This window comes from Hyperolius riggenbachi, chromosome 2 (genome assembly GCF_040937935.1).
Source record: "Hyperolius riggenbachi isolate aHypRig1 chromosome 2, aHypRig1.pri, whole genome shotgun sequence".
Lineage (NCBI taxonomy): Eukaryota > Metazoa > Chordata > Amphibia > Anura > Hyperoliidae > Hyperolius > Hyperolius riggenbachi.
In genome coordinates this window covers 312581843-312726021 of record NC_090647.1, presented here as the reverse complement: position 1 = coordinate 312726021, position 144179 = coordinate 312581843, and the positions used below count along the sequence as shown (strand labels likewise).

Genomic DNA, 144179 nt, shown 5'->3' with positions numbered 1-144179 from the left:
GGTCTCCATTGGTTCCAAGGTTCCCTGTCACTGCTGATTTTAACTGTGCAGGTTCATGAATTGCACGTAAATTAGGGAATTTACACTGAGCTTGCGTGAGTAAAAGGAATTGCTCGTGCGCAAATGAAAGAAGACATGAGCAGAGGCATAACAAGATGCCCCCTGGCCCCCAAGCAAAATTTCTATGGGTCCCCCTAACCCAACCACGCAACACTTCCCCCACCCCATCTCCACCCCAGCACAAGCTGTTCTCCCGCCCCCTCTTCCATTTCCAAATTGAGCTGTGTGCTATCAGACAATGTTATGCACACATTACAAATGATCAGGGTCGAGGTACTGTGCATCGAGGCACGCACATTACTGGAATAAATTTGACATTTTAGACAAAAAGGACAGATTAATGGTAGATTCCATATATGGAGCATAGGTTTGGACACTGTGATTGGTTCCTGCATACTCTTATTGAAATATACTCCTGATTATTTATTGACTATCAGTAGAATTGAAACTCATTGTCTAGGTTAGTGATGATTTAAGCTGCTTCCACACTGCTAATACACAAATGGCACTGCAGTAAATGTTCTTAGGTAAATATGCATGTTGTTAAACTGTAAAGTGGGAGTCAGTGGCTCTGATAGTTCATGCTAGCCATAAGCTGCTAAGTGTGCTCTGGACGTAATTAGCGAGCATATGCATTCCAATGTTCAATAGGCGAATTGTTTGACACAACTCACATTGCTTAAAACCGCTTTATTTGTCATTGCTGCTCAGACTGACATTGCAGGGGATGAAGCTGTCTAAAGACAAGAAATGACATACCAGTAGCTGTGATAAGGCTGTGTGGCAACGTGGCAGCCTGGGCCCCCAACAAACGTTTTGCGTGTCCTGCCTCTTCAGAGGCTTTGTCCCTTTGCTTATGGTATGTCATTTCTTCATCCCACAGGGAGGGGTTTCACCCCAATATCAGCCACATAGACGTCCCTGTTAATCTATTCGAGAAACGGTAAAGATTTCTCATAGGAGAGGGGATATCAGCTACTGACTGTGATAAAGTTCAATCCTTGGTTACAATTCCTCTTTAAGAGAACCTTAGTAAATCAGGCCAATTGTAACAACGCAAAACACACAGGAAAATATGGCAAATGCTATACAACTATGCAAACAAGGTGTAATATATGAGCATAAATGCACTGCGCAGACTAGACTTTGGAACCCTCCCAGGCATAATGTACACATCAGGTAGAATGGCCAGCACTTAGGCTGGAAGAGGCAGTGGCCACCAAAATAGTACTGCAAACAGTGTAAATGGAGACCTTTGCTAGCACACAAAATAATGTTCTTAAGTTAATCTGTGCCATGCTTTTGTTTAGCTGCCAATCTCGTGATCGCTAATAACATGAGGTTCCTGTAGTCCGTTTAGGAAATAAACCTATTATTAATGCAAGACTCAGTTATGCTCGACATATTTTCTGCCAAAAATAAATCAGTTTTCTTCTAAAAAGAAATCATACTTTCAGTGCAAAGAGAAAACGTGAAGATCTATCTGAGTACAAAATGGTAAAATAATGATGTTTAACCCAAATTTATGTTAAAAAAATGGCGATCAACTGCAAAAAAATTGTCCACTTCTCTACCCGATCACCATTGTTATGACTACACATTTAACCACTTGAGGACTCTGGGCTTAAACCCCCCTAGTACAACTAGGCACACAAGTGATTCCCCCCCTCCCCCCTTTTCTGCCCACCAACAGTTGGTGGGCTGTGATAGTTCCCAGGATGATTGATTTTTTTATAAATATTTATTGTTTTTATTTATTTTTTTAAATAAAAAAGCATTTTTTTTAATTATTATTTTCATACCCCACCCTCTCTCCCTCTGCCAGCCTATGACAGCGGATCGCTCCTGTCTCCCCCAGGGGCCAGCCGTGTCACACAGCTGCCCCCAGTACAGCAATGCCATAGATCGCAGCTCTGTACCGAGGAAATAGACAGTGGTTTTGCCTTCTAATAGTCTCCTAGCGCCGATCGCCAAGCATTGGTGCACACAATCTCTTGCAAATCCCCGCCCCAGGACTTTGTGCCAATCAGCGTTAGGCAGTCCTGGGGCTGCCGCTGCAGTCATGTCCATCGGCGTGACACGGTTGTCTTCCAGTTAAAGGACAACTGAAGCAAGAAAGCTGCTATATTTATTTCCTTTTAACCAATACTAGTTGCCTGGCTGTCCTGTTGACTCTCTGCCTCTAATACATTTAGCCATAGACCCTAAACAGGCATGCAGCATATCAGGTGTTTCTGACATTATTGTCAGATCTGACAAGATTGGCTGCATGCTTGTTTCTGGTGTTATTCAGACACTACTGCAGTCAAATAGATCAGCAGGGCTGCCAGGCAACTGGTATTGCTTAAAATGAAATCCATATGGCAGCCTCCATATGCCTCTCGTTACAGTTGTCCTCTAAGCAGAAAAAGTGCCTTTTTGATTTAAAAATGTTATTTTTCAGATTGCCAGATTTAAATATGTGGCAATCAGCTTACATGATGTTACATTATGTTTTGCCAATACGTTCGCTGGAAGAAGTATCACTATGCTGATGGTGATGGAACCTTGTGATGAATGCAGAGAAGTACATTTCCTGATTGAGGAGACCATCCAGACATTGCCTGGAGACCAGCTTACTGTACAAACATATGTTGTATCAATACATAAACAGACAGAGAAGGATTTGGAAAACTGCCTGAAGAGACATAATGTACATACCTGTATGCTGGCCTGCCTGAAGGTACTAATCTATTCAAGTTTTTGGAAGGTCTTCTTATTGATACATTTGGCACAATGCATTTACTGCGGCATTTGTAACTGGTTATTCATAAAGAATATCTGCTAGCGTACAACCCTCAAGGGATACCTTCGCACTTGGTTGCAAAGCATCCTAATGCAGGGAAGTTTCTGATCACTTTGGTGCCCTAACCAAGATACCATCACCACACCCTTCCTGGTAATTTCTCCATGGTGTAGTTATGCCACGCTTTCCACCCCACCTGAGAATGTTTAACCATACCTAAATTCACTAAGCTTATCCATACCTCCCAACATTTTAAAATTAGAAAACGGGACACTTAGGCCACACCCCCAACCACATCCCCAACACACACCCCTAGTCACGCCTACCATAAAGTTTGTTGAATTATTTTTTTAATTAATACTATCTCCTTATATATTTTTTTTTATAAATATTTCCCCCATATACCCTGGGGAGGAGGGTGAGGGTGCCCGTGGGTGTGGAGGATGGTGAGGATGGCTGTGAGTGGGGGGGAGGGTACAACTGTAGAAGGCAAAAAAAAAATGATCGAGGCGCCAGCCGCGCCGAAGTGGGATGCGGGATGCCTGTCATGACATTCTTCCTCCCTCCCTCCCATGGAATCTGACCCCCTGTGTCCCCCCTGCTAGCAGAGTGCGCAGCTGAGCGGAGCGGGCTGTCATCTTACCGGCGTCCATCCATGCATACCAATGTCCGGCTTCATCCAGCTTCCTGCTTCCTGTGACGTCACAGGAAGCAAAGTGAAGTCAGATACCGGTACGCATGGATGGATGCCGGTAAGATGACAGCCTGCTCCGCTCAGCTGCGCACTCTGCTAGCAGGGGGGACACAGGGGGTCAGATTCCATGGGAGGGAGGGAGGAAGAATGTCATGACAGGCATCCTGCATCCCACTTCGGCACGGCTGGCGCCTCGATCATTTTTTTCATCCTCTCTGCCCACTGCCGCCCGCGACACAAGGGGGCGCAGCCACGCGGGATAGCGGGAGGGTCCCCCAAATCGGGACAGTCCCACAGGATTCGGGACAGTTGAGGGCTATGCTTATATCCTGTCTTCAATAACGTTTCTAGAGCTATCAGCATGGTGACGAGGCATGTAGTATTCAGGAAACATTTTACCTCAGGCAAACCTAAAGTTAACTCTTCTGTCTTTAAGTTAACTCTTCGATACTTAAAATTACTCCAGAATTCTAGGCTGTTAATTAACTTCATGTGAAAATAACTACAGAGGAGGTAACTTAACTACAGAGGAGGTAACTTAACTACAGAGGAGGTAACTTAAGGAATGAAGAGATAACTCTCTCACTGTGTGGTGGAAAGTTATCTCTTGCCTTATTATCTCCAGCATGATCTTAGTGAATTGAGGCAATGTCCCGACAATAACAACTGTCACTATTTATAAGGAATAAAGCAGGAATGAAAGAGGAGGAGACTAACTGGAGATAAGATAAGAAGGAAAAGGGTCCAAAGCACAGGTAGTTAGGTGTGCTTTAGAGATAAGTAAAGAAAGGTGTTGATTAGTTAAAGGTGACGGAGCATCATTTTTAACTCCCAGGGCAGATCAATAGCACATTAAAATGCATGCTAAAAATGTTGCTAATTAATAAGAAACTCTTATCTTACCTCATCTTTTTACATTTAGAGGTTAATTACAGGCAGTGTTCTCCGATGTCCTCTACTTCCTCCATGTCAGTAAGCCGCTGGCAAGCCACAGAAAATGGAAGGCAGATAAGGACTCTTCTAATTAGACTTAATTGCCCATGGAGGGAAAGACAACAACATGGAGGTTAGTGATACAGGGAGGGACTGCTTCTGAATGGACTGGGTGTCAAGACATACACGAACCTACAAGATAATCTTGCGCTGACTGAGGTGCAGCTGCATGGGCCCCAGAGGACATGGGGCCCCTGTGCGGCTGCACGGTCTGCATGGGCCTATGTCTGCCCCTGTACCCATTGTTTTTTCCCCTTAATTTGCCATGACATTACTTGTATCTCATCTGTCCTACCTTCACTGTGCATCTCGACTCAGCTGTCCTATTACCCCACTGTGCATCCCTCACATCTGTCCTACTTCCTCCACTGTGCATCTCTCTTCGTCTGTCTTACAACTGACAGCCTACTCTTCTCTCTTTTAAAACACAAAAGCAAGAGTAGAACATACAGACTCCATGCTAATAGTCTCCTGGGCAAGATTTGAACCTGCTACATTGCAAGGTGAGCATGCTATCCACTAGGCATACACAGGATGCAGAGCTGGATCATCCACAAGGCAAACCTAGGCAGCTGCCTAGGGCCTGGAGAGAGTCTAGGGGCCTGGTGGATGCTAGCCCCCACCAAATCTATCTGAAAAAAAGCCAGAAGACCATCAATGGTGAACAAAAAATGCTATCTTGCCTTTAATCTTGATCCTTCTCTGACACAATGTTAACTATATATATGCTTCATGCACTTATCCGCCATGAAGAGGGGCTGGTGGTGTCACACATCTTCGCATCTTGGATATACAACTTCAGTGTCGCGGGACAGATCTGTCACAAGTGCAACATTGTTCATTGCAAATCACATATCTGGAATACTGTATATCCTAGACTCTAGGCTAGAGACACCTTGCGCATCCATGCCACAGAATAAGCTAGCAGCAGTACAAAGGGCACAGCACCATCTAGTGGGATAATAATGGACTTACAGCCCAGGTGAGCAGAACATGCTTGCATTAAAGATTAAATCAAATGCTATTAAAATACCAACACCGTTATACAATAACATTATAAGAGCATATTAATAACCTGATGTGGGAAATGAGATACGATTTTGCTGGGTTTGCTGCAAATGAAATGCAGCTTGAAACTGAGCCAAATTTAGCTGTAACTAGTTGTGATTGCCTTAGTTTCAAGTTGCTTACAAACTTGCATAAACTCAGCAAAACACCATCTCACGGATCATCTCTATTAATAACCGCCCATGCTTTCCTCAACATAAAGGGGCTGATTCCCAAAGCTTTTCTGTCATATTATCTCACTTTACTAACTCATGATTTATCTATCCTAATCTAACTGAACTCGTGACTGATCTCTTCTTATCTGGTTATCTCATAAATTATCTCTTTATTTGTTTATCTCATGCAATAGCTCTCCTTGCAGTTAAGGTGAAAAAATAAGCAAGCTTTGTAAAGCAACCACAATGAGTCAAAATGATGCCCATTTCTCATCAGATCTGGGGGAAGAGGAACTGCAGTGAAAATAACATACCCGGTAATTAAAAAATGCTTAAATTTTTACAATAATTATTTATAAATGATTTAGTCAGTCTTTCCTCTCCCTGATTTTCATTCTGAAATGTATCACATGGCGACATATTTACTGCTGGTAGGTGATGTCTGTGAAAGGAGATGCTGCTTTTTTGGCAGTTGGAAACAGCTGTTACTACACCACTACACTTCCACGGCTTGGCCCCACCTCCCCTCTTTCCTCCGAGAAAAAACGCCAAGCTATAGTAAATATGTTATGCTATCACTCCTATGTATTTGAAGACCATGGTCAGGCTTCTTCCCATGACCACACTTCTGAGGTGCATGAAACTTTGGGATCACAGTCTCAAGTACCTAAGCACAGCTTCTATGTCTTCACAAGCCCTTTGATCTGCAGGCAGAAGCCTCTCACTCACAAACCTGTGCACACACCTTGAGGCAGAGCCTGTAGCACTTGCCATAAGTTTCATAGTCCCATTCCCTCCCCATGTATTTTCAATACTGTTTCTTCAGTGCTGGCTGGAACAAACCAAAAAGTGTTATGGGGGGAAGGGTCCCCTTTAAAAAACATTAGATTGATATTGACATTAGATTGACTTTCACTAGTGATAAAAAAAAAATCCTTATACCGTATTTTTCGGACTATAAGACTATAATAAATATATGGCTATATAAGTCTTATAGTCCGAAAAATACGCTATTCCCTTTCTTTTCAATGATGGATGCACCTTCACCATGGATGCAAAAGGTTTAGTATATATTTTTTCCCCTGATTTCTGTCCTATAAACCTAGGTGCGTCTTATGACCATAAGACACACATAGGTTTAACCACTTGAGGACCACAGTGGAAAACCCCCCTAAAGACCAGGCTAATTTTTGCGAAAATGGCCACTGCAGCTTTAAGGCCAAGCTGCAGGGCCACACAACACAGCACACAAGTGATTCCCCCCTCCTTTTCTCCCCACCAACAGAGCTCTCTGCTGGTGGGGTCTGATCCCCCCCCCCCCCAAGTTGTTTATTTGTTTGTTTATTTTTGCCCTAATGTTTGTTTTTTTAATAAATTCTGCTGGGGTTTTTTGGGGGGGTTTATAGTCCCCCCTCCCTCCCTCCGCTGGCCAGTCCATGTGATCAGCTGTCATAGGCTTCAGCCTATGACAGCCGATCACCGCCCACAGTCAGGAGGGGACAGCCGTGTCACACGGCTGTCCCCAGTACAGCGCTTCTGCTAATCGCATCGCTGTACAGTGTGTAAAGACAGCGGTTTCACCGTCTAACAGTCTCCCGAACGGCCATTGCCGCTCAGAGACTGAAGAAGGGGCCGAGCTCCGCCCCCTGAGCAGGAGATGCGTGTGCAGCCTGCGTGCGATCTCCTGCAAAACAGAGCCCCAGGACTTGACGCCAATTGGCGTTAGGCGGTCCTGGGGCTGCTGCCGCGGCCACACCCATTGCCGTAGAGCAGTCTTTAAGTAGTTATAGGACAAATATCAGGAGAAAAAATATATACTAAACCTGGTGCATCCACGGTGAAGAGGCATCTTGTGGATTATGCCCCCCCCCCCTTTGTACTTCATACCCCCTTGTACCTCTTGTGTCTCCCTGTGTCCTCCTCTGTCCCCCTTGTGTTCACCTCCATGCCCTGTGTGTCCCCCTTGTATCCTCCTCTAGGCCCCTTTGTGTCCCAGTGTCCTCTGTTTGTCCCCGTGTCCTCCTCTACATGGGCACAGTACAGAGTCCCCAACATTGCAGCAGGTTGGAGGTTTGTATTGGCAGGTGCTCACAAGTCAGGAACTCCCTGCATTTGGACTATAAGACACAGTGACTTTTCCCCCCCACTTTTGGGGGAGAAAAAGTAAATCTTATAGTCCAAAAAATACGGTAGGTTAACAACAAGTACCAATAGAAAACCCACAGCTGGGAATATGTTATTGGATGCAAGGTGTTTCCACCCGCAGTCCCTCATTAACCACTTGAGGACCCACCCTTTACCCCCCCTTAAGGACCAGCGCTGTTTTAGCTGATCTGTGCTGGGTGGGCTCTGCAGCCCCCAGCACAGATCAGCTGGCACGCAGAGCGACCAGATCGCCCCCCTTTTTTCCCCACTAGGGGGATGATGTGCTGGGGGGGGTCTGATCGCTCCTGCCTGATGGGTGTTGCGGGGGGGGGGGCACCTCAAAGCCCCCCTCCGCTGCGGAATTCCTCCCCTCCCTCTCCTACCTGTTCCCCCCCCCCCCCCCCCCCCCGGTGATCCGCGCTGCACAGGACGCTATCCGTCCTGTGCAGCCAGTGACAGGCTGTCCCCTGTCACATGGCGGCGATCCCCGGCCGCTGATTGGCCGGGGATCGCCGATCTGCCTTACGGCGCTGCTGCGCAGCAGTGCCGTACAATGTAAACAAAGCGGATTATTTCCGCTTGTGTTTACATTTAGCCTGCGAGCCGCGATCGGCAGCCCGCAGGCTATTCACGGAGCCCCCCGCCGTGAATTGACAGGAAGCAGCCGCTCGCGCTAGCGGCTGCTTCCTGATTAATTAGCCTGCAGCCGGCGACGCAGAACTGCGTCACTGGTCCTGCAGCTGCCACTTTGCCGACGCACGGTATGAGTGCGCGGTCGGCAAGTGGTTAAGGGAATTCCAAAGGTCAGATGCTACGAACATAACTTAACCCTCCTGGCGGTACGCAGTTTCTGATGCTGCGTCCGGGGGAGGGATTTTTTGAATTAAAGTTGTTTTATCCTTTGTAGCTAGAACTAGGCTAGCTACCATTGTCCCCCAAGTCCCCCCGCACCCTTCTGATCCCCCTGATCGCTGCCGCTATACGTTACCTAGCCACAATCCCGCAAGAGCTGCAGCCTCACCAATGAGCTTCAGTCGTCGCTATGGCGACGATCGGACATGACATCATGATGTCATGCGCAATCCCGATTCTCACCATAGTGAAGCCTGGAGCTGATTGGAGAGGCTGCGCCATCGCGGGATCCGGGGGGATACGTATAACGGCGGCGATCGGGAGCGATCAATAAAGAGCAGAGGGACTTGGGGGACAATGCTAAGTGCTAGCTACAAAGGCTAAAACTAATTTTATTCAAAAAATCCCTCCCCGGGCAGAGAAATCCTCTGTGTAAAGGAAAATATGTTACAACAGCAGCTAGAGGAGACAGGGAATAGATTTTTACAAAGTCGATATCAATGGGAACATATAGAGGAGGCCAAAGTTTAGTGTTACTCATCGCCACGCCATGCAGTCAATCAGCATGCGGCTCTTGATGCATGTTTTTGCGTGGCTTTTGATTGGCTGCACGCTGCTGCGAAGAGCTACACTGGAGTTAACAGGCCCTGTCCAGCAGCCAGGAGCAGGTAATGTATAGTGCTCCACTGTTGCTCTGTGGGGCAGCACGGTGGCGTAGTGGTTAGCGCTCTCACCTTCAAATCCTAGCTAGGGCACTATCTGCAAGGAGTTTGTACCTTCTCCCCATGTCTGCATGGGTTTTCTCTGGGCACTCTGGTTTCCTCCCACATCCCAAAAACATACAGATAAGCTACCGGTTGCTTGAGCAACCAGCCGACATAGCACAAACCTCCCCCTGCAAATCCCTACCGAGGCTCCAGCGATGCTGGCCAATCTCCCTCTATCCCCTCGCGAGCTCGGTGCGGCTTTCCAGCAAGGGAGAGCATGTTTGCTCTCCGTTGGTGTCCAGGGGTGGCCCAGATCCCCCAAGATCCTAGCAACGCCCCTGCCAGTAGGACTCAATTTTCATATATTTCATAATGCAGTTCCAAAGGTATTAAAGTTTAAGGGAATAATAAATGGCCCTCTCAGATAGAGGTGGGGACCATGATCTAAGGTTAAAACAAACTGAGACACGTTGGATTTTTCAATTGGGAACAAAGATGCCTTCAGGTCTCAATAGCAAGTTAAATCATGACCTGTTTCTAGGAGCTATTTTCTGAACGCTTTGCGATTTGAAAACTCTTGCTTTCATGGAAGCAGCCATATTGTTAACATCCTGGACTTTCAAATGAGCTTATCTCAGGGAATAAATGCCCACTCTTAGACAGCACTTGCCTTTTAAGTGGGTCCGCAGACAGCCGGTCAGCTAATACAAAGATGAAAATACATGCACCTCTGTCTGCAGTACCAAATCCAGCAAGAGCTGAAACGGCCAGCCACAGACAGGTGAGAGACCTCAGTCGCACAAAATCATAGATCGTGTGACCAGCAGGGGGCACCGTGTGCAGGTATCCCTCTCCGGGGGGCCCCCCTCCCTACACTGACCTTTCCCTAGGAGCTGCATAAGAGTTTAAATTATACCGGGTATTTTGATATTTAAACTCTTATTTATGCAACTCCTAGGGACAGATCAGTGTAGGGTGTGTAGGGTGCCCATTTCAGCTCTTTCTGGATTTGGTACTGTAGACACAGGTGCATGTATTTGCATATTTTTATCAGTTTACCAGAAGTATTTTGATATTTAAACTCATAACCTCTTGCCGACCGCGTCACGCCGATGGGCGCGGCCGTGGCGGCAGCCCCAGGACCGCCTAACGCCGATTGGCGTAAAGTCCTGGGGCCAGCTAATGCAGGAGATCGCGTGCAGGCTGCGTGCGCATCTCCTGCTTGGGGGGGCGGAGCTCCGCACCGCCTTCAGTCTCCGAGCGGCTATTGCCGCTCGGGAGACTGTAAGACGGCGTGATCGCCATCTATTTACGTGTACAGCGCTGCGATCGGCAGCAGCGCTGTACTGGGGACAGCCGTGTGACACGGCTGTCCCCCTGGGACACTGTAGAGCGATCGGCTCTCATAGGCAGAAGCCTACGACAGCCGATCGCCACAATTGGCTGGCTGTGGGGAAGGAGGGAGGGATGGAATCTATTTAACCACTTCCCGACCGCCCACTACACAGGGGCGGCGGGGAAGTGGAGCCCTTCAGGACGGCCTCACCCACAGAGGCGGCGGTCCATTTAAGGGCATGGGCGGAGCGATCGCGTCATCCGTGACGCGATCCTCCGCCGGCGCCTGTCACCGCTCGCTCGCCGCAACATCCCGCCGGCTATACGGAAGCGCCGGCGGGATGTTAACCCCGCGATCGCCGCATACAAAGTGTATAATACACTTTGTAATGTTTACAAAGTGTATTATACAGGCTGCCTCCTGCCCTGGTGGTCCCAGTGTCCGAGGGACCACCAGGGCAGGCTGCAGCCACCCTAGTCTGCACCCAAGCACACTGATTTCTCCCCCCCCTGCCCCAGATCGCCCACAGCACCCATCAGACCCCCCCCCTGCCCACCCCCCAGACCCCTGTTTGCACCCAATCACCCCCCTAATCACCCATCAATCACTCCCTGTCACTATCTGTCAACGCTATTTTTTTTTTATCCCCCCCCTGCTCCCTGCCCCCTCCTGATCACCCCCCACCCCTCAGATTCTCCCCAGACCACCCCCCCAGACCACCCCCCCCCTGTTTACTGTATGCATCTATCCCCCTGATCACCTGTCAATCACCTGTCAATCACCTGTCAATCACCCGTCAATCACCCATCAATCACCCGTCAATCACCCCCTGTCACTGCCACCCATCAATCAGCCCCTAACCTGCCCCTTGCGGGCAATCTGATCACCCCCCCACACCAATAGATCGCCCACAGATCCGACATCAGATCACCTCCCAAATCCATTGTTTACATCTATTCTCTCCTCTAAACACCCACTAATTACCCATCAATCACCCATCAATCACCCCCTATCACCACCTGTCACTTTTACCTATCAGATCAGACCCTAATCTGCCCCTTGCGGGCACCCAATCACCCGCCCACACGCTCAGATTGCCCTCTGACCCCCCCTTATCAATTCACCAGTGCATTAATTACATCTGTTCTTCCCTGTAATAACCCACTGATCACCTGTCAATCACCTGCCAATCACCTATCACCCATCAATCACCCCCTGTCACTGCCACCCATCAATCAGCCCCTAACCTGCCCCTTGCGGGCAATCTGATCACCCACCCACACCATTAGATCGCCCGCAAACCCGCCGTCAGATTACCTCCCAAATGTATCGTTTACATCTGTTATCTTCTCTAAACACCCACTAATTACCCATCAATCACCCATCAATCACCCCCTATCACCACCTGTCACTGTTACCTATCAGATCAGACCCTAATCTGCCCCTTGCGGGCACCCAATCACCCGCCCACACGCTCAGATTGCCCTCAGACCCCCCCCCCCCCCCCCCCTTATCAATTCGCCAGTGCATTAATTACATCTGTCCTTCCCTGTAATAACCCACTGATCACCTGTCAATCACCTGCCAATCACCTATCACCCATAAATCACCCCCTGTCACCCCCTGTCACTGCCACCCATCAATCAGCCCCTAACCTGCCCCTTGCGGGCAATCTGATCACCCACCCACACCATTAGATCGCCCGCAAACCCGCCGTCAGATTACCTCCCAAATGTATCGTTTACATCTGTTATCTTCTCTAAACACCCACTAATTACCCATCAATCACCCATCAATCACCCCCTATCACCACCTGTCACTGTTACCTATCAGATCAGACCCTAATCTGCCCCTTGCGGGCACCCAATCACCCGCCCACACGCTCAGATTGCCCTCAGACCCCCCCCCCCCCCCCCCCCTTATCAATTCGCCAGTGCATTAATTACATCTGTCCTTCCCTGTAATAACCCACTGATCACCTGTCAATCACCTGCCAATCACCTATCACCCATCAATCACCCCCTGTCACCCCCTGTCACTGCCACCCATCAATCAGCCCCTAACCTGCCCCTTGCGGGCAATCTGATCACCCACCCACACCAATAGATCGCCCGCAGATCCGACATCAGATCACCACCCAAGCGCAGTGTTTCCATCTATTCTCTCCTCTAAACACCCACTAATTACCCATCAATCACCCATCAATCACTCCCTATCACCACCTGTCACTGTTACCTATCAGATCAGACCCTAATCTGCCCCTTGCGGGCACCCAATCGCCCGCCTACACGCTCAGATTGCCCTCAGACCCCCCCTTATCAATTCGCCAGTGCAATATTTACATCTGTTCTCCCCTGTAATAACCCACTGATTACCTGTCAATCACCTATCAATCACCCATCAATCACCCCCTGTCACTGCCACCCATCAATCACCCCCTGTCACTGCCACCCATCAATCACCCGCTGTCACTGCCACCCATCAATCAGCCCCTAACCTGCCCCTTGCGGGCAAACTGATCACCCACCCACACCAATAGATCGCCCGCAGATCCGACATCAGATCACCACCCAAGCGCAGTGTTTCCATCTATTCTCTACCCTAAACACCCACTAATTACCCATCAATCACCCCCTGTCACTGCTACCTATCAGATTAGACCCCTATCTGCCCCTAGGGCACTCAATCACCCGCCCACACCCTCAGAATGCCCTCAGACCCCAGCCCTGATCACCTCGCCAGTGCATTGCTTGCATCTATTCCCCCCTCTAATCACACCTTGAGACACCCATCAATCACCTCCTGTCACCCCCTAGCACACCTACCCATCAGATCAGGCCCCAATTTGCCCCGTGTGGGCTCCTGATCACTCGGCCAAACCCTCAGACCCCCTTCCGATCACCTCCCCAGTGCATGGATTGCATCTATTTTCCCCTCTAACCACCCCCTGAGACACCCATCAATCACCTCCTGTCACCCCCCTAGCACTCCTATCCATCAGATCAGGCCCAATACAACCTGTCATCTAAAAGGCCACCCTGCTTATGACCGGTTCCACAAAATTCGCCCCCTCATAGACCACCTGTCATCAAAATTTGCAGATGCTTATACCCCTGAACAGTCATTTTGAGACATTTGGTTTCCAGACTACTCACGGTTTTGGGCCTGTAAAATGCCAGGGCGGTATAGGAACCCCACAAGTGACCCCATTTTAGAAAAAAAAGACACCCCAAGGTATTATGTTAGGTGTATGACGAGTTCATAGAAGATTTTATTTTTTGTCAAAAGTTAGCGGAAATTAATTTTTATTGTTTTTTTTTCACAAAGTGTCATTTTTCACTAACTTGTGACAAAAAATAAAATCTTCTATGAACTCGCCATATACCTAACGGAATACCTTGGGGTGTCTTCTTTCTAAAATGGGGTCACTTGTGGGGTTCCTATACTGCCCTGGCATTTTAGGGGCCCTAAACCGCGAGGAGTAGTCTAGAAAACAAATGCTTCAAAATGACCTGTGAATAGGACGTTGGGCCCCTTAGCGCACCTAGGCTGCAAAAAAGTGTCACACATGTGGTACCGCCGTACTCAGGAAAAGTAGTATAATGTGTTTTGGGTTGTATTTTTACACATACCCATGCTGGGTGGGAGAAATTTCTATGTAAATGGACAATTGTGTGTAAAAAAATCAAACAATTGTCATTTACAGAGATATTTCTCCCACTTAGCATGGGTATGTGTAAAAATACACCCCAAAACGCATTATACTACTTCTCCTGAGTACAGCGGTACCACATGTGTGGCACTTTTTTACACCCTAAGTACGCTAAGGGGCCCAAAGTCCAATGAGTACCTTTAGGATTTCACAGGTCATTTTGCGACATTTGGTTTCAAGACTACTCCTCACGGTTTAGGGCCCCTAAAATGCCAGGGCAGTATAGGAACCCCACAAATGACCCCATTCTAGAAAGAAGACACCCAAAGGTATTCCGTACGGAGTATGGTGAGTTCATAGAAGATTTTATTTCTTGTCACAAGTTAGCGGAAAATGACACTTTGTGAAAAAAAACTATTAAAATCAATTTCCGCTAACTTGTGACAAAAAAATAAAAACTTCTATGAACTCACCATACTCCTAACGGAATACCTTGGGGTGTCTTCTTTCTAAAATGGGGTCATTAGTGGGGTTCCTATACTGCCCTGGCATTTTAGGGGCCCTAAACCGTGAGGAGTAGTCTTGAAACAAAAATGACCTGTGAAATCCTAAAGGTACTCATTGGACTTTGGGCCCCTTAGTGCAGTTAGGGTGCAAAAAAGTGCCACACATGTGGTATCGCCGTACTCGGGAGAAGTAGTACAATGTGTTTTGGGGTGTATTTTTACACATACCCATGCTGGGTGGGAGAAATACCTCTGTAAATGACAATCTTTTGATTTTTTTACACACAATTGTCCATTTACAGAGGTATTTCTCCCACCCAGCATGGGTATGTGTAAAAATACACCCCAAAACACATTGTACTACTTCTCCCGAGTATGGCGATACCACATGTGTGGCACTTTTTTGCACCCTAACTGCGCTAAAGGGCCCAAAGTCCAATGAGTACCTTTAGGATTTCACAGGTCATTTTGAGAAATTTCGTTTCAAGACTACTCCTCACGGTTTAGGGCCCCTAAAATGCCAGGGCAGTATAGGAACCCCACAAATGACCCCATTTTAGAAAGAAGACACCCCAAGGTATTCCGTTAGGAGTATGGTGAGTTCATAGAAGATTTTATTTTTTGTCAAAAGTTAGCGGAAATTGATTTTAATTGTGTTTTTTCACAAAGTGTCATTTTCCGCTAACTTGTGACAAAAAATAAAATCTTCTATGAACTCGCCATACTCCTAACGGAATACCTTGGGGTGTCTTCTTTCTAAAATGGGGTCATTTGTGGGGTTCCTATACTGCCCTGGCATTTTAGGGGCCCTAAACCGTGAGGAGTAGTCTTGAAACGAAATTTCTCAAAATGACCTGTGAAATCCTAAAGGTACTCATTGGACTTTGGGCCCTTTAGCGCAGTTAGGGTGCAAAAAAGTGCCACACATGTGGTATCGCCGTACTCAGGAGAAGTAGTATAATGTGTTTTGTGGTGTATTTTTACACATACCCATGCTGAGTGGGAGAAATATCTCTGTAAATGGACAATTGTGTGTAAAAAAAATTAACAAATTGTCATTTACAGAGATATTTCTCCCACCCAGCATGGGTATGTGTAAAAATACACCCCAAAACACATTATACTACTTCTCCTGAGTACGGCAATACCACATGTGTGGCACTTTTTTGCAGCCTAACTGCGCTAAGGGGTCCAAAGTCCAATGAGCACCTTTAGGCTTTACAGGGGTGCTTACAATTTAGCACCCCCCAAAATGTCAGGACAGTAAACACACCCCACAAATGACCCCATTTTGGAAAGTAGACCCTTCAAGGTATTCAGAGAGGGGTATGGTGAGTCTGTGGCAGATTTCATTTTTTTTGGTGCAAGTTAGAAGAAATGGAAACTTTTTTTTTTTTTTTTTTTTTCTCACAAAGTGTCATTTTCCGCTTACTTGTGACAAAAAATAATATCTTCTATGAACTCACTATGCCTCTCAGTGAATACTTTGGGATGTCTTCTTTCCAAAATGGGGTCATTTGGGGGGTATTTATACTATCCTGGAATTCTAGCCCCTCATGAAACATGACAGGGGGTCAGAAAAGTCAGAGATGCTTGAAAATGGGAAAATTCACTTTTTGCACCATAGTTTGTAAACGCTATAACTTTTACCCAAACCAATAAATATACGCTGAATGGGTTTTTTTTTATCAAAAACATGTTTGTCCACATTTTTCGCGCTGCATGTATACAGAAATTTTACTTTATTTGAAAACTGTCAGCACAGAAAGTTAAAAAAATCATTTTTTTGCCAAAATTCATGTCTTTTTTGCTGAATATAATAAAAAGTAAAAATCGCAGGAGCAATTAAATAGCACCAAAAGAAAGCTTTATTAGTGACAAGAAAAGGAGCCAAAATTCATTTAGGTGGTAGGTTGTATGAGCGAGCAATAAACCGTGAAAGCTGCAGTGGTCTGAATGGAAAAAAAGTGGCCGGTCCTTAAGGGGTAGAAAGCCCTAGGTCCTCAAGTGGTTAAAGGAACATACTTTTTTAAAATAAAAACATGAACAAAAATATTTGTAAAAAAATAAAATAAACAATCTGGGGGCGATCAGACCCCACCAACAGAGAGCTCTGTTGGTGGGGAGAAAAGGGGGGGGGGGGAAATCACTTGTGTGCTGTGTTGTGCGGCCCTGCAGCTTAGCCTTAAAGCTGCAGTGGCACATTTTACTAAAAATGGCCTGGTCACTAGGGGGGTTTAGCACTGCAGTCCTCAAGAGGTTAAGGACCACTATCGTGAAAAATTGTAAAATTTAAAATACACGTAAACACATAAGAAGTACATTTCTTCCAGAGTAAAATAAGCCATAAATTACTTTTCTCCTATGTTGATGTCACTTACATTAGGTAGTAGAGATCTGACATTACTGACAGGTTTTGGAGTAGCCCATCTTCTCATGGGGGACTCTTAGGGTTTTGTTTATTCTCAAAAGCACTTAGTGGATGGCAGTTGCTTTGTGCAACTGCCAAAAAAGTGTGCAGCAAGCAGGGATGCTGGCCAGCATCATTGTATAAATCCTTTTCAGGGAATGTCTTTATAAAGAATAAAAGTTTGCTGAGAATCCCCCATGAAGAGACGGACTAGTCCAGAACCTGTCGGTTCTTTCAGATTTCTACTACCTACTGTAAGTGACAGCAACATAGGAGAAAAGTAATGTATGGTTTATTTTACTCTGGAAGAAACTTGCTTCTTATTAGTATGTGTTTACATGCATTTTCAATATTAAGATTTTTCGCAACAGTGGTCCTTTAAAATAACAAAATACTCTGGGACACATGAAAAGCCTTGGGCTCTGCCACTGAGCCGGGACTTCCACTCCACATGCAACACCAAAAGGGCAGGTGGACCCCAATGCTCCCACCAACTGGGGGAACTACCCACGGCTGCCACAGAAACAAAATGCCAAACACAGGAAATAAATGCACACTCCAAGACAGCACTTGCACTTTTTAATGGGTCCGCAGACAGCCGGTCAGCTAATATAAAGATGCAAATACATGCACCTGTGTCTGCAGTACCAAATCCAGCAAGAGCTGAAACGGGCAGCCATAGACAGGTGAGAGACCTCAGTCACACACAATCATAGATCGTGTGACCAGCAGGGGGCGCCGCGTGCAGGTATCCCTCTCCGGGGTGGGGACCTGTCCCTAGGAGCTGCATAAGTAAGAGTTTAAATAAAATACAGTGTATTTTGATATTTAAACTCTTATTTATGCAGCTCATCAGGACAGGTCAGTGTAGGGTGCCCGTTTCAGCTCTTGCTGGATTTGGTACTGCAGACACAGGTGCATGTATTTGCATCTTTTTATTAGCTGACCGGAAGTGCGGTCTTGGAGTGTGCATTTATTTCCTGTGTTAGGCATTTCGTTTCTGTGGCAGCCGTGGGTGGTTCCCTCAGTTGGTGGGAGCACTGAGGTCCACCTGCACTGCCCTTTTGGTGTTGCATGTGGAGTGGGGGTCCCAGCGCAATGGCAGAGCCCAGGGCGCCTGCTTTTCATGTGCCCCAGTATAAAGGAGGTTATCTGCCATCTCTGCCGTGGCAATCAGGTGACCCAGGGGAGACATCAAATACAATGTGTGATTATACACAAATGAGGGGGAATTAGGCTAAACTCTCTAAACACATACAGGGAGCATTTCTCCATGTTTTCCTTCTGACCTGTGCAAGAGTTCAGGTCCACTTAAAAAGGAAATAAATATGGTAACCTTCCAAATGACCCGCTTCAGTTGTCTTTCAATTGAAGACGTGGTCAGGCTCATATGGTAGACACCTTCGGGTGCATGATTTGCCCTTCACATGTTTTGCACAGTCATTGCCTTGCTTCTCTCAGAGATTATTTCATTATAATTGCACTTAACGTAAACCTGAGATTGGGCTGGAAAAAAAAAATATATATATATATTTTTTTTTTTTTTTTTTTTTCCTCCTGTCCCATCTCTGCCACATATACTGTATAACCTGGGGCTTCCTCCAGCACCTTGCAGGCTGATCGGTCCCTCGCCATCCTCCTGCACCACCTCCACAACACACCTTGAAAAGTCCTCTGTTCTGGGGCATATTGCGTATGCGTGGCTCGGCTGCACCCCTGGGAGCGTTCTGTGCAGTACTGTGCAGAACGCTCCCAGCCACAGGAGTGCGCACAGCCAGCCTGCACCGAGTGGAGGACTTTCCAGGGCCAACTGTGGAGGATGTGGGTACGATTAGCAGGGAGAAGGCTGATAGAAGCCCCAAGTGTCACACGGCTGTCCCCAGTGCAGCGCCGCTGCTAATCGCAGTGCTGCACTGTGTAAATAGACGGTGATCACGCCGCCTAACAGTCTCCTGAGCGGCAATCGCCACTCGGAGACTGAAGTCAGGGCGGAGCTCAGCCCCCCGAGCAGGAGATGCGCGCGCAATCTCCTGCAACTCCCAGCCCCAGGACTTGACGCCAATTGGCGTTAGTCGGTCCTGGGGCTGCCGCCGTGACCACGCCCATTGGCGTGGGACGGACTTTAAGTAGTTAAAGCAGTGGTTCTCAAAACTTTTGGGGTGAGGGCACCTTGATGGCTTTGAAATTTTTTCAAGGTACCCCTGGGCAGAAACAACTACCACGATGCTGTTATGACCTTTATTAGGCAGCAACCCCCCCCCCCCCCCACCCACCCAAATAGCTAGTGATGCTCATTAGGCAGCATTTCCCTTCTTTCAAGTAGCTAGTGATGCTTATTAGGCCACATTCCCCCTTCAAGTAGTCAGTCATCCTTCATTAGGAAGCATCCACCCTCCAAGTGGTCACTGTATATCAATGTGCGGCTGCATTATCTGATGGCAAGGCACAATGGATGGGTATAGACGCTGAGGCACCCCTAGGAGGTGCTTGAGGAGCACCAGGGTGTCACGGCACCCAGTTTGAGAAGCTCTACTTTAAAGTAATCTGGTTCAAAATAAGACATTACCCTGAAGAGAGGGAAACCTCAGGATCCTATTGCGGTTTCCCTCAGTGTTGCGAAGCCACTTGTTGCCGAGCCCAACCCCCTCCATATCGTGGCCACTCAGGTCCATCTGCGCATGCGCAGTAGCATGGACCCCACGGCTCCTGCTCACTGCGCATGCGGCCACAATATGATTAGCCACAATGCCTTGTCACAATTTTTTTTCTTTGGGGGGGAACTCAGCGACGAGGGACATCAGAGAAGGGAGGAAAGCCTCAATAGGATCCTGAGGCTTCCCTCTGTTTAGGTAAGTATCTCATTTTGCACCTGAGCTTTGGCTCAGGTACACTTTATAGGACCACAATCATGAAAAATTGCAAATACTGTAAAATAAAAATATACATAAGGCCCTGTCCACACTTGACAGTTTTTCTGTGCGTTTCTGTATAGGAAAACTGACAAGTAATACTAATGAATGGGCTAGTTCACACTTCAGTGCATTTATCACATGCAGAAAAACAATTCACAGAAATGCAACATTTTAAGACATCTCATGCAGAAAAATTGATGCACTTTTCTCCCAGAGCAAAATGTACTATTAATTTACTACGTCTCTTTTACTTACAGTGGCTTGCAAAAGTATTCAGCCCCCTTGAAGTTTTCCACATTTTGTCACATTACTGCCACAAACATGAATCAATTTTATTGGAATTCCACATGAAAGACCAATACAAAGTGGTGTACACGTGAGAAGTAGAACGGAAATCATACATGAGTCCAAACATTTTTTACAAATCAATAACTGCAAAGTGGGGTGTGCGTAATTATTCAGCCCCCTTTGATCTGAGTGCAGTCAGTTGCCCATAGACATTGCCTTATGGGTGCTAATGACTAAATAGCGTGCACCTGTGTGTAATCTAATGTCAGTACAAATACAGTTGCTCTGTGACGACCTCAGAGGTTGCATAAGAGAATATTGGGAGCAACAACACCATGAAGTCCAAAGAACACACCAGACAGGTCAGGGATAAAGTTATTGAGAAATTTAAAGCAGGCTTAAGGGGCCCATACACCTAACGATTTTCCCGCTGATATACGGCCGATTCGATCACAGTGATCGAATCGGCTGTGAAATTGGCACGCACACCGCTGACAGAACGATCGATTTCCGTCTGAAATCGATCGTTCCCGACGATCCGTCCGTGTGGAAGATTTTTCTCGATCGCTGGCGGGTCGGGAGTGCGTCGATAGCGGCGTTTGAATGCCCGACGACCGACACAATACAGCAGGTATACATTACCTGTTCCGGCCGCCACTGCATGCCAGAGACCAGACCAGAGCGGAGAAGACAGCAGTGACAGCGGGGATTTGCGCCAGCGGAGCAGGTAATGTATGCGGGGGGGGGGGGGGGAGCGGCGGCAGCACCACCACCACAGATTGTGAACGGTTTCAGGCTGAAATCGGTTCACAATCTGTTTGCAGTAAAGGTGGTCATACGATCCCTCTCTGATCAGATTCGATCAGAGAGGGATCTATCTGTTGGTCGAATCTGATGGCAAATCGACCAGTGTATGGCCACCTTTAGGCTACAAAAAGATTTCCAAAGCCTTGAACATCCCACGGAGCACTGTTTAAGCAATCATTCAGAAATGGAAGGAGTATGGCACAACTGTAAACCTACCAAGGAAAGGCCGTCCACCTAAACTCACAGGCCGAACAAGGAGAGCGCTGATCAGAAATGCAGTCAAGAGGCCCATGGTGACTCTGGACGAGCTGCAGAGATCTACAGCTCAGGTGGGGGAATCTATCCATAGGACAACTATTAGTCATGCACTGCACAAAATTGGCCTTCATGGAAGAGTGGCAAGAAGAAAGCCATTGTTAACAGAAAAGCATAAGAAGTCCCGTTTGCAGTTTGCCACAAGCCATGTGGGGGACACAGCAAACATGTGGAAGGTGCTCTGGTCAGATGAGACCAAAACGGAACTTTTTGGCCAAAATGCAAAGCGCTATGTGTGGCGGAAAACTAACACTGCACATCACCCTGAACACACCATCCCCACTGTCAAATATGATGGTGGCAGTATCATGCTCTGGGGGTGCTTCTCTTCAGCAGAGACAGGGAAGCTGGTCAGAGTTGATGGGAAGATGGATGGACCCAAATACAGGGCAATCTTGGAAGAAAACCTCTTGGTGTCTGCAAAAGACATGACTGGGGCGGAGGTTCGCCTTCCAGCAGGACAACGACCCTAAACATAAAGCCAGGGAAACAATGGAATGGTTTAAAACAAAACATATCCATTTGTTAGAATGGCCCAGCCAAAGTCCAGATCTAAATCCAATTGAAAATCTGTGGCAAGATCTGAAAACTGCTGTTCACAAATGCTGTCCATCTAATCTGACTGAGCTGGAGCTGTTTTGCAAAGAAGAATGGGCAAGGATTTCAGTCTCTAGATGTGCAAAGCTGGTAGAGACTAGAGATGTCGCGAACCTCCGATTTTCGGTTCGCGAACCCTGTTCGCGAACCTTCGCGGAAGATTCGGTTCGCCGAAAAGTTTGCGAACCGCAATAGACTTCAATGGGGATGCGAACTTTGAAAAATATGAAAGATTATGCTGGCCACAAAAGTGATGGAAAAGATGTTTCAAGGGGTCTAACACCTGGAGGGGGGCATGGCGGAGTGGGATTCATGCCCAAAGTCCTGGGGAAAAATATGGATGTGACGCAAAGGAGCGTTTTAAGGGCAGAAATGACATTGAATGCTAAATTTCAGGCCTAAAGTGCTTAAAAACATCTTGCATGTGTATACATCAATCAGGGAGTGTAATTAGAGTTCTGCTTCACACTGACACACCAAACTCACTGTGTAACGCACCGCAAACAGCTGTTTGCGTAGTGACGGCCATGCTGGACTGGTGCGCACCATGGCAAGAGTGTAGGCCGTGGCGGTTTTCAAGCCCATATGGTCGCCGGGCTGTGGTAGCTCAATGATAGAACAACAGTGACTGTCCAGCTGATCAAATTTGGTCTGTCCACAATGAAGCAACAACCTTATTATCTTCTTGTATGTAGGTAGGCATAGGTAGGTGTCCCAGTAGTTAGCTAGGCATAGGTAGGAGTCCCAGTATAGGTAGGTAGGCATAGGTAGGAGTCCCAGTATAGGTAGGTAGGCATAGGTAGGTGTCCCAGTAGTTAGCTAGGCATAGGTAGGAGACCCAGTATAGGTAGGTAGGCATAGGTAGGAGTCCCAGTATAGGTAGGTAGGCATAGGTAGGTGCCTCAGTAGTTAGCTAGACATAGGTAGGAGACCCAGTAGTTAGCTAGGAATAGGTAGGAGACCCAGTATAGGTAGGTAGGCATAGGTAGGTGCCTCAGTAGTTAGCTAGACATAGGTAGGAGACCCAGTAGTTAGCTAGGCATAGGTAGGAGACCCAGTATAGGTAGGTAGGCATAGGTAGGTCCCCTAATATAGTTAGGTGTCCCCGTATAGGTAAGTAGGTGCCCCAGTAGTTAGGTAGGCATAGGTAGGTGTCCCAGTATAGATAGTTAGGAAGGGCCTGGCTGGCACAGTAATAACAATTACCAAGGTCCAGCTGCAACAGATAGGGCTGTATAATTCAGTGAGCAACACACACAAAAAAAAAAACACATCAGGAAAACATTAGAGCTCTCAAAAGAGCTGTTGAGGGGGGCTATGGAAGGAGTATGGCACAACTGTAAACCTACCAAGGAAAGGCCGTCCACCTAAACTCACAGGCCGAACAAGGAGAGCGCTGATCAGAAATGCAGTCAAGAGGCCCATGGTGACTCTGGACGAGCTGCAGAGATCTACAGCTCAGGTGGGGGAATCTATCCATAGGACAACTATTAGTCATGCACTGCACAAAATTGGCCTTCATGGAAGAGTGGCAAGAAGAAAGCCATTGTTAACAGAAAAGCATAAGAAGTCCCGTTTGCAGTTTGCCACAAGCCATGTGGGGGACACAGCAAACATGTGGAAGGTGCTCTGGTCAGATGAGACCAAAACGGAACTTTTTGGCCAAAATGCAAAGCGCTATGTGTGGCGGAAAACTAACACTGCACATCACCCTGAACACACCATCCCCACTGTCAAATATGATGGTGGCAGTATCATGCTCTGGGGGTGCTTCTCTTCAGCAGAGACAGGGAAGCTGGTCAGAGTTGATGGGAAGATGGATGGACCCAAATACAGGGCAATCTTGGAAGAAAACCTCTTGGTGTCTGCAAAAGACATGACTGGGGCGGAGGTTCGCCTTCCAGCAGGACAACGACCCTAAACATAAAGCCAGGGAAACAATGGAATGGTTTAAAACAAAACATATCCATTTGTTAGAATGGCCCAGCCAAAGTCCAGATCTAAATCCAATTGAAAATCTGTGGCAAGATCTGAAAACTGCTGTTCACAAATGCTGTCCATCTAATCTGACTGAGCTGGAGCTGTTTTGCAAAGAAGAATGGGCAAGGATTTCAGTCTCTAGATGTGCAAAGCTGGTAGAGACTAGAGATGTCGCGAACCTCCGATTTTCGGTTCGCGAACCCTGTTCGCGAACCTTCGCAGAAGATTCGGTTCGCCGAAAAGTTTGCGAACCGCAATAGACTTCAATGGGGATGCGAACTTTGAAAAATATGAAAGATTATGCTGGCCACAAAAGTGATGGAAAAGATGTTTCAAGGGGTCTAACACCTGGAGGGGGGCATGGCGGAGTGGGATTCATGCCCAAAGTCCTGGGGAAAAATATGGATGTGACGCAAAGGAGCGTTTTAAGGGCAGAAATGACATTGAATGCTAAATTTCAGGCCTAAAGTGCTTAAAAACATCTTGCATGTGTATACATCAATCAGGGAGTGTAATTAGAGTTCTGCTTCACACTGACACACCAAACTCACTGTGTAACGCACCGCAAACAGCTGTTTGCGTAGTGACGGCCATGCTGGACTGGTGCGCACCATGGCAAGAGTGTAGGCCGTGGCGGTTTTCAAGCCCATATGGTCGCCGGGCTGTGGTAGCTCAATGATAGAACAACAGTGACTGTCCAGCTGATCAAATTTGGTCTGTCCACAATGAAGCAACAACCTTATTATCTTCTTGTATGTAGGTAGGCATAGGTAGGTGTCCCAGTAGTTAGCTAGGCATAGGTAGGAGTCCCAGTATAGGTAGGTAGGCATAGGTAGGAGTCCCAGTATAGGTAGGTAGGCATAGGTAGGTGTCCCAGTAGTTAGCTAGGCATAGGTAGGAGACCCAGTATAGGTAGGTAGGCATAGGTAGGAGTCCCAGTATAGGTAGGTAGGCATAGGTAGGTGCCTCAGTAGTTAGCTAGACATAGGTAGGAGACCCAGTAGTTAGCTAGGAATAGGTAGGAGACCCAGTATAGGTAGGTAGGCATAGGTAGGTGCCTCAGTAGTTAGCTAGACATAGGTAGGAGACCCAGTAGTTAGCTAGGCATAGGTAGGAGACCCAGTATAGGTAGGTAGGCATAGGTAGGTCCCCTAATATAGTTAGGTGTCCCCGTATAGGTAAGTAGGTGCCCCAGTAGTTAGGTAGGCATAGGTAGGTGTCCCAGTATAGATAGTTAGGAAGGGCCTGGCTGGCACAGTAATAACAATTACCAAGGTCCAGCTGCAACAGATAGGGCTGTATAATTCAGTGAGCAACACACACAAAAAAAAAAACACATCAGGAAAACATTAGAGCTCTCAAAAGAGCTGTTGAGGGGGGCTATTTTAGCAATAACAATCAGCCAGGAGCAAGCCAAGAGCCTAACTAATCTTTCCCTTTCCCTGCAGCAGCTGTCCCTAGTCTGTCTCTAGTAGGCACACGAGTGGGTGTAATGGCCGGCAAACCTGCCTTATGTAAGGGGGGGGGGGGGGGGGGGCTCCAGGGCTTAGTGTAGCCTGAATGGCTACAATGTGCCTGCTGACTGTGATGCAGAGGGTCAAAGTTGACCCTCATAGTGCATTATGGGGCGAATCGAACTTCCGCAAAAGTTCACTTGGTCCAGGCGAACGCGAACCCCCAAAGTTCGCCTGGAACCGTTCGCTGGTGAACCCTTCTCTACATCTCTAGTAGAAACATACCCTAGGGCCCTTTTCCACTAGAGCGATTGTGATTGCTGAATCGCAAAATCGCAAATCGCTAGTGATTTTTAAATCGCTAGGGTTGTTACTTTATCATAGAAATCACGAGAAGTATTTTCCCCTACAGCGATTCGATTTGGAAATCGCTAATCGCAAATCGCAATCGCTTGCTGGAGCGATTTTTACAATGATAATGCAATGCAAATGAAAATCGCAAATCGCAATCGCATAACAGAATTAATGAAAAATCACAATCGCTGGCGTGCGTTTGTGATTTGTGATTGCGATTGCTAGTGGAAAAGGGCTATAAAAGACCGGCAGCTGTAATTGCAGCAAAAGGTGGTTCTACAAAGTATTGACTCAGGGGGGCTGAATAATTACGCACACCCCACTTTGCAGTTATTTATTTGTAAAAAATGTTTGGAATCATGTATGATTTTCGTTCCACTTCTCACGTGTACACTACTTTGTATTGGTCTTTCAAGTGGAATTCCAATAAAGATTCAGGTTTGTGGCAGTAATGTGACAAAATGTGGAAAACTTCAAGGGGGCCGAATACTTTGCAAGCCACTGTATGCGTTTTTCGGTCAATTTTTCTCCTGATCAAAAAAAAAACGATCAGAAAAAGATCGAAAATAAGATCGGACATGTCGGAAATTATCTATCAAACCATCTAACACAAAATTGTATGGTGTGTACCTAGCATTACAGTAGGCAGTGAAAATCTGACAGATCTGTCAGGTTTTAAGCCCCATCTACACCATACAATTTTTTGTGCGATTCGATTCATCGATTCGATTCAATCCGACATGTCCGATCGGGATTCGATTCGATTGGTAGTGTGATCAATTTGCCATTGTTTTGCAATGACATTCGACCACACGAATCCTGATCGGACATGTCGGATTGAATCAATCGATTAATCGAATCCCACAAAAAATTGTACGGTGTAGATGGGGCTTTAGATTAATCTATCTTCATGGGAGATTCTCAGTTATTTACAAAAGCACTTACTGGGCTGCAGTAGTTCAGTCTGACTGCCAAAAAAAATGTGTAAACGAGTAGGGAAGTTGGCTGACATATTGTATCTTTATATAGATCCTTTCCAGAGAGTGGCCTTATACAGGTGTTATAACAAGTGTGAACGGCAATGGAGACTGGACACAGACTTTAACCTCCCTGGCGGTAAGCCCGACCTGCGTTCGGGCTAGCTGCCAGAGAGGATCATATGGCCCCCGGAGGTGTTTTTTTTAATAAAATTTGTTTTATATGCTTAACCACTTGATGACCCACCCTTTACCCCCCCTTAAGGACCAGCACTGTTTTTACTGATCTGTGCTGGGTGGGCTCTGCAGCCCCCAGCACAGATCAGGTAGCAGGCAGAGAGATCAGATTGCCCCCCTTTTTTCCCCCCTATGGGGATGATGTGCTGGGGGGGTCTGATCTCTTCTGCCTGCTGGGTGATGCGGGGGGGGCACCTCAAAGCCCCCCTCCGCGGCGAAATTCCCCCCTCCCTCTCCTACCTGCTGCCCCCCCGGCGATCGAGGCTGCACAGGACGCTATCCGTCCTGTGCAGCCAGTGACAGGACGTCCCCTGTCACATGGAGGCGATCCCCGGCTGCTGATTGGCCGGGGATCGCCGATCTGCCTTACGGCGCTGCTGCGCAGCAGCGCCGTACAAATGTAAACAAAGCGGATTATTTCCGCTTGTGTTTACATTTAGCCTGCGAGCCGCCATCGGCGGCCCGCAGGCTATTCACGGAGCCCCCCGCCGTGAATTGACAGGAAGCAGCCGCTCGCGCGAGCGGCTGCTTCCTGATTAATTAGCCTGCAGCAGACGACGCAGTACTGCGTCGCTGGTCCTGCAGCTGCCACTTTGCCGACGCACGGTATAAGCGTGCGGTCGGCAAGTGGTTAAGCTAGCACTTTGCTAGCTAACCATGCTCTCCCCCCCCCCCTCCCCCAAGTCCATCCGCCCTCCCCCGATCACCGCCGTTATACGTACCCCCCAGGGGTCCAGCGATGGCGCAGCCTCCCAATCAGCTCCAGGCTTCGCTATGGGGAGGATCGGGACTGCGCATGATGTCATGTCCGATCGTCGTCACAGCGACGACTGAAGCTATATGTAGAAGGTTAGGATTTAGTTAGTGTTAGGTCCCCTCCCATGGAGGATTGACTTCTTCGCAGTGGGAGGGACGAGTACTTAATAGGTTGCATGCAAGCTGTTACGGAAACCAACATCCTCCAGTGGTAGACAGGTCATGTGTATGCTAGGTGTGTATTTTATCCACAAGTGGGGGTTGCACTCTTTTGCAGGTAGGCACTTGTCTGTTTTTAAGTAGCGCTGTTCATTTCCTTGCCATGTACTAATTTAATTCAATTTTGGTCAGCTGCTCCCACTTAACAGCTTTGCTTTTGGTGTATATACAGAGCTTCTGTTTGGGTTCAAGGTGCGTTTGCAGTTTCTGGGAGAGGCTCACCGCACCTTTGATTCGAGGCCATTCGGAGGCGGCCTGGTGATGCGCTGATCCACCTTTTGTGCAATTTTCAATTTTCGATTTTACTTGATTAGTCGCACCCAGGCTATGCATATACATAGGTTAGGATTTAGTTAGTGTTAGGTCCCCTCCCATGGAGGATTGACTTCTTCGCAGTGGGAGGGATGAGTACTTAATAGGTTGCATGCAAGCTGTTATGGAAACCAACATCCTCCAGTGGTAGACAGGTCATGTGTATGCTAGGTGTGTATTTTATCCCACAAGTGGGGCTTGCACTCTTTTGCAGGTAGGCACTTGTCTGTTTTTAAGTAGCGCTGTTCATTTCCTTGCCATGTACTAATTTAACCACTCGATGACCCAGCCTTTACCCCCCCCCCCCCCCCCCCCTTAAAGTGAACCTCCAGACTAAAAATTGACTCAGCAGCACTGAAAAGGCTTGGTGTTTCTTTAACTGTTTCACAGCATCAGAACTTTTTTTCTCTTATACAAGCCTCATTTTTAGCTGCACAGAAAAAAACTGCCTGGGCATTTTTCCCCTAATGCTGTGCAAAGCATGATGGGATTTCTGATGTTGTTGTTCTCGTTCTGCTGTTTTGGTGCAAATTTTTTTTTTTTACATTTTAAATTTGACATTTGAAGCCTAGTGTGTGCAGCTGGGAGGGGTAATCAGGTCACAGGATAGTTGGAACTGTGTCTCCTGCTCCCTGTCACCTCCTTTCAACCAAAAAGATGGCAGCCCCCATGAATCACAAACATTTGCCAGTTCTTTTAAAACGGGGTGGGTAAGAGATTATATGACCTATCTATTCTAATTAACATAACTAATGTAACTTAATGACAGTATGTTTGTTTAGGTTGAAGTTCCCCTTTAAGGACCAGCGCTGATCCCGCTGATCTGTGCTGGGTGGGCTCTACAGCCCCCAGCACAGATCAAACACCAGGCAGAGCGACCAGATCGCCCCCCTTTTTTCCCCACTAGGGGGATGATGTGCTGGGGGGGTCTGATCGCTCCTGCCTGCGTGTGGCTGGCGGGGGTGCACCTCAAAGCCCCCTCCACCGCAGGATTCCCCCTCTCCCTCCCTTCCCCGGAGATCGGAGGCTGCACAGGAACGGATCTGTCCTGTGCAGCCTCTAACAGGCTCCTCCCTGTCATGTGACAGCGATCCCCGGCCACTGATTGGCCGGGGATCGCTGATCTGATACAACGCTGCTACTGTTAGCAGCGTTGTACAAATGTAAACAAAGCGAATTATTTCCGCTTGTGTTTACATTTAGCCTGCGAGCCGCGATCGGCGGCCCACAGGCTATTCACGAAGCCCCCCGCCGTGAATTGACAGGAAGCAGCCGCTCGCGCGAGCGGCTGCTTCCTGATTAATTAGCCTGCAGCCGGCGACGCAAATCTGCGTCGCTGGTCCTGCAGCTTCCACTTTGCCGACGCGCATTATGAGTGCGCGGTCGGCAAGTGGTTAATTCAATTTTGGTCAGCTGCTCCCACTTAACAGCTTTGCTTTTGGTGTATATGCAGAGCTTCTGTTTGAGTTCAAGGTGCGTTTGCAGTTTCTGGGGGGGCTCAGCACACCTCTGATTTGAGGCCATTCGGAGGCGGCCTGGTGATGCGCTGATCCACCTTTTGCGCAATTTAACCATTTATTGACATCCTAACGTATTAAAACGTCATGCTTACCGCTATTAACGGCAACATGACGTTTTAATACGTCGCGCATTCCCGCCGCTGCTACCGCCGTGTGCACGCCGCTACCGCCGCTGTTTGTTGGGATCCCGTGCTGGGTGATTGGGGAAGAAGACCTGAACGGTCCTCTACGCAATTGCAGTGCCTGGAGTGAATGGACGTGACCGCGAACAGCGGCTAGGTCCATTCACAAAAACAGGAAATGTAACAATTAATTAATTAATTTTAATTTATTACATGGGGCTTGTAATTATGGCCAGAGCAAAAAAAAAAACAGAACAGAAAAATAACACTTGTATTTCAAAATAATATACTGTCGCCATACATTGTGATAGGGACATAATTTAAACGGTTTAATAATCGAGACAACTGGGCAAATAAAACGTGTTTGTTTTATCCACAGGAGAATGTTTAATTTTAAAACTATAATGACTGAAAACTGAGAAATAATGATTTTTTTTCTGTTTCTCATTAAAACGCATTTAGAATAAAAAAATTCTTAGCAAAATGTACTATCCACAGAAAGCCTAATTGGTGGCGAAAAAAATGAGGTATAGATCATTTTCTTGTGACAAGTAGTAATAAAGTTATTAGGGAATAAAAGGGAGGAGCACTGACAACTGAAAATTGCTATGGTCCGTTAGGATAAAAAGCCTTGGGGGTGAACTGGTTAAACGCTTGCAGGGGTAAAACCGCTTGGCTAATGAAAGTGAATAGGCTGGTGCACACCAGAGCAGGTAGTTTTTTCCACAAACGCAAACTAGGGGGCTGCAGCATTTTTTAGATTTCTGAGGCGTTTCTGCTTCAATGTTAAAGTATAGGAAAGTGGAAAACCGCTCTGAAAAATGCTAGATCATAGCAGTTTTCCAGGCGTTTTTGTTACAGAAGATGTTCAGTAACAGCTTTACTGTAACAATATATGAAATCTGCTACCCAAAATGCTCCAAAAACCGCTAGGCATGTTCAGAAAACTTCTCTAAACATGCCTAGAATCGCTCAGAAATCTGCATCAAAAACCTCTAGCGTTTTGAGGATCTGCTAGAGGTTTTTAGTGTGCACTGGCCCTTTAAAGGATACCACAACCAAAGGGTTGTGGTAAAAATGATTGCAGCACTGTGTAGGTAGTCACCAGCTGTTCTTCCCCTCCCACCCCTCCCTCTGCCACCGTTCTCATTGTATCCCTCCCGGTGTGCTAATCATGTGAGGCCCGGTGTAATGGAGCGCACGTGCAGCACAGAGGGTACAGCGTGCTTCTGAGCCTCCCATATGCGCCGGCCAGAAGTGAAGGGGGAAAGACATACTGCGCACACAGGGCGCAGTATGTCCAGGGCCAAGTTCAGGAAAGTCGCCACACACCGGGTGGGATACAATGAGAACGGTGGCAGACGGAGAGGGGGTGGAAGAACAGCTGGTATGTGCTCATAACTACCTACACAGTGCTGCAATCATTTTTACCACAACCCATCGGTTGTGGTATCCTTTAATGGCAGTGGATATTTTACAACGCATCCATCCCATCAAATCCTTAACCGCTTAACTACCAGCCGCCATTTATATACAGCACACGGCTGTCAGCTGTAGCGCCATATATAAACTGTGGCTGATTTCCTTGGCCGATCGGCGCTCTGTAGGATCACGTGATCAAAACAAAGAACACTGCTCACCCCCAAACCACCAGATCTACTTACCTAGGGCTTTTCCTCCAGCCCCTGGCAGCTTATGTGTCCCTTGCCGCAGCAACTGACCTGACCAGGTCGGCAGCATCTGTGTCCAGGCGAGGCCACGCTGCTCACGATCCCGCTCGAGTAGCTGGCCAGAAGATGGATCATGGTACGCTTGTCATCAGGATGACATCGCTGGATCCATCTTCCTCCACCAGGTACCCCATAGTTACCAAAATAACACATTTTTTTTAACTACTTAAAGACCGCCCCACACCAATGGGCGTGGTCGCAGCAGCAGCCCCAGGACCGCCTAACGCCAATTGGCGTTAAGTCCTGTCCTGGGGCTGCATTTAGCAGATCGCGCGCATCTCCTGTTCGGGGGCGGAGCTCCACCCCTCTTCAGTCTCCCAGCGGCTATTGCCGTTCGGGAGACTGTTAGACGGCGTGATCGCGTCTATTTACATGTACAGCGCTGCGATCGGCAGCAGCGCTGTACTGGTGGCAGCCGTTGCTAATGCAATGCTATGGGGGATTTTCACAAAATCACATTGCTCCAGTAAGCATACACACGCAGGATAACATTAGCAACAGCTTTCAAAAATTCCTAAGTGCTTAGAAAAGCTCTTGTAGTGTGAACAAGCCCTAACTTCAGCCTAAACAAACATACTGTCATTAAGTTACATTAGTTATGTTAATTAGAATAGATAGGTAATATAATGTTTTACCCACCCTGTTTTAAAAGAACAGGCAAATGTTTGTGATTCATGGGGGCTGCCATCTTTGTCATGGGGGCAGCCATCTTTTTGGTTGAAAGGAGGTGACAAGGAGCAGGAGACACAGTTCCAACTGTCCTGTGTCCTGATCACCCCTCCCAGTTGCACACGCTAGGCTTCAAATGTCAAATTCAAAATGTAAAAAAAAAAAAAATTTGCACCAAAACAGCAGAATGAGAGCAACAACATCAGAAATCCCATCATGCTTTGCACAGCATCAGGGGAAAAAAGCCCGGGCAGTTTTCTTCTGTGCAGCTAAAAATGAGGCTTGGATAAGAGAAACAAAGTTCTGATGCTGTGAAACTGTTAAAGAAACATCAGGCTTTTTCAGTGCTGCTGAGTCGGGTCTATTAAAACCACCAGGGGGCAGCACAGCAGTTTTTTTTTTTAATTTTTTTTTTAAATCATGTAGCGAGCCCAGGGCTCCGGCGATCTCCGATCAGGAAATCCCGTTCCTGGAGGGCTTCCCCCGTCGCCATGGCGACGGTTGGGATAATGTCACAGATGTCGTGACATCACTGGGAGTCCCGACCCACCCCTCAGCGCTGCCTGGCACTGATTTGCCAGGCAGCGCAAGGGGGGGGAGGGGTTGGGGTGCGTGGCGATCGGAGTGCACACGCAGCTAGCAAAGTGCTAGCTGCGCGTTGCAAAAAAAAAAAAATTATGCGAATCGGCCCAGCAGGGCCTGAGAAATCCTCCTGCGCGGCTTACCCCGAATTTACCGCCAGAAAGGTTAAAGGAGTTATCAGCCAAATTAGGTAAAATGAGATGTACTCACCTGGGGCTCTCTCCAGCCCCTTGCAGCAGACTGTCCCACGCTGACTGCTCCGCTCTCCCGGTCTCAGTTCTCGTTCTTCAGGCCAACCGTGGGGTCGGCCTTACTGCGGCTGCGCGAAGCACCGCTGTCAATCACGGCCACGTGGGATGCCGCAAACTGCGCTGGCGCAGAACTACTGCGCGGCTCGCCATGGCCCACATGGCCATGATTGACAGCAGTGCTTCACACAGCCACAGTCGGCCTGCAGAACGAGACCAGAGACCGGGACAGCCGCAGGGAGCAGAGCGGTCGGCGTGGGACAGTCAGCTGCAAGGGGCTGAGAGAGCCCCAGGTGAGTAAAGCTCAATTTACCTAATTTGGCTGATAACTCCTTTAAGTTAAGGTTGAGATGATACCATGAGATGAATGAGCCTCAAATATGTCAGATGTTAGCTTTTTTTAGTACCTACCGTAGGGAACTGCAACATAGGGAAAGCAATTTTTATAGTGTATTATTCTCAAAGAAATCTACATTTAATATGCAGTTGAGAGGTTAAATAAATTGTTAGCTCGAATAGAAGGACTGCAAGATTTGCATCTTCACAAGCATGTGTCCATAGGCTTGGGCCAGCAGGAGTCGGAGACCAACTGTAATAGCTCATAAGGTTTTACCATTGTCTTTATGACCAAGCTATTTTCATACGTTTGCTCATTGTGGATGCTTGAATTATTCCAGTTTCTAGACTTACTACACTGGTGCCAATTCCAGGGGAATTTTTCCTGCTCGCTTTTGTTCCTAACCTTCTCCACTAGCACACTGTACTTCACCCATTTATATTCACTGCATCCGAACTTGCTAGATTGCACATCAGCCCTCCTATGATCTAGGCATGAACTGCTTCCAGGTCGAGCACTGATTACAGCGCAGCCGGCACCACCATAGACCATAATAGGAATTACGGCTATAGCGGCGCAGTCAGTAACTTTAGCAGCGTCAGAAGACGGAGCTGAAGTTGTTTCTAAAAGCAATAGCTGGAAGCCAAATTACATAATTTGGCCACTATCCACGTGGACCTAGAGGGGGAATAGTATTTAACACCGCAGGGAACTTGTGCAGCAGCAGGATAAGCCATACCGGCTGTCTCTTGCATCCAAGTATACACCAATGGTCAATTCATATCTATGCCTTCCAGGTACCTCAAAACCCCTACAAAGTAAGTTATTGAAAAAACAACATGTAAAAAATGCCCATGTATAAGAGACAAGCTTATCTGAAAAATGCCAGCGTCCGTGGTTGGATTATGTACCATGCTTTCAGCTATCCCACTACCGCTCCATGCAGGTACCCAGGTGTCTTCAAGCTCCTCATGTTTCACCACCATGTGACTCACTATGGATATGGTTTTCAGTCATGTTCTGAAAGTACATGGAAGTTCATGCCTACATCATAGGAGGGCTGATGTGCAATATAGCAAGTGGAGAGTGTTGCGCTCCACACTAAGATTTCCTGGAGTGGGCATGTCCCTGTGTGCAGTGCTCATATCCTAGTGGCAGATTCATGCACCATTCTCTTTATACAGTGATCTCTGCATCCCTGTAGCTATGCTAGTATCAGGATGTTTAGATCTGCTCATTGCTTTTCTTGGAACTTCATTGGATGAAGATTTAATGTGATTGTGTAAGGCAAACAATACCCTTCACTTCTATTCTATGCTTTGTCTCTTAGTGATTGTAAAAGGGATTGATTAATAAGTTTACGAGTATTTCTATAATCTCTGGTGTTCGGGAGCACAACTCATATTGGAGTTTTGTCAATGAATACTGCCAAGTGGTGCACAAATGTATTTCTCTGTGTAGAAGATAGTACTGTAAGATGAGTGCTGGGTATCCAGTTTAAATCTCAGTAAGGACAGCTACTATATCTGCATGGAGAAGGTTCTCCCAGTGCATTTCCTCTGTAGAACTCCAGGTTTAATGCCACATGCCAAAGACGCAAGTTAAAGAAACAGGTGTTCCATGCATAAACTAAAGATCTGCCAGCGCTGCTGTAATGCAAAGTTATATTTACCTCTGGAGTCTAGTCTCACGAAGCCACCCCAAATCACTACACTTCTGCCACTTGGCTCCTCCTCCCCTCCAGCAGTACATAGCTTGGCATTTTTCCCAAGGAGAGTGTAGGCAGGGCCAAGCAGCAGAAGTGTAGTAATGCAAGGTCTTTGGGGTGTCTTTATGGGTCAAGACTCCAGAGGTAAATATAACTTTGCATTACAGCAGCGCTGACAGATTTTTAGTTTATTAACCACTTCCCGAGCGCCGTATAGACAATTGGCGGCCGGGAAATGGACCCCGCACGGACCGCCGTATTGACAAATGGCGGCGGTCCTTGTAGGGGCATGGGCGGAGCGATCGCATCATCTGTGACGCAATCCTCCACCGGCGCCTGACTCCGCTCACCCGCCGCAACATCCCACCGGCCATACGGAAGCGCCGGCAGGATGTTAACCCTACGATCGCCGCATACAAAGTGTATAATACACTTTGTAATGTTTACAAAGTGTATTATACAGGCTGCCTCCTGCCCTGGTGGTCCCAGTGTCCGAGGGACCACCAGGGCAGGCTGCAGCCACCCTAGTCTGCACCCAAGCACACTGATCTCCCCCCCCCTGATCGCCCACAGCACCCCTCAGACCCCCCCCCTGCCCACCCCCCAGACCCTTGTTTACACCCAATCACCCATCAATCACTCCCTGTCACTATCAACGCTACATTTTTTTTTTAACCCTAAACTGCCCCTTGGGGACTCCTGATCACCCCCCACCCCTCAGATTCTCCCCAGACCCCCCCCCCCCCCGTGTACTGTATGCATCTATCCCCCCTGATCCCCTGTCAATCACCCCCTGTCACTGCCACCCATCAATCAGCCCCTAACCTGCCCCTAGCGGGCAATCTGATCAACCCACCCACACCAATAGATCGCCTGCAGATCCGACGTCAGATCACCTCCCAAGTGCAGTGTTTACATCTGTTCTCTACCCTAAACACCCACTAATTACCCATCAATCACCCCCTATCACCACCTGTCACTGTTACCCATCAGATCAGACCCTAATCTGCCCCTTGCGGGCACCCAATCACCCGCCTACACGCTCAGATTGCCCTCAGACCCCCCCCTTATCAATTCGCCAGTGCGTTACATCTGTTCTTCCCTGTAATAATCCACTGATCACCTGTCAATCACCCCTGTCACTTCCACCCATCAATCACCCCCTGGCACTGCCACCCATCAATCAGCCCCTAACCTGCCCCTTGCGGGCAATCTGATCACCCACACCAATAGATTGCCCGCAGATCCGACGTCAGATCACCTCCCAAGTGCATTGTTTAAATTTGTTCTCTCCTCTAAACACCCACTAATTACCCATCAATCATCCCCTGTCACTGCTATTCATCAGATTAGACCTCTATCTGCCCCTAGGGCACTCAATCACCCGCCCATACCCTCAGAACGCCCTCAAACCCCAACCACCTCGCCAGTGCATTGCTTGCATCTATTCCCCCCTCTAATCACACCTTGCAACACCCATCAATCACCTCCCGTCACCCTCCCCCCCCCCCCCCAGCATTCCTATCCATCAGATCAGGCCCTAATTTGCCCCGTGTGAACTTCTGATCACTCGGCCAAACACTCAGATCCCCCTCAAACCCCCTTCCAATCACCTCCCCAGTGCATCCATCTAAAAGGCCACCCTGCTTATGACCAGTTCCACAAAATTCACCCCCTCATACACCACTTGTCATCAAAATTTGCAGATGCTTATACCCCTGAACAGTCATTTTGAGACATTTGGTTTCCAGACTACTCACGGTTTTGGGCCCGTAAAAATACCAGGGCGTTATAGGAACCCCACAAGTGACCCCATTTTAGAAAAAAGAAACCCTAATGTATTCTGTTAGGTGTATGACTAGTTCATAGAAGATTTTATTTTTGTCAAAAGTTAGCGGAATTTGATTTTTATTGTTTTTTTTTTCACAAAGTGTCATTTTTCACTAACTTGTGACAAAAAATAAAATCTTCTATGAACTCGCCATACACCTAACGGAATACACACAGAAGGATCCGCAGGCCAACAATGGTGGAAAATGCTGGTGATTCTTTATTCAGGAATTCCACAAGGCAAATGTAAAATCACAAGGTTCAACTGACGCGTGTCGGGCCTACAATCTGCCCTTAGTCATAGTTAAAAATGAACCTACAAGGGGAGGGCTTTATGTAGGTGGGGGAGAAAGGAACTCCACCCTATACCTCAATTAGCCCTCACCTTAAAGGGAACATAACATATTATCTTAAGAAAAGACATGGTAAATGTACAGGATTCATGAATGTACTCAATAGTAATTAATAACAACTAACAACAAGTATAAAAAAGGGGTAATATGAAAATGTAAAAAACCATTGCTGGAGGAAGCATGTCATATGAAAAGCCAAGCTTAAAAGCCCACTTAGCAAAAAGGGCAAAAAACACACACAAGAAGTTCACTTATATGAGGGGAGAATAAGGATGAAACAAAATACACATGGTTAACAATCATAAACAAGGTTCAAGTCCCAACGTGTGTTAAGACCCGTAGGGGTGCGAGTATCCATCCTATGAATCCAATAAGCTTCTCGCTTCAAAAGTAATTTGTGGATATCTCCACCCCTCCTGGGACTCACCACACGCTCCACCCCCTGAAAAATAAAAGAGGAAAGGTTGCCCTCATGAACATTCTTGAAGTGTTTAGACACTGCCGACTTCTTGAAGGTCTTCCAATTAGTGCCACAGAAGTGTTCAGCAATACGGGCTCTCAAGTTGCGAGTGGTGCATCCCACATATTGTAAACGGCAGGAGGTGCAAGAAATGACAGATAACGCACTTCGTGTCGCAATTTACATATTGTTTAATGGGGATGCTATTGCCAGTCGCAAAAGAGAGAATGGAAGAACCTTTCTTGTGGCAGTGACAATAATTACATGTTGGGAAACCGCACGGGTAAGAGCCCACCGTGGCGAGCCAGGTGGGGACCCGAGACAGGGAAGTAGATTGAAAATCACTTGGGGAAAGGATCGATCCCAAAGTGCGTGCCCTTCTAGCAGAGAAACGACATCCCTGCTGCAGAATAGCTCTGAGTTTGGGATCAGAATTCAGCACTGGAAGATATTTCCTCACAATATCCGTGATTTTGTTGAATTCAAGGCTATACTCTGTAACAAAAGTGACTTTCCCATCCCGGTCCCCACCCAGGTTCCTGGTGGTCAAGAGTTCACTGCGTGGTCTCCTAGTACCTCTAGATCATCCCCGGGCTAGCTGGTTCCTAGTATAACCTCTTCGCCTCAAACGGTCCTCCACTAGATTGCATTCATATTCCAATTCCTCAGGATTAGAGCAGTTGCGAGCTGCTCGAGTAAATTCTCCTGTGGGAATAGCACTGATGGTATGTCTAGGGTGACAAGAACTGGCAAGAAGTATAGAATTACCCGCTGTGGGCTTACGGAAGGTTTTGGTAGAGACTCGGTGGAGCTTGGTATCTCCAGTAAGGGTCAAATCTAAATAATCAATGCAAGTATCATGATGATTAATCGTGAAACTTAGATTTAATTCATTACAATTCACATATGCCAGAAAATCCCCGAGGAGGCCAGGAGGACCACCCCACACCAAAAGCAGGAATACCTTGGGGTGTCTTCTTTCTAAAATGGGGTCACTTGTGGGGTTCCTATACTGCCCTGGCATTTTAGGGGCCCTAAACCGTGAGGAGTAGTCTAGAAAACAAATGCCTCAAAATGACCTGTGAATAGGACGTTGGGCCCCTTAGCACACCTAGGCTGCAAAAAAGTGTCACATGTGGTATCGCCATACTCAGGAGAAGTAGTATAATGTGTTTTGGGGTGTATTTTTACACATACCCATGCTGGGTGGGAGAAATCTCTGTAAATAGACAATTGTGTGTAAAAATAAAAAACACAATTGTCATTTACAGAGATATTTCTCCCACCCAGCATGGGTATGTGTAAAAATACACCCCAAAACACATACTACTTCTGAGTACGGCGGTACCACATGTGTGGCACTTTTTTACACCCCAAGTACGCTAAGGGGCCCAAAGTCCAATGAGTACCTTTAGGATTTCACATGTCATTTTGCGACATTTGGTTTCAAGACTACTCCTCACGGTTTAGGGCCCCTAAAATGCCAGGGCAGTATGGGAACCCCACAAATGACCCCATTCTAGAAAGAAGACACCCAAAGGTATTCCGTTAGGAGTATGGTGAGTTCATAGAAGATTAGTGGAAAATGACACTTTGTGAAAAACAAAATCAATTTCCGCTAACTTGTGACAAAAAAATAAAAACTTCTATGAACTCACCATACTCCTAACGGAATACCTTGGGGTGTCTTTCTAAAATGGGGTCATTTGTGGGGTTCCTATACTGCCCTGGCATTTTAGGGGCCCTAAACCGTGAGGAGTAGTCTTGAAACAAAAATGACCTGTGAAATCCTAAAGGTACTCATTGGACTTTGGGCCCCTTAGAGAAGTTAGGGTGCAAAAAAGTGCCACACATGTGGTATCGCCGTACTCGGGAGAAGTAGTATAATGTGTTTTGGGGTGTATTTTTACACATACCCATGCTGGGTGGGAGAAATACCTCTGTAAATGACAATCTTGATTTTTTTTACACAGAATTGTCCATTTACAGAGTTGTTTCTCCCACCCAGCATGGGTATGTGTAAAAATACACCCCAAAATACATTGTACTACTTCTCCCGAGTACGGCGATACCACATGTGTGGCACTTTTTTGCACCCTAACTGCGCTAAGGGGCCCAAAGTCCAATGAGTACCTTTAGGATTTCACAGGTCATTTTGAGAAAAAAAAAATTTCAAGACTACTCCGCACGGTTTAGGGCCCCTAAAATGCCAGGACAGTATAGGAACCCCACAAATGACTCCATTTTAGAAAGAAGACACCCTAAGGTATTCTGTTAGTAGTATGGTGAGTTCACAGATTTTATTTTTTGTCACAAGTTAGCGGAAATTGATTTTTATTGGGTTTTTTTCACAAACTTGTGACAAAAAAATAAAATCTTCTATGAACTCACCATACTACTGTCACGAGTTTGTGAAAAAAAACCAATAAAAATCAATTTCCGCTAACTTGTGACAAAAAAAATCTGTGAACTCACCATACTACTAACAGAATACCTTAGGGTGTCTTCTTTCTAAAATGGAGTCATTTGTGGGGTTCCTATACTGTCCTGGCATTTTAGGGGCCCTAAACCGTGCGGAGTAGTCTTGAAATTTTTTTTCTCAAAATGACCTGTGAAATCCTAAAGGTACTCATTGGACTTTGGGCCCCTTAGCGCAGTTAGGGTGCAAAAAAGTGCCACACGTGGTATCGCCGTACTCGGGAGAAGTAGTATAATGTGTTTTGGGGTGTATTTTTACACATACCCATGCTGAGTGGGAGAAAGATCTCTGTAAATGGACAATTGTGTGTAAAAAAAAAGAAAATAAAAAATAAATTGTCATTTACAGAGATATTTCTCCCACCCAGCATCGGTATGTGTAAAAATACACCCCAAAACACATTATACTACTTCTACTGAGTACAGCAATACCACACGCGTGACACGTTTTTGCAGCCTAACTGCGCTAAGGGGCCCAAAGTCCAATGAGCACCTTTAGCTTTTACAGGTGTGCTTACAAATTACCACCCCCAAAATGCGAGGACAGTAAACACCACACAAATGACCCCATTTTGGAAAGTAGACACTTCAAGGTATTCAGAGAGGGGCATGGTGAGTCCGTGGCAGATTTCATTTTTTTTTGTCGCAAGTTAGAAGAAATGGAAACTTTTTTGTCACAAAGTGTCATTTTCCGCTTACTTGTGACAAAAAATTTCTATGAACTACCTATGCCTCTCAGTGAATACTTTGGGATGTCTTCTTTCCAAAATGGGGTCATTTGGGGGGGGTATTTATACTATCCTGGAATTCTAGCCCCTCATGAAACATGACAGGGGGTCAGAAAAGTCAGATGCTTGAAAATGGGAAAATTCACTTTTTGCACCATAGTTTGTAAACGCTATAACTTTTACCCAAACCAATAAATATACACTGAATGGGGTTTTTTTTTAATCAAAAATATGTTTGTCCACATTTTTCACGCTGCATGTATACAGAAATGTTACTTTATTTGAAAAATGTCAGCACAGAAAGTTCAAATTTTTTTTTGCCAAAATTCATGTCTTTTTTGATGAATATAATAAAAAGTAAAAATCGCAGCAGCAATCAAATAGCACCAAAAGAAAGCTTTATTAGTGACAAGGAGCCAAAATTCATTTAGGTGGTAGGTTGTATGAGCGAGCAATAAACCGTGAAAGCTGCAGTGGCCTGAATGGAAAAAAAGTGCCTGGTCCTTAAGAGGGGGGGGGGGGGGGGAAGCCCACGGTCCTCAAGTGGTTAATGGAGGTCCTCTAACTTCTCCCTAAAACTGGCCATAGACTGATTGACATAGGACTCTGGTAGGGATTATATCATGAGCCATGACAGTGACAAGATTATATATACACACTAAAAAGCACTGTAGTAGAGGTCAATGCTATATAAATTGATCTTTATGTGTCTGCAATGGAGTTGACAAGAGGATGCCTTCCATTCACCAGTTGACTCATGATTGTAGAACATTAGTGATAAGAGCAGTTTTGCAAGAATTGAAACTGTACCCAGGTGTGCAAGTGGTGGTAGGAGCAGTAGTACAATAACTTACCAGTGTCTAGCCAACATGTGCTGCTCTCTGCCATACACTTATGCCTTCTAGTTGGTCAAAACCAGCTATCAAGGGTGACAATGCTGGAAAACTCAATAGTCTCAATAGGCAAGTATGACTTTAATCTACTAGTTTAACTTTAGGATAGAATATTCTCACTGTATTGCGATACTCTAGGAAAACATGCCATGTTAAACACTATCAAAGTTTTCCTTTTTCCTAAACACCTTTAAAGGGAATGTCCAAGCAAAATTAAAAAAAAAATGAGTTTCACTTACCTGGGGCTTCTACCAGCCACATGCAGCCATCCTGTGCCCTCGTAGTCACTCACTGCTGCTCCAGTCTCCCGATGGCAGCTTGCCGACCTCGGAGGTCGGCGGGACGCATTGCGTACATTTTTACGCATTCCCACTAGTGCAGGAACATTAACACATACATTTTTACGCATTACTGGTTCAATGCCTAAAACTTTACGCAGAAATTTGTCACAGACTCACTATGCTCCTCTCTGAATACCTTGAAGTGTCTACATTCCAAAATTGGGTAATTTGTGGGGTGTGCTTACGGTCCTGGCATTTTGGGGGGTGCTAAATTGTAAGCACTCCTGTAAAGCCTAAAGGTGCTCATTGGACTTTGGGCCCCTTAGTTAGGCTGCAAAAAAGTGCCACACATGTGGTATTGCCGTACTCTGTAGTATAACGTGTTTTGGGGTGTATTTTTACACATACCCATGCTGGGTGGGAGAAATCTCTGTAAATGACAAGGTTTTGATTTTTTTTTTTTTTTCACACACACACACACACACACACACACACACACACACACACACACACACACACACACACACACAGTTGTCCATTTACAGAGATATTTCTTCCACTCAGCATGGGCATGTGTAAAAATACACCCCAAAACACATACTACCGAGTACGGCGATACCACGTGTGGCACTTTTTGCACCCTAACTGCGCTAAGGGGCCCAAAGTCCAATGAGTACCTTTAGGATTTCTCAGGTCGTTTTGCGACATGGTTTCAAGACTACTCCTCACGGTTTAGGGCCCCTAAAATGCCAGGGCAGTATAGGAACCCCACAAGTGACCCCATTTTAGAAAGCAGACACCCCAAGATATTCCGTTGTGTATGGTGAGCTTATAGAAGATTTTATTTGTCACAAGTTAGTGACAAATAAACTTTGTGAAAAAAAACTATAAAAATCAATTTCCGCTAACTTGACAAAAAATAAAATCTATGAACTCGTCATACACCTAACAGAATACCTTGGGGGTGTCTTTTCTAAAAAAAAAGGGGTCACTTGTGAGGTTCCTATACTGCCCTGACATTTTATGGGCCCAAAACCGTGAGTAGTCTGCAAAACAAAATGTCTCAAAATGACTGTTCAGGGGTATAAGCATCTGCAAATTTTGATGACAGGTGGTCTGAGGGGGCAAATTTTGTGGAACCGGTCATAAGCAGGGTGGCCTTTTAGATGACAGGTTGTATTGGGCCTGATCTGATGGATAGGAGTGCTAGAGAGGGGGGGGGGGTGACAGGAGGTGATTGATGGGTGTCTAAGGGGGTGATTAAAGGGGAAAATAGATGCAATCAATGCACTGGGGAGGTGATCGGAAGGGGGTCTGAGGGTTTGGCCGAGTCATCAGGAGCCCACAAGGGGCAAATTAGGGCCTGATCTGATGGGTAGGTGTGCTAGGGAGTGACAGGAGATGATTGATGGGTGCCTCAAGGTGTGATTAGTGGGGGGGAATAGATGCAAGCAATGCACTGGCGAGGTGATCAGGGCTGGGGTATGAGGGCAATCTGAGGGTGTGGGCAGGTGATTGGGTGCCCTAGGAGCAGATAGGGGTCTAATCTGATGGGTAGCAGTGACAGGTGGTGACAGATGGGTAATTAGTGGGTGTTTAGAGAACAGATTTAAACAATGCACTTGGGAGGTGATCTGACGTCGGGTCTGCAGGCAATCTGATGGTGTGGGTGGGTGATCAGATTGCCCGCAAGGGGCAGGTTATGGGCTGATCGATGGGTGGCAGTAAGGGGGTGATTGACAGGTGATCAGGGGATAGATGCTTACAGTACACGGGGGGGGGGGGGGGATCAGGAGTCCCCAGGGGGCAGTTTAGGGATTAAAAAAATAGCGTTGAGACGGAGTGATTGATGGGTGATTAGGGGGTTGATTGGGTGCAAACAGTGGTCTGGGTAGGGGGGTGTCTGAGGGGTGCTGTGGGTGATCACGGGGCAGATCAGTGTTTGGGTGCAGACTAGGCAAGTGGTTAAAGGAATACTATTGAAACAACTTTTTTTAATACTCTATATTAGTGTACACATTACCACTAGTACTAGGGGCACTTTATTCACCCAGGTCTCTCCATTTCTGCTTAAAAAAAAAATCATTTTTCACACAGCTCACAAATCTATTTCACTGTGTCACTCACAGCATGCAGGAGACATAAGAAATAAGCTGATCTGAGGTGGTAACAGGTAACTAAATGAGCTGTAATATTGCTGGAATATAACTATCTATAACACTAGTCTGTGTTTACACAGACTAGTTGCCTGCTTGTGGCGACTCACTCCAGGCTGCATCCACTTTACAAGCTGCTGAGAGGGGCAGACCACTGTTTACAATTAGCATTATTAGTATCTTTATCAGTCAAGAGAAGCAAAGATAAAACACATTGCTAGAATCTTTAACCCCTTACCACCATAACAAGATTCTTTCAGCAAGGCGATAATTAAACTATAAACTGAGGAGTTGATAGCAACTCCCCTGTGCAGAGACATGGTTTAGCCCTCTGGGAGCCGTATTTAGATACATTTTGTATCCAAAACTGACTGAGGAGTTTACAGCTGAGAGGAACCGCTGTGTGAGGAATCAAGTTTCTCCTAGCACTTGTCCTAATGTGTGCTACAACACCGCATTTAAAAATAAATGCATACATCGATAGTATTCCTATAAGTGTGGAGGGTGTGGTCTCTTGTAAAACCAAATTGTATTAAATTCTGGCCATTTATACCTTTCCCTCCTTTTGATTAGTTCTAGTTCATCAAGTTGAAAACAGTCTCAGAATATTAATTGCACATCGCTCTCACCTGTGGCTTTTCCACAAAAGCCCACATCTAGCTGAAATACAGCCATTCCCAATTTATAAATTAATAAAAACCAAGCAACCATTGATCAAAAAGGTCATTATTTGTAATGGACATTTCTTACATCCATGGTTAATTAGATGCAAATACCAAGTTGCTGCAAATGTATGCAACTTGAAAAAAAATGGACCAATTGAATTACTTTGGCTGGATATCAGTTTTATGTTGGGCATACATGGCTAGATAGTGCGCCAGTATGGAGCCAGCGGCTCGATGACGGCACGTCAACGCGCAGATCGATTCGCGCTCGTCCCCACGGGCACTTTCTAATCAGCGCTTTGTTTTTTCTATTGTTCCGCCCGCATCGAGCGCGGAATCGATCCGGCAGGCAATCGGACCTGTTGGAAATCAATCGAGCCATCAGCGGCTCGATTGATAAGAAACGAGCTGTGTATGCCCAGCATTAAAGCTGTATATGTTTGCATACAAAATGACCATAATCACCAACTCAGAATTATTTGCATTGACCATGCCTAGTGTAAAGCCTAGCACAGATCCAATTTTGACTGGCCAATTGCATTACCTCCATATGTAGCAGGAGGGCCAGATTGTGAAGGCATGCTCTGATGCTACATGGAAGTGGTAAAATTGACTAATCAAAACTGGATATCTGTACCAGGCTTTTATCCTGTAGACAGCACAAGCAGCACTGATAGGAGATGAGGCATCAATGGGGATTTACCGTCTTTTTCGGACTATAAGACACTCCCGGACCATAAGGGCCCGTTCAGACTACAAAATGCGGACCGCAACGCATGCGGACCGCAACGCATGCGGACCGCAACGCATGCGGACGCACGCATGTCCGCGTTCGTATGCGTTGCGTGGCTGATCCCATCACTGAAAAGTGAATGGGACAGCCGCGCGTTTTTGTAAAATCTGCGTGCAGCATGCGTTCCCGGACCGCACAGGTCCGGAACGCATGCTGTGTGAACATCAGACATTGCACTCTATGCAATGTCTGATGTCGTGCGTTTTGGCCACCTGCACGCGTTTCCAAAATGCGGCTGGAAACGCGTGCAGTGTGAACGGGCCCTAAGACGCACCTGGGTTTAGGGTACAAAAACCAGAGGAAAAAAAAAATACTAAACCTTGTGGGTCCATGGTACAGGGGTGTCTTGTAGAGCTTTTCCCTCCAAGCTGGTCTGCTATATTCTTTGGTTTCTGGCATATTAGATACACCAAGACTAGTCTCTCTCTCACTCTGTATCTATCTATCTATCAGCATGTAAGTGCATGATGGACAGCAGATCTCTAGGCTGTGTATGTTGGCTAGTATGTGAAAGTGCAGAGTTAATGAAGGATTTGTATCAGCTACAACAAAGAAATTTATTTCTGTTAAGGTTATTATGCTGTTGTGTTTCTTTTAGAGCCGAGAGGAAGTTCTGAGTTCAGGTCTGCTTGAGACAACAGGGATTGTTAGAACTGAGCCCTAAGCTCTGATGTGGTGGCATAGGTGGAGGCAAGGAGAGAGGAAGCAGGGAAATTACACTGCCCAAAGGGTGCGGGCAGAGCGTACAGGATTCATGGCAACAGACGCCGACTTTTCCACAGCCGACTCAGCTGAAGTGTGCGTTACTTTGCAGGGAGACTGGATCATAACGTCAGCCTCTCGTTCTCTCTCTGGCTGGACATAAGTATAAGAGGGCTGTTTGAGGCAGCTGAGGGCTTCAGGTCACTCATCCCTGTCACGCTACTTGCCTGCTTTATGTCTGGTCACGCTCCACTCCCCTCCGATGTACAGAAGCAGAGTCACTGTTCTGCTATTAGAAATCAGCGTCAGCGACGCTATGTGCTTCTGTATATACATCAGAGGGAATGGAAGCGCGACCAGACATAAAGCAGGCAAGTAGTGTGACAGGGATGAGTGACCTGAAGCGCTTGGCTGCCTCAAACAGCCTTCTGATACTTGTGGCCAGCGGTGGAGAGAGAACGAGAGGCTGACATTATGATCCAGTCTCCCTGCAAAGCAGACGCTCTTCAGCTCAGGATCAGTCAGCGTCTGTTGCCATGAATCCTGTGGGCTCTGCCCGCAGCCTTTGGACGTTTGTGCCTCATCTCAGTGGGGGTTGTGACAGGCGATTCAGCACATCTGCAAGGAGCGCGCTTTGAGGAAAAGCTGTTAATTTTAAAAATGCTTTTATTATTCCACTGGACCCGATGGTCTTGGAGGCGGGATCATGGCTCTGCCATTGGGCCAATCACTGTGCAGTGATTGGTCCAATGACAGAGCCATCATCCTGCCTCAGAGACCATCAAGCCAGTTAAATTAAAGCATTTTAAAGCCAATGGGTACGGTTTCTAAAAACAAAAAGTCAGATACTCACCTAAGGAGAGGGAAGGCTCGGTCCTAATGAGCCTTCCCTCTCCTCTCCCGGTGCTGCGCTGGCTCCCCCATTCGCGTCCGCCGCCGCAGGGACTTCGGAGGTCTTCGGGAGCACTCGGGCTTCCGAAGACGGGCCGCTCCATACTGCGAGCGAGTCATAGAGGGCACTCGCGCATGCGTAGTATGGAGCGGCCGCGTCCTCGGGAGCCCGAGTGCTCCCGAAAGCTCCCTTCGGCATGCGGAAGTGGCAGTTTTTGACCGAACTGGTCAAATACTGCCACGGGGGATCTTGCGCAGGACCGGGCACCGGGAGAGGAGAGGGAAGGCTCATTAGGACCGAGCCTTCCCTCTCCTTAGGTGAGTATCTGACTTTGTTTTTAAAAACGGTAAAAATTCACTTTAAATTACTGGCTCTTCCTCATAGCGCGGTGGTGCGCTGAATGATCTCTGAGGTTTAATGTATTTGGGTAATAAAGCCTCCTCCAGTGCCGATTCAGGCTCAGCACTATGTGCTCATATTAGCTGATGTGGTCTATTAAAAATCTGAGCACTCCGGACCCTACCTATGCTATAAAACGGACCATAAGACGCAGTTACTTTTTCTTCCCACTTTTGGGAGAGAAAAAGTGCGTCTTATGGTCCGGAAAATACGGTATATATCAGATTAGTTTCTTCGCAGCAGCGCTGCTAAGCGCTGCTGCGAAGAAACGAATCTGTGTGTGAGGAGGACTCTTTAGCCTTTTCTCTCATTTTGGCAGTCAGCTGCAGACTAAAAGGACTTGCTTAACAGGTGGTGAGCGCTGTATCGCTTTGTGAATATATATCAGATTAGGACCAGTAAGGAGGAAATAGTTTTAGGCCTGGGACCCACTAGTAGTGCTTTTCTAGGCGCTTGAAATTCGAAAAGTTCTTGCTAAGGTAAGGCTATGTGAGCTATACCACTTGAGGGATTTGATTTAAAAAAAAAAACAAAAAAAACAAAAACACAGCTTTACATTAGCAAGAGCTTTTCAAACCACAAGCGCTTAGGCCCCATTCATACTTCACTACTTTCCGGCGATTTTGGCAAAACGCGCAAATGCTATCGCTTTTGAAAGCGCAAGTGTAATAAAACCCTATGGGCCCGTTCTTACTTGGGCGATTTGCCTAAAAACGCAAACGCGTAGCCTACACCATTTTCAGGCAATTTCCAGGCTATTGAGTTTCAGTGCTATAGAAGCGCTAAACGCGATCGTGGAGAAATCTCTGCACTGTCAAGTGATTTTTCTGTGTGAAATCGCAGAAAAAAAAACTCAAAAATCGCTAGCATTTTGCGCCTTTAAGTGTAAATGGGGCCTTAGAAAAGCACGGCTAGTGGGTTCCAGGACTTAGAGAACTACATACTCCACAAATACAAACGGTTAGGTTTTTCATAAAGCGTAAATTGTATATTTGTTCACATCCATGTAGTAATTGTCCAGCCAGCCCCCCTTTATCGAAAAATGGAAACAATTTGACCAGAGTGAGATTCACAAAGTTCAATTCATATTCAAAATAAGAGATGAAACCTTATTTGTTCAGTTACTTTATTGTACATTAAAAAATCCTGTAAAAAAAAATCCTGCATTTTTCATGTAGAGCTGTTTAAACCGCTGTAGTCCTGTAGAAGAAAAATATAAATATCAGTGTATTGCAGCTCACAGTACAGCTATTCCAATATTCTACATATACAAGAACTTGAAATTTTAAGCAGTAACACTTTTGCTATAATTGAAACAAGCTGACATACCTTTCTCTTAGTTTTCTGAACCCAGTAAGCCAGTCGAGACTGGATGACATTTGCATTAAGTCTGCTGTGGAAGGAGAAATATTTTAATTTGCATGCAATTAAGAATCCTTATCTAACATAAGATTGGGACAGTGAGAAAGCAAGCAAAAAGTGTTGTGTGGTATGAAAAGAGGATGGTACAAAAATGTATTTCCTTCCAACCCCCTTCTTGGACAGCAAGCCAAAAGTGCTGTAAGAGATTGTGATTTTTCCAATAAGACTGTAAACTGGTTCATTTTTTAAAACCTATGAATAGTTAGGCAGCATGATTGCCCCGAGACCCAGCACTGCAAAGAAAGGGTGCTTTGTTAGTTGTCAATTGGCTTGACACTTGCATACACAATAGACTGCCGTATCAAGACTACCTCACTTAGGTAATTTTTTTTTTTTTTTTTTTTTTTTATTTTTTTTTTTACACTGGAGGATCCTCCAGCAGCATCCCTGTGAAAAAAAAAGGTTCTATTTACCTGCGCAGCCTTGTCCCGCAAAGCAGTCCCAAAGGCTGCATCACTCCACTTCTGGTGCCTGGCCCCACCTCCACTCCCTAGAGAAACCCACCAAGCTACTCACTGTAGTAAATAGCCGGGTGTTTTCTCTGAGGAGAAGGGTCTTTGGGACAGCTTTGTGGGACAAGGCTGTGCAGGTAAACAACTTTTACAAGGACACAGCTGCTTTATTTTTACTATGTAGGTCCTCTAAGAATCTAGCATGTATACGAGTGTCCCATGGTCACGTAAAGCCTTATACACACGCTACAAGACATTCTGCCAAGGCTCTAGATTGTTTAAAGCAGCCCACTAATGCCACCCGATGCCTTGGCCAGTGTTCAATGCTCTCAGCCATTAAGCTACCAGACTGTTCTCCCACTCTCCTTAGCCTCTACATGACATCACCCAGGTGCCGCTCCGCTGGCCCTTTGCCCCCGCATAGCAACAGAACCCGTTGAAAGCCTACAGTTTTAAGTTGACATTCAGTTGTCTAGAATTCCCTGTAAAATGGTTACCAATTTCACTCATGTTGTACTGTAAAAGTACCTTATGTTGAAGATTTAGAAGTCACCGTCAACCAGTATCCAAATCCCATACCTAAAGATAAGGGAACAAAGTTAGACAAAAAAAAAAACTATTTCAGCATTTACCACCTATGTATAGAACAAAGTAAGTTTTTTAATCACTTATGGACTAGCTTAAAGTATTGGATACTAAAGGGTAATGTAGTAAAAACAGGCTCTTGCATGGTATTAACCAGTTAATGAACAGGTTAATTAGTCCTATTACAGAATTAAACTAAGGGGGCTATGAAAAACATGTTGAGGTTACTCAGCACAGCCAGTCCACCACTTATCAATTGAAGGGATTTTGTACCTTGCTGTAGAAACCAACTAAATTTTAAGTACATAAGCAGATCTAAATATCTGCAATACAGATCTGTCAGCAGGTCAGACTGAAGATGTACAATTAAAGCACATTCATAAAATCAGACTGGCTGCAGTTAAAATTCAATAGCCACTGTTTTGTTACATCCAAGACATTTGGATAGAGTACATTACCATCATTCTTTTAGGTTCACACTACATAATTGACCTGCCTAAACTTAATCATTACGCCTTCAAGAAACACATGAACCAGACACATCCAATACAAGGATCTGTGCAAGGAAGCAGATTTTTCTTTAACAATGTTCTATAACGGTTTTAAAAGTATCTCGTGGCAAAGGTTTTCACACCTTAGACATAAGTGACAAAACGAGAAGGTTTTCAATATGCCATTTCCACTGTGCTTTGAAAGCCCCCGAAAAGGACACCCCATATCCTACCAAACACGTTCATGGTGTCCAGAAATAGCGGAAAGGTTAATTTACATATATTCTACTCCTTCAGTGGCAATGATTGGCATTTGTATACATTACTGATATTTTACTAGCCTAACCTTAAAGGCAACCTTAACTGAGCAGGATATGGATGTTTCCTTTTAAACAATACCAGTTGCCTGGCTCTGCCCTGCTGAGCTCTGGCTGACTGCAGTCAAATAATCCACCTGAAACAAGCATGTAGCTATTCCAGTCTGACTTCAGTCAGGGCACCTGATCTGAATGCTTGTTGAGGGGCTGTGGCTAAAAGTATTAGAGATACAGGATCAGCAGGAGAGTCAGGCAACTGGTATTTTAAAAGGAAATATCTATATCCTCAGTTCCCCTTAAAAAGGGGATCTGTAACGTCAAAAGATCCCCTGGGGGAGGGGTACTCACCTCGGGTGGGGGAAGCCTCCGGATCCTAATGAGGCTTCCCACGCCGTCCTCCGTCCCTCAGGGGTCTCGCTGCAGCCCTCTGTGAAAGATGTCGTCAATATTTGACTTTCCGGCTCCTGCGCAGGCGCTCTGACGGCTCCGAACTACACGGAAATACCCGATTGCCGTCGGGTCTGCTCTACTGCGCAGGCGCAAGTTTCCGGCGACTGCGCAGTAGAGCGGACCCGACTGAGATCGGGTATGTCCGTGTAGTTCGGAGCCGAAAGCCACAGCGCCCCCGCTGGAGCCAGCAAAGGTAAATATTGAACTGACAGTCGGGTCTGTCGCCGGCTGTTCGGAGGGCCGCAGCAAGACCCTCGTGGGACAGAGGATGGCGTGGAAAGCCTCATTAGGATGCGGAGGCTTCCCCCACCCGAGGTGAGTACCCCCCAGGGGATGTTTTTGAGGTTACAGAGTCTCTTTAAAGTGGATCCGAGATGAACTTTTACACATTGCATAATTATGTTCCTTTCCTATTGTTTATAGGGCATTCCTCAAGCCAAATACTTTAGTTTATAGGGAATTACAGTACTAAAACAAAACGCCCACAGGTTTTCAGAGAGCCAAGGCACTTTCAGACAGTAGCAAGGGCTCATGGGAGCCATGTCTGGGCAGCAGGGGGAGGTATTACTAGCCAGAGATTTCAGAGCCAGAAGGGAGGTGGGGGTGGGGTAGGTTTTTTTGCTCAAGATGCAGATAAGCCTGGCTCTGTGTAATGTTTACAAACATGGCTGCTGTCATTGTATCACAGGAAGAAATAATCATTCTATTAAAGCTGTTTGCAGCTAGATTTGCTGTGTAATCTAAACTTTAGATAACATATATAGACAAGTTATATAGTTTTTCATCTCGAATCCGCTTTAACCACCCCCCCCCCCCCCCATGGCCAATCTTAGCCTTCTCCACCCACACCACCCCTACCCCCATGGCTAACTTTAACCACCACCAACTGCGAGCATCTGTTAGTAGCTGTATTTTCATTGTGGGTGGCCCAAATTTCCCCTCACTGCCAGTATTTCAATGGGTGCATATGAAGATGCCTAAATTTCTGCCGATTACATGTGCCCAAGTTTCCAGTTTTCCCCACCAAACAGCACTCCTGCAGGTACTTTTCATGGTCTTGGTATAGTGAGGCATTATTCTCAATGAGGATGCTGGGGCAACTATGTAAGATGGTGGCTAAGGGCATAGCAAAAGACTGCATATTAAAGACTCCTCTGTTTTGGCACATTATGTTTGAATTTATAACTACATGTTCTCATGAGAAAACTGAAGCCACAGATTCACTTTAACACTGAACAGAAAAAACTGCACCTTTAGCACAGCCTGTGCATTCTGACAACAGTTCTGATAGTCACTAGAAGTGTTTACAAATCTGAAAACAATGCAGCACTTTATTACAGCCTTTCCAGGTTTTAGATAATACAGTTCTACTGAAACAGATCACAGAAACCTGAATTCCCTCAAACAGCACTATGAACAATATGCTGTGCCATGACGCAACAAAATATTTACTAGGCCCATTAGTTGTAGCACAAGTTCAATTTTTGATCAAGTCAGGCTTGTTAAAAGCTTCCCCCAAGGCCAACAGTGCAATCTTTGTTAAAAGAAAAATGTCTGATGTATAAGATTTATATGCAACTAAAGCTTGTCAAGCAGAGATTCAGGACAAATACAGGCTGGCACAGACTAAAGTGCATCCATGTAGCATTCCGTGAAGTGCTTAGCAGTTCAGCCCTGCAGTGGGAGTGAATTGTCGAGTTAAAAAAGCTTTGCCCAAACCCCTCTACTATGCGACAAGGGAGATCTTTGAGTACCATTTAGTGTAACTGAGAACATATGAGATGGCCCATTTATCAAGGAGCGATCAGGTCTTTCTACATTCATATTCTATGTGAAGAGACAATGAGGTGATATGACAGACATGTGTATGTTCTGTGCCTAGCAAACAACTATGCTGTGTTCCTTTTTTCCTCTCTGCCTGAAATAGTTAGACAGAAACTGCCACTTAAATACCCGATTGAGTCAGGACTGGTGAGACTAGTGTTACCCTCATTGATAAGAAATTACAACTATAATCACACTTTCCTAGTAGAGAACTGCTTCTGAGCAGATCTAAAAAAAAAAAAAAAAAAAAAGGTCAATAGTTCATAGATTTTAGCTCTGGCATTGAGCAGCGTACGAGGGGAATTCTGGTGGTAGCGAACTCCAAAAACCTTAATTAACATTTACATGGCCACCTGCATCTCCTTGCAGAGGGTAGGCTTAGCAAAAATCTTTCAAAATATGAGTATCAAGTTATAATTTAATTTTTGGCACCATTGTACTTAAAGGGACCAAGCAGGGAGCCTCATAAGAAACCGCTGCCCAATCACAGCACAAAGCATTGTGGGATGAATAGTGTGGGCATAGTTTACTACAACCTATTGGAAACCTAACAGTTCAAGAGGGTGCTGTCCACAGAATCCTGTTAGTCTACCCAGCAGGAAACCTCTGGGGAATTTAGCACTTTTTTTGTAAACAAGGAGCTTTAAATAATTACATCGGATTATGTTATGAGGTATTGCAAGCATTTTCCTTTGTGATGGTTCATGCCACAATTCTGTCTGCTAATAGGGACAGTTAAAGTTCAGCTCAGCTAAGCATTAGGTAGAGTGCTAGAGAGGAGGCTCCCATAGCAACTAAGTTGGATGAGCATACCCATACCAGTTCATGACTGCTTGCCCCCCGACACGGGATGTCTATACAGGCAAACTAATGCTACAGGTTTAAGGTCTATCACCTCAGTATAACTGCCATAAGTGGTTAATAGCTTTTCCAAGTTAGAAATTGGTTCATGTTTACATAGACAAAAAAAAAATTCTCCCTTTAGTAAATATGGAGATAAAAGCCAATTCTCATCAAATTTGAAAAAGTAAAAATGGTAGGTGAGGGCAAAGAAAGGACTGTAAAGCGTGCTTTCCACATTTATAAACTAAGCATAAATTGGCAAAAATACCATTCAGTCATAACTTTATCCCCTGGGGTGCTCTCTTGTGCCATGAACAGGTTCCCTCGAGCTTCAAAAGTATATTTTTAGAAGAATTTGATCTTTATTGCAGATAAAAATAGAGGAAAAGCTAATTGCACCCAGCCACCCAAGTGTAGAGACTATTAGGTGGATCCCGATGTACCTGTATTCAGGGACGGGCTCCAGGTGAAATCTGAATGAGTTTCATTTGGAGTTCATACACATTAGTGCAGCTGAGAGGGTGGGTGAGGGGTTAATCTTACCCAGAAGCAGTCTTCTTCAACCCATCTCACACTATGTTCCAAGCCGCATCACACTACTATGCTTCAACGCTGAAGGAGGAAACCGTGGTAGTCACGTGACTGCGAATTGGAATGCAGCATGAGACTTGTTAAAAAAAAAAAAAAAAAAAAGACTGCTCAGCTACACTAATTATATGGATGAAATCCAAATGGCTCATTCGGATCTCATGTCTGCCTATATAGAATGCAACCCCCTATTAAGAAAAAAAATTAGCTGTAACTCCAACATGTAGATGGGCTTCCTGGATGGACCATTATACAATTCTCATCCATTGATTAAAGCTTGCTTGCTAATTAAGTTTTCTGCTTAATAGCACAGACAACGGTTTCCCTGTCAAGTCTTTTAGAGCCAGCAGACTTTTGGTGCTAGTCTGAGGCCACTTAGCAGGAAACCTTAGACCAACAGCAGTTCCTGCTCACAGCAATCTGGTGGCCGCTGTGCTCCCTGAAACTGCAGGAAAACAAGGGATCAGGAATGTGGGCCCGTGCACTGTGTCGCCTAAAAAGTACACTCCACTTGCCGTTAATGCACCGTAGGTGCATTACCACAAAAATGTGCATTAAGATGCCGCAACGCACTGAACGTAGTGCAGATGTTGCATTGCAGAAAGCTACGTACAAAGTGGCCCTTACGCCGCACCACTGAACATAACCTAAAGCTGAAATTTCACACCAGTGCCCTCTACCTTTGGGCATAACTTTACTAAACCTATTTGGTTGGTGGACTGTTTCCTGCTGGGTCCCCCAAACTAGTATCAAGGTTGTTGCAAGCAGGAAGTGGCAGTGGGTCCCCTCAACTAGACTAGCACTAAAGCATTAACTCTCCCCCATTGCAGCAGAGCTTTTCACAATGACCCTACACATATACATGTGTAAACAGAACTTTTTACTATAAACATCCTTCAGGGCATATTTGTTAAAATGAAGACCACTGACAATGTCCATTATTGTCAAGCTTCGAGGTGAAAGGGATATTTATGGTAAGCCATTGCCAGCCTTACAGGTTTGTGCCAAAAAAAAAAAAAAAAAAAAAAAAAAGTCTAAAGCCCAATCTACACGATAAGATTCTTTGTGCGATTCGATTAAGATTCTATTTACGAGCCAATTAAATCAGACATGTCCAATCAGGAATCGATTCAATTCGATTTGCCATTGTTTTGCAATGACAAATCGAAGTGAATCTAATTGAATCCCGATCGGACATGTCGGATTTAATTGGATTGTAAATAGAATCGGAATTGAATCGCACAAGAATTGTATCGCGTAGATGGGGCTTTAGACTGTCTGTGCCTCAGCAAGGAACTGTATAAAGCAGACTTTCCCACGAATAAACTTAAATTGGCCCACATCTGACATGCATGGTGAGGCTGGACTACAAGAGTACAGCCTTATAAAGCCACACTTCCACTGTAAGAGGCGCTTTCCCTAGTTTTAGACATTAAAGTTCTGGGTTACAGTTATCCCCAATAAGTTATTTCACACGCTGTGTTAAAATGGATATGCACCAAATTAAGAGTTTCCAGCACAGATGTTCTGCTCTGCCAAATAAGGGTTTTTCCCAAAATTCACATGTTGCTAGTTAGCCATTTACCGCCATCCTAACGTATTAAAACGTCATGCTTACCACTATTAACAGCAACATGACTTTTTATACGTCACGCATTCCCGCTACTGCCGTGTGCGCGCTGCTACCGCTGTTTCCATCGGGATCCCGTGCTGAGTGATTGGGGAAGAGGACCGAACAGTCCTCTACCCAATCGCAGTGCCTGGAGTGAACGGACGTGACCGCGAACTGCGGCTACGTCCATTCACATAAACAGGAAATGTAACAATTAAATAAAGTGTGTGTAAAAAAAAAAAATGAACACTTCCTATAACGAGTGTTCACTAGCGCCATCTTGTGCCATATTTTATGGGGGGAAATTAATTATAATTTATTACATAGGGGCTTGTAATTATGGCCAGAACAAAAAAAAAAAAAAACAGAAAAATAACACTTATATTTAACAATAATACACTGTCACCATACATTGTAATAGGGACATCATTTAAACTGTTTAATAATCGGGAAAACTGGGCAAATAAAACGTGTGTTTTATCCACAGGAGAATGTTTAATTTTAAAACTATAATGGCTTAAAACTGAGAAATGATTCTTTTTTTCCTGTTTTTCTCATTAAAACTCATTTAGAATAAAAAAATTCTTAGCAAAATGTACTATCCACAGAAAGCCTAATTGGTGGCAAAAACGAGGTATAGATCATTTTCTTGTGAGAAGTTGTAATAAAATTAGGGAATAAAAGGGAGGAGCACTGACAGGTGAAAATTGCTCTGGTCCATTAGGGTAAAAACCCTTGGGGGTGAACTGGTTAAATGTGCATACCAATTATGGGAGCACTTCACACATTCATATTAAACGACTACTGTAGGGGGGTTGGGGGAAAAGGAGCTGAACTTACCCAGGGCTTCTAATGGTCCCTCGCAGGAGCGTACTGCGCAGGCCTAGTATGGTCTGCGCAGTACGCTGTTTGTGACATCAGCGGGAGCGAGGACACGGCAACACAGGCGCAGTGGTTTTCAGACTTTAAAGTCTGAAATTCCAGAAGTGAACCGGAGGCGGGGCTGGAGCATCGGTGAGTGGCTGCGCAGGCACAGGATGTCTGCGGGGGACCATTTGAAGCCCCGGATAAGTTCAACTCAATTTTCCCCCGACCCCCCTACAGTATTCCTTTAAGTTTTTATGTAATTCATATGCAGGTTTGCTGGGCTATAGAGAAAATATTTGGCAGTCCAAAGCTTCTATACAGGAAACTACAGTATAATCTCAGTACACTCCAAGGGACCGGGAAATATTTTATATCAGATATTGTAATAGAAATGGCCCAGCATGCCCTGGTACATTCACTGCTGTAAAGGACCAAATCTGTCCTCCCACTGGAGTTTTAGTACAAACATTTGCACATTTGGTGGTTTACAAGGGGGGGGGGGGATTATTCTCCCCCTCCCCCCCTTGCTAGAAGAGAGTGGCAGACCATGGGTTTCTCACAGACATGACACATGCACCACCCACTGTTTACTATATCAAGTCACGTAAAGGCCAAAACATTTTAACTATAACAGAAGCTTTATTATATTCAGGTTTTCCTCCCATAGACTTCTAATAGAGTTCCCGGTGAGTTTTTACTATAACAGTTTAACGAGATTATACTGTATTTGCCTACGAATCCAACAGAACGCAAACACCAATGCTATTAAAAAGCGCCTCCTGCAATTGCAATCTACTAAAATGATTAGCCTCAATGTCATCTTCCCAAGCTAGGCTGGCTAGAAAGTACGATACATGCAGATGGACACCCCAATCCCCCACAATTAAGGTTTGACTATGTGAAAATGTGGATCACACATGCCCATCAGGCACTTCTTCCGTGTGCACAATATGCAGTTACCAAACAAAACCAAATGATCAATGTTAAATGGCTCAAGAATATAGGCAAGTCTCATGAGCAGTCCTGAATAAATAGTTAACCTAAACTAAAGCCCAACTGAAGTGTATATTCAGTCAAAGAGCAATATGGTTTCAGTCACTGAACTCCAGAATGATCCCAGCAAGTTAGCTCCAGGTGACCCCTTCTTACAAATGCAGCAATCTGCTAACATATTGCTGCAATCTCAATGGAATGGTTATACTTTATAAAGCCATTTTTATATTAAAGTTTACATATAGAGCAGATAAGTTTCCAATTTGAAGTTTTAAAATGTAACAGCTTACTTCAAATTCCAGAGTCAAAGTTCAATACAATTTTAGAAGGAAGTCCGACAGAGGCATGATCCTGGAACAGACTGGTAATTTATTTTTTTGCTGAGCATTTGTATGTAGGAGCACTTGAGGTTTGCCATTACAGGCTGAAACCACCAGTGATAAGTTTCCATAGTTGTGCAAGCTATCCACCACCCACAAAGGAAGTCCTGCAGTGAGGCATATTGACAACCCACAAATTACACTTTAAAATGCCAGCTACCTGCTGTCTTTTGGCTATAGAGGAAGATTGAAAACAGCTGAAACTAGTATGAAGCCAGAATAAATGTTCTGTATTCCCACTGTAGGTCAGCAATTCATGAAAAGATGATCAGCACAACTGCACAGCAACTATTTAGTGTCAGTTAATAATGCTGCCCACATTTATCTTCCTTCAGGCTCCATTTAGCACCCTAGTAACGGACATTTCTTCACAAGTCTGTTGTAAACTGCAATTGTAAAGTCCTTCAGTTACTAAAATATTAGAAATAGCATGAAAGGCAAGCCAGTTCAATATTCCATTCAAAGAAGCAAGCTTTATTGCTAGGTACACACCATACCATTTTCTGGCAGATTTACCTGCCAGATCGATTTCCAACATGTCCGATCTGAATTGATCGATTTTCCAATCTTTTTCAATCGAATTTTGTTCAGTTGTATTAACCACTTCGCATCCAGACCTTGTTTTCAACTTATTGACCAGAGCAGTTTTGACAGTTTAGCGATGTCCCTATTTAATCAGAAATAACTTTATCCCTACTTATGACAGAAATGAAATATATATTGTTTTTTTCAAGACAAACTAGGCTTTCATTGTATGCCATTTTTTCCCCTTAAACAATTTTGTTTTCTATGAATCTTAATGGGAAAACAAAGAAAAAAATAGAACATGTATTTCTCAGTTTTACCAATTCCAGTTTAAAAATAAAAAGTGCTACTGTCGATAAAAAACACACATTTTGTTTGGCTATTCTTACTGCTTATCACAAAACTTCGATTATGTTCCGGTCACAATTTATGGTGAAGATATTGGATTCTGAAATAGTGCTACAAAGTGTGTTTTTCACTATGAAATGAGAAAATAAAGTACCTTTAATAGTAAAAATCAATCTCATTAGCTCAGGAAACTTATATTCCCGATCACCAATTAGTCCTGCATCAGATAGTGCCAGAAATATGCACAGGAGCAAGCCCAATCCTGCACAGCACTGCTTCTGCTACAAGACGTATATCTACTGACCTGTGGCTTAGATGAAGTCCCAGAGGACGTATATCTACTGACCTGTGGACGAAGTGGTTAAAATCAAAACCAAGATCGAAACTAGATATTTTTTTCCTTCAATCGGAATTCAGATCGGACATGTTCGAAATCAATCTGGCAGGTAATTCTGCCAGAAAATTGCATGGTGTGTACCTAGCATAAGGAAAGATGCTCTTGGCAAATACAAGATCATTGCTGCAGATTGGGAGGGGGTGTGTGAAGTGCACTATAGGTACACTGCATTTCTCAATGCATTTGGAGAAAGACATTTTACTCAATTGTACAAAGACCACGATTTGCTAATAAATCGCTGTATAATGTACATTATGATTTTTCACCAACTTGTAAAAGAGTCTGATGGGCTCTAGTGTCTCCTGGACACTAGAGCAGCAAGGTATTCTTACCAAGTATGTGACTTGTTCCTGCTCAACTTGGAACAAATCCACTCGTTACGTGTCTACATTCCAGTTGCATTTTAAAACTATACATTTGACAAAGTAGTGCGCACGCATCTCAAGCACAGGTCCTACCCCAAAGCCACAGATAAATTAGGGGATTTGGAAATCTTATTGGGAAAGTTATTTTATTATAATCCCCTAAAGTTTTGTTTTTAAAACTAGTGGAAGCAACTTCAAAATCTGTTCACTTGCAATAGGATAAGCCCAAGACACATGGTTTCCAGAAGTGCTGATATGAAAAGTATTCTTGATCCAGGAAAAGCCAGTGTTTTACACAGCTTCACAGCCCACCCAGGTAGGAATGTCTGCTTACAAAAGAAAATTCAATACATTTCTTTGTAAAGAAAAATTCAGAGTAGATCAAAGGGTGTTACGATACCACAGATCATGAAATGAGGTCACTTACATAACTTCCTACACGGATTCCAGCTAATAAAAAATGAAACCCACTGGTAATCCTTTGACAGCAATAGTAGTGTCAGATACACAAACATTGCCCACCCACCCAAGTCCCATCTTAGCCAACACTGAAGTTTAAAGTTTATTACAGTGAACGCCGCCCTTACAATTCTGCTGCTACCATTACAGCAGAAACTGACCACAAGTGCTGCATTGTTTTCATTGACCAGAACTGTATGTCAGAACAGCAATAACACAGTTATGTCACCAAGGTAGAGGATTTCTTATGTACCTACCTGGACGCTGTCAGCACAGACTCTTGAAGCAGGACTACTACATCCAGGATCCTATAGTCCAGTAGCACTATGTTCCTCAAAGTTATGCACTGTAGAACTGCTTGCTACAGATGGCCACTAAGACTGTAAGTGTGGCTAAAACTCCAGTAAAAAAATACAGTGAATAGATGCTCATGTCTTTGTCTGCCAACACGAAGCACAGCTGAAGAATACTCATCTGTAACTTTGATGAAGATTAGAACACTGAAAGTTAAAGTTCTAAGGGAATGACGAAACTCGGTAAGACTTCTAAAAATTACAAAACGTATGCATTGAGAAAGTGTGCCAAAGTTGCACGGCAGGGCCGGGGGGGGGGGGGGGGGGGGGGGAATAAAAAAAAAGTTTGCAAGGGACTGCCAGGGCACAAATTCTGACACTGGCTATTTTGTTGAGCAATCACCCCCTATTAAAAAAAAAATCCACATCCAGACATTTGGAAATTAATAACCAAATGCAGTGGTCCAATATCAAAAGCCATACAAATATGAAAGGACATTACAGTCTTGCCCACTTCAACCTGAGCTTGATGGGGAAAGGGAGGGTGGCTTTTAGGCATTTTGTTGCAAGTCTCAATCAGTAAAAATAAATAGGGGAAGACCCCAAGGTCAGTTTTACTTAAAATATTACAAAGTTCAGAGAATGCCTTTGGGCATTTTCAAAAAAAAAAAAAAAAAAAGTAGTTGGACGCAGCAGTAGTGGCACCTAAACCACCAATTTAGCCCATTCAATGAGTGGGAAGAAAGTGGGGAAACTCCAGTAAGGTCAGGTTGTCATCCTGTGATATAAGGACACAAAAATAAAAAGCATGCAAATGTCATGTACCACGTTGGAACATGACTGCTACCATATTTTAGTACTACCACCACAGTGACCAAGTTACGCTATTGCTGACAGATTCTTAAAGCCATTAAAGAATCGAAAAAAAATATGGCACAAGTGAAAGGGATAAGGAGGTTGACTTTTTTTTATTCAGTTTTAAACAATTCACATTGCCTGGCTGTCCTGAAACTAGTTTACAGCAAAAATGTTTGACTAGTACGAAAATCCATAAGCTAGGCCCAACATGTTGCAACAGGTTGTCTCTTCAGAGGACTAAAGTGTTAGACATAAGTGCAATTTCAGACCTGTTCACTAGGACTTGGCGTATATAAAAGAAAAACAAAATTGACATTTCTTATAAGGTATTCATGAACTCAATTACCACCCCTTGTGATTAGTGCCCATAAATAACTCAGTAGTACATTGAAAATACTCCCATTTTGACAATTTGCTAGATGCACTTCCTACTGGTTAATTAAGGGGAGGACCATTGGGGCAGAAGGGAAACCCAGTGCATGACAGGGTCTCCAAATGACTGCTTGAGGATGACATGATAGGCTTTAAGTGACCTGCACAAGTGTCTGGTACTGGGAATATTTTAAATTGTGCAGCAAGCATTCTTGATTGGTGGTTTGTGAGTTTAAACAGTTTCTATTAAAAGCAAAGCTCAACTAAAAATGTTATGTATAGAACTCATCCCAAGCAAACTGCAGTAGATCCCAAACCTTTAATTTTGAGTTTTGAAGATCTAATATCAGAAGTTTTGTTAGAAGCACTGAAGAATCTGATGTTTCACCCAGATGTTAAAGTGTACCTGAGACTAGCTGTAATAAGTTTAACACATACCTGGGGCTTCCTCCAGCCCCATCCGCACAGATCACTCCCACGCTGCCTCCTCTGTCTTCTGCAGCTCCAGTACTGGGTCCCTTAAGTTCTGCCAGTTACAGCCAGTCAGCACAATTGCGCTCTTAATCTCTGCTGCAGCGACTGCAGAGATGCGTAGAGAGCACACTTCGCTTGTGCAGACTGGCAGAACTTACAGAACCCAGTACCAGAACTGGAGAAGACTGAGGACGGCAGCATAGGAGCGATCTGTGTGCATGGGGCTGGAGGAAGCACATATACATATTACAGCTAGTCTCTGGTTTCCTTTAACGCTGACATGAGCAAGCAGTGTTACTCAGCTCACACAGGAAAGCAATGAGCTTTTGTAATTTTCACTATCACAAGTGTTTCTAAAACCATGCCAAGTTCAATAGCACAACAAGCAAGTAAAAGGGAAATGGAGGCCGACTTTTATTTAGTTTTAACCTCCCTAGCGGTATTGACTGTTACACTTGTCCATAAAAAACACTGAACAGTATTGATGTGCATACATATCAATACTCATGAACTGTACACTAGACCTCTGACACATTTTGGCAAATTACTCGGGGAAAAAAAAATACTTATTTCAATTGGACTATATTGCTTTCAATACAGTGCTAATGAATAAGAGCATTGACTGGATTTTAACAGCAAACTACAGTTTGACATTTGCATGATATCCCTGTTCAAGTGACACTAGGCATATGATAACATTGCTGTATATAGTGTTCATGACAGCCTAAAGTACTTTGAAGAATATGGGTTAAAATGTAACAGGTGTGGACAATTCAACACGGCCTTGAACAGGTACTACCACTTCATGAATGGATGCCTCAGTATTCATCATTAAAGATATAATTATATGGATGGTTAAGTGAACTTTAACACCAGTTCATGAAAACGCTTAAAGCGAACCAGAGACGAAGCACCCTCATGTATTTTACCATATAGATCAGTGGGAACATTCGAGAAAACACCTACCCTGCTCCGTTTCATCTTTCACTGCTCAGCCTGCTTGTCAACAGCCCTGATAAAATCCTTGACTGAGCATTCAGTGTGGCATTGCTCAGGAATCATAGCGGAGTCTGTCTTGTCTAAAGTCTTTTCAAACCCAAGCCTGCCCCCTTCTGGCTCAGCTTTCCTGTTTTGTATATTCACAGAATCAGAGCGTTGTAATGAGATGGGTGGAGCTGCTAATGTAAAGGTATATTGAAAAACTTTTATTTGTTAGTCGTAAGAGGTTTTTAGAAAGGATTTCATTTTGCACACAGCCCACTAAATATGCTTTTCTGATGAACGGAGTTGTGCGTGGAGTTTTAGCATAAAAAAAAACCCCCAAAAAATAAAAGATGGCACACCAGAGCGGTGAAACTACCAGGTATAGTATTTATTTTGTAAAATCTATCGGGGGATTGGTTTATTTTGTGCCAAAGCGGTGATCTCTGGTTTCCGTTAACACTGTCTACCCAGCTGATGTGTTTTAATCTGATTGGTCATGTTGAAATCCAGCTGCTCAACTAATACCCAAACCCATGGATATGAAAGGTGGCTTTGCATGGGTGAACGACATCTCCCACACTGGGAAGTGCAAATAGCAAATGTTTGATTCCTTTTGATTCTTCCCCCCCCCCCCCCCCTTCCACACACACAAAAAGGCCTAACTCTGCGGATTCCATTTTGTAGACAGCAACTACAGGTATGATACAGGTGCTTTGAAATTGCTATGTCCAAAAATCAAAGGATACTAAGGAAAGTGATAGCATTCCATTACAGATTTAATGTAAACATTACCCCATCCAAAATGCCTTAAAAAAAAAAATCCACACAGTTTTAGGGTAACTGTGGTAAGACAAACTGCTGACTTACTGCAGCAGAAAGCAGTTTACCTTTGGTTTTCCAAGGCAAAAGCTGTAACTCAAGCCTAATAAGGTTTAAAAAAAAAAAAAACACCTACATATTTCAACAGGATGGAATACAGAAAGAATGCTGCCAAAATCTGTTGAACACAAAGCAATGTTGGACAGCATGATTACATAGAGATGCAGCTACCTGCCATTTGCAATTTGCTATTGCTTCTACTGGCACCTCCTTACGATAAAAAAAAAAAGATAAAAATGGCCATGTCTAATATTGCTAGTGCAAAGCACCGCAGCATACATTATTGGTCAAGATAATAAAGTTACTTTATTACAGGAGGTATGCAAAGCTTAAAGCAGAACTCCAGGCAGGGAGAAAGTTCCTTAGGGTGCATGCATTGCCCTACAATATGTAGGGCCATTTATAAGAAATGCCAGAATTTTAGATAGTTTGTTCACATGACCCACTTCTCACCATTTCTGGTCTGCAAACTCATCTGTGTAGGGTATGGGCTACAAAGGAAAGACCCATTTGGTTTTTGAGGGAAAACCTGTGGAATTCAAATAGGAAGGGTGGAACAGGTCATTCAAGAGTCTTATGAGACGTAAGGATATTGGGCAGCATTCATTATAGTTACTGTAGCATTCCACATAGAAAGATAAGACATTTGATAAAAAAAATGTCCTGCCAGCATTTACTTAACATTTGCAGCAATGTAAAAGGCTGGCATGGTGGCACTATTATAACAAGCACCATTCTACTACTCTGCTTAAACATGATGAAAAATATATTAATTGCAGCACAGCGTTTGCAGAACAAAAAGCATGGGAAATAGTGAGGTAAACCGCACTGGTGAATAAAGCCAGATCCAAAAGGTAATTTACGATCTAAACAAAGAAAGTGAACATGAGGCAAACACCACAAACTGGTAAATACCCATAAAGTATAATGAATACTGCCCATTACAGAATTAGCAAAGAATACCCAGCAAGATTGGGAGTGCACAACTAGTTTCTAGCACTATGCACAAGATTTAAAGAACACCTGACCTGAGGCAAAGCATGCTGGATCCACATAGTTCTGTGTGCTCGTTGTTCCTCCTGGTCCCTGTAATCACTCTTGAATTTTTTTTTATTTTTTTTGGCTAAAGGCAAATTTTCAAACAGGAAAAGGCAGCTTTCTGGTGGTGTTCCCTACTATCACCTTCCCCTTTCCTCTCCTTAACCCTCCTGGCTGTTTATCAAAATCCACCAGGGGGCAGCAAAGCAGTTTAAAAAAAAATTCTTCATGTAGCGAGACAAGGTCGGCACGACTGATAGCGGCGGATCGGATTGCACACGCAGCTAGCAAAGTACTAGCTGCGTGTAGAGAAAAATAAATAAAAAAAATTATGCAAATCGGCCCAGCGGGACCTGAGCGGTGCCTTCTGGTGGCATAGCCCGAGCACAGCTCGGGCTTACCGCCAGGAAGGTTAAGAGGGATGAAAAGTTGAATAGGAGGGTAATGGGCAGGAACATTCCAGCAAGTGGACTGTGATAATTTGAACTTGGCCAAAAGTCAACATTTTTCAAGGTGTGATTATGGGAATCGGGGGAAAGAAAGTTATGCTTGCCTAGGTAGCTTTATACCCAAGGTCCGGTATTCAGGTTTCTGACTCAGGCTCAGAATCACCACTTTTTGCATCTAAAGGTCTTGTTTTAAAAAGATCCTGTAGTATACAAGATTTTCGATATAAGATTTAGAAAATCTTGAAAAATGAAGGCCTAGTCAATTTTTACAATTTTACTGAACGAACATTAATAGGGAAAAACTTGTCTAAATGGACTAAGTGCATTTTGGGAAATAGCAGCATGACCCTGCTGGTTCTTAGCTTTATGCCTCGTGGAGTAGCAATGGTAGCAGTTTAGATTGTCGAGCAGATTACTGCTGATGAGGTGACAAATAGATATCAGGTAGATATCTTTACTACTAGTGTGGGATAGTTATGGCACAAGCACCATCATTTATTACGGATTAAGGAATATGCCTAGATTTCTGCTTTAAACCAGCTATACCTCAAATAGCAGTCAGAAATAACCATATTTAAGTTCCACAACCACGCGTTGAGGGAGAGAAGCATCACATACATTTGAAGATCTATGAAGGTGGCAGAATCCCTTTTAACTGTTTGGATGAGGTACAGATGGTATCAGCTTTCTTATATAGCGAGTCACATTATGCCCCACCTCAAACACTACTATACACAGCTCTTAACCATATAGCAATGATTACCCACCCCATTAAAAGAGTTTCCACATTTTTATTTTGTAAGTATTTTAATACATGTATTACAAGGACAAGATCCATTGAGTTTCTGCTCACAATACTCAAACACATAAATTAGCGCATTAGATCCCAGAACCACAGGGAGGTATTTCACAAATCAGAGCGTTGCTAACAATGTACTGCCATCTTAATAACAGAGGACAGGCATGTTTGTTACAGCTGAATGTAGGAGCTGTCCATCTGTATCTACAGACAGACACTGGATGGCATCAAAGTCAAGGCAAGTCATGCAGAGTGGTCTTGCCAATACCCTACTTTCCAAGAGATTTTCAGTTCATGACAGCTAATGCCAGTTAACTGGTGAAATTCTTAACACAAATCCAGAGGTTCTGAATGGCATCCAGTATATTTAAAGCACAGTTAAAAAAAAAAATCTATAAAATGGATTAGGTAATGGGAATCAACATACACTGCCATAAAACAAGAACGAATGAAAAAGGTCTAATTCAACCCCGCATACTAAATAACTGGCTTCACAAATACTGGGTTAAGCATTGCAGCATCCATAAAAATGTTACCTTTCAATAAAATTTAATTAAAAAAACAAAAAAAAAAAACTGGGTGACAACAGGCCATCTAAAACCTTGGTTTCTTCTGTGGCCCTTCATATTCCTCTCTCCCCCTCCCATAGCTTCCAGCACCTGCTGCTGTAGCAGGGGGAACAGACCCAATCGCTCTGGATGCCTGAGCATTGGGAGTCCCTGTATTGCTCTGTACAAAGCGCTCATTACGCTGTTAAATCAGTTCATTAAAGCGGTTGTCCGTGTGTGTATGTATGTTTTTAGATGGGTCCGTAGAGAAGGTTCGTCGATACAATCATCATTGAGGCGATCCACAGGTACCAGGAACATAGAAAGGAAAAAAGGGTAATTTGCAAATTAGTCAAGTATCATACATGTTATGAGGTATGCTCCCAAAATTGAGAAAGGACAACTGTTTCAGAGAACAGACTTTCCCTTGTGCTAAGAAGGAAGCACAAGTTAAACCAGGGTGCAAATTCATGTACATGAATTGCTTATTACAGTTATTTACTTGCATACTAAGTAAACCTAAGATAAAGTATGCAGAATGTACTCCAGTTTCACATCAAACAAGAGAATGCATTATGACCCTAAGCAACAGGGAGGCTGCTAGTCCAGATCATGGCCCTAAGAGTTTACTGATACTGCAAATATTCTAGGAACATATGACCCTGCAAAACGTAAAGCCAAACTAAAAATACATATGGCCCTGGGCATTCACAATGAATAGTGAATGCTTGTGAATCAGTCAATTTAGGAGTCACTAAATACATACCATCACATAAGCTGAGGGTTTCACTTAAATTATGGCACAAGATATTCTTGAAGCCTGGGTATATAGAACGTTTTAATGACCACGTTTCAGATTCTTGTCCGATTTACTCCTATCCTATCGCCCAAGCTTCGCACAAATGATACAGCAGTATAACCTAATCATGCTTCTTCATGTAACATCTGTCCAATTCAGTGAAAGCTACACCACTAATAAAGCAGGCATGTCAAACAGTGCTGAGCCGAGTAGAAAAATACTGTAAGGAATATCTGTTCTTAGCTAGGGGCACATTTAACCACTTAAGGTCCCCAGGCTTAACCCCCCCCCCCCCCCCCTCCCCGGCTTCTTTTCTCTAAGCTGTGCAGTGTAAGCCCAGCTATGGAGCCCAGCAATCGGACTCACCTTGTTTTGTCCCTAAGGGTACATGCTGTCGGAGGTGTCCAATCGCTGTGGCAGTTTGTTCTTCAGCCTGTATGAGGCAGTTTTTCCCTCCCCTCCGAGATTATGTATTGAACAGGACAGTGATCCGTCCTGTTCCACCTCTCATAGGCATCAGCCTATGAGAGGACGGCGATCCCTGGCCAAAGGACCGCCGATCTCTTACAAGGCTGCTGGAGACCGCAGCGATGTACGCCTGTAAACAAAGGCGATTTCTTTCCCCTTTCATATACAAAAAGCCTGCTAGCCAGCTAATCACGGAGCGGAGCTCTGGGAACTGGCAGGGAACGATTGTTCATGCGCACAGCCATTCCCTGGGAAACTGCAGCTCCAGGACTTGACGCCAATGGCGTTCAGTGGTCCCGAGGCTGCCGCCGTGGTCACACCCATTGATGTGACGCGGTCGTTTAGTAAAAAAAATTTAAAAACCCCAAAACAAACTTTTGGGAAGAGATGAAATAGAATACACATAAAACCGGTTTAAACCATTTGATTAGTGCAATTTGCATAATCATTCGCTTTAATAGCCAAGAAATTACTTTTCACTTCTTGAACTGCAGAACTGTGTTGACCAGTAAAACACAAAAACAGAACAAAAAACGTACATGGCCCGATTCGCAACACAATTTTCTCAACTGGCTGAGGGTGCCATGTACCGCAGAAAACATCTGTTTGACATACCTGCAGAGAAAACTAATAAATGGACATATCAGGGGACAGGCCAGATCTAGCAATAAGCATAAAAAAGGTTGTTACTTTAGACTAATGGTTTTTGAAAGCAACTGATGACTGACAACTTTCACCTACTCTGGGCATGCCAAAAAGAGTGGAGTATATACCGAGTGGAGTCATTTTTAAGTAGGACATTTCAGCAGAGGCAGACGTGAAACAATGCAGTGCATTACTGCTAACCCATACTATAACAACATGTCCATATTCAAGATTTCAAAATTCAGATGTAAGGCTTACAGCCATCATAGAACTATCACTATATTGGTAACCTTGTTAGCTTTACTGAGCTCAGCACAATTACAAGCATAAGGTTCTAGATTCAACTTCATAATGTAGGCCGACTAGACTCAAGTCATCTATTCTACATTGACGACCAGGTAACTATATTAGGGTGTCCTGTAAGAAAAAGTGATCAAACAGTTTGAGACCAAATGGAATTTCTTATATTCACAGGCATTTGCATAAGTACTGTTATAAGGATCCAAATATGCTCATGTTACTAGCTAAGTCCTATTAAACTAATGACAGGGTCCTTTCCGCACAGGTCACATTAAGACAATTAAGCAGCAACAGTAGCACCAGCAATGGAGAAGTTTATGGCAATCGCTAGCTGATAGACTGCCAACACTTTTACATCAATGCAACGCAAATTATAGGGCTAGGTTCACACTGTCTTCCCAAAAAAATAAATTAAAAAAATTTAGAAAAAAAAGCATGCAAATTCACACAAGCAATAGAAGTGGATGGGCCTGTTTCCACTTGTGCGGGATTCTGTGCCGTTTGTCGTGCAGAAAAAATCTGCATGGCAGACCCATCAGAATTCGCACGCCGCACACGCGATTCTTCGGTAATGTAACCAAATATGAAAACCGCAAGTATTTTAGTCTTGCCGTTTCCCGGCATTTCCATGCGCGTTTTCGCTTTAAAACCCATGTCAATGCATGCTGGCATTGACATGGTTAAAATAGCGTTGCACAAACAGTGAGCGATTCCGCATGAAAATCCGCATAGAAACGCCAACGAAACCGCATGCAGATTCGTTGCCGCGATTTTGCTGTCAAAATCAAGCCACAGTAGTGGAAACAGGCCCTAAAATGTAAAAAAAAAAAATTGTTGAAAGTGAAAGGGGCACTACAGCGAGAAACTGTAAAATGTTAAATATGTGCAAACATACAAATAAGAGGTACATCTTTTCCAGAGTAAAATGAGCCATAAATTACTTTTCTCCTATGTTGCTGTCACTACAGTAGGTAGTAGAAATCTGACAGAAGTGACAGGTTTTGGACTAGTCCATCTCTTCATAGGGTATTTTCAGGGATTTTGAAAAGCGCTTAGTAAATGGCAGTTGCTCTGTCCAACTGTCAACTGTAGCGAGCAGGGAAGCTGGCTAGCATTGTTTAAATTTTTTTTTTAGGGAATATCTTTATAAAGCATAAAACAATGATGCTGGCCAGCTTCCCTGCTCGCTACACAGTTTGACAGTTGGACAGAGGAACTGCCATTTACTAAGCGCTTTTCAAAATATATCCCTGAAAATACCCTATGAAGAGATGGACTAGTCCAAAACCTGTCACTTCTGTCAGATTTCTACTACCTACTGTAGTGACAGCAACATAGGAGAAAAGTAGTTTATGGCTCATTTTACTCTGGAAAAGATGTACCTCTTATTTGTATGTTTGCACATATTTACAGTTTTTCGCTGTAGTGCCCCTTTAACTACAGACATTTTTTGAAGCTATAGATGCTTGTCTGACTGGCAAGGTTTAGCAAGCAGAAAAAGCATGCTTAACCTTCTGCCGACCGTGTCACGCCAAGGGGCGTGGCCGCGCCGGCAGCCCCAGGACCGCCTAACGCCAATTGGCGTAAAGTCCTTGGGCTCTGTTTTGCAGGAGACCGTGCGCAGGCTGCGCGCGCACATCTCCTGCTTGGGGAGCAGAGCTCCACCCCGCCTTCAGTCTCGGGAGACTGTTAGACGGCGTGATCGCCGTCTATTTACAAGGTGCAGCGATGCAATCAGCAGCAGCGATGCACTGGGGACAGCCGTGTGACACGGCTGTCCCCCTGGGGGACGAGAGCAATCGGCTCTCATAGGCAGAAGCCTATGACAGCAGATAGCCATAATTGGCTGGCTGTGGGGAGGGAAGAAATTTAAAGAACAGGGTTTAAAATAAATAAATAAATCAATAATTAAAAAAAATTAACATGGGGGAGCGATCAGACCCCACCAACAGAGGGCTCTGTTGGTGGAAAGAAAAGGGGGGGAAAATCACTTGTGTGCTGTGTTGTGCAGCAACAGGGGGGGGGGTTTAGCACTGCAGTCCTCAAGTGGTTAAAGGATACCTTCGTGCAAATTAGCAGGGGGTGGGAAAGAAGGCATGTTTAGTGGGCTCTCATGCCAACCACTGCCCTAAGTTACAGCCTAGCAACCCCTTAACTTCCTCTGCGCAGGCACACTACATAGACAACTATGTAGTGCGCTGATGCAGAACACTCCCAGGCACAACCACACAAACAAGGACTCGTGTAATTGGGCAGCACCTGCGCAGACAGCTGCAACCACCCCAAACAAGAAGTTCAGGGGTTGCTAGGCTGTAACTTAGGGCAGTGGTGGGCATGAGCCTATGAAACAAGCCTTCTCCCCTTTTTTTTATTTTAATCTGCACTAAGGTATCCTTTAACTGTAGCATAAAAGAAAAAAATGTCAGACTGATAATTGGGCTCATACCTCTTTACTCAGTGGTGAAAAAAGAAAAAAAAAAAAAGTTAGAACCTTAATCCTTTCCAGTCAAAGTAAATGGCAGTTCAAACATTTTCATGTATTAAAGGACCACTCCAGCAAAACTAGTAAGCAGTTAGGCCTGGTTCACATAAATCTGCACATTTATAGTCTGGTCCAGTACTGTCCTGTATGTCTGTTTTCTGACCTGAAACGTATTGTGTGTTAAAGCACCATAGAAGCCCATGCAAAACTGATGCAAACTCAAAAACTGACAGAATTGTGAACCAAGCCAAAAACAAACCAGTTTTGCACTAGTACTAAACCCCCGTTTAGTACTGCACTTTTGTAAGATTTTTAAAGGCCATTGCAGGAAAAAAAAAACAAAAAAAAAAAACAAGCAGTTACTGAAGCAAAATAATTTTGCCCTTTTTACCTTATAATTCGCTTCAGTGCTCTCAGGATAAGTAAATCACCGCGTCCCCGCCCCTAAACGAGGGCTGCAGAGCCCCCAAATCCCTGGGGGCAATCTGGCTGGCATTTCCACAAAGAGGCAGACCTTTCAGCTTCAGCTCTGCCTCTGATGTCAATCGTGGCATCGCTGCCTCTCCTCGCCCCTCTCACTCTTCCTTTCGCAGAGAGCCGCGTGGCGATTGATGGCAGGAGAGGCAGAGCTACAGCAGATAGCTCTGCCTCTCAGAGCAGCAAAATCCACGACCAAGTTGGTCGTGGATGTTTGCACAGGGATTTGGGGGCTCTGTAGCCTCGTTTAGCGGATTACTTGTGCTGAGAGCACTGAAGCGAATTATAAGGTAAAAAGGGCAAAATTCGCTTCAGTGTCTCTTTAAGATCTGGCAGGTTATGGACTAGTCTATCTGCACAGGGGGGATTCTCAGGGATTTCTGTGTTTCCAAAAGTATTTACAGGTAGTCCCCGGTTTACGAGCGCCCAACTTACAAACGACCCGCCGATACGAACGGCCGCCGCGATGAATCCACGCAACCGGGGACTACCTCTTCTGCTGCAGTTTTTAAAGCAGAGTAGGCGCAGCGGAAGGCAGATAGGGGACATCTCACATGTTTCACGGTAGTAGAAGGTCCCAGCGTGCTGTCCGGAAGCTACATGGTCTGTCCTCAGTTCACTGTCTGGTGGCTTCATATGTGTCGCATAATGACGCAATCAGGAGGCGCCGCCACTAGGGGGCATTTCCTGATCGAGTCATTACGCAACGCATGAGAAGCCGCCGGGGGACAGTAAATGGAGAGGACGGGCCGCGCAGCACGCTGGGACCTACCGCCGTGGACCAGGAGAGGTCCCCCATCTGCCTTCCGCTGCGGCTACTCTGCTTATAGAATGGGGGCAAAGGTGGCTGTCCCGACTTAAAGGGAAGGTTCAGGGAGGGTGGGTAAAAAATAAAATCAAATTCCACTTACCCGGGGCTTCCTCCAGCCCGTGGCAGGCAGGAGGTGCCCTCGCCGCCGCTCCGCAGGCTCCCGGTGGTCTCCGGTGGCCGACCCGACCTGGCCAGCTGCCAGGTCGGGCTCTTCTGCGCTCCAAGGCCCGGAACTTCTGCGTCCCACGCCGGCGCTCTGTCATCGGACGTCCTCCGGGCTCTACTGCGCAGGCGCAGAAGTACTGCGCATGCGCAGTAGAGCCCGGAGGACGTCCGATGACGTCAGCGCGCCGGCGTGGGACGCAGAAGTTCCGGGCCTTGGAGCGCAGAAGAGCCCGACCTGGCAGCCGGCCTGGCCAGGTCGGGTCGGCCACCGGGAGCCTGCGGAGCGGCGGCGAGGGCACCTCCTGCCTGCCACGGGCTGGAGGAAGCCCCAGGTAAGTGGAATTTGATTTTTATTTTTTACCCACCCTCCCTGAACCTTTCCTTTAAGGACGGATTCAGGTTAAGAACAAACCGACAGTCCCCATATCATTCGTTAACCGAGGACTACCTGTACTGAATAGAAGTTTCACTGCAAAAACACTGCAAGATACCAGCCTCCCTACTCCCGTAAACCATTTTCGCAGTAAGCCTTAGCAACTCTTGTTCAGGAAGTGCTTTTAAAAGCAAAGAAAACCCAGAGAGATTCCCTATGATTGATCCCTATGACTCCCTGTAGTGGTCTAAGTTTTAGGATTTAAGATTTTAAGGTCAAAATAAGGCTCAACACCATACAATCTTGGTTGTTCAATCTTACCACTCTCATGTAATATAATGCTGGGCATAGACGAGTGGACCCCGGATCGGCTCTCCCCGCGGGCGGCCGGATCTATCCCCGCTCGTCCCCGTGGGTGCTCCCCATCTTCCGCTCCATTCCCCGCCCGCAGGGAATCTATCCGCAGGGTCATCGGACCTGTCGGATATCAATCTAGCCATCAGCGGATCAATTGAAAAGGAAGAATCTTACCATGCATGCCCAGAAAAAGAGCTTATCCGATCATTCAAGGTATTTTCAATCTGTTGGGTCTTATACGACATAGATTTGGTAACTCTGTACAACCAAGATTGTATGGTGTGTTGAGCTTAACTTTCACATTTCATTCAGTTGGAGCCATGGCCCGATTCAGCCAATTCATTTCAACATGCCCAACATGCTGTGCTACACTCTGCACCCAGCCACATGTCTGGAACCAACCTGGCTGAATGGAATCAGATGCAACTGAAAGTGGGCTTGAAGGCTTTCAGCCTGAAGGACCCTGTCACTGGTTTAACAGTTTAAAACTAAAAATGTTCCACATTAATTTGTTCACCTACATTGTAAAAAATATATTAACCAAATCTGCAGAAATGAAAGACCACATTTCACAATGCTGTGTAGTAGCTACAGATATACATAAAATGCCACCATAAGGTGACTGCTGACAGTCACTTACCTATTTTAATGTGCATCTCCTCTCACAGATATAGGGAAGTATTGCTTTCAATGTGGCCAGGCTGATATCCAATAGCCTATCATAGAAATTATTTTAATTATATCCTGAGATTTTGGTGCACAAATTGAATGAGCGTCTTCTCTATTCCTACCTGACCATTTTTTTTACCTAAACACCATAAGCAAGTAGAAAAGGAATGCATTTTTAGGATCACCTAAACCACTGTTAAAGACCAACACCGAGGGTAGGATCACATGGTGCCTCAGGAAAAAAATGGCAATTTCCCCACAGCCAAATCCGCATACTTGGCTGGCAGCCAGCAAAGGGGCATTGTATGCAGTGTGCATCAGAAAGAAGCAGTGTCTGCTTTTCCCCACCTGCTGCAGAAAACTGCACACTGCTCCCAGTGGACTGATCGTGCATTGAAAGGAATTGTGCGGATTGCGGAAAACGCCGATGATTATAGGCTAGTGTGACCCTAGCCTGAGTGAGTCTACACACTTGCACTGCATAAGATTTTCCGCAAGAAAAAAAAAAAACTGCCTTCAGACTGGTTTCCCAAAAATGGCAGTGTTGCGTAAAACTGCAAACTCTTCCAGACCAGGCTAATTGAAATCTATGCAGTTATCCCTGCCAGGGCCTAGATTTCGATTACTGTGCAGACCCCGCTGCAACCCTCTCACTCCAATCACATTGGCTCACATTGCTCAGAGTCAGGAGTCAATGAAATTGGCTCCTTATTGGCTCAGAGCTCTGCTGTCATAGCGACGGCAGAGCAAATAGGCTTCAGTGACGAGATCGACAACACTGGGTCCGTGCGGCATGACAGTGCGCCCAGTTTTTTGTACAAGCAATATCTGGTCCTTAAGGGGCCAGAAACAGCTGGTACTCATATAGTTAATGTCCATGAGTGTTTCAAATACAAATACACAGGCACAATCTGTACAAAACAAAACTACCATGATCATGCTAATGCATACTGTAATGAAAAAGCCTTTTCCACCTGAAGGACAAATCTTTATTCTCTTTAAAAAAAAAAAAAAAAAAAAGTTTAAAGGGCTTCGAAAGTAATTCCACTTTAGCAATTGTGAGATCAGGAAATTGAGCAACAACTGCATTAGAAGTGTTATGCAAACATACTAAGCATACAATGAATTATTTCATTGTCAGAAAATGCATTTCGACTGTAAACATTGCAATGCAAGGTAGCTCTCGTCTGCTCCAACAGATTGTGTGGGCCCAGGGCCTGGGACCCACTACAGACAGCGATTTGATATGCGAAATTGCAAAAAAGTGTCACATTTTACAGTCGAGTGTTTTTGCGATTTGGCTACTGCAGCCACTGAGGAGATTGCAGCCAAAATACTGCAAGCAGTGACATGCTATTGTAACACTGCAAGTAGAACCACCCCATAGTATTCCATTGTTGCAGCGCTTTGCTGCTCACCAGCGATCAGCAAGCACTGCAGAATCACTGAGTGGGTCTAAGGCCTAAATCTTGTATTTAAGACTAGCAGTCAATCTCAAGCAGTTGGAGAGGTTTAAAAGAGGTCTCCTTTAATCCTTGTAGCTGTAGTTCTCCAAACAGGCAAGTCGACTGGCTAGAGTTAACTAGAAGGACTTCTGAATATTCCTATTCAATTAACCCAATAACTCTTCAGAGCTTTCCTTCAAAACAGGTAACATGGTTTTCTAACAGCCTTCTTTGAGACTTGAACCACTTAAAGTGAACCAGAGACGAAGCACTCATGTATTTTACCATATAGATCAATGGGAACAGAGAAGACACCTACCCTGCTTTCTGTTTTATTCTGCACTGCACAGCCTGCTTCTAATCAGCCCTGATAAAATACAACTGAGCATTCAGTCTGGCTTTGCTATAATGACTCCGCTATAATGATTCCAGAGCAGAGCCAGTAGGGGGCAGGCTTGGACTTGAAAAGACATGAGAGAACACAGACTGAGCTATAAATATTCCTGAGCAAAGCCAGACAATGCTCAGTCGGGATTTTATCAGGTCTGATAACAAACAAGCCATGCAGTGCAGAATGAAACAAAGCAAGGTAGGTGTTCTCTAATGTTCCCACTGATATATTTATTTATTGTATTTATAAAGCGCCAACATATTACGCAGCGCTGAACATTAATTTAGGTTACAGACAATATTTAGGGGTGACATACAGCAATATGACAATACAGGAATACAAGAAAACCAGATCACACACCATAGTATGAGTACCAGGTAATGCTTAGTCAGTCACTGGATGGAAGCATGGAGATTAGGCAAGTTATATTCACTCAGATGCATAGCATGAGTTCACAGTAATGGAGGTGCCAGATCAGGTAGGACACAAAAGGAGGAGGACCCTGCCCAAAGGCTTACAATCTAGAGGGAGAGGTAAGGACACGAATGGCAGGGGACCAGAGTTCAGCTGTAGGTTTAGAGCACTTGTGAGGGGTAGTAGGCCAGAGTGAAAAGGTGAGTTTTGAGGGCTTTCTTGAAGATGTTGAAGGAGGGGGCTGCCCTAATGGGTGGAGGTAGGGAGTTCCATAGTGTTAGAGCAGCTCTTGAGAAGTCCTGGAGGCGTGCATGGGACTGGGTGATGCGGGGGCGGTTAGGCGAAGTTCATTGGAAGAGCGGAGTGAGCGGCTAGGTGTGTACCTCTGAGTAAGATCGGAAATGTAGGTTGGACAGGTTTTGTGGACAGATTTGTAGGTCAGACACAGTATCTTGAATCTGATTCTGGACTGGATAGGAAGCCAGTGGAGGGATTCTAGGAGGGGATCTGCCGTGGTGGAGCGATGGGAGCAGTGGATAATTCTGGCTGCCGCATTCATGATGGACTGCAGTGGGGCTGTTCGGGTCATAGGGAGACCAGACAGCAGGGCATTGCAGTAGTCAAGGCGGGAAATTATGAGGGCATGGATGAGGAGTTTAGTGGTGGCAGAGGTCAGGAAAGGGCGAATCTTACAGATGTTACGAAGGTGGAAGTTGCAGGACTTTGTGAGGTTTTGGATGTGGGAAGTGAAGGAGAGTGCGGAGTCCAGGGTGACACCCAGACAGCGGGCTTGAGAGGTAGGGCGAATGGTAGTGTGGTTAACAGTGACATGCACATCTGGGAGGTTTGTGGATGGCCGGGGTGGGAAGATCATAAATTCCGTTTTGTCTAGATTTAGTTTCAGGAACCTAGCAGACATCCAGGAGGAGATGGCGGATAGGCAGGAGGAAACCTTGTCCATGGTAGTGGTGGATATGTCAGGGGTGTGGAGGTAGATCTGGGTGTCATCTGCATACAGATGATAGTTAAAACCCATGGAGGAGATAACCTTGCCAATGGAGGATGTGTATAGGGTGAACAGTAGGGGGCCAAGGACCGAACCTTGGGGGACTCCCACCGAGAGGTGGTTGGGGGTGGACGAGGACTCAGTCTGTGGGGAAGGTGCCTGAGGATAGGGAGAGGTTGAACAGGGTAGTGAGGACTGGGGCCAATTCCGTGAAGTGAGGCTGGAGTAAGTCAGAAGGGATGGGGTCAGGGGGGGGGGGGGGGGGGGGAGTAGTGGTATGTGAAGTCTGCAGTAGGTGGTTGACTTCCTCGGTGGTAGTAGGAGTGAAGGATGTGAGGGGAGGATAGGGTGGAGGAGGAGCTGGTTGGGAGGGGGTGGGAGGTGAAGATTGGAGATTGGATATTTCCTGGCGGATGGAGACAATTTTGTTGGTGAAGTGGGTGGCTAAATCTGTGATATATATGGTAAAATACATGAGGGTGCTTAGTCTCTGGTTCCCTTTAAAAGCGGACCCAAACCAAACTTTAATTCAAAATATTTAGTTGCATCACTGACACATGCAAAGATAAAAACACTCCTTCAAGCCTATGAGTATTTCAGTGCATGCTTTTCACTAGGGCTGCACGATTTTAGGGATCGAAATGGTGATTTTTCTCAGAAATTGCAATTTCGATTTTTCCCCGTTTTTAAATTCCTGCTTTTCGCACTTTGGGGGGGGGGGGGGGGGGGCGGCCTTGGCTCACGGTCTGCACTGCCTGCAATATCTTGCTTCTGGCCCCGCTGTGCGCGGATTGGCCAGAAGCAGTGAATATGTATAAGTGTTAATGAGCGGGGGGGGGGGGCGGATCCACTAGAGCGAGCGGCCGGGCACATCATACAGCTTTACCAATCACTGGCTAGCGATGGAATGACGGCAGTGGTAGGCGGAGCTGTACAGAGCATACAGCTCCGCCTACCACTGCCGTCATTCCATCGCTAGCCAGTGATTGGTAATGCTGTATGATGTGCCCGGTCGTTCGCTCTAGTGGATCCGCCCCCCGCTCATTAACACTTATACATATTCACTGCATCTGGCCAATCCGCGCACAGCGGGGCCAGAAGATATTAGACAGCAAACCGAAAAAACGAAGGTACCGACGATTAGATCTTGCCTCGAACCGCAGTTTCGGTTTTAAACCGAAAAACCGTGCAGCCCTACTTTTCACCCTTCTCTTTTCTTAACTAGGGTTATACAGGTGGCAGCCATTACTTCTAAGCTTAGTAAGAGGTTTTAGATCATGGGTGTGTGTCATCAGCGACCCTCCCTCACAGGGGTGTTATCTATGTGAAACCTCACAAGCCGAGATCACCTCCCTGTGACATCAATAGCCTGTCTTTTCTTTATATCCTCCACCAGTCTGCCAGATACTGCCCCGGCAATATGAAAGGAAGGGAGGGGTTCCTCCAATAAATGTAAAATATTTTATATTTATCATGCAGCTGAAAAAAAAAGCTGCTATTATAATTTAGAAAATAATCTTGTATTTTTAATTTGGGTCCACTACCTACAGTCAGAAGAGTTCAATAACTTGCCTGATCCCTCCACTACCAGCCTGGGACTCATCTTTGCAGCAAAGTTCAGTGTACGAGTGCAGGCACCAGTGGGTTCCCACCTGCACTGTACCATGGAGCGGCTGGTGCACAAAGAAAAGCACTGCACGAGCGGCACTGTGCTACAGCACATGCCATAATTCGTGTATAAGCACAGCCATACTGAGCAGGTGCAGAGGTGAGCACAGCCACAATATTCAACATTAATGTTAAATATTAAGAGGGACTGAGAAAGATCAGGGAAGCCTCCAGACTATCCAGATTTTTTTTTTTTTTTTTTTTTTAACTACAGGTACTCTAACTCCTGCCAAAAAGTTTTATGCACCAACACCACATTACAAGGTACTTCCAGTAATTTTGGATAAAGTAAACCTTAAGTGGGGAAAGTCATTTAAGATTAGATACTCAAATCATGTTTAGGAAAGACTCTGGATAGCACAGAATAGACTTCGCGCTCCATTCCGTCGTACCAGCACCATCCCCTCCTGAAGTTGTGATCGGCTTTGTCTTGGGTACTTCCAGGCAGCCTTCAGACATACGAGTCACCAAGTGACTCAGAAGAAAGGTGGGGAGGGGGGGGGGGGGGGGGATGATTTACACCACTAATGCTACATACACATGCGACAACGATCGTTCGTTTTAATTGATGAAAGAACGACCTAAGTAAAGTTAGTTTTAAAATGTGTGTAACGATCTGATCGTTAGAAGGAACGTTACATCAAGTAAAAGTAACTATTGCGCCTGCGCATAAAAATGAAAAGTTTCATGGAGAAATAGTGAAATGCGCATGTCAAGCCTAGTACGAACGATCGTTTGCAACGATATACTACTTTTGCAAACAATCGTTGGGAAAAATCCGCCAAGATAGATCATTCGTTTTGAACGATCTAGCTCGTCTGTTAGACTTAATGGTCATTGGCTGCTTTTTTTCAAACGATCGCCGTTTGAAAGGATCGGGGAACGATCGTTTCAAACGACTATAGTCGCATGTGTGTACGCACCTTTAGAGTCTTGACTTGGCGAGTTGGCTGTGGCACTACCAACAATTACCTAGGTCATAAAATACATTGTTTTTCTGGACAATCTATTCTTTGTGTAATTATTTGTCCAGGTATTTAATTTCAAAACAAAATTCAATTTTCATTTTGTACCTTTCCTAATTTCTACATGACAAGTACCAGTTTAAAACTCAAAATACATTTGATACATCCTGGTTAAAACTATACCATATATGCAATCACTAGTTGCACAATTATCCCCAGCCTGTCCTCCACCTGTAGCAATTGCATGTGATCACAAGGGCGCATATTTTGGGGACCCCCAATGCTATATAGATGAATTGGTAGGCAACATCATATCTATACAGCATCGGGTCCAGGAGTGGTGGCACTAGTGATCACATCTGATAGCTATGGGCAGCACCCAATACATGTGCCCATGAATCAAAAGCATGTGCACCAACACTGGGGGTGCACCCATACGGTCGCAGCAGCTTTTAGTGCTGGGACTCTAGTCTTAAAGGGACACTTAAGTCAAACAAAAAAAAAAAAAATGAGTTTTACTCACCTAGGGCTTCCAATAGCCCCCTGTAGCTGTCTGGTACCCTCGCCGTCTCCCTCCGATCCTCCTGGCCCCGCCAGCAGCCACTTCCTGTTTCGGTGACAGGAGCTGACAGGCTGGGGACGCGAGTGATTCTTCGCGTTCCCAGACACATTAGCACCCTCTATGCTGCTATATGGTATATGATATATGCTATAGCAGCATAGATGGCGCTATTGTGGCCAGGAACGCGAAGAATCACTCGCGTCCCCAGCCTGTCAGCTCCTGTCACCGAAACAGGAAGTGGCTGCTGGCGGGGCCAGGAGGATCGGAGGGAGATGGCGAGGGCACCGGACAGCTGCAGGGGTCTATTGGAAGCCCCAGGTGAGTAAAACTCTTTTTTTTGGACTTAAGTGTCCCTTTAAGTCCAGGAATATTAAGGGTAGGCAATTTGGAAGGGAGATTGTCATGGAATGAGTTGTGTTTAATTGGGTGCTTGACACAAGTGAGGTCAATTTACAAAATACTAAAGTAAAAATGCTTAATTAGCGAATTAAAATTTAGCCATCAAATAATTCCACTGACTGGCTTCACTTTTTGGGGAGGCATATCAACCCCAGTCTAAACGTTTAACGTGCCATCACGTGGGCACCTCTTGAAAATATTCTCCAAACTCATCCTAGAAGGTTCACATGGAAAGTGTGACCTTCGATCACCTCTGAACTGGGGAGCCCTATCCATAAAACCCCTCCACGCCCCTGTAATGCCCATTTCTGGCAGGGGAAAAAAAAAAAAAAATTAATAATAATCTTGGAGCAATTACCACTAGCCAATTAAAAATTATCCATGTGTACCACATATTTCACCAGGTTGAACTCATTAAAGTCACATCTCTACAAGCCAGCAATCCTTTTCAGTTTAACAGTTCTACCACAACTAAAAAAAAAAACTGCCCAACTTTCAAGGGGCCATAAAGTTAAAGGTATAATTCTAGGTACACTATGCTGTTTTCTGAAAGATTTACTGTCGACCATTTCCAACATGTCAGATCTGATTTGCGATAAATTTTCCAATCACTTCTATGGAAAAATCATCAGAAATTAAGATTCGACATGTTGGAAATACTCAATCTGGCAGTAAATCTGTCAGAAAATTGCATAGTGTGCACCTAGCATAACATTGAAGTCTGTTCTTTTCACGTAGATCTGGTTAAGACTTTTTACAAGACATAGGTGAACTTTGGCTACAGGCTACCTAGAATTTACATACCACTCAAAAGTCTAAAGAATCTGTTGATTATAAATAACTCAAAAATCAAATTAAAAAAAAAAAAAAAAAGTTGCTTTGTGCATTATAAATGCACAACTTTAAAGATCATTAAAGCTGAACTCTGGTCACAACAAACTACACAGTTGAAATACATATATTAATCTGCCCAAATAATTTTGAGCTTCCGTTAGCAGTAAGGATATGCTTGCAAGACTGATTAGCAGTCATCTTTGATGCTACAGCAGACAATGGAGCAACACAGCGATTAATCTGTTTCACTTACGCAAGCCACCCCTTCACTGCAAAGCAAATTCTCCATGTCAGTACATATCGTGTAAAAGAATCACGAAACAGATTTGAGGCTCTAGCTTTCGTTCAAATGATATTCAACAAACAAAACCTTAAAGTTCCATAGGTGCCTAGAGTTCAGCTTTGACATGCCAATTCTGAAGAACTGGTTGCTTTTAATCTGATGCAAGCTGGTCAGATGTTTTAGCTTTTTTGAAGTCTATTCCTTTGGAAGCACTTAAGATTTTAGAGCTGAGCATTACACACTAAAGTTCAGCAATCTAAGAAAAATCTCCATGAGCACAACTATTGAGTGCACCATCATGTCACTGCCATTATAAAGTCTCAATAGGATACGTTACCATGTCATTAGCCATTAGCGATGTGGCAATAGCTGCTTGTGTCACACCTGGGCTGCTCTCATAGCCCATGGCAGTTGACCCAAGGGCGGCATATTTTGAAGCTGCAGCACCATATGGATCTAAAGAAAAAAAAAAAAAAAAAAAAAAAAAAAAAGCTTAGTTTTGATTTTTTACAGAGGGAAAGCTGATAAATAAAAGAAAATCTACATTACCTCCCATCGACAGCGAATTGGCACCCATGCGCATATCACGTTCTCTCTGAAAAATAGGTTTAATGGTCAAACCAATTTTTTTTTAAAAAAATCAGCAATAAAAACCGTAGGCACTTAAAGGACCTCTGTCGCGAAAATCTTAATTTTAATTACATGTAAACCTATACAAATAAAAATTAAATTTCCTCCAGAGTAAAAAGGGCCATACATGGCTTTTCTCCCATGTTGCTGTCACTTACAATTATTCGAAGTCTGACATTACCGACAGATTTTGGACTAGCCCATCTTCTCATGGGGGGGGGGGGGGTCTCAGGGTTTTCTTTATTTTTATAAGCATTTAGCGAATGGCATTCGCTCCTTCCAACTGCCAAAAAAGTGTGCATGGAGGCTGGCCAGCTTCTTTGTATAAATTTTTCAGGTAATGTCTTTATAAAGAATAAAGGCCATGCTGAGAATCCCCTATGGAGAGATGGACTAGCCCAAAATGTCAGATTTCTAATACTTACTGTAAGTGTCAGCAACATAGGAGAAAAGTAATTTATGGCTTATTTTACTCTGGAAGTAATTTGTATGCGTTTTACATTTTAAGATTTTCACGACAGTTTCTCTAAGCTTTACAGCTTACTTGATCCATATAGCTCATTCGGTAACCCTCGTCTCGTTGACGCCTCATCTGTTCTTCCATTTCACGCTGTCGCAGCATCATCTCCTCTTCACGTCTACGACGTTCCTCCTCTTGTCTGTAAAACATGACACGTTATCCAGAGTTGCAGATTAAACGGCTGTCCAAATATTAAGACAACAGTTACACCTCACTTAATCCAAACAGCACTTAATCCACACCATCATTTGCCACAATTAGTTAAAAAAAGTTAATTGGCTTTAGTGACCATTCTAGCACTCCTAATGATGCATTTCAGCCTTGTGCAACTCCATATGTTCAGTTGAACAGTTTTCCTAGGAGCTTTTTAATGGAGATATGCATCTCAACTGCGCCAACGCAACATCTTTCAGGATAAAAACTCGGGCAGTTGTCACACTGAGATATTTATACAGTGCTGACATTACACAGCACTGTACAGAGTATATTGTCTTGCCACTGTTCCTCAGAGGGGCTCACAATCTAATTCCTACCACAGTCATGTCTATATATATATATACACACACACACACACACACACACACACACACACACACACACACTTTGTAGTGCATGTAGTCTAGGGCCAATTTAGGGGGATGCTAATTAGCTTATTTTTTTGGGATGTGGGAGAAAACCGGAGTACCCAGAGGAAACCCACACAGACACTGGGATTACATACAAACTCCTTGCACCTGAAGAAGCAGCTTTAAACTCCCTTCAAGTCCCAGCGTGTGGCCCGCAGCATTGGACATAAGGTTGCAACGATATTAAATTCCATGGTATGATAACCATCAAAAAACCACAACGGTATGACAGTATACAATTATTTGGACTCAAATATTCTTGAAATAGGCGTTATATGCTGGGAATACGCCATGTGATTTTTTTGGGCAGATAATTTCACCACAATATCAGTCATACAGCGCCCCCTGATGGTCTGTTTGTGAAAAGGAATAGATTTCTCATGTAAAAGGGGGTATCAGTTACTGATTGGGATAAAGTTCAATTTTTGGTCGGAGTTTCTCTTTAAGGCAAATCCATGATGGCAGAGGATGACATTTCTCACCTCAACTGCATCTCTTTTCGCTTCTGCATTTCTTGATTGTGTAATTCTTCCATGCGTCTAAGTTCTTCCTGTCGTCGCATCAAGTCTGAAGAAAATATTTGCAAACCATAGTAAATTAATGACAGTGCACTTTGACTCAACCCCCTCAGATTATAGTTGGTTATTACATTATAGGGCCAATAAAGTGCCCAAATATGCAGTTTCATGATTGTTAGAACATTACACGAGTATACAAAAATTGTTTTAATCACATTGTGTTAATATAAATACAGCCTCTTGGTATTATACCAAGGGTAAAAGGGCCCCTGTACTTAAAATGACCTCACAGAAATAAAGTAGATATCTCGTTTGCCTCAAGACGTGCATAAAAATATAATAAATAAATGTGTAAGGCCAACTTTACAGTGTTGTGTGCTAGACAATATAAATGGCTTAGAAAACAAGATTATATTGCAACTAGGCTACCTAAGCCCGATTAAAAACAGGCTTCAGGTAGTGAAATTACCGCTGCCAGTCAGTGCCCGCCGTGAGCAAACCCGCCCTGCAGACCCAACCTGCACATGCGCAGTACAAAAAAAGCCATGGACAGACAGACAGGGAAAGTGGATGATGCAGGGACAGTTAGGTTTTATTGTATAGGATGAAATGGTCACATTGCCAGTTTAACAGTGCGGTGGAATAAAGCGATACCGGCTGTGGGATACTGGATGCGCAAATTTACAGCAAGCCATGCTTTTTATGTATTGAATGAGTTGCACATTTACACAAAGCCATTTCATCTGTATAGGGCATTAGCACTTTCCACAGCACTTTGCAGAGAACATAAAACAATTCACAAAACTGTGCCTTTGCTGGGTCCCAATTTAACAATCATAGTTTCGGGGAAGGGAACCAGGAACACAAATATGCCCCAACAGAATCTCCTTCCTGTAAGTATGCTGTCAGCTTAAAACAAAAACAGATGTCAACAAGCCCACTGATCAACATAAGTACTCAGTTAATGCATTTACCCTAAAAAGAAATGTTATGGTGCAGAAAATTAGGCCTTAAGGTTTCCTCCCTTATGAGCATAAACACTGGGATTTATGTTTAGTAAAGCCTTAAAAAAAATAAAAATCAGTTACTAAGTGCATCTATTAACCTCTTGAGGACTGCAGGGCTAAACCCCCCCTAGTGACCAGGCCATTTTCAGTAAAATGTGCCACTGCAGCTTTAAGGCCAAGCTGCAGGGCCGCACAACATAGCACACAAGTGATCCCCCCCCCCTTTTCTCCCCACCAACAGAGCTCTCTGTTGGTGGGGTCTGATCACTCCCCCATGTTTATTTTTTTTTTTTAATCAATGTTTGTCTTTTTTTAAAAAACACAACCCTGTTCCTTTAAACTCGGTCCCTCCCTCCAGCCAGCCAATCATGGTGATCAGCTCTCATAGGCTTCACCCTATGAGAGCTGATCGCTCTCTTGTCCCCCAGGGGGAAAGCAGTGTCACACGGCTGTCCCCAGTGCAGCGCTGCAACATACAAATAGATGGCGATCACACCGTCTAACAGTCCCGAGCGGTGATAGCCGCTCGGAGACTGAAGGCGGAGCTCCGCCTCCCCAAGCAGGAGATGCGCGCGCACGATCTCCTGCAAAACAGAGCCCCAGGACTTTACGCCAATTGGAGTTAGGCGGTCCAGGGGCTGCCGCCACGGCCACGCCCATTGGCGTGACGCGGGCAGAAAGATGTTAACAGCAAGTGCATCTAGGTGACAAAGGCAGTTGGGCATGTGGCTGTAAATCTGATTAACCCGCCTGTAATGTAAAGAGCTTTGTAACTTTATAAAGAAAACCATGAATAGAGGTCAAATTACAGCTTGTTAAAGGACAACTTAAGTTAGAATATGGAGGCTGGCATATTTCCTTTAACACAATACCCGTTGTCTGGCATCCCTAATCTATTTGGCTGCAGTAGTGTCTAACACCAGTAAGCAGCATGCAGTTAATCTTGTCAGAAACACCTGATCTGCTGCATGCTTGTTCATAGTCTATGGCTAGTAGTATTATGCTGGGAATACACGGCTTGATTGTGAGCGATTTAGATGGTTTGATAGCTTGACACATCCGATCTCCCGCCCAATCGTTTGCCGCTCGATTCTGCATTGAACATAATGGAAAAAGAACAACAAGCGGGAGAAAAGAGAATAGAGCAGTGTATGCCCAGAATTAGAGACAAAAACACATGATAGCCAGACGATTGGTATTGCTTAAAAAGGGAAAAAAAAATATGGCAGCCTCCATATAACTCTTGCTTCAGTTGTCCTTTAACAGACTACAATTTTTATCTGAATTGTAGACACCAACCTTGCCTAAGCAGGTTAGCTTGGTGCTCATGGTAAGCATCCTCCATCTCGCTTTCCAATTTCTCCTTTGCTTCTTTCATGTTTTTCTCCACTTGCTGCCTTTGTTGCTTCTCCATCTCATCCAAGGACTTCCACCTCTGAGAATACTCGTACTCAAAACTTCCATGCTGGGCAAAACGTGGGGGAATTTCTCGCTCTCTGTTGGGCAAATCATATTTTAGCACAAGCCTAAGCAGTAGTTAAGTCAGTTACTGCTAAAATTAGTAACAAACAAAATGCTACAAAATTACAGTACAATTTGTACAGAAATTACTGTAGCTTAAAGAGACACTGAAGCGAAAAAAAATGATAGGATTTGTATGTGTAATACAGCTAAGAAATAAACATTAAGATCAGATACATCAGTCTAATTGTTTCCAGTACAGGAAGATTTAAGAAACTCCAGTTATCTCTATACAAAAAAGCCATTAACCTCCTTAGCGGTAACCCCGTGCTGGACACGGGGTAAGCCGCCGGAGGGTGCCGCTCAGGCCCTGCTGGGCCGATTTTCATAATTTTTTTTTTGCTGGACGCAGCTAGCACTTTGCTAGCTGCGCCAGCACTCTGCTAGCTGCGCCAGCACTCTGATCGCCGCCGGCCCCCGCCCGATCGCCGCTATCTGCTGCGGCGTGCGGCCCCCCCCCCCAGCGCTGCCTGGCCAATCAGTGCCAGGCAGCGCCGAGGGGTGGCCCGGGACTGCCAATGACGTCATCCCGCCCCGTCGCCATGGCGACGGGGGAAGCCCTCCAGGAAATCCCGTTCTATGAACGGGATTTCCTGATCGGAGATCGCCGAAGGCGATCGAAGCGGGCGGGGGGATGCCGCTCAGCAGCGGCTATCATGTAGCGAGCCCTGGGCTCGCTACATGATTTAAAAAAAATAAATAAATAAAAAACATTGCTGCGCTGCCCCCTGGCGGGATTTTTCATACCGCCAAGGGGGTTAAAGGAATACTTAAGGGGAAAAAAAAAAAAAAAAAAAATGACATTTACTCACCCGGGGCATCCCTCAGCCCCCTGAAGCTGGATGGTGCCCTCGCAGCCCCGCTCCGATCGTCCTGTCCCCGCCGGCGGGTACTTCCGGGTGCGGCGACAGCCGCCGACAGGCTGGAAACGCGGCTGATTTTCCGCGTTCCCACTCGCTATATGCTGCTATAGCGTAGCTATATACGCTATAGCAGCATATAGCGAGTGGGAACGCGGAAAATCAGCCGCGTTCCCAGCCTGTCGGCGGCTGTCGCCGCACCCGGAAGTAGCCGCCGGCGGGGACAGGACGATCGGAGCAGGGCTGCGAGGGCACCATCCAGCTTCAGGGGGCTGAGGGATGCCCCGGGTGAGTAAATGTCATTTTTTTTCCCTTAAGTATTCCTTTAAAAGGAAAGGTTCAGGGAGGGTGGGCAAAAAATAATCAAATTCCACTTACCTGGGGCTTCCTCCAGCCCGTGGCAGGCAGGAGGTGCCCTCGCCGCCGCTCCGCAGGCTCCCGGTGGTCTCCGGTGGCGCGCCCGACCTGGCCAGGCCGGCTGCCAGGTCGGGCTCTTCTGCGCTCCAAGGCCCGGAACTTCTGCGTCCCACGCCGGCGCTCTGACGTCATCGGACGTCCTCCGTGCTCTACTGCGCATGCGCAGTAGTTCTGCGCATGCGCAGTAGAGCCCGGAGGACGTCCGATGACGTCAGAGCGCCGGCATGGGACGCAGAAGTTCCGGGCCTTGGAGCGCAGAAGACCCCGACCTGGCAGTCGGCCTGGCCAGGTCGGGCGCGCCACCGGAGACCACCGGGAGCCTGCGGGGCGGCGGCGAGGGCACCTCCTGCCTGCCACGGGCTGGAGGAAGCCCCAGGTAAGTGGAATTTGATTTTTATTTTTTACCCACCCTCCCTGAACCTTCCCTTTAAGCTCTAAGACTTTGGAGAGGGCTGTTTTCTGACTTTTATTATCTCAACAGTTAGTTAATTTTTTACTTTTCCTCTGCCAGAGGAGAGGTCATTAGTTCACAGACTGCTCTGAAAGAATCATTTTGAATGCTGAGTGTTGTGTAATCTGCACATATAGAATGATGCAATGTTAGAAAACACTATATATGAAAATAAAAATATGAGATTATTTTCTTTGCTGCTAATCTTCTAGTAATTATTCATAGTACACAACCAATTCATCATATATATTTTTTTCGCTTCAGTGTCTTTAATTGTTTATTATTGTCCATTTGCATGTATATTAGTGGACCTACATGTTTTACTTCATTGCACATATGGCCAAAGTAATTGGACACAAAATACCTTTACTTAGCTGCCTATGTGACTTTTTGGTACCACCCACATTGCTGCTGCATGCCTGTCAGGCTCTGCTGCAGCCCCTAGTTTCTCCACGGTTTCTGGACACTTGTTTATTATCTACATGGTTACGCGCTCCATGCCCACATTAATGTAGAGCATGGGGCAAAGTGGTAGAACAGCCTGAAAGTCTGCCCCCTGTGACTATGCAGCACACAGATGAGTTAGAAGTGCAGTGGGTTATGGAACAGTTCCTTCAAAATTAACAGCCAGCAACAATTTTTTGGGACAGCAACTCTGCTCTCATGCAGCCTATCCATCAACTTCAAATAGGAGGAAGCCAGCTGGGCTAGGCTAATAGTTACTCGCAATTTCTGCATAGTTGCTGTTCAATGCGGCAAATGCCTTGCAGCAATGGTAATTCATTGCATGCAGTGCATTACTACTAAATGTGTACATCAATTGTAAAAGTGAAGCATACATTTCATACCCTGTATATGCTCCACTGTACCCACATGACCCAAGACATTGCATTGTGTTCCTGCTGTCACAGGGAATGCAACGGCCACTGAACACGGCCTTAGGCCAGAAACCCACTAGGAGCAATTTCTAATCACTAGTGATTTGAAAAAGCTCTTGCTAATGCAATGCTATGTTTTGGGTTTTTTTTTTATAAAATCACATTGTTAAAGTGTGATCAAACCCATAGCATTACATTAGCAAGAGGTTTCAAATCGCAAAGCGCTCAGAAAAAGCACTGAGTGGGTTTCTAACCTTAAGCTTGAATTAGAAAGCAGAAATTCTGAAACCTATTTCACCTAGCCAATCAAAAGCAATCCTCCAATCAGCAGTAAACATTTTAATCTCTTAATCATTCTCACTGCAGGTTCAAGGAAAGCAAAGAGCATTTTCACCTGCTTACCAGGCCAGTCATCACATCCGCCCCGACAACCCTCATCATAATAACAAGTTATTCGCTTGTAGGCTAGTGGTGAGCCTGTAGCAATGGCCCTGAAATGTCACCCGAAAGACCAGGTTCCGATCCAGTCAGGTGCCATGACTCATGCACGTGTATGACGCTTCACATTTAATCAGTGATTTTTGTGTAAAAAAAAAAATTATTTCCGAAACATTGAACCCACTAACGCTCCATTTTTACGCATGCTACATATTTTTAAACTTGCAATATCTCCCCCCCCCCCCCCCCACTCCATATTAACTCCTTAAGCTACAGGCAAAATATACGAACATTAGATTTAGATATGCAACTGAAACATACTTCTGATACATATGGTTCTTCTGGGCAAGTTTTTCTGGAAGACCATCCTCATCATCAAACTGCTCCAAAGGTTCCACAATAACAGGCATTGGGGTCCTGCAAGAGAACAAATGTTTAATTGACAGACTAAAACAAAAGAGCAAAACGCATTTGTAAGTGATAGCAAGAACTTACGTTGTCAAAAGGAAGACACCATCATTGCATCTGTCAAATGCCTTCCTAGCAGCTGGCTTCGCAGAAAATTCAACAATTCCTTTTCCTGTAGACCTGCCACGATCATCAACAATAACCACTGCTCTTTCAACTGGACCAAACTGGCTGAAGGATTCCTCCAACAGCTCATTCGACACAAATGGAGACAAGTTGCGTATAGAAAGTGCTGCTGAATGGGTGGCAAAACGTACTCTGAGCTGTCTTCCCCTCATTGGAAAGTCATCAAGCTCAGCCTTAGCAATCTCAGCCAGCGCTCTGGTTTCCTGAAAGATGAATATGAGTTATCAAGTTTGTATATCCCAATAAAATGACTCATTAAATGATCTATTAAAACATTTGTATCACTTTCAGCAAAACTGTAAAGCATGTCAAATGCAATATTTAATATGGCCAAATGACCTGGGGGCTGTTTTGCACACACACTTTTAAAGGACAACTGTAAAAAGAGGGCTATGGAGCCTGCCATATTTATTTCCTTTAAAGCAATACCAGTTGCCTGGCAGCCCTGATGGTCTATTTGGCTGCAGTATTGTCTGAATCACACCTGAAATAAGCATGCAGTTAATCTTGTCAGATCTGACTATGTCAGAAACACCTGATCTACGGCATGCCTGTTCAGGGTCGATAGCTAAAAGTATTAGAGGCAGAGGAGCAGCTGACTGCCAGGCAACTGATCTGGTTTAAAAGAAAATAGGGCAGGCTCCATATCCCTCATAACAGTTGTCCTTTAACCCATCAAAATCACTTTAGAAACAGATTTCCTGAAAAAGAAAAAAAAAAAACTTTATTTACATGCAGGGGCATAACTAGAAATAAAGAGGTTCAATAGCAAAGTTTTAATTTGGGACCCCCAATATCCTTTGTTCCCCAGTATAGGGAGCTAGAGGTAACCCCGAATATGGGCAGCCAGAAGGGCACTACAGTATCTGTGGCCAGTGATTGACAGAGCACAGAAGGACTCGAGTTCGGAATTCAAATGTAGTATAATTACTTCAGCTGTGGCCACAGGCAGCGGGGAGATTGCTTACCCAGAAGTCTTCAGGGACGTCTGCATCCCATTACACGCCATAGGCGTAATGAAAGCAGTGTTCCATGACTCACTTTTGCGCTTACTCTTAAGCCGGAAGGAAGCAGCACAGTTGTGAGTCATGGACCACGGCTTTCATTATGCCTATGACATGTAATGGAACGCAGACATCCCTGAAGACTTCTGGGTAAGTCATCTCCCTGCTGCCTGTGGTCACAGCTGAAGTAATTATACAGTACTTTATTTGAAGCCCATCCCTGCCAGTGGCCAGATTAGCCACCCCCCCCCCAGTATAGGTAGCACCTCCTATGCAAAGTAGCAAGAAGAGCACTGAAGGGTAGATACCTTCTCCAGGCTTCACAGACTAGCTTCCCCATGTGTCCAAGTCTGATTACAGCACCTTTTCTTGTCACATTAGCCCGGCCTTTCTCAATCTTTTGGGCCAGGGAACTCCTAAAATTTTTTTCAAATCTCAGGGAACCCCTGCATGAAAATGACGAGAAACATCGCCAGCTCCAATCGCCCCAATCTACTACCATAGCAAATGCAGTATCTCACATAAATGCATTAATCAACCACCCCCATATACAATATGGCAATCACCCAACATATAAAATGCACCAATCTACTACCATAGCAATTGCACTAATCATCTCACATAAGTGCATTTATCACCCCCATATACAATGTGGCAATTATTCCCAGTTTCGGTAACCAGGCATAGAGGTTTCCAGTATAGGTGGGCAGAAATAAGGACCCCCAATATAGGTAACCAGGCATGGATGTTCCCAGTATATGCAGGCAGGAATAGGGACCCCCAGTATAAGTAACCAGGCATAGGTGTTCCCAGGATATGTAGGCAGAGATAGGGACCCCCCAATATAGGTAACCAAGCATAGAAGTTGTCAGTATGTAGGCAGGAATATGGGCTTCCAGTCTCCAAGACAGTGTCAGCATGTGGGCTGTGGGGAAAAACAGTGCATGCTGAGTGACACTACAAAGTCCATATATACTCACCTGGTGACTGCCTCTATCAGTCTCCTGTTCGCTCGCCATCTCCTTCACCGTCACCTTCTCCACCACGCTGCTCTCTGCCGCATCATTGAAGGGCGCAACAACTGTCCTATAAGACCAGCGTGATGCAGCGCGGATTGAATCAATCCACCGGTCGCATCAGTGGGACTAATTTGTCCCACGGAGGGAGAAAGCGGGACATATTTGTCCCGCAGAAGGAGCAAAACGCCGCGGAACCCGAGGGGTTCTTACGGAACCCCAGTTGAATATCGCTGCATTAGCCACATGACCAGAGGGCGTTGTAGTGATGGAATACAAGGACGCTAAGAGAAAAACAAGTCATGGAGACCAAAGAAATATGGCACTGGCCTCCTGCGCACCTCACTGCTCTGCAATTCATGTGGCAGGCAGAAGAGCAGCTTGCACAACAGAATCAGCCATGACTGGTGATATACAGTGCATGCACTTAGTGGATGCAGCTCAAGCACTTGGGTAATCTGACAGGAGAAAAGTACTACACAATTATATATAAAAGGTCTATTAGAAACGGTGTAGGTGCTACCCGCCTGATAGAGCATATAAATGAGAGCCATTGTGGCAATGCGGAGTGTCTCCTCTGCAGGCTTGGAAATTGTACAAGGGGACGGCAGGGGAGGATTGAGAGATGATCGACTCTCTAAAAAGGGAGGCCTGGATGATTTCACGTACTGAGGCTCTGGGGAATCTGGGTTTTAATGAGAGAGATGAGGTAAATGCATTTTTTTTTAAGTAAAAGTTCTAGGTAGGAATTCATTTTGTAGTACACTGTCACCTTAACCTGTAATATGTTAATGTTTCTTTTTCCCCCCCTGCCCCCTTTGTGAGAGAGGTGGGTGGTGGGAGGAGATAACTGGATGTAGGTGGGGTAGGAAGAGAAGGTGTCAGGCCCCACGTGTCCTGAAGATGCGTGGTTACACGTGAAACAGCTGTAGACATAGGGGCTTTCGTTTGTACCTGTGCCTTAATAAAAGAAGATTGATTTGGAGTGCCGGAGTCTAGTCAGTTTTTTCAGCCATACATACAATTATATATTGTCACTTTGTACAATCCTGCTGACATGTTATGCTGGGCATAGTCTGTTAGTTTTTCTTAATCGAGCCGCTGATGGCTCGATTGATAATTCCCAACAGGTCCGATCACCGGGCGGATCAATTCCCCGCTCGATACCCGCAGGCAGACAATAGCAAAAAGCGAGTGGAAGATAAGGAAGCAACCCCACGGGGACGAGCGGGAATCGATCCAGACGCACAGGGAGTCGATCCAGCGGCTAATTGAACCGCAGAAACGAACAGTCTATGCCTAGCATTAGTTAGGCTCTCTGTACCCCATTATGTAACATTTGTTATCTATTGTACAGTGCCACTGAAGGGTCCATGTGTTATATTAAAAAAAAAAAAAAAAATAGATTTAGCACTAGCTTTCCAGTTACTGTTTCCATGAACGTTCTTCCCAGCTGACAAAAAAAATAAAAATAAAAGTGTATATCGCTAGCTTAAAAGTGTACCAGAGACTAGATATCAAAAGATTCACACATACCTGAGGCTTTTTCCAGCCCCATCCAAATGGATCACTCCCACCTCAGCCTTCTCCAACTCCCATAACTTCAGCCAATCACGGCCAGTCTAAGCAACAGCAGTGCGCTCTCTACATCGTGTCAGACTGGCTGAAGTTACGAGACCCGGTACCAGCAACAAAGAAGACTGAGGATGGCGGAATGGGAGCAATCCATATGAAGAGGGCTGGAGGAAGCCCCAGGTATTTATATAAAAATTGTATTGTATGTAACAAGTCAGTTACATTGAAAAGTTTTAGTACATATATAAACCCTCACTGGCCAGAACAACGATAGTTGACAGCTCTCATAGTGCAGTTCTTGAGTGCCAAGTTCACATCTCAGCAAGGTCATTCACTGCATAGTGTTTGTGTGTTATGTTAGCGATTTTCCTCTAGGCACAATGAACAGCTAACTTTACTCACCTAACAAAACAAAACAAAAAAAAAAACTTGTCTTATGCTGGTAGTACACGGTTCGTTTGAGCCATTTAGATGGCTCGATAGATGATTCAATACAAACAACAAGTGTTCTCCAAAAGGGCTAATTAGGTGGGCGGGCTGCCCAGCTGTTTTCCAAGGCCCGCCCACATTTACACAAAGTTCTGCTCGCACGGTGTGGGTCTCCCACTGCATAGCCGTTCCCAGTTCCGGCTGCGCTGCCCGCCTGTAGAGTCCTTCATCAGACCTCTAGATCAGCGGCAGCCTGCAGGGATATGAGAAAGGAGCAATGTGCGGTGACGTGCCATACACTTCAAATGTAGGAAGTGACATCGCTTGTATTGAAGTCTATGGCGTGTTACTGTACGTCGCTTCCCTCTCACCCCTGCGGGTTGCCGCTGATCTGAAGGTCTGACGGGCAGGCAGCACATCCTCCAGTCCCCTCCAGTACTTCCTTCCCTGTCCGTAGAGCTCCCTGGCCAGTGCACCCCTGGGCTGCAGCCAATAGAGTGTCTGATCTCTTCTCGCAGCTGATCATGGCTTTAAAGATGGTCACCGGGCTCCAGCAGAAGGTACAATGCATGCAGAACTTTTAGAGCGTCATGGAGTGCAGAGCCCAGCGATGCGACAGGGTGTGCTGGTGGTCTGGGGGGGGGGGGGATGGGCACCACTACTAGTGCTGCTCAAATCCGATCTGGATGCTACTCGGATGGTAGCCATCTGTATTTCTCCCAGTAATTCATTGCGGCCTGGGCGGGGGGCTTAATCTTGCCTATCATGACGTCTTCTTCGTCTGTCCCTCGGCGCCTCCTTTGATGCGCTCCAATCCGGCGTCACGTGACTAAACACTTACTCCTTCCTGTTGGCAGCACACGGTAGGAGCAGGAAACAGATTATGTCTGACCAAGCAGACACATCACACGATCCTGATGGCGAATATAAAAATAATACCGTGTGCTGCCAACAGGATTTATAGAAAGTGCTTACACAGTGGCCTGATGAAGGGCATTCATTGCCCGAAACGAACGCGTTGTTGCCAATTTATACTCTGCTGAATGTTTTAAGCCTTTACTACTAATAACTATTGAAATTCCTGTGAATATTTATGCTGAGGAGCACCCTACAGAGATCCTTTTTCTCTTTTTTAAAGGACTTACGAGCCCAAACTGTCTAAAAAAGCAAAGTACCTGTAAGCTGTTTAAATGCACGGAGGACGCCGTCCGCGCCCTCCGTGCAGTTCCGCCGGGTCCCCTTCATGAGATCGCCCCCCGCGCTTCATGTACATGTTAAGTCCTTTCTATGACTATAGTGAATTGTTTGAAGTGGATCACATCAAAAAGGACCCAATGGTTTTTAGTCTTTTCCTTCATTGATAAAAAGACACGCTCCCAACTACTATACTACTGGTCTATTAGAAACCGCCAGGCATCTAAGGGAGTCCCGATCCACCCCTCAGCGCTGCCTGGCACTGATTGCAGTGCACGGGGTCTGGGGGGGCGGAGATCGGGCAGTAAACGCAGCTAGCAAAGTGCTAGCTGCGTGTACCAAAAAAAAAAAAGTTATGCGAATCAGCCCAGCAGGACCTGAGAAATACTCCTGCGCGGCATAGCCTGAGCTCAGGTTTTTAAAAACTTGACAGAAATCGACTCAACCTCCTGAATATCAGAACAACTTGTACATAATGTAGCATAGTTCTAAATGTGTACTGCATTTGAAGAAACAGATACAACAATCTGCTAAAACTCACCAGCTTAATAAATCCAAAACCTTTGCTTTTGTTAATAAAAACTTCTCCAGGCTCTCCATACTTTGCGAACAGTCTCTTGAATTCATCATCAGTTATATCAGTAGGCAGGTTGCCAACAAATAATCTGCAACGCTGAGTATAGGTCTTTTCGCCAGGCCTCTTCAAAAGGGATAATGTAGCTCTTACACCCTGTGAATTAAACACATTACTGTAACCATACCATTTTTACTACAAGAACTTAAAAAAAATCTGAAAAGGCAAAATAAATATCTGCTCTTAACATGGCCCAAGAACATTCATGATGTACAGAAAGAAACATGAACAGAATGCAAGTAGTAACGTGAACAGAATGCATTCATGATGATGCATGAGAAGGGGAGGAGCAAAGGCAAAATGGAGCCCAGACAAAGAAAGGCACAACCCTGGCAGCCATTTTAGAATACGCCGATCACACTACTAGACAAGATGAAACCTATAACAAATCCTGCACAAGCACAAGAGAAACCTGACAGTGTGGAAGCAACACACTAACAATGTGCACACAGCCCATATAGTAAACACACAAATAGATCCAAACATCCACTGACAGTTTAAATATAACTATATATTTCAAAGTCCCAGTGCACCAAAATAAAGTCATAAGCAAATATATACAAATATTGAATGTCAGTATGTTAAACCTGCACGATCCAATCAATGCAACTTGACTACTCAAAAAAAAAAAAAAAAAAAAAAAAAAAACACAACAGGGCCTAAGGTTGGACTGCTGATACATTTAATTTCTAAGTGACAGCAAGGCCAAAAGGCAGCCCTGACTACCGATACGCATTACTTAGAAATACAGAGTTCTAATGAGCTCCCACAAATGCATCAAGTGGTACAAAGCTAGGATCATCCACATCGAAAACCATTATACCATCGCAGACATGAATTTCCCTCTGACAATCTGGTACAACAGGAACACTACTACACTCCAGAGAACTCTACAAAACTTGTCTTACAGGACCCCAAGGTGCATGCAAGTGGCAGCTCTGGTTTCCCAGATCAAGCATACAGTCAGTAATATGCACACCTACACTTCTCATGCAAGGCCCAGAGATGCCTTCATAAATACATTTAACATGGGTAAAAACTCATGCACATTCTGACTGAAAGATTCAGTTCTCAACACATGCACATCGGATATGTCACCAGTCATGTTGGTAATGGTCACTTGAACCACAATTGAGGTTTTAGATTTGCTTCAATCAGTAATATACCGCTACCAGGGTAGACAAATAACTACAGCTATATTAGTTATCTGATCTTAAACCGTACAACTACTTCAAAGCAATGAAATCTGCATCATTCTGTCCACCTTTGAACGGCTCACAATGGATCGAGGCAAGTTAGGTTTCAGTAAACATCCGCGACTTACATCGGTCATGCCCCCATCCTCCTTGCTGGTGTCCATAGAAGATTCCTGTGGTTCTGGCTGTGGAGGTGGCGGGGGATGAGACTGGAACCGGGATTGGTGGGGCCTCTTCTGACCGATAGTGGGTCCTTGCCGCTGCCTTTGCTGCTGGGCAGACTGCTGAGGTGGGCCCTGGTTAACGGGTGACATGATTTTAGGCTGCTGTTTCTGAGCCTGGTTCGGGGTAGGTGGCTTCGGAGCGGCTGATTGCTGCTGCTGTGGTGGTGGTTGCTGTGGTGGCTGCTGCTGGGGGGTAGTGGGCGGCTTCTGCTGAGGAGTTTGGGCCGGCTGGTTCTGGCCTGGCTTGGTCTGTGGGGAGGCAGCGGGTGTCTGGGCAGGCTTGGCAGCGGGGCTCTGGGCAGGGGTCTTAGCGGCGGGTGTCGGAGCAGGCTTGGCGGGTGTCTGGGCGGGCTTGGCGGCTTCCTGAGTGGTCTTTTTCTCCTGCTCATTCTGGGGTTGGGCCGGTTTCTGCTGGTTCGGTTGCGCTGGCTGCTGCGCCGGCTTCGGTGCGGGTTTCTGCTGTGGTTGCTGCGGTTGTTGCTGAGCTGGCTGTCGGTTGTGCTGATAGCCTGAAGGCCCTCGGTTAGAATCAGAGTAGCCCTGTCCTCCACCACGGTAGCCGGACATCCCTCCTCCTCCTCCCCCCATTCCGCGCGTGTTGTTACCTCGGCGGTACATATTCATCCCCATTCCTCCTCCGCCGCCTCCCATGCCTCCGCCGCCTCCCATGCCGCCACCGCCTCCCATTCCGCCACCGCCGCTCATACCACCGCCGCCCATGCCGCCACGGCTTCTGTACCTATCGCGGGACATTCTCGTCAGAGAGCAGTAATAAGCTGAAAGCTAGCTACAAATAAGACGTTCGTCACTTCAAGATGGCGGCAATGCGCAGAGGAAAGGGAAAAAGCTTTGTGTTCTGCTTCTATAGCAGGCGTTAGGTTACGCCTTCCGAAGCTCTATCCAATTAGAAATAAATGGCCGCCGAACTCGACATATAATTGGCCAGTTACCCTGGCAACAGGAAGAGGAAATCTATTCTTTGCTGATAGCTATTGGGCAGCTGTGCCGCCCTACTCCGCCCTCCTAGTGGCACCACGCCTTGCATACGCGAACGCCTTTCTAGTGTCTTCCATGGCGATTGTTTTTTTTTGGCTTCGAAAGGGACCGCTAAAGCCGCCAATTACTGAGGACGATTAGTTATGAATTAATGGCCCTAATGAGTGCTAACGTGAAGTATATTATCTGTCTTTCCATCTATCTAACACCACGTGAGATACCACAATGGCTATACTGACCTCATTGCCAACGCTGCCATGTATTGGGAACCAAATCATTCTGTCCCTCCTCTTCTTCATTTGTCCCTTTCAGCACATCCTTTAAATTTTCAAAATATTAGTGTGAAGGAAAATTAATGATTTTATAAATGGGGGGAGGGGGGGAGGTGTTTAATTTATATCATTTTGTCTTCCCTAGTGTAGGTAGCAACTGTGCTTGCAGTATTAGGAGGAGGACCCCCTGCCCAGTTTAGATAGTTCGATGTTGTCCCCCGGTATTAGGTTCCCCCACATCAGTATAGATAGTCCGATATGCTCCCAGTATTAAGTAGGTTGCCGCCTAGTATTAGCCGCAATAGCCAAATGTACCCCCAGTATAATAAGCAGATGTGCCCCCAATATTAGGCATCCCCTTCCTGAGTCTAAAGAGCCAGATGTGCCCCCACTATTAGGTAGCCTTCTCCCCAATATAACAGCAGGTATGTTCCCAGTATTGGGTACCCTCAATCCCACAAATAGCCATATGTGCCCTCCAGTATTGTGTAACCCTCCCCCAGTAATAGCCAGATGTGCCTCCCAGAATTAGTTACCCCCCAGTAATAGCCTAATATGCCCCCAGAATTAGCTAACTACCCCCCATAATAGCCAGATGTGCTCTTCAGAATTAGGCATCCTCCCAAAATTAGGTGTGCCCACCAGTATCAGGTAACCCCCCCCCAGTAGTAACAAGATGTGCCCCCCAGTATTAAGTAAAATCTCCCCCAGTAATAGCCAGCTGTGCTCCCAGCAGCCCCCCCAGTTATAGCCAGATGTGTCCCCAAGATTTAGGTAGCGCCCACTTCTGCATGAGAGCACAGCAGGCAAATGTTAATGTTACAGCCTCCTCTCAAATACAAGTGCTGGAGCTTCAGATCCTGTCTGTCTCCATCAGGAAGTAAGAGTGAGCAGTGGCATTACAGAGGAGACAGATGGGACCTGGAACTCTGGTGCTTGACATGTGAAGGAGGCCAGTAGGTGGGGGCTGTAATCTTCACCTAGGGTCCCCAATCCATAAATACTAACAAGATTATGTGGAAAAATACTGGACAATATCATACTGAGAATGCCAAAAAGGATATGTAAGACAGACAGAACATAGTGCAGAAGAGAAAGAAAAGAGAAGATATGACTTGAAAGCAGTAAGGGCATGAAGAGGCAACTATAGGGTAGGCGTATCACTTAAACCATAGTCAATCCTATGAGCGAAAATGAAAAGGAGGCCCAAACAATGTCAGATATGGCAACAATGTATCTAAGGCAGGGGTCCACAAACGTTTTGGGTCGAGGGCCGGGTCAACAAACTTCAGACTGCTGGGGGGCCGGAGTATACATAAAATGATGTCTTTGCGGGCCAGAAAGTGAAGCATACCCAGGTGACAACCTGAAGTCCAATTGGACAGCAGTGTCACCTGATGTGGAGTATGATTGGAAACCAGCAAATTACTGCTTTCTGGCTTCCATGTGGATGGGTGGTGCCAGCATTGCTATTTTATTTGTGGACCACCAATATTTAACCAGTTCGCATTCAGTCGTTTTTCGCTTCATGCATCCGAACAATGTTCACCTCCCATTCATTAGCCTATAACTTTATTACTACTTATCACAATGAACTGATCTATATCTTGTTTTTTCCGCCACCAATTAGGCTTTCTTTGGGGGGTACATTTTACTAAGAGCCACTTTACTGTAAATGCATTTTAAAAGGAAGAATAAGAAAAAAACGGAAACAAATCATTATTTCTCACTTTTCGGCAATTATAGTTTTAAAATAATACATGCCTCCATAATTAAAACCCACGTATTGTATATGCCCATTTGTCCCGGTTATTACACCATTTAAATTATGTCCCTATCACCATGTATGAACATACATATATCCAGGCACATCGCCTCTAGTTAGGACATTATCATTGACCCCTGTGGCTAGGGTCTAATTCGGTGCACTCCCCCCTTCCCCTATATGTTTGTCAGCATGCAGACAGCTTATGCTGGTGTATGCGCATGGTGCACATGGACACATAAAGTTAGCTCCCTTGTGCGATTGGTAAGATGCACTGTCTTTCCCAGGAGAGGAAGTTAGGATGTGTGCTCCTAATCCATTGATAGGTTTGATGCAATGAATGTGTTTGCATGTCTGCACTATGCATGTTACAGGGCCAGAGTTAGGACACCTATGTTTACCTGGGTACTTCTGCGCAGTATAGGTGACTAAGCATAAAAATGCATTCTTCTGTGAACTAAAACCCTGGCTTTTAATTTAGCTGTAGGGATAACAGTTGTGCCTGGATGAGTAAATCTGTGAATGCATTTGTTTGAACATTTGCATGTGAGTGTGCGAAGGGTTAATTGATTTTTGCTATCACCATGTATGGCGACAATATTTTATTTGGAAATAAAAGTGCATTTTTTCCGTTTTGCATTCATCACTATTTACAAGCTTATAATAAAAAAAAAAAATATTTCATCTTTACATAGATATTTAAAAAGTTTAGACCCTTAGGTAAATATTTGTGTTTTTTTTTTTTTTATTGTAATGTTTTTTTGTTTTTTTTAATCAAACATTTTATGTGGCTATTTTTGGGAGGGTGGGATTGAAATTGTATTTTTTTTTGTAAATATATGTGTATTTTTATTTTTATTTAACATTTAGATGTAGTTTACTTTTTGGCCACGAGTTGTTTACAGTGACGTCACTCTAAGCGTACCACGTACGCTTAGAGCGACATAGGAAGCAGAAAAAGCGTAGCTTCCGAGAGAAGCTGTCGCTTTTTCTGCGGGGGAGAGGAATCAGTGATCGGGCACCGTTGCCCGATTCACTGATTCACTGGCTAACAAACCGCCGGCCGGGAGCGCGCGTGCACGCGCGCGATCGGCCGCGTGGACGCGCAGGAGCGCACATGGCTTCCTGGACGTGAGTTTCACGTCCAGGAATGTCAAATAGTTAAAGATGTAGCTGTCTAGCTGACCATATCTATAAGTAATACATTTTGTGTGTGGGAGGCCGGTAAAAGAGCCTCAGGGGGCTGTATTCGGCCCGCGGGCCATAGTTTAAGGACCACTGAAAGGCCTAGGGGTCACCAACCACCTGTAATCCTCAGACTACACAAACTCAAAGTGGAACAGTTTATTAATGATTACCACTATTCACAGAACATAAAAGGGTTATTATTAGCACCATACCACCGATGAAGAATTACTAGAGCAGTTGAAGGAGGGCTCCTCTGGGTGTCCCTCTTATCTCAAAAAGTTGGGAGATATACACTATAAGCATACCTCCCAACTTTTTGAATCCATAAGCAAAATACAGGGCGGGCCATATACCAGTAGGGCCTGATGCAGGGTATTTGCATTTTTTCAGTACAATATGCATATAGTTACATAGATTTGTACATCAATTCTGAAAGAGGTACAAATGAAGAAGTAAAAGGGGTAGAGGAATTTGGTTCCCGAAGAAGAGCTGTGCCTCCGAAAAAAAGGACACTTGGATGCCAAGTATTGTAAAGTAGTGTGCTTTACAAGTGAAGTTATAAATAAAGCTGCAAGGACACATAAAATATATAGTGGACCTTGTTAATAAATGTACATAAAAATATCTTTAAGTGTACCTGAGATCAGGACACTAGGCATATTTATACTTACCTGGGGCATCCTCTAGGCCCATGAGGTGCGATTGTTCCTTCACCATCCTTGCCGGCTGGTTGGTTGTCCTGGAATCAGACCCAGTAATCAAGCCAGTCGCAGGCTTCTGCACAAGTGCAGTTCACCGCACTTCCATCCCCAGGAGCATTCTGCACCTGCACAGTACTACTGCATACAGTGGTGTGAAAAACTATTTGCCCCCTTCCTGATTTCTTATTCTTTTGCATGTTTGTCACACTTTAATGTTTCTGCTCATCAAAAACCATTAACTATTAGTCAAAGATAACATAATTGAACACAAAATGCAGTTTTAAATGATGGTTTTTATTATTTAGTGAGGAAAAAAAACTCAAAACCTACATGGCCCTGTGTGAAAAAGTGATTGCCCCCCTTGTTAAAAAATAACTGAACTGTGGTTTATCACACCTGAGTTCAATTTCTGTAGTCACCCCCAGGCCTGATTACTGCCACACCTGTTTCAATCAAGAAATCACTTAAATAGGAGATATCTGACACAGAGAAGTAGACCAAAAGCACCTCAAAAGCTAGACATCATGCCAAGATCCAAAGAAATTCAGGAACAAATAAGAACAAAGTACTGTAATTGAGATCTATCAGTCTGGTAAAGGTTATAAAGCTATTTCTAAAGCTTTGGGACTCCAGCGAACCACAGTGAGAGCCATTATCCACAAATGGCAAAAACATGGAACAGTGATGAACCTTCCCAGGAGTGGCTGGCCGACCAAAATTACCCCAAGAGCGCAGAGAAAACTCATCCGAGAGGCCACAAAAGACCCCAGGACAACATCTAAAGAACTGCAGGCCTCACTTGCCTCAATTAAGGTCAGTGTTCACAACTCCACCATAAGAAAGAGACTGGGCAAAAACGGACTGCATGGCAGATATCCAAGGCGCAAACCACTTTTAAGCAAAAAGAACATTAAGGCTCGTCTCAATTTTGCTAAAAAAAAATCTCAATGATTGCCAAGACTTGTGGGAAAATACCTTGTGGACCGCCGAGACAAAAGTTGAACTTTTTGGAAGGTGCGTGTCCTGTTAAATCTGTCGTAGAAGTAACACAGCATTTCAGCAAAAGAACATCATACCAACAGTAAAATATGGTGGTGGTAGTGTGATGGTCTGGGGTTGTTTTGCTGCTTCAGGACCTGGAAGGCTTGCTGTGATAGATGGAACCATGAATTCTACTGTCTACCTAAAAATCCTGAAGGAGAATGTCCGACCATCTGTTCGTCAACTCAAGCTGAAGCGATCTTGAGTGCTGCAGCAGGACAATGACCCAAAAGACTACAGCAAATCCACCTCTGAATGGCTGAAGAAAAACAAAATGAAGACTTTGGAGTGGCCTAGTCAAAGCCCTGACCTGAATCCTATTGAGATGTTGTGGCATGACCTTAAAAAGGCGGTTCATGCTAGAAAACCTTCAAATAAAGCTGAATTACAACAATTCTGCAAAGATGAGTGGGCCAATATTCCTCCAGAGCGCTGTAAAATACTTGTTGCAAGTTATCGCAAATGCTTGATTGCAGTTATTGCTGCTAAGGGTGGCCCAACCAGTTATTAGGTTCAGGGGGCAATTTCTTTTTCACACAGGGCCATGTAGGTTTTGAGTTTTTTTTCTCACTAAATAATAAAAACCATCATTTAAAACTGCATTTTGTGTTCAATTATGTTATCTTTAACTAATGGTTAACGGTTTTTGATGAGCAGAAACATTTAAGTGTGAGAAACATGCAAAAGAATAAGAAATCAGGAAGGGGGCAAATAGTTTTTCACACCACTGTAGGTGTAGAACACTCCATGGGATGGGAATGCGGCTGGGGGGAATGCGCACTGCAGGGCCGCACATGCGCAGAAGAGCACGACCAGCCTGATTACCGGGGATGATTCTAGGACAACTGAGTCGTTGGCGAGGATGATGAGGGATCGATGGGGCTAGAGGAGGCCCCAGCAGTGGCGTAGCTAAGGAGCTGTGGGCCCCGATGCAAGTTTTACAATGGGGCCCCCCAAGCACTCTATACATAGCAATTGATACGGTGCACCAAAACCTGCCAATGGCAACTACAGAGTCAGAGGTGCAAGGAAGGGATGGGAAACAGTTTGTTAATGATTACCACTATTCAATGTATCTATAGAAGTGATTATTATGAGCACAGGACCAATAGAGAGCTAATACTGTAGTTGAGGGAGGGCCCTTCGGGGCCCCTCTGGTCCAAGGGCCCCGATGCGGTCGCTACCGCTGCACCCCCTATTGCTACGCCCCTGGGCCCCAGGTAAGTATTAATATATGCCCAAACAGCTGATCTCAGGTTTACTTTAAGGTGTGTACACAGGCTATACTATGCAGTAGCGGCCAGTAGGGCCTGTAGCATTCACTGATCAGCATTCAATTGCTCTTACATTATAAATATAGTCGCTCTTTACAGATCCTGATCAAAATGTGTTAAACCTGTAACAATATGCATGAGTGAGCAGGTTAGTTCACAAAATGTGCGCGGTCATCCAGCCATGGAAACAGATACAGGAAGCATCAGAGTTGTCAGCAGTGGAAGCTCATCACCCGCCCCAATGGTAGGCTTATCCGTTGTATCCAATGCAGGATGGCAGTTTCTAGGGATTGTGGAACTGACCAACATAAGGCTTAATCCCACTCCCCAGCAGTACCCTCCTTCATGGTTCATAACATGGGAGGCAATCTGCAAAAAGGGGATAGCAAAGTCTATCACCTTTACAACCCACCTCATGCAAGTTGATGGAGATAACTACCTCATACGTGTAGGGGTAAGCCCTGGAGAGATTATTGGTAGAATCTGAGAGCCCACTGGGGGCTGCTGAACAGAAAAGAAAGTATTAGGATGAATATGATGCAAGGAGACACACATACTGCATACAGATGAAGATTGTCCAATTAATCCAAAGAGGTGGGCACCACCAGTAGTATTCAAGCTCAATTACATTTATTGCATCAAAAAGGCAGAAAAAAAACAGACCAGAGCAGCGACAGACCGCTGCAACTTGAGAGAGGATGAAAGTCCAAAACAGCGTTTTGTCACTGTTCTAGACTTTTTTTTTCTGCCCTTTTGATGCAATGAAAGTAAATGAGCTTGAATACTATTGGTGGTGCCGACCTCTTTGGATTCATTGGACACTTGGCCCCTGACGGTACTGGGGTGCAGGTCTGGGCACACCGTTTTGTTACACTTGTGAGTTTTCCTTCTGCTTACAGTTTTTGTACAGATGAAGAGTGTATAGAAGAAGAAAGATGGACACAGACCAGTAGAAAGAAATGTACAAAAGAAGGATACAAATCAAAACAAAAGAGGAGGAGAGATGTTTTTTTTAGCCACAAACTTACATGAAGTTTGTATATACTGTAAACATTACAGATAACAAAAATTGTATGCAACTTCAAATATGAGTACATGAGTTGCACTTTTACACCATTTGATTCCCAGTTAAATATTTGTTTATAAGTCAGTGGGAACTTACATCCAATAGTCATTATCTTATAAAAACCACTAGACTGGAAGTTTGAAGTCAGATACGGAAGAGCTGAGAAAAAGAGGATAGAGTGAAAGAAGGGAAAGGAAAAAAATGAGACTTTCTAGTGCTTTAAGCCTGATGTAGCTGGACGGGGCCAACTCTGACAAGAATCTAGTGTATATGGTAAACCTGAAGCATCGGTGAGAGATTGGGATTGAAAGATAACCTCACCCCAGCACAGGCTCAGGCCATTGTTTCTTCTTACCCTTCCCACTGTGTGCCACTCCATTGCACTGTCATTCCTCTGCCCCTCCGTAGCAACAGAAAGAGTCGCCTTTAAAGAGAAACTCCAATCTAGAATTGAACTTTATCCCAATCAGTAGCTGATACCCCCTTTTACATGAGAAATATAATGATTTTCACAAACAGACCATCAGGGGGCGCTGTATGACTGATTTTGTGCTGAAACCCCTCCCACAAGAAGCTCTGAGTACCGCGGTACTCTGGGCAAACTGCCACAATGTAACAATGTTCACAGACAGGAATTAGCTGTTTACAGCTGTCTCTAACAGCCAAAACAGCTAGCAGTCGCTACATAACCTGCCCACAGTAAAAATGTCACCATGTAATAAATGTCAGAATGTAAATCGGGGAGAGGAAAGATTTTACAATGAGCAAACACTGACTAAATCATTTATACATAATTATGGTAAAAAATAAAGCACTTTTTTACTACATTATTTTCACTGGAGTTCCTCTTTAAGTAAGCAACATGTCTATAAGGACTCGGCACTGAAATGTCGCCTAAGGGACCGAGTCCTGATCCCAGTGGCTAGCAGTTATTATGCATGTGTACACGCCTTTGCTTAGTCACTCTCCTAGTGCTGCTTGAACTTGCCTGAGCTTGGTTCAAGAACACTAGTGCTAACTTTACAACAATTCTGGATCATTGGATTCCATCATCCGAATACTGTTAAAGCCTACAAGGGAAATCCTGGTATTTATTCTGACTATAACTATGTCAAGCCTGAGTACCCCCTGGGGTACATGTAACACACATTGAGATCCTAGGCTATTGGCTAGTGATGCATCCAGGGCTGTGGAGTCGGTACAAAAACATCTGGCTCAATTATTTTTTTAAAGATTCTTTGTTTTATTTTGACGAAGAAAAAGCATTTTAAACAGAACAACAACAAGTGGTTCATCACAGTCTTGAACAAAATAAATACAGATAACAATAGCACTTAGTGGGGAGGGGCATTCCTAGCCACAGGTCAGATATAACATTCCAAACTATTGTGCACAACAGTTAAAATCCTAAGCCCAGGGGCCTATCCCTTCCCCCACTATTAATGCTTAAAGAATAAAACTGTAGTGTTACCACTATTAAATGGAGTATATGAAGAGGGGTAAGGGGAAAGAAAGAAAGAGGGGGAAGGAAAGGAGAGAAATAGAATGGGTCCTCTGAAGACCAGATCTAGAGAACCCTTTAGAATGAAATAAAGAAGGAAAGATTTATAGAAAGATCTGCGCCGGGCCGAACCCAAATAGACCTCACGTCATCTAGTAAAAAACTCAAGTTTACGAGGAAAAATGTGGAATCACCCCATTACGAAGGGGAAAATGTAAAATATTTATGTATCCTGAGGAATTTGTAGGTATTCTTCTGATTCTAGAAACATATCCCAGTGAATCCATGTACGTGAGAAGGCCTCGTCCCTATCGTGTAAGGTGTGGGTCAAAGACTCCATCTGATAGACAAACTTTATCTCATTGATCCATTCCCTTATTGAAGGCACAGATTGTGATTTCCAGTGGCGAGCAATAAGGACTCTTGCAGCTTGGATCAAATGGCGAGAAAGAGAGCGCTTGAATTTTTTAAAGGGTTTTGGGGTATTATGGAGCAAGTAGTATGAGGGATCTTCAATCGGATCTCCGTCTGTTAAAATTTTAATGTATTTCTGGACCGATTGCCAAAATGGTTTTATAGCTTCGCAGTCCCAGAATATGTGGGTTAATGAGCCTACTGCATTGTCACATCGCCAACATTGAGAGCTAGTATTAGGGAAGATTTTATTTAATCTGCTCGGAGTCAGGTACCACCTGGACAAGATTTTATAATTGGACTCTTTGATCCGAGAGGACATTGAGGCACATTGATTTAGCGTGAGTATCTTCTGCCAACGCTCATCAGAAAATACACAGTTAAGTTCTGATTCCCATTTAGATTTGAGTTCTAGTGACCAGGTGGTATCTGAGAGCAGAAGTTGATATAATTGGGAAAGCGTTTTTTTAATGGTGCCCTTAGATAAACATAAATTCTCAAAAGTAGAGAGTGGTCTAGAAAGTTGCTCCTTATTCCCCAGAGAACTGAGAAAGTGGACAAATTGCATGTGACTCCATTCGTCCAAAAATGGACATGAACGTGAGTCACGTATCTGTGAAAGTGGGATCCAAGCTTTATTTTGTATGAGGTCACGGCACCTAATTATGTCACCCATTCTCCAACAGGCATAGCTTTGAGAAGAACAGCCTGGGGGGAATAACGGGTTGTTTAGTAAGGGCACCATAGGGGAAGGCCAAGGAGATAAATCTGGGAGATGGCGGACCCTAAAGAGAGCATTTAAGGTGGAGTTCACAGAGAGATATTCATTTTGTATTTTAAAAGAGGACCAAGGATAAACACAAAGCTCCGTGCCAACAAGATCTTGCTTCAGTTGTACCCATCTTTTCTGATTGGAGTTCCTGTGCCAGTCAACTAGGCGAGTCAAGGATGCTGCGGAGTGATATTTTCCCATGTCCGGCACAGCTAAACCACCAGAATCTTTGGGCAGAACAAGTGCAGTGTAACGAATGCGTGGGGGCTTGCGTTTCCAGATGAACCGTGCAAACTGCCTCCGTAAAGTCTTAAAGTGTTCCGCTGGCAAGACTATTGGTATTCCAATCCTTCCTAACCAGGAAAAGCAAGGCTTGTCCCAACGCTGTAGATCAGAAGTTAGAGTATGGGTCAAAGGGACAAAATTGAGTCTGTACAAATCATTTAGTGAAGAGGGAATACGTATGCCAAGATATGTAATAGCTTGTGGTGGCCATTTATAAGGAAAGTTATTTTTGATCTGGGAACTTAAATTAGTTGGCATGGATACCCCCATAGCTTGGCATTTGTCTGGATTTATTTTAAAATTAGAAATGCATTGGTATGATTTTATTTCCAGTTCCAAAGAGGGGAGGGAAGTGTGGGGTTCTATCAGGTAAAATAGCAGATCATCCGCATAGGCCGCCACCTTGTGCTCTGAAGAAGGTAGTTGGGGGCCTCTGATATTCACATTCTTGCGGATAGTTCGTAGGAAGGGTTCTAATGATAAGGCAAATATTAAAGGGGAAAGGGGACAGCCTTGCCTTGTACCATTGGCAATAGGGAAAGAGGCGGAGACAACACCATTAACACGGACCTGCACAGACGGGATGGAATAGAGTGACATAATCCACCGCAAGATATGTTGACCAAGGCCTATATGTTGAAGTGTAGCCTCTAAAAAGCTCCAGTCAACCCTATCAAATGCCTTTTCGGCATCGGTGGATAAAAGAAGCAGAGGGGTATGTGTCTTATGCGCCCATTGAATAACATCAATTGTGCGTATGGTGTTGTCTCTCGCCTCACGTCCTGGTATAAAATCAGCTTGGTCTGGATGAACTAGTGAATCCATAAGGAGGGAAAGCCTGTTAGCCAACACTTTGGCAAACAGTTTCAAGTCAGCATTTAAAAGGGAAATGGGACGATAATTAGAGCACAAGGTGGCGTCCTTACCTGGTTTAGGAATAACCGCTATCTGTGCAGATAGCATGTCTCTGGGTAGACTAGAGGGAGGAGCCTCTTCCGATACTAAGGCATTAGGAAACGTCAGTAAGCGGGGGATGAGAATGTCTCCAAAGGTTTTATAATAATCAAGTGGGAGGCCGTCAGGACCGGGGGTTTGCCAGTAGCTAAAGACTTTATTGCCTGTCTAAGTTCAAAGTCAGTTATAGGGGATTCTAGATCACTAACGGTTTGTTCAGTCAATTTGGGCAGGCCAGCAGCTTGTAGATAAGTGTTTATGGCCTGAGACCTTGCCTGGTTAGGAGGATCAGAGTTGTTAGATGGTAAGTTGTAAAGGGAATGGTAATAATCCCTGAAAACCTTGGCGATTGATTCAGATCTATATTTTTTAATTCCCGAACGGTCTTGGATATGTGCCACATTAGTGTGAGCATAGGTTTCACGGAGGGCCCTAGCTAGCATTCTACTGCACTTGTTGCCAAACTCATAATATGAGCGTTTGCACTTAAGAGCCAAGTGTTTCTCCCTGTGGAAGAGAGAGGTTTTCAGTTTTTCCCTTTCCAATTGCAGATTTTGCAAATCAGCACATGATAAGGTTTTCTTGTGACACGACTCCAGTACTCTAATAGTGTTTAAACTATGAAGAATGTCTTCCTGTCTTTTTTTGTGTCTGAACCTCACCTCTTGTATCATTTTCCCTCTAATGGTGCATTTCTGTGCTTCCCAGATTGAAGAAAGCGGGACTTCTTCAGTAGTATTTGTTAAAAAATACTCCTGAAGGGCAATGGAAGTGGAGTGTTTAAAGTCCTTATCTTGCAGAAGGGAAATGTTCAAACGCCATTGTCTAGGGAGGTGAGTTTTAGGGCGAATACCCATTTCCAGTGTAACCGAAGAATGGTCAGATAGCGTCATATTGCCAATCTCTGAAGAAATTTGTTCAGAGAGTAGATTTTGAGAGATAAAAATATGATCAATACGCGTATAGGAATTGTGTAAATTGGAGAAAAAAGTATAATCGCGCCCAGATGGGTGCTGGATCCTCCAGATATTGACTAATTGGCGCTGAACCAATTCCCTCCTACACTTAGCAATTGCTCTGTTGGTCAGGGAGCTCTTACCCGTAGAGCAGTCCACAGATGGGTCCAGGATCATGTTAAGATCGCCTCTCAGAATTAAGCTTCCCTCTGCGAAGCTATCAAGGGCATCAAGGGCCCTGACCAAAAAAGCTGGTCGCCCACTATTAGGGGCATAATAAGTGCCAAGTGTAAATGTTCGGGATAAATAAGTACCTTTTATAAAAAGGAAGCGGCCGGAGTTGTCCTTGTGTTCCTGCAAGAAACGAAAGTCGAAATCCTTGGACAGTAAAATTGCTACACCTTTGGTTTTTGTGTCAGGCGAGTTACTGAAGAAGGCCTGAGTGTAATACTTATCAGTAAGGCCCCGTTCACACTTGCGGTTTTGCAAAAACCGCACCGGATGTCCGGACCGCACCGGATCCGGATCGGACCTGAACCGTACGGTTCCTGTCCGGATCCGGTCCGGATCCGGTCCGGTTGCATACGGTTTCCGTGCGGTATGAACACGGTTGCGGTCCGGATCCGGATTCTTAAAGAGATAACAACCGGTATAAATACCTGGGGTTCTGGGAGGTCAGCAGAAGCTCTGGGGTCATTGTTGGAGACAGCTGGATGTGTGGAGACCATCCTTGGATACAGAGACAGCAGTTGGGACCATGGATCCAGTCATTTTTTACGCTTATTACCTGGGAATTCTCTCCTTCCTGTTGTTTACCTACTACTATGTGGGGAGAAGGCGTGCTCCTCGCAGGAGATGGTGGGTGCACCCTCTACTAGCCAGGAGGCAGAGGAAGGGAGAGTTCCAGGCCCTCTACCGGGACCTCAGACGACACCCACAGAAGTTCTACAGCTACACTCGGATGTCTATTCCCCTGTAAGTGTATAGGCCTAAATACACCAACCCCCACCATTCCTAAACACCCCACCCTCACCCCCACAACACCTCATCCCTGTATACCTAGCTAAACACACCACCCTGACCCCCACACCCCTGTATACCTAGCTATACACTACACCCCCACCCTCCACAACACTCCCAAACCTCTGTAAACACACCTCCCCCATCCTCCACCCAACACCTTGTCCCACAACATACTTTACAGCTTCTTCCTTTACATCTCCTGACAGGTTTGATACCCTTTTGGAGATGGTGAAGGATGACCTTAGGAAGAAGGATACCACGTTCAGGAGAGCAGTCACACCACAAGAACAACTACTCATCACACTGAGGTATGTAAAAACAAATTTTTTTATTGCAAAAACAACCACTTTCCAACATGGAAACATTCTTCCAACATGGAAGACAAAAAATTAACATATCTATGGTATAGCCCGGTCAGTTTTAAGGAACACCAACCACCAACTTTGTGCTGGAAGAGTTGTAGGGCATAGCTGCCCAAGTGTCTTTCGGGGACACCAGGCCCTAAAATTGAAGTGCTTCAAAAACCTAACCACTGGCACATGACCCTCTGAGCCATGGATGAAGGACACAGGGCAGTGAACAGGCTAGGCCTCTCACCGACCAGTCAAGGTGTCCTTCATCCATGGCTCCAAGGGTCTTGTGCAAGTGGTTAGGAACAAGAACAAAGTGAGGAGCAAGAGGAACCGATGGCAGAGGTGCATGACTACAGGTGCAGTGCAACAGGCACAAGGTTGTGACCCAGGTAGTGTCTTTCGGGGACACCAGGCCCTAAAATTGAAGTGCTTCAAAAACCTAACCACTGGCACATGACCCTCTGAGCCATGGATGAAGGACACAGGGCAGTGAAAAGGCTAGGCCTCTCACCGACCAGTCAAGGTGTCCTTCATCCATGGCTCCAAGGGTCTTGTGCAAGTGGTTAGGAACAAGAACAAAGTGAGGAGCAAGAGGAACCGATGGCAGAGGTGCATGACTACAGGTGCAGTGCAACAGGCACAAGGTTGTGACCCAGGTAGTGTCTTTCGGGGACACCAGGCCCTAAAATTGAAGTGCTTCAAAAACCTAACCACTGGCACATGACCCTCTGAGCCATGGATGAAGGACACAGGGCAGTGAAAAGGCTAGGCCTCTCACCGACCAGTCAAGGTGTCCTTCATCCATGGCTCCAAGGGTCTTGTGCAAGTGGTTAGGAACAAGAACAAAGTGAGGAGCAAGAGGAACCGATGGCAGAGGTGCATGACTACAGGTGCAGTGCAACAGGCACAAGGTTGTGACCCAGGTAGTGTCTTTCGGGGACACCAGGCCCTAAAATTGAAGTGCTTCAAAAACCTAACCACTGGCACATGACCCTCTGAGCCATGGATGAAGGACACAGGGCAGTGAAAAGGCTAGGCCTCTCACCGACCAGTCAAGGTGTCCTTCATCCATGGCTCCAAGGGTCTTGTGCAAGTGGTTAGGAACAAGAACAAAGTGAGGAGCAAGAGGAACCGATGGCAGAGGTGCATGACTACAGGTGCAGTGCAACAGGCACAAGGTTGTGACCCAGGTAGTGTCTTTCGGGGACACTAGGCCCTAAAATTGAAGTGCTTCAAAAACCTAACCACTGGCACAGGACCCTCTGAGCCATGGATGAAGGACACAGGGCAGTGAAAAGGCTAGGCCTCTCACCGACCAGTCAAGGTGTCCTTCACCCATGGCTCCAAGGGTCTTGTGCAAGTGATTAGGATCAACAAAGTAAGGAACAAGAGGAATCAAAGGCACAGGTGCAGGACTACAGGTGCTGTGCAACAGGCACAAGGTTGTGACCCAGGTAGTGTCTTTCGGGGACACCAGGCCCTAAATTATTAGTGCTTCTAAAACCTAACGACTGGCACAGGACCCTCTGAGCCATGGATGAAGGACACAGGTCAGTGAAAAGGCTAGGCCTCTCACCGACCAGTGAAGGTGTCCTTCACCCATGGCTCCAAGGGTCTTGTGCAAGTGATTAGGATCAACAAAGTAAGGAACAAGAGGAATCAAAGGCACAGGTGCAGGACTACAGGTGCTGTGCAACAGGCACAAGGTTGTGACCCAGGTAGTGTCTTTCGGGGACACCAGGCCCTAAAGTTCAAGTCCAGCAAAACCAAAAGTTAAAAAGCCCTGTGATGGTATCCTTCCTCCGAGGATCGGAGGTATTCAGAGGAGCATGTCCAGGAACAATTTGACTTTTTTTTTCAAATTGTATCGGCACCACTACTAGAAAAGGTGGGAGTTGCTGCCTGGAAATCTGGACTCTCTTGGGTGCTGGTCGTGGATGAGCTGGACCCTGACAGCGGTGGCCCATATTGACTGCCTCTGTAGCCGGTGTACATCTGTGATGATTGCCAGGTGGGCACCGCTGTTGGTTGTGGGGGTCTAAAAATTGGTGGTTGCAATAATGGCGTGTCCATGTGCTGTTTAATCACCTCCAGCAAATTGGAATGGCACGCCATCAGGTTTTGTGAAGGCACCTTTTCTAGATATGGTATTAGAGACATCACAGTGTGAAAACACGGGTGTGCCTGCAATTTCAGTAGTTCCTTGCTTTGTTGATGCATTTGCTGCATCATGTTCTGCAGCTGGCCCACCGACTGATGATGCTGCGCACGCAGTTGGTCGATTTCTCCTCTGTGCATCTCATGCATCATTTTAAGCTCGTCCCTGTAGTGCCCATGTACAGCGTCGAGCTCACATTGCAGTGTAGTGATGTGGGACTTGTACTGCTCCATGATATGGCCCCTGTCCTCATCTTGCAACTGCCGGGTTATGAGAGTTTGGTGGCTCTGAAGAATCCCGAGAAGTCCGGAGACAGCCCCGGACATCTCGGACTCTGTCTCTCTCCTTGTTGGGGGGAGGGTACCTCGACGCCTCACTGGTGTGGTGGTCCTCACTGGTGGTGTGGCAGCATCTTCCCGTCCTCTGGCCTGTGTCGGGGTTGCCCTGCGCGCTGGTTGTGCTGCAGTCTCTCGGTGCTCCTCACTTTGTTCTTGTTCCCCTGGAGCTTCCATAGCGGTCGATTGTGGAGGTTCAGCTTCTTCCACACTCGGTCCTGCAACCTCAACATCCAAGCTCTCTTCTGCCAAGTCATCATCAAAGGACGGAGTTGTGATTAAGGACTCCCTTCTCCTACTCCTCGCCTCGGGGCAATAGGTTACATCGGCGACGTCATCATCCACCAAGCTCTCCTCACTGCTGAACCGTGCCTCCTGGGTCGGTTCCTCTTGCTCCAAATTGTCTTCAGTCCTGTAGATAAAAAAAATATTTATTGGTGTGCCAAACAGCATGTGGCGTCAATTCACAGAGCTAGCAAACACTAGCAATCACTTTATCACCCGTTTCTACCCAACATTTGATAAAGCTTGTGAGAAAAGTTCGCTAGCCATGGGAATTGAGGCCAAAACAATACATGGCCGAAGTCATGGTAAATGAGCTCTCAGTTCCTGCCCACAGTAGTGGTACTTACAGTCTAGGTTCCAGGCTTGCATTGATGAAAGACAATTGCTTGGCAAATTGGTAGTCTTTTTGTCGCCTTCCCCCGCCACTGCCACTTCGTTCGGCAAGTTTTTTCTTCCGTAGCCATTTCACATATGCATCCCGTATATTCCGCCACCTTGTCTTGTACCTTTCTCCTGTAACGACATGAAAATTTGATTTCGATTATTTCTCTTGTAGGTACATCGCAACTGGACAAACATATACATCGCTACATGTCACATTTCGTATTGGGAAGAGCACGGTGGCAGGCATCGTCGTGAGGACTTCGAGGATCCTTTGGACGCGACTGAGGGCCAGATACATGCCTGTGCCGGACACCACGAAATGGGAGGAGATCGCCCAGGGCTTCTGGACCGAGTGCAAGTTTCCATTGTGTTGGCGCACTGGATGGGAAACACATCCGGATTCAGAAACCCGTGGGGAGTGGCAGCCATTATTTCAACTATAAAAAATACTTCAGCATTGTTCTAATGGCAGTGGCAGATGCGGACTACAAGTTTGTGTACGTGGACGTGGGGTCGTACGGTAGTTCCAATGACTCTGGAATTTTCCAGCGTACGACCCTTTGCCGGCTGATGGAGGAAGGCAGACTGCGTCTCCCCCGTGACAGACCCTGGCCTGGGACAAGGGCACCGGCCTACCCCTATGTGTTTGTGGGGGACGAGGCCTTCGCCCTGTCCGACCATGTAATGCGTCCGTACCCAGACAGGGGACTTGATGCCAGCCAGCTACACTTCAATGCTCGGTTGAGCCGTGCAAGGAGAATGGTGGAGTGCACATTTGGGATCCTGGTGTCAAAGTGGAGGGTGTTCCACACGCCCATGCTGCTGAAACCGGGCAACGCAGTTGTCGTGGTGAAGGCAGCATGCATCCTCCACAACTTTGTGCGGCAGGAGGAAAGAGAGACTCCGGAACCCCCGAATGTGCTTCCACTAATGCCCCTGCGGAGGTATGCAACCAGGCCAAGGGTAGTGTCACTGCGGAACAGGGACCAACTGAGACTTTATTTTACCACACCACCTGGACGAGGGTGAATGTTTGGTTTTTAATATGTTTTGTTGAAATGTGTTTATTTTGGAGTTTCAAATTTGAGTGAATTTAAATGTATTAATTTTTTACAATAAATTGATGTATAATAATTGGTCATTGTGTATGTTATATGTGCACAGGTGGGGTACATCGCAGGTGGGTGGGATACATCACAGGTGGGTGGGATACAGCACAGGTGGGTGGGATACAGCACAGGTGGGGTACAGGTGGGTGGGATACATCACAGGTGGGGTAGAGGTGGGTGGGATACATCACAGGTGGGGTACTGGTGGGTGGGATACATCACAGGTGGGGTAGAGGTGGGTGGGATACATCACAGGTGGGGTAGAGGTGGGTGGGATACATCACAGGTGGGGTACAGGTGGGTGTGATACAGCACAGGTGGGGTAGAGGTGGGTGGGATACATCACAGGTGGGGTACTGGTGGGTGGGATACATCACAGGTGGGGTAGAGGTGGGTGGGATACATCACAGGTGGGGTAGAGGTGGGTGGGATACATCACAGGTGGGGTACAGGTGGGTGTGATACAGCACAGGTGGGGTACAGGTGGGTGGGATACATCACAGGTGGGGTAGAGGTGGGTGGGATACATCACAGGTGGGGTAGAGGTGGGTGGGATACATCACAGGTGGGGTAGAGGTGGGTGGGATACATCACAGGTGGGGTACTGGTGGGTGGGATACATCACAGGTGGGGTACTGGTGGGTGGGATACATCACAGGTGGGGTACTGGTGGGTGGGATACATCACAGGTGGGGTACTGGTGGGTGGGATACATCACAGGTGGGGTACTGGTGGGTGGGATACATCACAGGTGGGGTACTGGTGGGTGGGATACATCACAGGTGGGATACATCACAGGTGGGGTACAGGTGGGTGTGATACATCACAGGTGGGTGGGATACAGCACAGGTGGGGTACAGGTGGGTGGGATACATCACAGGTGGGGTACTGGTGGGTGGGATACATCACAGGTGGGTGGGATACATCACAGGTGGGGTACAGGTGGGTGGGATACATCACAGGTGGGATACATCACAGGTGGGGTAGAGGTGGGTGGGATACAGCACAGGTGGGTGGGATACATCACAGGTGGGTGGGATACATCACAGGTGGGTGGGATACAGCACAGGTGGGTGGGATACAGCACAGGTGGGTGGGATACAGCACAGGTGGGGTACAGGTGGGTGGGATACATCACAGGTGGGTGGGATACAGCACAGGTGGGGTACAGGTGGGTGGGGAACAGGTGGGTGGGCAACACGTGGGTGACACAAATCCATAGCAAAAGTTGAATACATCACAAGCTTAAACCACAAGCCCCCCCCAAAAAACTTCTAGTCAACATACCCTCTGTGCCTTGCTGTCTCTTGCTCAAGTTCTCAAAGTCCTCCACATACAGCTTGGCAATTTTTTTCCACAGGCCTCTGCATTTTTTGATGTTGCTGTGGTCCGCATCCCCCTTGTCCCACAGGGCTGGTACCTGCTGCACCTGTAGGATGAGGTCTTCTGATGTGTAGGGCCTCACCCCCTCGCTATCAGACAGATCCTGCTCCATATTGCTGCCAAAGAGCTCCAGCATGAAGTCACTGCTGCTCCACTCTGTGAACGCTGGTGCCATGTGGTCCCCATCCAAAATGGCCACCATACCATAGAGTCTGCATAGGAAGTGTGGTACAACATCCGGTTTTTATAGCCAGTGTGTTGTGCGCTCTCCGGTTCTCATTGGTTTCCATTGGCCGGATGCAACATTCCGGCTCCGGTCCGGATACGTCAGCCGGACCAGCCGGACCAAAAAATAGCGCATGTTGGAACGGACGCCGGAGTCCGGATCCGGTCCGGCTCCGGTCCGGACGAAACGGACGCATGTGAACGGTCGCATAGACTTTCATTGCTATGCCGTGCGTCCGTTTCGTCCGGTCCGCATGCGGTCCGGCTCCGGCACGGCTCCGGCACGGCGATTCCGGATAGCAGCCGCTAATGTGAACCGGGCCTAAGTTTGGGGGCAGTATTGCCTTTGAAGTGCGTTTCCTGCAGGAACACAATGTGCACACGTTGTTTATGAAGTTGGCGTAAGAGGGCTCTACGTTTTTCAGGGAGGTTAAGTCCCTTCGTATTCAGGGTTTGAGTTTTAAGGAACATGAGGATGTGAATAGCGTGCTAAGGGTAAGGTCAGGGTTGGCCCAGCACAGATCTCTAGAAAACAAGAAAGAGACAGGAGAGGAAGAACATAGGAAAAAAGAAGAGAAAAAGAGTAATGGGAAAGGAAAAATCCATATCCCATAGCATAATATTAACAAACTAAAAATTGTGCAACATAGATCTAAAACATTTGAAATAGCCTGTAAGGCCATAATGGGTGGAGCCCCGGGCATACACGTCTGTATAAATGGCTATGAGCCCATGAGAAGCTAGAAAACTGATAAACTGATTGATATTTGTATAGTCTTAAGATATGCACGGGAGAAGGGTTGGCGGGAGAATAAAAGGAAAATATACGGGAGGGGGTATTGATTAAACCGCCATAATGATGTGTCTATAGGGACAGGATTAAACTCTCAGTGGAAATACAGCTGTGTATGTCACAGGGGTTGTGAAACATAAAAGTGCCCATTGAGATAAGAACCTATATCATGATGCACATGCAATATAACCATTAAAGGTAGAAAACAAACCAGCCACTGTGTAAAGGTTATACGTTTCGAACTGGGTATGACAAATGAATGCAGGGAACGGGTGGTATATCAGCTATCGAAGTAAGTAAGCCCAGAACACCAGAAAAAAAAAAACACAAGAGGAAAAATGTGAGTCTTAGGTCCACTAAGTGCCTAATTTCAAAAAGTAAAAATAAGAGTGTTAATAGGTCACTCGACAGGATAGTTCTTCAGAAAAAAGAAAAAAAAAAAAGCTGAAGAAACACATAACACAACTCACGAGGATGAGTCACTCTGAACTTCTCTTGCCTGTTTCTTTCTCTGTGGTGGGCTAATCAGCAGTTGGTCAGGGTCCCATAGAGGAAGAGGTACTTGTTCGATCTCTAAGGAAGAGCAAAAGGTAGGGACATCAGCAGGCGTGCGTAAATTTGCTGAGCGGGAACCGATCTTTGCTTGAAGATTGAAGGGGAAGCCCCAGCGGTAAGTAGCTCCCTTGTCCTGTAAAGCTTGAAGAAGTGGCCGAAGTGCTTTTCTTTGGGCTAAGGTGAAGGGGGCCAAGTCCTGGTAGAGTGTGATCTGGGCTCCATCAAAGTCAATAGTACCCTGACGCCTAGCGGCTGCCATAATAGCTTCCTTAATAGGAAAATGGTGGACTCTGCATATAACATCTCTGGGCGGGGAGTCACCCTAAGGCATAGCACGTAGAGCACGATGAACCCGATCCAGTCGGATCGGAGGTGAATGGATCTGATTGAGGACTTTATCAAATATAGCCTGTACAGTAGATGGAAGATCCTCATTGCGTGTGGCTTCCGGCAGGCCGCGAATACGGACGTTATTGCAGTGATTCCTATTTTGTAGGTCTTCTAGACTTGATCGGTAAACGTTATTCAGGGCAGTTTGTTTAATGGATGTTTCTTTAAGGAGCTGTACATCTTGTTGTAGCTGAGAGATACTTGCTTCTGCTCCTGAGACCCTGTCTGTCAGACCAGTAACCTCTTCACGCAGAGCAGCAGCTTCAGACCTCGTGGTGGTCAGAATGAGGTCAGTCTGTTTATCTAGGTCTTCCTTTGTTGGGAGGCTTCGCAAAAATTCTCAGATGTCCTCTAGACTTTTAGCAGAGGGAGAGGATGATAAATTGCCAGGGGCTGCCGCTGGGCCAGCTTGTTCTGTCATCTGGATCTTGTCAGGATTAGAGCGTGTGGTTGGGCCTGTGAAGTACTTCGCCACGGAGTTAGTGACAGTATTTACGACTGAGGTCGGGTTCTGTCTTGTTCCTCGTTTGTTCCCCCGTGCTGTGGTGGTATCAGGGAGAGGATTAGTTTCAGAATGCTTCTTCATTATAGGCAAAAAGACAGCTCTCAGCCCGGAGCTCCGGGAAGACACGTCCTCACAGTTTCATGCCTGGCTCCGCCCCCTTCATCTGACTCAATTCTGACTCTTTAGTTTATGAAACCACCGACTCTGACTCCAGGTACACAAAATTGCTCTGACTCCTCGACTTCAACTCCTTAGTCTAAAAGTATCTATAAAATAGATTGATTTCCCATCGATATATCCAGCAGATTCGATCACTGTGATGAAATCTGCGGTGAAATCGTTAATGCAAATGTTGACCGATCGACCGATTTCCATCCGACATCGTTCAAGTCAGTTGATTGGTCCAGACAGAAAATTTTGCTCAACCGCTTGTCCAAATCATGTGTTCACACCATGAGCTTCCAAGTCCCACACCTCCCTCTAATATTTTACTAGAGTCCTAACAGGTATAGATAAAGTATCTACATTTACTAGAACATATTTGAATAGGCCCAAAAATATATAGTTGGAAGCGTAAAAAACATATGAAAATTTCATTAAAGTTCTTGAAGTGCTTTCATGAGGCACTCAATGCACGTTAGCATGATTTAACACTGGGCAACATGGAATGACACACTGGAATCATCTCAAAGCAGAGCAACATGAGGCTGCAGAACATGTGTATACTGCCCCATTCCTTTCAATGTAAAACTGTGGCAGCATTTTCAAGGGGCAGATCACAGGCTTCAAAATGGTGCTTAGACTTCTGCCAGATGGAGGAAAGCTCGACTAAACCAGGATTTCCTACAGTACAAGACTAACCTGCTGCAGTTCCACACTGCCCTTGCTCATGCGAAGCAGGAATACTTTACCAAGCTCATCGGAGCACAAGCTTCCAATCCCCGGCGTCTTTTTGGCACCTTCAACTCCCTGCTTAAACCCCCCCCCTCCTTCTGTTCCTCCCTCTCTGCCACAGATTTAGCCACCCACTTCACCAACAAAATAGTCTCCATCCGTCAGGAAATATCCAATCTCCAATCTACACCTCCCACCCGCTCACAACCAACTCCTCCTCCACCCTATCCTCCCCTCACCTCCTTCACTCCTACTACCATTGAGGAAGTCAACCTCCTACTGCAGACTTCCCATACCACTACCTCCCCCCTTGACCCTATCCCTTCTGATCTACTTCAGCCTCACTTCACGGATTTGACCCCAGTCCTCACTACCCTGTTTAACCTCTCCCTATTCACAGGCACCTTCCCCTCAGACTTCAAGCAGGCCACAGTACTGCCCCTGCTCAAGAAACCCTCCCTCGACCCCTCGCTACCCTCCAACTACCGCCCAATCTCCCTCCTCCCCTTTGCCTCAAAACTCCTTGAGCGTCTGGTTCACAAACGCTTGACCCAGTACCTCAATGCCAACTCACTACTAGACCCACTGCAATCTGGATTTCAGCCTGCCCACTCAACCGAAACGGCTCTCACCAAAGTGGTCAATGACCTTGCCTTAGCTAAAGCTGAAGGTAAATACTCCATTCTCCTCCTCCTTGACCTTTCAGGAGCTTTTGATACAGTAGATCATCCCTTACTCCTCCAGTCCCTCCAGTCCATGGGCATTCACGAACTCGCCCTGAACTGGCTTTCCTCCTACCTCTCCAACCGCTCCTTCACGACCTCCTTCAATGAGTCCTCGTCCACCCCCAACCACCTCTCAGTGGGAGTTCCCCAAGGCTCGGTCCTTGGCCCCCTACTGTTCTCCCTATACACATCCTCCATAGGCAAGGTTATCTCCTCCATGGGTTTTAACTATCATCTGTATGCAGATGACACCCAAATCTACCTCCACACCCCTGACATATCCACCACTACCATGGACAAGGTCTCCTCCTGCCTATCTGCCATCTCCTCCTGGATGTCCGCTAGGTTCCTTAAACTAAAACTAGACAAAACGCAATTTATGATCTTCCCACCCCGGTCATCCCTGGACATCCCAGATGTGCAGGTCACTGTTAACCACACTACCATTCGCCCTACCTCTCAAGCCTGCTGTCTGGGTGTCACCCTGGACTCCGCACTCTCCTTCACTCCCCACATCCAAAACCTCACAAAGTCCTGCAACTTCCACCTTCGTAACATCTGTAAGATTCGCCCTTTCCTGACCTCTGCCACCACCAAACTCCTCATCCATGCCCTTATAATTTCCCGCCTCAACTACTGCAATGCCCTTCTGTCTGGTCTCCCTATGACCCGAATAGCCCGACTGCAGTCCATCATGAATGCGGCAGCCAGAATTATCCACTCCTCCCATCGCTCCACCAGGGCGGCTCCCCTCTGTGAATGACTTCACTGGCTTCCTATCCAGTCCAGAATCAGATTCAAGATATTGTGTCTGACCTACAAATCCGTCCACAAAACTTGTCCAACCTACATTTCTGATCTTACTCAGAGATACACACCAAGCCGCTCACACCGCTCCTCCAATGAACTTCGCCTGACCGTCCCCTGCAACACCCAGTCCCATGCACGCCTCCAGGACTTCTCAAGAGCCGCTCCAACACTATGGAACTCCCTACCTCCACCCATTAGGGCAGCCCCCTCCTTCAACTCCTTCAAGAAGGCCCTCAAAACTCACCTTTTCACTCTGGCCTACCACCCCTCACAATTGCTCTAAACCCACAGCTGAACTCTGGTCCCCTACCTCTCATGTCCCTACCTCTCCCTCTAGATTGTAAGCCTTTGGGCAGGGTCCTCCTCCTTTTGTGTCCTACCTGATCATGCACCTCCATTACTGTAAACCCATGCTATGCATTTGAGTGAACCTAACTCGCCTAATCTCCATGCTCCTGTCCAAAGACTGACTAACCATTACCTTGTACTCATACTGTGCTGCATGATCTGGTCTTTCTTGTATTCCTGTATTGTCATATTGCTGTATGTGACCCCTAAATATTGTCTGTAACCTAAATTAATGTCCAGCGCTGCGTAATATGTTGGCGCTTTATAAATACAATAAATAATAATAATAATAATGTTGTGAATGAAGCCAGAATACATTGGTACAATACAGAGATACAGTGATTAAAGTGTTTTAGGCCCGTACCTCAGTTAACCAAGCATGCAGCATCCCACTCCTATGCTGCTAGAATATTATTATTATTATTATTATTTATTGTATTTATAAAGCGCCAACATATTACGCAGCGCTGCACAATAGATAAATGGGTTAACATACAAGGTAGAACATACGGAAACTTACAACAAAACAAGATCATGCAAATGATTTGATAAAAATACAGTGTCATAGGTCAAAATAGAGACTGTTCTAGTCTACAAGAGGGGTGATTGTCAGTAAGATTGCATAATCAAGCTGGAAACACTAGGGAGGAGGGCCCTGCCAGAGGCTTACAATCTAAAGGGTGGGGTGGAGACAATAGGTGCATCTTTTGAGAGGGTGTCTAACAGAACATATTATGGTGTTGGTGTAGGGGGGTATGCAAGCATGAAGAGGTGAGTCTTGAGAGCTTGTTTGAAGGTATTAAAGGTGGGGGCGAGTCTGACGGCTGGTGGGAGCGAGTTCCAGAGAGTAGGGGCAGCCCTGGTGAAGTCCTGCAATCGTGCTTGTGACTGAGTTATGCGTGGTGCGGCTAGGCGCAGGTCATTTGAGGATCGGAGGGGGCGGGCTGGTATGTGCCTGTGGACCAGATCAGAGATGTAGGTCGGGCAGGTCTTGTGTACTGATTTGTAGGCCAAGCACAGGATTTTGAAATTGATCCTAAAGCTGATGGGGAGCCAGTGTGGGGCTTTACAGAGTGGAGTTGTAGAGGCGCTGCGGTGAGAAGAATGTATCAGTCTGGCTGCCGCACTCATTACCAATTGAAGTGGGGCAATACGGTTAGAGCGGAGGCCAGACAAAAGAGAATTGTAGTAGTCTAGGCGGGAGATGACAAGGGCGTGGATAAGGAGTTTAGTGGTGTCAGGGGACAGGTAGGAGCGGATCTTGGAGATGTTGCGGAGGTGGAAGTTGCAGGATCTGGCAATACCTTGGATGTGGGGTGTAAAGGAAAGTTCAGAGTCCAGAGTAACGCCTAGACAGCGGGCTTGGGAGGTAGGGCGGATGGTAGTATTTTCAATAGTGACGTGCAGATCTGGGAGGGGTGCAGCTGTGCGGGGTGGGAATATTAGAAGCTCAGTCTTGTCCAAATTAAGCTTCAGGTACCTGGCAGCCATCCAGGAGGAAATGTATGTGAGGCAGGCAGAGACTTTGTCCATGGTAGAGGAGGAGAGATCTGGGGTGTGGAGATATATCTGGGTGTCATCTGCATACAGGTGGTAATTGAAACCCATGGAGGAGATGATTTTGCCAATTGAGGCAGTATAGAGTGAGAACAGTAGTGGTCCTAGGACGGAACCTTGAGGAACACCAACTGAGAGGGGTGTAGGAGTGAATGAGGAGCCATTGAAAAATGTTGTCAAGGAGCGGTTGGAGAGGTAGGAGGAGATCCAGGCTAAGGCTAGGTCCTGAATGCCCATTAGCTGCAGGAAGTGGAGGAGGAGGGAGTGGTCGACAGTGTCAAATGCCGAGGAGAGGTCCAGGAGGAGCAGGATGGAGTATTTACCGTTGGCCAGGGGCGTCTGTGCCATTAGGCAACTATAAATTTTTGCCTATAGCGCAGTTGGTGGCAGTGGGCGCTCCTCTGTGCGTCAGTGTTTATTTATTTATTTTTTTTCCTTCTGCATTCAGCCAGCCAGGTCGGCGCCGGCTGTGACAGGCAGCTCAGCCTGTGCCCGGCGCCGCCTACTGGTCCGCCCCCTTCCTCGAGTCTTCTCCATTCAGAGCCTCCGAGTCCGAGCAGTTGCAAGCCTGCACGCACGTTAGTTTATATGTGCTGTGCAGACAGTGCGTGCTGGCTGCCGCCTACTGGTCCAACTCCGCCCCCTCTCCTTCTCAGACTGTGCTGATTGCTGAGCGTGCGATCGCAGCACGCTGATTTATTTACACACTCGGCGCCGCCCCTAACTCTGCCCCCCGCCTGGCTGTCACACGTGGGTAGAAGTCTAGAAGAAGTGACGCACCAGGGCGGCTGGCTGCTACATGCAGAGAGAGGCGACACCGGCTCACAGAGTCACAGTGAGTGCCCTCTGCTCTGCCTCTGCTGCTCGCAGCTATTGATCATTTTTTTATGCCCCCCTGGCTGGCCCTGGGAAGGAAGGAAGAGGAGCCGAGGGAGTTGCGCGCCACAAGGAGGTCGGGACCGGAGGTCGGGATAGGAGGAGATCGTGACAGGAGGAGATCGTGACAGGAGGAGATCGTGACAGGAGGAGATCGTGACAGGAGTTCTTCTGACTAGGTGAGTAAATGGGTTTTTCTTTTCAGATCTGCTTAAGGATTTGTGCATATTGGGGTCATTTCTGCTGTAGGATTGTGCATATTGGGGTCATATCTGCTAACGATTTGTGCATATTGGGGTCATATCTGCTAACGATTTGTGCATATTGGGGTCATATCTGCTAACGATTTGTGCATATTGGGGTCATATCTGCTAACGATTTGTGCATATTGGGGTCATATCTGCTAACGATTTGTGCATATTGGGGTCATATCTGCTAACGATTTGTGCATATTGGGGTCATATCTGCTAACGATTTGTGCATATTGGGGTCATATCTGCTAACGATTTGTGCATATTGGGGTCATATCTGCTAACGATTTGTGCATATTGGGGTCATATCTGCTAACGATTTGTGCATATTGGGGTCATATCTGCATATTGGGGTCATATCTGCTAACGATTTGTGCATATTGGGGTCATATCTGCTAACGATTTGTGCATATTGGGGACATATCTGCTAACGATTTGTGCATATTGGGGACATATCTGCTAACGATTTGTGCATATTGGGGTCATATCTGCTAACGATTTGTGCATATTGGGGTCATATCTGCTAACGATTTGTGCATATTGGGGACATATCTGCTAACGATTTGTGCATATTGGGGACATATCTGCTAACGATTTGTGCATATTGGGGACATATCTGCTAACGATTTGTGCATATTTGGGTCATATCTGCTAACGATTTGTGCATATTGGGGTCATATCTGCTAACGATTTGTGCATATTGGGGTCATATCTGCTAACGATTTGTGCATATTGGGGTCAGATCTGCTAACGATTTGTGCATATTGGGGTCATATCTGCATATTGGGGTCATATCTGCTAACGATTTGTGCATATTGGGGTCATATCTGCTAACGATTTGTGCATATTGGGGTCATATCTGCTAACGATTTGTGCATATTGGGGTCATATCTGTTTTATAATGGTTTTGCGGCTCCCAGTTTTTTTTCTCTTTTCGGAAATGGGCCCAAGTGGCTCTTTAATTCTTAAAGGTTGCAGACCCCTGGCATATAGCATCATGCCTGCTGCGTGTGGGTTTGGGCAGTCTCAGAGTCAGAGGGAGGGAGACATACATGCTGCACAGTGCACAGAGTGTGCGCACACAGTCTGCAGAGGGGAGACAGACCCTCATAGTGAGTGGCGAATGGCGTGCCCCCTCTTAATATTATATGCCCCCCTCTCCCCTGGCTGGCCCTGAGATTTCGGGGGGGGGGGGGGGCGCCACAGGTTTTCTTGCCTGGAGTGACAAAGTGGCTAGAAACACCCCTGCCGTCGGCTTTGGCAAGGGCAAGGTCATTGACCACTTTGGTGAGGGCTGTTTCTGTAGAATGGGCTGTGCGAAAACCAGATTGCAGAGGATCGAGAAGGGAGTTGGAATTGAAGAAGTTGGTCAGGCATTGGTGGGCCAGGCGTTCCAGAATTTTCGAAGCAAAAGGGAGGAGAGAGATTGGGCGGTAGTTGGATGGCAGAGCAGGGTCAAGTGAAGATTTCTTTAGCAGGGGAAGCACAGTGGCCTGTTTGAATATGGAGGGGAAGATGCCGGTGGAGAAGGAGAGGTTGAACAGGTGGGTGAGGACAGGGGCCAGACCAGAAAAATATGGGCGCAGAGAATCAGATGGGACCGGATCTAGGGGGCAGGAAGTGGCAGGTGAAGTTGCCAGCAGCTGGTTGACTTCCTCCACCGTGACAGGATTGAAGGAGGTAAAGGAGGAGAAAGAGGCAGGAGTCGGATGTGGTGGGGATAGAGTGGAGGAGAGAAATATCCCTCCGGATGGTTGTAATTTTGTTGATAAAGTAGTTTGATAGGTCAGTGGCTGAGAGGGTGGAGGTTGGGGAGGGAGGTGTGGGGTTGAGTAGGGCATTGAAGGTTGCAAAAAGACAATGTGGGTTGGAGGCTTGGGTAGCGATCAAGTGAGTGAAGTATATCTGTTTGCTATCAGCGAGGGCAGTATGGTACGTCTGCAACTTGGTCTTGTATCCCAGGAAATCATGGTTGTGGCAGGATTTTCTCCATTTGCGTTCTGCAGCTCGTGTCTCATTTTGTAGTTTTTTTTGTGAGGGCAGTGTGCCAAGGTTGGGGGTTGGGGCGACTGTTGGTACGAAAGGTCAGGGGAGCAGCATGATCTAAGGCTGCGGAGAGGTTACTGTTGTATTGAGCTGCCGCTTCGTTGAGGCAGGTTAGGCTGGGGAGGGAGGAGAGGGAGTGGAGGGGAGTGGCTAGTACATTGGGGTCAAGGTTGCACAGATCTCTCTGCCAACGTGCAGTTTGGGGAGGGGGACGGGGTGCTGGATGGAGTGAGGGTGAAGGTAATGAGGTGGTGGTCGGAGATAGGGAATGGTGCAATGTCCAGGTTTGTAAGTGTGATGGCTTTGGAGAAAATTAGGTCGAGAGTATTATCAGCACTGTGGGTGGGGGCGTTAGTATGCTGAGTGAGGCCAACGGAGTTGGTGAGCGAGAGAAGCTGAGTGGCAGCAGAGGTGGTAGGCTCATCAATTGGAATGTTAAAGTCTCCGAGGATGATTGTTGGGAGGTCAGAGGACAGGATGTGTGGGAGCCAGGAGGCAAGGTTTTCTAGGAAGTGCGATATTGTACTGGAGGGGGGGGCGGTACAGGACTGCAATAATGGCTGGGAGGGGATGGTAGAGGCGGATAACATGGGCCTCAAAGGAGGTAAAGTAAAGAGAAGGGGGAGGGGTAAGGACACGGAAAGTGCAGGACGGGGAGAGGAGTAAACCCACCCCTCCCCCAGGCCTGTTATCTGGTCTTGGGGTATGGCTGAGGTGTAGACCCCCGTAGGATAGGGCTGCAGCTGCAGGCAGGTCAGAGGGGGTGAGCCAGGTATCAGTAAGGACAAGAAAGGTGAGGGTTTATGAGATAAAGAGGTCATAGATAGTTGTAAGCTTGTTGCGGATAGATCTGGCATTCCAGAGAGCGCCAGATAGAGGAAAAGATTGTCTGAGTATAGGGCGGATGGGAATGAGATTGGGGCGAGAATGTTCGTGGGTATGGGGAGGGTGGGAGGTGCGGTGGGGAGAGGGGCTTGGTGAGTGAATTTGGTTGTGGTGGGAAAGGGGGGGAAGTATGAGGAGGGGAATGGGGTGGCTGGGAGACAGGAGTGGGCATGGGGTTAAGATGTGTGGCGAGAAGTGGACAAGGGACCAGGGGGAGGAGCAGATGGAGCCAGAACATGAGGCACCAATAGGGCAGGTGATCAAGGGAAAGAGGAGGAAATATGAGGGGGGGTGCGCATAATGATGTGTTGGGGATACATACTGTTGCACTGGGAGTGGTGGTGAAATAGGTAGGGAAAATGGTGTAGCAGAGGTTGGAGAATACTTGGTGGTGGGCTTAACTAGGGCAGTGGAGCAGCGTTTAGTAGTTTATCAGTGCAGTTTGTTTTTATTTGGTGGGGTGGCTTGTAGGCTGTGCAGTTCAGATTCAAAGGCAGAGATGATCTAGTTAGACAACAATAGTGTGCAGCAATACAAGTAAATTACAACAAAGATAATGTTACCTTGATGTGGTGCTTATTTTTGCTGAATTACTGTTGAATTCGGGTAAATTCGTTTTTTCGCCCTTTGAAAGCTGCCCTTAAAAAGCAAACCTAATTGTCGCAAACTGACAATGTGCTATCCTTATATACACATAGCTATAGCAATGTGTAATCAGGAAGGCCTGGTCAGCTGGCAGATAATATGCAAATTAAGTAATAGGGGTGGGCCTGTCTCCTACAAGTTCAAACAGATCTGTATGTTATACAGGCTTTGATGGAAATTGCAGGCCAGCCAGAATACTAAAACACACATACAAGAGTATTTTACTATACTATTACTGGGGAAAAACTATACCCTCAATTGTATACCCTGTTTCATGTTACAAACATCTTCCAATACAATGGTGTTGTTTTCCAATCATAAATATTTTGAGTTTATTTGGACTTTCATTCCAATGTGGACATTATTATAAAAAAAAAAAAAAGTGAGTCCAGGAGCACCCAGAGAGTGGCAAAAAAAAAGTATCAAGGTGTTCCAAGGTCCTCACCCCTGTACCTGGTTGTCACAAGCACTGAACACCCCAAAGGACCAACATCACACAGTGCAATTATAGCTCAGTTACTTTATTGAAACTTCCCAAAAAAGTGACAGCAACGACAGCCCGCTGTCTCGGCCTATATAGGCCTTTGTCACGTTGCAAAAATAGTCAGTACAAACCAAAATGTGCAAACATATCCAATATATACATAAAACACGCCCACAAGAGCGCACAGCGACCAATCATGGCAGGGGAAGAAAAACGGACCTGATGGGAGACAGCTGTTCTAGTACTTTACCCACAAAACATGGCCACCCTTAGGGATTCAATTGCTGCTCCTTGCCTTCATAACAACTAACATTTAAAGGTGTAGTTCATGCCCCTTTTCTACAATTTATATAGTTTTACATACCTGTCACGTTTGTTTGGCTCCACCTGTCGGTAAAATGTATGGGGAGCTCATTCACCACAATATGGTTACTGTGACTACACATTTCTGTAAATGCTTTCAACAGATGCTTTAGAGGAGGCTGAATTTTAAAAAGGCCATTGCAAGCTGTGTTAGTTTGGTTGGGGGCAAGGGGTGTTGTCTTTAACCACTTGAGGACCCACCCTTTACCCCCCCTTAAGGACCAGCGCTGTTTGTTTGGATCTGTGCTGGGTGGGCTCTGCAGCCCCCAGCACAGATCCGCGGCCACACAGAGCGATCAGATCGCCCCCCTTTTTTCCCCACTAGGGGGATGATGTGCAGGGGGGTCTGATCGCTCCTACCTGCAGGCATGTTGCGGGGGGGGCACCTCAAAGCCCCCCCCCGCGGCGACATTCTCCCCCCTCCCTCTCCTACCTGCTCCCCCGGGAGATCTGGGCTGCACAGGACGCTATCCGTCACAGGACGTGCACAGGACGTCCCCTGTCACATGGCGGCGATCCCCGGCCGCTGATTGGCCGGGGATCGCCGATCTGCCTTACGGCGCTGCTGCGCAGCAGCGCCGTACAAATGTAAACAAAGCGGATTATTTCCGCTTGTGTTTACATTTAGCCTGCGAGCCGCCATCGGCGGCCCGCAGGCTATTCACGGAGCCCCCCGCCGTGAATTGACAGGAAGCAGCCGCTCGCACGAGCGGCTGCTTCCTGATTAATCAGCCTGCAGCTGGCGACGCAGTACTGCGTCGCTGGTCCTGCAGCTGCCACTTTGCCGACGCACGGTATAAGCGTGCGGTCGGCAAGTGGTTAAAATGCAGAAATCTCAGCAATTTGCATTAGCATTCAATGTATTTGCTTCATCACACACTACACAATATACTTGTTTTTGTATACTACTGTATGGTATATACTACACAGTATAGTTAAGGTGCATCCGGCAACGGCGGGTCTTTCAGACCCTCCCACTGGGCCGACAGTAGTGTGTGTGCACACGCTTTCGGCGGCCTTAAGCGGACCGTTCACAAACAGCCTTATCAGTCCGCTGACAGCGTGTACACATGCACTACTGTCGGCTGAACGTCCGCCCAGCTGGAGGGTCCAACAGACCCGTCGTTGCTGGCGGTAGTGTGTGTGTACGCACCATAGAAGAGGAACTTTACTGTATATAACAATGCATACAATTGCTTTTTTTTACAGTATTCATGTATAAATTATTTACTCAATGTTATGATTCCCTTTATCATACTGAAATGAAATCTCTACTACTAAACCTCGATGCAGAAAAGGCCTTTGTTAGACTAAGTAAGCCATACATATTTTTGTTACTACACTGTGAAGAAACGCGGAAAAGCCGCCGCTTCTCATGGTGAGGCGGCTGTTTCCGCGTCCAGCATGGCGACACAACGCGGAAAAACCGCCGCATGCCGCATAGGCAGAGCAGCGGAGTCCACATTGGAGGCGGCGGACTTGTCGCATGGTAGTGTCCCTGACAATGGGGGTGAGCGTGGGGAAGCCGCCGCTGGAAAAGCCGCCGCTTCTCATGGTGAGGCGGCTGTTTCCGCATCCAGCATGGCGACAACGCGGAAAAACCGCCGCATGCCGCATAGGCAGAGCAGCGGAGTCCGCATTGGAGGCGGCAGACTTGTCGCATGGTAGTGTCCCTGACAATGGGGGTGAGCGTGGGGAAGCCGCCGCTGGTGTAGTGAGCGGTGCGGCGGCCCCCACGCTCGGTTCGCTGGATACATTGCAAGGTATGACTGGTGTGGCTGGGACTGATAGTCCACACTGGTTCAGAGTAACGCGCGCACGCGCTGAGAGGCAAGGCTTATATGACAGCCAGAGGTTAGTCAGCTGACCAGGCCGGTCAGCTGACAATTGCAGCACCATTCATTGGTCCAGCACTTAGGGAGGTGCTGGGCAGTCTTTCTGTATATATACTGCTGGCTGTTCAGTTGCTGGTTGTCTGGCGTTGCGATCACTAAGTGGTAGCACTCAGACCTGAGTCAGATCCTTAAGTGTGCCGGGACCAGCTGGAGCTGTAATCCTACACTTATCTAGATTCTGTTGATAGTTTAAAGTACTAGTTTGACTGTGATTATCTGTTATGACCCCTTGCTTGCCTGACTATCCTGCTGAACTCTGATCCTGTACCTTGCCTTCTGATACTCTGTTGCCGAACCTCGGCTCGTCCTTAGACCCTGCATCTGCCTCCTGATTTTGTACCTCGATATATCTGATACCCTGTTACCGTACCCTGCCTGAGACTCCGCCTCTGCCTTCTGAATCTGTACTTTATCTGTCCGTGTGTTTACTACCTGGCTTGTCCGACCTCGAGAACCGACCTTACTGTTAGAGGCGGTTCCCAGTCCTGGTAGTGACACTCCCTCCTAAGTGTCACTCTTGGTTGTCCTTCCTACGTCCAGCCTGACTCCTCCCTCCAGGAGATTTCAGGTCTTCGGAAGGAGTTTGTGCAGTACTCCATACTACTCAGAGGCCCAGCCCTCTAAGTAGTACAGTTGCACCAAACACTCTTACTCTCAGGTGTCCAGAGGTTAGCTTGTATATCTGATTATCGGTGATACTGCAGATCATCAATAATCAGGTATATACAGTATCTGTATTCCCAGTGATACTGCAGATCACCGGTAATCAGATCCTCTCTGTGTTACACCGATCAGTACATACACCAGCAGGGATTTAAAGGCCCTACATTAAAGAACAACCATCAAAGAAACAGTTTTTCTGTAAAGCCCACAAACCTATAGAGCTTTTAGCCAGCAACACTAGAAAGCTTTTCAGAGGTCTCTCAGCACAACCTATGTGAAAAATGCCTTGTTTACCAGTCATTTGTAACAATTTTGTGTCGGCATCGGGGAGGAAGGGGAGGCAGAGCTGAACTGTAACCTGGCTGTAAACTGTTTAATTTAGACTGCTTGGCAGAGAGAGAGATGCACAGGAATCACAGACAGAGCTGCCGCTGATTTACACACATTTAAAGCTATATTTCTGCTTTCTATCATTCTGAGCACATTTTACTCACAGTATTAGAGCCAGTGAAGATTGTTTCTATATGCTGGACACATTCCTCCATAGTAATGCCCATAGTGAAAACTGTTCTCTGTAAATGTCATTTTCTTCATATATAACATGAAAAGATGAAAAAAGCCTTTGTATTGCTATTTGCTAGTAATTACTGGAAATATATGTGGCATTTGAAATTTTAGCCAACTTTGATAGTTGTCCTTCAACAAAGCCGGTAAAAAGGGCGCCATAGGCCCATTGGAGAGAAGCATGTTGCTATAGGTGCCCATTATAAAAGCTGCAATAAGCGGGATTGGGAGGAAATTTGGGCACCCGTGACAGCTATGTAATGCCGAAATTTGCATAGCGGAAAGCCTCATCTCTGGTTGCCCAAACGCTAAGTGTGGCTTTGTAGCGAGGGGGGGGGTTAAGATTTAAGCTTTGCTGGGGGGGTAGTTAAGGGTTAGCCACCACTGTGGGGTGGTTAACGTTTAGCCGTCACCAGGGAAGTTATGGGTAAGGCCTCGTTCACATCATACACGCTTCTGTGCGCATTTGGAAGTGCGTATGACGTGGTGGCACGCATGAACAGCAGAAGGGTATTCTTGTATACAATACACTACGCTGGTATGTGAAACAAATATACTCTGCGTATATAAAATCAGGTGGTCCTTGTTCAATACCTAAAAAAGTTACTAAAACAATACAATAGAACTGCGCTACTCTTATGGTAATAGTCCAACAGCATATAAGACCACCAGGCAAGTCCATACAGTGTGAACAACACTAGTAGTCCCTATGTAGTCCCTATACTTCACAGGTAGTATTTGGCATAAGCTTCAGTGTATCGACACCTCCACCACACCCGACAGACTGGGCACTCACCCTTATCCTATGACCCTCAGCCAGATGGGTCACAAAGCACTTGTGGGATACTCCCAGACAATCCCCAGCCTTTAACGATCCACTGCTCACTTAGTACTGTATACTCTTCACAAGAAATGCACCTCAAAACAAAAGCACATGGCTCCCATAGCGTAAAACCATCCGGAAATGTATTAAAAAAGTAAAAAATGAACACTCACATGTTCCTCAGCGTAACATAAGGCATAGAGTTTTAATGGGCTCTCCCCCATATGGTGGTCATCCGGCTGGGCTTATGCGTCCACGGGCGCTGTATATCCAGATCCCGCTCGCCTCGGCCTCCACGCTGCAAGCTGTATTACTTCCTCATGGGCGGGGTCATCAATGCAGAAGTAATACAGCGTGCAGGCCGAGGCGAGCGGAGATCTGGATATACAGCGCCCGTGGACGCATAAGCCCAGCCGGATGACCACCATATGGGGGAGAGCCTATTAAAACTCTATGCCTTATGTTACGCTGAGGATTTCCCATAAGCCCTTGCTACCTGGGACTGAGTGCCAAGGCTCTCTGAAAAGCTGTGGACGAGGCTTGTTTAGTTTATAGGGAATTAAAGTATTAAAACAAAACAAAAAAAGTATTTGGCTTGAGGAATGCCCTATAAACTATATGAAAGGAAAACAATTATGCAATGAGTAAAAGTTTCTCTCGGATCCACTTTAAGATTGGGATTATCCCATAATGGAGTAAACAGAGAATTATAATGTTGTTCCCCAACATATTCCCTGTAGTCATTAGGGTTTTACAACATTCCTCAGCAGATGTGCCTCGAAATACCAGTATGGTAAGACGTTCATATGAACTGAGTCTGGCAGCTTCAGAAATAATCGCAGCATTATAGTTGTCCTGGGAAAACCACCACCTCACTGAAACCAACACTGATGCATAACAATAAAGTTGCATTTTAGGTAAGGCTAAACCTCCCTGGTCATTGGGCAATTGCAATGTTGTAAGAGCGATCCTAGGGCCCTGGCCATTCCAAAAAAATTTAGATATCATTGAATGAAGATTTTTGAAACATTTCTGTGAGAATCCGCTCAGCTGCCTGCGCAGGCAGGCAGCCTTTTGACCATGGTTTAGGTTTGCATGCTGCAGGACTCTGGAACAGAGACCTGTCTTTCCATTGCAAGTTCTGGTCTGTTCTCTTGCTGGGGAATTTGCATACATTCGTTATGCAAATCCCCTACCTGCCTTCTTTGATGACTGGCACTATAAGAGCTTTATGTTTCCCAGAAGGCTTGGCTGGTCATTTCCTTTCCATGGTCTGTTCCTGATGGACACTGCTGGAGTGTCAGCCATTGCTATCTAGTATAGTTAATTCCTGGGGGTTGCTTTAGGCTCCCCTTCTAGCCCAGTCAGGTTGTATTATCTGTATTGCCTGTTCTGTCTTGTCTTGCCTGTTGCCATTGTCCTGTCCCAACGGTGACGGTGGTCGACAGGAAATGGTTCTGATCTCTGTTCTTGGAGTATAGCTGGTGCAGCGGTTGCTACCAGCTATCTCTTCTGTTCTGTCTCCTGGGATCGCGCTAGCTACTTTTCGCTAGCGCTGGGGATCCTTCTGTTCTGTCTTCTGGGATCACGCTAGCTACTTTTCGCTAGTGTTGGGGATCCTTCTGTTCTGTCTTCTGGGATCGCGCTAGCTACTTTTCGCTAGCGCTGGGGATCCTTCTGTTCTGTCTTCTGGGATCGCGCTAGCCACTTTTCGCTAGTGCTGGGGATCCTTCTGTTCTGCTACTCTGTACCTGGATCGCGCTAGCCACTTTTCACTAGTGCTGTGGATCCTATCTCTCGCTTGTCCCTGTTTTCGTGTGTCTGTCTTGTCTGCTACGCTTGCTGGAGGCTCGGTGAGGTAACCGTTAAGCAAGCGCTCGCGTCCTCTGTTTCATGTTTGTCTGTCGATAGTTAGTTAGGCGTGCTTGTCTCTATTGTGCTTATCACGTGGAGACCGCGCATAACCGCGTGCACTGTTGCGAATGAGTGCGGTGTTTGCGGTTAGCTAGCGTTTGTTGTTTTCCGCATCTTCTCGTTGTATTATTTGCTGTGCCTTTGCTACCCTTGTATTCTATTCTGATCTGCCTTGTGTCACGTCTGGCGATCGCACCTCTCGCGATCGCGTTCCTATTTCGTATCTGCTGTTGTGTGTGCGCGGTCGCGGGGTGGCCACTGGATTGGCGCACACACATACAACCTGTCCCTTTGCTCACTCTCATTCGCAATCGCCTCTCTTGCGATTGCGTTCTGCGCTTCGTACAATTCCTGTCTGGCACTTGTGGAGGTACAGAGGATTGGTTCCTCTGCACTCCCCAGCGCCATCTGCCGACAGGAATTTCCCTCTACAGGTGCGTAGCAACTTTTGCTGGGTGCCTGCAAATATACGCTTGTGGAGGATTTCCGCCGTGTCAGCGCACGCGTTGTGCGCTGATCACGGAGAAAGTTCCACAATCGGTACAGAATGACCAGCCCAACCCAAAACCCCAGTGTAGACGGAATTTCTGATTTGTACGATTTTGTCAAGTTTGGGTCCTGTGTCTTTAAGAGCTTTAAAAGGCTAAATTCAGAGACCAAGGCGGAATTTCTTTCTGAATGTGTGAGGTTTTGTCTGAATCCCACCTTTCAGATTTCTGATCCGTCCACGTCGGCTCTTCTTTTTGCCTATGTGCTCTTAAAAGACGATTTGTTTACCTGGGCATATGATTTGTTAAAAATCAATTCCTGGAATGGTAATCTGTATCAGTTGCTTGCAGTGATATTCTCTCACTGGTTTAAACTGCCTGGCTTGCCACCTGCTCTGATTGAGTGTGTAGCTGCTGATAAGTCAGCTGATCTTTCCCTTCCATGCAAAACTTTTCAGTATGACAATCAGTTCAATGTGTCTGTTGCCACTTCAGGTTTTAAACAGCAGACATGCAAAGTGGCTAAAAAGAGAAAAACTAAAAAACGCAAGCATCGGAATAAAACACTCCCTATTGATGTTTGTAATGATGTTGTTCCGTCTCCGGCTTTTTTGCCCCAATCCAAAGCTCATGTGGATCCTGCTATAGGTAGGATCGCACACTATATTCAGGCAGTTAAACAATCTGTTCTTGTTCCTGAACTCCACCCCTATGGAGATTATTTGGATACTGGCCTGTTTGAACCCCCATTTGCTTCCTGGGATATTAGGGCCTTGCTGGAAGAATTCGATTTTGATTGGAAAGCCTTTTGCGATTTTTACATAGCAAAAAGCGAAAATGTCTTGAATGCTTGTCTCGATTCAATGTACCTTCTGATTGATTCCGATAAATGTGACAAGGATGATGTGGATCTGGTGATCTATGTATGGCAAACGATTTTGGATGAGTTGCACACACACCAACCAATTGATTCCAATAAAGAGACATCGTTGTCGGATGATTGTTCCTGCCTTTCTGGGGAAAAGGATGAGAGTCTTGACTTTGTGCAACCTGAAATGAATGAGTATGCCGCTGTGGTTGATTCCTGTGTGAATCCTGAAGGATTCTCTCCTGACAGTGTGCAGTTTGAATCTGTGCGATCTGATGCCTGTTTCTTGGATGTTCCTGCAGATTGTGATCGGTATGAGTCTGCCGGTTTCCTCAAGGATGTGTGGGATCCTTTGTCATTTAGTAACAGATCTTTGAGATCTTCCGTCTGTGACCCTGCTATGGGGAAAAGTTCTCGACTATGCAGCGTCAAAAGTAAAATTAATATGCCTAATAAAGTTTGTCCTGTTGATGTCACTATTTCTTCTGCAGATGAGTCTCTGTCTCACCCTGTTCACACCTGTAAGGGCCCGTTGCCTGGGGACAGTTGCTCCAGTGTTTCGGTCCTAGATGCCTTGCAGTCTGCTCCGCAGATCGCGGAGGTTTGCGCTATAGAAGCGTCAGTTTCACAACCTAAAGTGAATTTTGATTCGCAGGTTTTGCGTTCTGATTCCTCGGATTCGACATTGTTAGCCAAATCTAAGAGTTAGACAGCGCTTCGGTTTTGCGAATCTGATGCTGAACCCTCTTTGCCTTATTCAGAGACGCTTTCTCTGAACCTGCCCTGTACCATGAATAGAAACATGTTTTCCTTTCACACTGATGTTTGTGAGCCCCTTTCTTGCTCTGAGGGAAGTTCTGACTCTCCACCCTGTACTCTGGATGAGTCAATATTGCCTTGTACAATATCTCCTGCCCTGCCCCTAGAGGCTCGTCGAGGTATTGCTGCTATTTTTACCTGTTTTTCTGCAGTTTTGGAGTTGCAAGCTAGTTTGACTGCTACGCAGAATTCCGGGTGCAGTGAGATTGAAGTTAGGGAGTCAGTGTGTGTTCCAATAAATATACCTGTACATTCCCCTCATGATGATGAGATCCAGTCTCAGTTTGTGGTGGAATCTTCCCTGGGACATCTGCCCTGTTCACAAAATAAAGTCCCAGTTTTGCCCTGTAACATGGATAGTACAGAATCCTTCTTCGAAAACTTGAAAAATGATGTTCTGGAGGTCTCCGAGTTCCTCCCAAAGGGTGCAGAACTTGTAGGAGATGTCTCCTGCCCCCCAGGTCCTTCTGAGGTGTTGTCCACTTCAGTAGGCATTGCTGCCTTGCTGACTACTTTTGCAGCTCTTGTGGAGCTTCACTCATGTGTAGTCAATGATGATATTACAGTTACAGAAAGTTCTGAATTTGAGTCCGAGTCTTCTTTTGAAAGACCAGTGCTTGTGACCACTACTCGTGATGATTTTCTGCCCGGTACTGGTTTTGGTCTTGTCGTGTCGGACTCTGAGGTTGGCAGTTCCCCGACATGTCCTGAGGTTTCTCCTGTACTAGTGTACCCCGATGTGCTCTGTGACCCAGAAAGCCCAAGTGTACCTCGGTTACCAGCGTACTCAGATGCTTCCTCAGTGGAGACATGTTCCGATATAGCCTGCCTGCTTGCATGCCCAGAAGTGGTCCCTGAAAGTTCTGATCTTGATGGGTGTCCTGCTAATTTTGAGTCTGGAATGATCATAGGTTTCATAGGGGTTCTTGGTGGTTCTCCATGTGAGCCTGGTGAGCGTTCTGGCTTCTTGGAATCTCTGCGGAGCTTCAAGGCGTTCTGGGAGATTCCGGGAAAGGTTTTGCTTGGTGCCCTGAATACGATCAGCAATGGCTTTGGTGTTGTAAGGGACACTTCGAACAGGTATTGCGGCAGGTTTGGTATTCTTGGACGCTCCTTGGAAGGTGGTGGGTATTGTCTGGAGGGTGTCGATGGCTTCTTCTCTGGTGTCCACAGTCCTGATGGGTGTTACGCTGAGACTTGTAGTGCTGATGGGCATGTTTTTGTGGCTTCTGCTTCCGATGAGGTCGGTTTCGGATGGACTGACTCTGGAATTGGGCCTTGTCGGGCTGCCCTGACCTTCATGAGTCTTCAGTTAGAGTTTTGTGATGATACCAGTTTTGAGGGATGTCTGGAATCCATCCCTAGAGGGGGGGGGGGGGGGGTACTGTGAGAATCCGCTCAGCTGCCTGCGCAGGCAGGCAGCCTTTTGACCATGGTTTAGGTTTGCATGCTGCAGGACTCTGGAACAGAGACCTGTCTTTCCATTGCAAGTTCTGGTCTGTTCTCTTGCTGGGGAATTTGCATACATTCGTTATGCAAATCCCCTACCTGCCTTCTTTGATGACTGGCACTATAAGAGCTTTATGTTTCCCAGAAGGCTTGGCTGGTCATTTCCTTTCCATGGTCTGTTCCTGATGGACACTCCTGGAGTGTCAGCCATTGCTATCTAGTATAGTTAATTCCTGGGGGTTGCTTTAGGCTCCCCTTCTAGCCCAGTCAGGTTGTATTATCTGTATTGCCTGTTCTGTCTTGTCTTGCCTGTTGCCATTGTCCTATCCCAACGGTGGTCGACAGGAAATGGTTCTGATCTCTGTTCTTGGAGTATAGCTGGTGCAGCGGTTGCTACCAGCTATCTCTTCTGTTCTGTCTCCTGGGATCGCGCTAGCTACTTTTCGCTAGCGCTGGGGATCCTTCTGTTCTGTCTTCTGGGATCGCGCTAGCTACTTTTCGCTAGCGCTGGGGATCCTTCTGTTCTGTCTTCTGGGATCGCGCTAGCTACTTTTCGCTAGCGCTGGGGATCCTTCTGTTCTGTCTTCTGGGATCGCGCTAGCCACTTTTCGCTAGCGCTGGGGATCCTTCTGTTCTGCTACTCTGTACCTGGATCGCGCTAGCCACTTTTCGCTAGTGCTGTGGATCCTATCTCTCGCTTGTCCCTGTTTTCGTGTGTCTGTCTTGTCTGCTACGCTTGCTGGAGGCTCGGTGAGGTAACCGTTAAGCAAGCGCTCGCGTCCTCTGTTTCATGTTTGTCTGTCGATGGTTAGTTAGGCGTGCTTGTCTCTATTGTGCTTATCACGTGGAGACCGCGCATAACCGCATGCACTGTTGCGAATGAGTGCGGTGTTCGCGGTTAGCTAGCGTTTGTTGTTTTCCGCATCTTCTCGTTGTATTATTTGCTGTGCCTTTGCTACCCTTGTATTCTATTCTGATCTGCCTTGTGTCACGTCTGGCGATCGCACCTCTCGCGATCGCGTTCCTATTTCGTATCTGCTGTTGTGTGTGCGCGGTCGCGGGGTGGCCACTGGATTGGCGCACACACATACAACCTGTCCCTTTGCTCGCTCTCATTCGCAATCGCCTCTCTTGCGATTGCGTTCTGCGCTTCGTACAATTCCTGTCTGGCACTTGTGGAGGTACAGAGGATTGGTTCCTCTGCACTCCCCAGCGCCATCTGCCGACAGGAATTTCCCTCTACAGGTGCGTAGCACCTTTTGCTGGGTGCCTGCAAATATACGCTTGTGGAGGATTTCCGCCGTGTCAGCGCACGCGTTGTGCGCTGATCACGGAGAAAGTTCCACAACCGTTACAATTTCTTGGAAAGTGTTATAGGTGTTTGTCTAAAGACATATGGAAATTTGGGTAGGAATATCATTTTAAATAGACTGATTCTTCGTATGCGAGATAAAGGGGGAGATTTCCAGATTTGGCACTTCTGACGAAATGCCGCTATCACTGAATATATATTAAGTTTATAATAATCATTAAGTTGTATCGTGATATTAATACCTAAATTGGTCTGCTACATTCTTCAGTACATTTTTTAATTTACGCTAAATCGTCAATGCACACATTTCAATAATTGAGGATCATTTAAATATGAAATAATAGCACTGTACAAACAATGATAAAAACACTTACACATTTATTTGGGGAAATGCAAACTGTAATCCCTTCAATACAGGTCATTCCACCCAATTCATCCACAATTCCAAATATGTCTTGTAGGAACCTTTAACTCCAAATCTGTTCTCTGCCTTTTAATTTTTCCACACCACCTCACACCTTTTTGAAGATTCTTCTTTCATCTATAGTCATTCTCACAAAATAAGCAGTGTGAATCCATTATTATCTAGATGATAAACTCCGGAGACCGGATAGGAACACAAGAAGTTACTTAAACTCACACCAAGTCTTTTGGACAACAAATATCCAAAAAGACAAAAAATAAGAGGGCATATAAAACAAATTAATTTTTGAAAATTGAATATATTGTAGGTACCCAATCCAGGGGATTTCTCAAGCAGATTTTCACTCAAGAACTTCCCTCAGCAACAATGAATGAATACTGAAGAGAGACATTTTTCAACAGATTGTCAAGTCGTGGGGACTGTCTCAAGTAAATATGTTTGCCTGCTTGTAATATAAATAAAGCATCAACTTCCCCTTTTCTTTACCAGATTTCCATACCAGATGTCAGTGAGAGCAGATACCTCTCCATACCTTGAAATAGGACCAAGCATATGCCTATTCACTGACACTACTAATATTCAAATTTCCCAAGAGGTTAACTGCAGAGAAAATGACAGTCATTGCTATACTGTAGTTCCCTTCTAGCCAAAAAGGCCCTGGCTTTCCTCTACTGTCACACAGAACCAAGTGCTCATTGTTCAAGCTCCCATTTCGTCTGAACATTTTGTCACAAATGTGTCAGTTTCTACACTCATCCCTGGAAAAACTAGCCTTAAGGCTTTGCTCACATTATAAATTGGAAGCCGGATCGCAAGTGCTGAGCACTTTTGTGTGCGATGTTTTCAAACAATTCCTGGCGTTTTCTGAGCGTTGAGCAATTTTGTGTAATCGCTTTTATAAGCACTTTTGATGAGCGATTGAGATTTTCACTTCCTGACGTTAGTCAGGAAGTGAACTCTTTGACCCGAAAAAGAATAAATACAATGTATTTATTCTTAAAGAGGAACCCCAGTGAAAATAATGTAATCAAAAAAAGTGCTTAATTTTTACATTAATTATGTATAAATAATTTAGTGTTTGCTCATTGTAAAATCTTTCCTCTCCCTGATTTACATTCTGACATTTATCACATGGTGACATTTTTATTGCTGGCAGGTGATGTCACTGGAAGAGGATGCTGCTTGCATTTATGGCAGTTGTAAACAGCTGTTATTTCCCACAATGCAACAAGGCTCCTACAGTGTGATGTCAATTCCTTAGTGCTGTGAGGCGCTGACATCACACCATGGGAGGGGTTTCACCTCAAAATCAGCCATACAGAGCCCCCTGGTGATCCGTTTGAGAAAAGAAATAGATTTCTCATGGGAAAGGGGGTATCAGCTACTGATTGGGATGAAGTTCAATTCTAAGTTACGGTT

At 45.8% G+C, this 144179-nt stretch overlaps 1 protein-coding gene across 6 annotated transcripts; it reads right to left on the bottom strand.

The window, feature by feature from the left end:
- Nucleotides 1-49226: 49226 nt before the first annotated feature.
- SFPQ (splicing factor proline and glutamine rich) lies at nt 49227-99865 on the bottom strand. 6 transcript variants are annotated; one of them, XM_068269113.1, is made up of 13 exons: nt 98879-99864; nt 97462-97650; nt 91604-91905; nt 91430-91525; nt 87843-88039; nt 85501-85585; nt 84417-84531; nt 83792-83837; nt 83580-83698; nt 75247-75322; nt 50520-50570; nt 49447-49510; nt 49227-49317 (listed from the first exon to the last, which is right to left on the bottom strand). In XM_068269113.1, the coding sequence occupies exons 1-10, from the start codon at nt 99725-99727 to the stop codon at nt 75269-75271; spliced, it is 2052 nt and encodes a 683-aa protein (XP_068125214.1). In that variant the 5' UTR covers nt 99728-99864; the 3' UTR covers nt 49227-49317; nt 49447-49510; nt 50520-50570; nt 75247-75268. The 6 variants fall into 6 exon arrangements, with proteins under 6 accessions (XP_068125214.1, XP_068125215.1, XP_068125218.1 ...); XM_068269114.1 differs by having other exon boundaries at nt 49447-49507; XM_068269117.1 differs by lacking the exon at nt 75247-75322 and having other exon boundaries at nt 98879-99865.
- Between the last annotated feature and the right edge of the window lie 44314 nt (nt 99866-144179).

What these genes read in the sequence shown, in the direction of transcription:
- SFPQ (XM_068269112.1), bottom strand. Translation starts at nt 99,727, where the DNA reads ATGTCCCGCGATAGGTACAGAAGCCGTGGCGGCATGGGCGGCGGTGGT. An exon ending in CAATTCGCTGTCGATGGGAG is followed by an intron (nt 83,699 to 83,791) that starts GTAATGTAGATT and finishes TTTTTTCTTTAG; the next exon opens with ATCCATATGGTGCTGCAGCT. An exon ending in CGCTAATGGCTAATGACATG is followed by an intron (nt 67,932 to 83,579) that starts GTAACGTATCCT and finishes CTGATTTAACAG; the next exon opens with CGTAATGAGCGCTTTGTACA.